Source organism: Tenebrio molitor, chromosome 1 (assembly GCF_963966145.1).
Source record: "Tenebrio molitor chromosome 1, icTenMoli1.1, whole genome shotgun sequence".
Taxonomy (NCBI): domain Eukaryota; kingdom Metazoa; phylum Arthropoda; class Insecta; order Coleoptera; family Tenebrionidae; genus Tenebrio; species Tenebrio molitor.
In genome coordinates, this window is record NC_091046.1 from 7,827,512 (window position 1) to 7,955,823 (window position 128,312).

Below are 128,312 nucleotides of genomic sequence, written 5' to 3' on the forward strand. Positions count from 1 at the left end.
ATGCATCTCGCTTTAGCATGTGTGATTCGAGCAAGACACGAGTTGTACGTTTATTACATTAGCGACGTCAAATTTTTAGGTTACGTTTTAACCACATTATTTGTGATAGTTTTGTTTAATTTTGCTTGAAATGTCCTCCGTATGATGCCAACGAAAAGCCTGTGGACAGATTCATTTACAGAATTTGTAAATTGCAAAAATAATATTGGAATTGCGCGGAAACTTGCAAGACTGGAAGTTAACAGGTAAGGGGGTAAACTAATTCATGGTGTTGCCGAAACAAAATCTTGGAAGAAAGAAAGACAGTCTAAACGTGGTTGTTTAGTGCTGTTTTCAACAATTTTTAATATATCTGGCCTATTAGTTATGAAGGGAGCGGTTTTTTGAAAGACAAAATTAAAACGGAAGAATGAATTTGCAGAAAAACGAACAAAGCACGAAAGAACACAACTCAAAATCTTAAAAATTGAAATTTGTTATGATATCTGTCTCATGTTGCCTAAATAAATTTTCAAATATTGGTAGAACCATGCACTGCTGTCAAATGTCGACTATACACCTATTTTTCGCTGACTGACAGAGCAAGACAAAGTTTTGTGCTTTCCAAATTAGAAGAGGAGTGGTCCATAAGAAGGGTTGCTACTCATAATGGGCTAAATAAAAGCACTGTTCTACAAGTAATGAGTAAAGAAGAAGAGGTGGGAACAAGAAGGGACCGTGAGTAGAAGACCGATCGTAATTTTTTTAATTGCTGTCAATGTCATCTTCAACCTTATCTCAAAATTACCCTTCACACTGCTTAAATTTTGAATGTGTACGCGAAAATTTTGAAGGCAAGTGTACAACTCATCGCTTTGAAGTATGGTCATTGGGGTTTAAAATCATTAATAAAATCATCACTTCAATTGGGACTAAACAGAAGGTGAGGATTTTTAAAAAATATTTTTCCAGCGCTCTACCACATCCCTGAATCACGTACAGTCATGTTCAAATAAATCTGGGACTGTTGTATTTTATAAACTAACGACCATTGAATTGTTAATTTTAGCCAAAATATTTTTTTTAATTTTAACTGCGCGAAGTCACATTGAAAACTCAAAAAAGAAGTTGTCCCAGATTTATTTGAGCAAGACTGTACTTTCAAGGAAATATTAAGTGAGATTCGCTGAGAAAATCAAAACCAAAATCAAATGCGTTCGGCTGAAAATTCACATTTCATGTTTGAAATTTAAAAAATGTACAATTATTACAATTCATTTTAAAAAAAGTCAAGAATATTGTTTTCTTGTAATGAATTCACAAATGCTCTTGTTTTTGTGGAAATAATGCAAGAACAAAAGCTTGAGTGAAAAACCAGGAAAAATTTACGCAAACTAATTCACATGCACGTGGGAGATTCGACAAGAAAATCGCAAGTCAGCACCAAGTAATTGCTTGAAGAGATGTTTTTATTTTGAACATTAAACTTTTATTGTTCGAGCTTTCATGGCAATGATTTAAAGGAATATTTTGGCGAATGGAACGCACGAAAAAAAATTCTATTGTTACTATGACAATCCTACCAAATGGGGATTTTCTGTTATAATTTTCGCTTATTTTCACCTGTAATAAGTTAAGTAACCAATGGAAGATGTTACTTACAAAAACGTTGCTGTCTAATGACCGACAGAAGTGAAAATTAAAAAAAAAACCTAAAATTGTCACTGTCACAGGGTTGAAATCAAAAAAAAGTCTTGAGTTAGACCGGTCGATAATCATAAAAATACTATTTCGTATTTGGTAAGATTATGGCACACAAAGCAAAATAAAATTTATTCCATACATTTTTTGGGTTCTTTTATCTTTCTAACATCCGTACCTTGTAAGTGAGAGTGAGTAAGGTAATGCTTTTGCTCACGCAATTCAAGTGAACGAAAGCGGCCTTACTCTCGAGTGCTGTATTTGGTTTTCTTCGATACCTCCTTAGAAAGTGAGTCTGTAACTTTGTATTCACAATTTTAAATATAAATAAATCACATTTTTGGAAGGATCTGTTATGGAAAAAAATAAAATACAAAGTACATAAAGTACTGTAACGTCAATAAAGTGGTTGTGTTGTGTGCACGTTCTGGAAATTGTGGAAATGGATGATAATGAGTTAATGACTAATGAGTTACATGTTCCTGAAGATTACGTCATCAGAAAGAATTGGAAAAATTTACGAGTAAATAAAAACCAGTGAGTGAAACAGAGTGAGCTGAGCGAAAAATGATGAGCGAAAGTGAAGTGAACGAAAGAGAAACCTTCACCCACTGGTAACTATGGATACAGATTCATTTTCTAAGGAGGTATAATATCGAACAAACAATTTTTACGATGTTTACAGTTTATTTTTTAAAGGAATATGCACAAATTATTTTTTTTTGCAAGTTAATTAATAGTTTTGAACAAATGGATTCATATTTCTGTCTCATTTTATTAGATCTTACCAAAGCTTTTGATTGCATTTATTATATTATTCTCCTAAAGAAACTTCATAAAATTGTCAACAGCGTATTTTACTTAATGTATATTTCACAGTTAGAAAATGTGTATCGTGGTGTTTCCCAAGGGAATATCTTAGGCCCTACACTATTTCCATCTACATACATATCTAGATAATTTTCGAAATTTTATTAAGTACCGCTAGTTATTTTACTTCTTATTGATGGTTTAGCTCAATTAATTGTTTACATGGCTTACATCTAATTCGTTTTATTAATTAAACTACTATACCAGATAGAATCCGAAGTACAAAATTTGTAGGTTTTTACCTAGATGCAGAGCTAATTTAGAACACGGTACCTACTTATTAAGAAAGGTTACATAACAAGAGATATTTTAAAAGTAGCCCGTTTTTCACTAGTTTAAATTCATTTAAAATACAGAATTCTAGTTTGGAAGCATGCTCCACCATTACAAAAGCAATTTGCATTACAAAGAAGAGCCACAAGAGTTATTGCTGGAATTAGCTATCGTAATAATTGCAAAGCATATTTTGTTCCACTCGAAGCATTAAGTCTTCCAAGTTTATTTATTTTTAAAGCGTTAATGTATGTAATAAAAAATTAGCAATTATCGGTCTTTAATGTCTTTCTATAATTAATTATAACACCGGGAATAATAACCTCACATTTACTGCGAGACCTACAAGATGTATAAAGACTTTCAACCAATATGTCATAAAATTTGAGAATTTATTACCGGTTCAGTTTCGTAACCTACCATACGGTGTAGTAACAAGTAGAATCAAACATTACCTAACTGTTAAATCCTTCTCTTCTGCCGAAAAATTCTAAAATAAGAAAATAACGATTTAGAGTAAGTTACATTTTGTCTCCTTCCTTGCGCAAGCAACGGTTTATTTTGTTCATTTTTTTTGTTACTCGAAAATACCAAAGCCTTCGGAGTGGTAGTTTTCTTTTTTGAAGAAGTCCTCAACTGTGCGTCAACACCAGCACTGCAACGATACCAACCTGACACCCCGTCAGAACTGCTAGCACGCCTTCATTTGTTTTTGTCTTGTTGGCGCGATACCGCAAAGATATAACAACGTATGCATGCAAGTACAATCAGATGTTGTCCACTTATCTTTAACAAGATATACCCGCATCTGGCAGCTCGTAAAGGGTCTTAATTCTTTTTTATCTTTAACACAAGTCCCATTTTTCAAACGATAGAAACTGATGTTTTATTAATAAACGTGAATTGTCCACTTTCGTTTTGTTGAAATTCAAATTTCTGTCTTTCTTCCCGTTGCTGCACGAGCACCTAGGAATCCTTGCATGTTATTTACATTTAATGTAGATCTTTTACCACCTTGGCCTTTCTAAAACGTGAAGTAATTCTAAATATTGTTCACTTAAATGCAGCCTATAAATCAGGAGCTTTCATCCTTGGATTAATTTATTATTTTAAGACGGACGACGAAAGGAAACTGTCTTTGTCAACAAACAATTGTTTGCAAAAGACAGAAAACTTGACAATCGAGAAACCACGCTCTGGAGACCAGTGACAAGTGACATAACAAACGTCAACGCAAATGTCAAAACGGAGTGACAGTTGTCCAGAAGCTTCAAAATTTATTTCTGTGGCAAAATTGCATCAAACAGCGATTCGTCGATAAAAGCTGAAAATAAGAAAGTACGACATCGGATGTTTTTCTGTCACTACACATAAACAAACAACTAAATTCTTTCATAAAAAAAAGACTATGATAGTAGAGTTCCATTAATTAGATAGTGATGTACGTCTTACTTTCATTTCCAATCACTTTTCGGCTAATAATAATATTTTGTTGACGATAACTGACCATACTTACACACAATTTCAGATGTCCATTTAGCAAACAAAGATTAAGCTCGTGAGGTCATTTTTTTGTAAGCGTACGTCAAAACCAGCAAAAAATGTAATCAGTTAACCCAATTATTTCGATAAAACAATGCTTATACTAGATAGGTATTGACATTGGTGGTATTTATATACAAAAAAAATAATACTACTTAAGTCATCTTCACCTATTGTGTAACATTTTCTGAGTACCAAGGTCTCACCACTCGACCAGAAACAAATTTAGTACGTTGCGGAATTAATAAACAAATTGTTCGTAAGTCTTGTACATTTTTTTGCGAACGTGTTGACACACGCGTTTCGCACTTTGGGTTTTCATATTTTTACGGACAAGGCAAATTATGCAAGAAATCGAACGTATGCATCGCGTTTTAGGTCGGTCCTTTATTATAACTCAATCCACTTTCTAAACTAGATCGATTATGCAGTTAAATGGCTTAATTGTGGTGTGACCTGAAATAATCTCCCACAGATTGTTTCGTTCCAGACGGACATCTCTCCACATGCGTAACAATATTTTTCTTCAAAATTAAATTTAGTGCGAGGAAAATAAATAATAAATTTCCGTTGCGAACTCTGTCCATGACGAAAAACGTTCCACACAAATAGATCAAGGGTCGGGAGTTGTTAATGCCAATTTTCTTCTTTTCTCAAAACCGTGTTTATTTTTAGCTTATTGTCATTTATCAACGTGCAATTAAGCAATTATGATTTATCGCCCGTTACAAATTGCCTTGTCGATGCAATGCGCAAGCGAATAATCGCTAACGTGGTCAAACACTGATCTAATTACGCTTTTTATGTTTTTTCAATCGTGACCAGTTGGCCGCCAGCGACAGCTTTAGAGGACAAAAATTATTTTTGAGTTTCAGTAAAAAAAATTCTTTTCACCGTCTCGATTTGACGATTAGAGGTTTGGACGTGAGCAACGTTTTAAGTAATAATTTAAAATTTTTGTGTTAATAAATGACGCCCAAGCTGCTAATAAATTAGGTGATTATGTCGAATGGCCATATATCGTTAATTTTATTGTCGCACGACAGAACGTTATCCTTATTTTGAAAATCTGAAATGTACTAAAACAATATGGAGAGATAGGAAGAGGTCTAGGTTACTAATAAGCGTCATTTTATTAACGCCACAGCGAGCTATAAATAATCATGTAGAAAGATAACAAATAAACACCCACTAATTTAAGGTCAATAACGACAAAACTCGACGTATTGGCAAATCTTACGATATTGGGTTGTTTACTTCCACGGATTTTTATGAGCAAAAACCCACACGTCCGCGATTACGTTAAAACATAATTACATTTACGCAAACACAACTTCTTTTAAAAATAATGTTCTCTTGCATAAATCAATATTAGATAAACACCTACTCTATTTTACGACATCGCAACGTTGACACATAAAAATAAATAAATATTAATGGGAAAGCACACAACGGCTTTTAAACGGTGTCCTTATTATAATTCCAGTTGTTATTTTCAGGTGGATGTACATTTAGATTAAGTATTTATACAAATTGTGCCATAAATTCTGCAACATTTTATGTTATCTCCTACTTTACCCACATTATTAGCCTTTTATTAAAAATGCTTATCCTTAATAAAATGAGGCATTTGGCTTGGTTGCACACCGTAATCTTTTCACCAAGAGTGCGGCATTTTTATATACCGCTCCGGAAGGATTATAAATGCCCTCGTTTCAGTCACCGAGAGTTTATTGTTTCTCTATGTATATTCTTAGAGCTCGGCGTAAGAAGAAAAAAGATGCAAATATGTACTTACGGCGCGGTTTTCATGCACTTTTTGACGTTTACTACCAGCTTATCTCGGTACTTAATAGCAACAAAGTTGTTGTTTTTTTTTGCAATTTAAAGTTTTTGTTCAAAATAAATGAAATCTAGCAATTGGAGTAAGTTGTTTCTGACACCAAAAATTTTTCACGTTACAAAATTGGAATTTACTGATTTGTGAAAGTTAACTTGAACTTTAAGTTTTAAAAATTAAAAAAAAAATGTCTTATGTCAGTATTTTGGAAGTTAATTTCACCGACTTGGTCAACTTGGATGGTCTGCAAAAATTCCATAAAATTTTAGCAAAGGTGAAAATGCCATGACTCAGCTACAAATATTTTTGGAAATTGTAAGAAAAACTATTTTTGGAATATAAAAATTTCTTATATGCGGAGAGTTGAAAACTGTTTGACAGCGTCAATAAAAGACTTCTTCAACGACTCTGGATTGGATTTGGATTTGTTCTAAAACAAAAATGTAATTTTTGGATATAAGTTGTTGTCCTGCCTAATTTCGGAAAAGCTTCCTCTTCAAGAGAGAAGTAAAATTATACTCTAGGATTACATAATATCTAGGTATTACTGTGCTTTCTCGATTTTGGATTTTTTTTTATTTCTTGAACATTTAAAAATAAGATTTTCTCCTTAATTGAAGCTTTACGCTGAACTCCTGCTTTTGTTGACCTAACAGTGTTTTAAGTTGAACAATTTTTTAATGACAGATCTTTAGCAATCTCGAAGTTTAAGAAAACCAAATTTTCATACGAGAAACGAACATTCCATTAACACTAAGTGTCTGCAATCTCAAGAAACGCAAGGTTTCTTAAAATTTCACAAAGTGCACTAATAATATTCTGTGTCTTTCTTTGTCTTCTCATTCAATATACATGTTCATGTTCTAGAGAACTAATTGGAATTCGAGAATAATAATTTTTCTTCCAAAATTTTCTACATTTCGTAAGCCTTTGTGGCATATAGTTTAGAAATACATAATTGTTTTCTCAGATTTACAGTGTTTTTCTTTTGGTTTTCCTCTTTTGTCAATTGTATTTCACTATTTCTCAAAATTATTTCCTTTCTCTATTAAATGTTAAAGTAAGGTAAATATGACATAGTTTTGCAAAATAGTGAAATACAATTGACAAAAAAGGAAAACCAAAAGAAAAACAGTGTACTTAAAAAAAAAGATAATATAAAATGTAAGTCATGACACATTTCAGGTCGTTAGTTTAAAAAATAAAATAACTTCTTTTTTTTATTGCACAAGGTGCTATTTGCTATAGTCAATAATTTCTATCTTCAGTGACAATATTCTTGGATTTATCAATATCGTTATCGTTGTCGCAGATAATTCTCTAATTTTGGAAAGCAATGACCTATCAAGGACGAACAAACCGTTTTTATTAACAAATAACAATAGCTTATTAATTTAATTTTTAAGCGTGAAAGGTTGATGAACCTCACTCCTCATTGATCCAAAAAATTTTCTCCTTAGCACTACAAACTTTTTCAACGAACTCAACTGAGATAGGTCTCTGCAAGATGCAAGGATAAATCTAGGTCCGCTGCAAGAGAGAAACATGCTGATTCTCCACAAAGGGATTAAACAATTTCATCCTCCGGAAATAATGTCTTGGTGTCAGTCTTTCGAGATTCCAGAGGGATAATGATTCATTATTTTATTTGCCAAGAGGTCAAACCATCATCAGAGACGTTTGTGGGAACTTCTGAGTCAGCTTGATAAGGGGATATTCGCAAAAAGAAGCCAAGAATGAAAAATTGAAAGGTCTTGATTGTATTGAGGCATCACTGATTCTCGAGGGAAATTATACAGGGAAATAAAATTAGTTTTGAAATCATATTGTGTTTCTTTGAAGGTTTAATCACAAAATCTCCCCTATGAGTGTTTTTCTTGTAATTTTTGAAAAACATATGTTTTCTTTCTTCAAATACTGAAACCATATATGGGTGGGGACCTCGATTAAAAAAATATCAGATAATGTAAAATGTGTTCTTTAATTAATCATTTGGAAAAATGGTAACTTGTCTCAAAATTGTTCCTGCCTATCTTTCTTGAAGAGATATAATGAAATTGTTTTCATGAATTTTTCCCCAAAACAACAGCAACAGAAAACTGCATAAACATTATGACAGCACGGACTATTTATACGCTGCACTTTAAATACATAATATCTATAAACAAAAACAAAAGCTGAATTAATTACCTAAACTATGATTATACTATCTGATTTATTACAAGAAGTGACTAAAAATAATTTTATTATGTAATAATTATCATGAACAAATTATAAAAATGCAGTCTTTTCGTTGTAGACCAGAAGATTTTTTCTACTGCATCACTAGAAAACAGACATTTCCCCTTTGAATCAGTTGAAACGTAAACCAAAATGACACCTTCGGTAATTTTTTGGTATTTCTTTCGGTGATCGAATTTTCGAATAAATCATATTCCATTTCATTCTTCTCTCTAGATTTTATTGGTAAAACATTCAACAAAAAAAAAAAAAATCGCTCTAGCCTTTTCGAGAATATCTCGGGTAAAGCTTTCTCTAGGATCACCACTGGAGTCCATTCTTCAAAATAAAAATACACAACCAGCAAGGATATATTGTTTCCAAAACGTAATCTAGTAAAGGCAAGTGTGCTTACTCTGATGTTCTAATTTTTAGAAAGTTAAATTTGAAGTTTTGAAAGTTTTTTTCTAAATAATAAAAAGACAGTAAGTACGTCTGGAGTACATAGTGGCAATCCCACCCTGATCACTTCTCTCTGCGGTAGGAAATGATACATTCTTCTCTATTGTCATAGAAATAACTATTGTTTTTAGATTCAGTTTTGAAAATTTAAAATTTCACAGTGTACCTTACTCCTTACTCGTTTTCAGTCTGTTAAAGATTCTAGGAGAATAATTTGAGATTTCCGGTTTTTAATTGAACGACTGTCGAGTTGAAAATTTAACTAAAACATTCTAGTCCCAAAAGTAACCTTCCAGATGAAAAAACTGTCCGAATGATACAATATTTTCTCATTTGCGAACATCCGGATTAAGCAAACATAAATATTTTATGATGTCATAAGTGGAACGAAGACGCATTGTCCTGGTAATATTCCATTTTTTTCGGCTTAGAGGTCAGCGGAAAAGTCTGCTTTCGGAATTCGGTTAAACGTTTGATGTGCAAAAATTCATCGCTTTGTTTAAGAACAATTCGTAAGCGCCGCGATAAACACTGTTAACCTTCCGTCCCGTCTAAATTATTCAATTTTCTAAAATTATTTATTCGTGAAGGAGGTCCGTTACCCACAAAACGAGGCGATCCGATCGGCGTCCGTTCCGAAATGCATAAAAATGAAAAGCTCTCAGCCATCGCGGCCTAACTCCCAAACTAATTCCCGTAATCACGGAGTGATTGACATTTAAACAACGTAAATTAACGACCCAAACCACCCGCTTTTCAATTATAAAATGTTCTGCATAGTTTGTAATTAGTGATGTAAGTTGGAGCCAAGGAATTCGTCGCCCCTGGCGCAGATGGGCATGGGTAAAATTGGTCGCGCAGCAGGTAGGTAGTTGCTTCAGATTCGACGAGATCGGTAACCTGAGATTGTCAAATATCGGTCATTCGACGAACTTTCCAATCGCTTTCGTCGCCGATTCCCCAAAACGGAAAGCAGCCCCGGTGCTGCTCCACCAGCGCCTCCGAACAACTATTTTGCATAGAGCGTATGGTAATTCAGTTAATTTCGTGGCTTACGGGAGTTTCCAAAAAAATGTTGCGTCAATATAGTCTGCCCACTCGTTACTCCGGATCAAAGCTCAAATTGCCGGTTTAACTATATTGCTATGCTAGAAATTTAATTATTGTTGTTTGTCTCTGCCATATTTTATCCTGTCGGCCGCTGACTGACTAGAAAATTAAAATTGTAAAATATCGCGTTAATGACTCGCTCAAAGGAGCTAACTCCTTCAGTGCTACAACGCGAGTGCAGCTGCTGGTGCGACTGATTTTTCAAGTGCTAAGTTGGTAGCACGAGTGGGTAAGTGTGCGGCAGCACTGGTAGCACTAGTGGAGGGGATCCTGCTACTGATTAAATGTCATTTTGAGTGGCCCCATTAAACAAATTATCTCAAAATCAAAATATGTGTGAATGATGCACAACACCATCACGTGAGTTATTACGAGTTTGTGTACTTTTCTTTGCCAAGTTTTACATAAACTCTGACATCGCTCTTCTCGATCGACAATATTTTATTTATTCCACGTGTCGGATACGTTCTGCCAACTTGAGAGCTTTTAATCTTTCACCTGATTTTGTTGGTGAGATAAATTTTGGCAATATGAAAAAATTGTAGGAAGTTAATTATGCGGTTGGAAGAGTCGACTGTAAGTCGCTTCCATTGGCATTGTAGGTTATTAAAGTATGTATAAATCGTGGAGGCATGACAGTAAAGCGGAATACTAGTTACTAGGACGTAAAAGTATTTCTATCGCACAGCTGCAAGTCTCTAATAAATGACCGCTACAGTGCAATGACAAATATTCTTCCGTTCATGCTGTTCGTCCACCTCACCGACTAAACATTTATGGCTTTAATAAGCAATACTTTCATGGAAAAATAAGTCCACTGTACGCGATGCAAACTAGAAGTTCAACGAGCAAACCAGAAATTCATTTACATTTTTAGTACAGGTTGACGGAGCAACAGTTATAGAACATTTAGCTTGAATCATATCTTATCGATAACAACAATCTAAAAAGATTCGTCAATATAATCAATCTTCTTTTGTGTAAATGAGATCGACTTTTATCTTGTTGGACTAACCAGGTACGAACTTGTGACACAACAATAGACTGAAGAACACTCTTTGTTGGACCGACAGAATAGTGATTGCGGAAAAGGGCAACCATCTACAGGAAATTGCTAAATATAACAAAGGATGCTCAGATTCTGACCTGTTATTAGGATTGTAGAACACGTTTATGATTTCGGTAACTCGTTGTAACTAGAAAGCATCGATAGTTCCAACAATACAAGTTTGATTAATTATTATTATTAAAGATACTTATTTATTAATTATTATACAGGGAACAATTAAAATAATTAAATAATTCGCAGAAAGACTGATAGTTTTGGTCATCAATTGGTTCAAAATAATAAGTGCTGAAGGTTATTTTCCCTGAAGCAGAGGTATTCAGTGGTATGAGTAGTTCACAATGTTCTTGTGTGGTCTTTACCTTATATTTTTTAAATTCTACTATGTAGGATGCTGCATTTTTTTGCATCTGAACCTGAAACTGTAACAAAAAGACTTTTCATGGTAGGATGCTATCAGAATTATATTGTGTGTAATGTATTGACTGGCAAAGGGAAAAGCAGACTAAGCTAAAGACAAAAAGCAGAAATTTGAGACAAATCAAAATCGATCAAAATGACCCAATCGCAAAAAGAAAAGTGAAAATATAGCACCTAGGGAAATTCTAGCAGGCCAACGTGAATTGGGAACAAGAAACTCCTGACTAGGAAGAAGTTTAATGTTCCCAAAGAATCAAAACAGAAGATTTAAAAGCTGTATGAGAACTTTCTGGCAGGAGCTGGAACTGAATTTGTGGTCACTTTAGATAAAGTTTGGATTTAACTGGTCTTACGTAAATAGTAATTGAAGAAAAATATGTTAAACGTTGTTAAGAAGTTTAAGAAAAAAGGATGCAGGAACTTTTTGAACTTAATCCATAAGGATTTAAACTAGAAGACATACGTCATCGCCATAACAAACTTTCTACTATTACTGAAGAGTCAAGTAAGAAGTTACGAGGCAGAGATCTGGAGATGGAAGGAATGAAGAGGTAGAGAAAGTGCAAGAAAAATCTTTGAGAGGGGTGCTAGAAGTGGACAGGGAAATGCCAGGTTACATTGTGAGGGAAGAGTGTACGAGGAATAGGCTGAAAGTGAAAGCGGTAAAGTTTGAAGACAAAATGGATGGAAGAAAAAACACGGAGAAGAAGGAGAAAGAGAAATACTATCAGAGAAACGGGTGCGAAGAAATTGAAAGATTAAGAGCAAAAAGAAGATGGATGAATGTAGGGCTGAGTGAAAGGAACAAAGCCACAGATAAACAAGAAAGAAAGGAAAAAAATCAAATAATCCAGATACAATAGGAAGTATGAGAGGCGTATGACAGAGGAAATTTCCGAAGTACCTGGGGAGAGAGAGTGCAACAAAGAAAGATTTAGGTGTGGGAACGAAAAGAGAGAAAACAGGTATTGGATGGAAGGGGAGGAAAGAAGGTGCAGAATGTGCTATGAGGAGGGAGAAACAATTGAGCACATGTGGAATGGATGTAGCGAAATAGAGACAGGGAGAGAAAGGAACGGAGAGAAATACTGAATGAACACGGAAGGGAGATAAGATGGATGAAAGAGATATGGAAAAGGAGGGAAAGAATAGCAAAAGAAAGGGGTGAAGGATAGAAATAAAAAAAATATTTTTTGGAATTGTAATCAGGAATCCGAAAGCCCGTAGGACAAATAAAGTATATCTACGTTCTAGTAAAGTAAGAAGTTAAGAAAATATATCCAAATGAGTCCACCATGACAAGGCAAATTTACAGACAGCTACATCACAACAGATCTCAGATTAAAAATGAATTTGGTGTAAATCTTCATTTTTGTTGAGTTTCCAAATACCCCTTCAATGAACTTTTTTGGTTACTTTGGTTACTTAAAGCAGCAACTTCTAAGGAGAGAGTTCCATTATTCTCAATAGGTATTTTCAAAGATGTGTGGAGAATAGTTCACAATTGAGCTAGGTGTCATCCAAACGTGTTTGAAAGTTGGAATATGAGATGCTGATAAGAAATAAATTAAACAAAATTACAGTGAACTACGAACATCCTCTGCAGAAACAAATCACTTGAATGACAAAAGGTAATACATATTTTACGTACGCGTAATGACTATTACTCGCTCAGATAATTACAACACTAGCCTAGGGCTCGTGCCTCACTCTTCATCCTCGTGAGCAATAGGCAGCATTATACGCTCGGTGAATAATAAACCATTATTTTTTTACAATTACTCTGTCTAACCGCGACCGAACAATGAAAATTGTTCGGTTCTAATCAACAACGCTCAGACAAATTATGATTCCAAGATACAGTTATTAAATTTCCATTCTCTCATTTAAATAATGACAATGAAAAATTGAAACTTTTGTTACCAAGTGGTGAAAACTTAATAAATATTTAGGTAAACAATTTCACAGGTACAAATTTTCACATCCTGTGTTGTCCAAAATCCTTTATTTACAACAATCCAATCCTATCCTTACGTGTTCTTTGTTTGCAAGTGGTTTGTCACTATGAAGAATAAAGAATCTAACGATTTAGTGCACCGGCATAAAGCTTGTAATTAAATAATTCGTATTAGTATCGTGACCCAAATACTCCCCAGAACTTCATCCTGTTGAGCAGTTATAGGATGAGTGATAGGCGAAACCGTTCAAAGTTTTTCAAATTTTCAACAATTATTTTGGACGAATTTCTTATAAATATTTTTTAAGTTAAATTCTAGATCCAAAAACGATTAAGCTGTGACACGACATAAAAATAAAAATAAAATGTTTGATTTTCACTGATGTTTATTTTTTCTTCGACATCCTGCCGTAACAGTTGAGAAATAAAAGAATATTGTTTCTTCAAACGTCAAGAAAATATATGACATTATATTGCTGGATTGATAATGCTAAAGTGTCACTTCATTGCCGTGGCATCTGACGAGCTGACGAGCGGCAGATAAAGTTATTATCTCCGCTGACGAGCGGCAGATAAAGTAATCTATCTAAATCATTTGAAATTCCTAACTCAAATTTTAACAAACTCATTCTGGATCTGACATATTGAAAGCTCACTCCGTTCGGCAGCCAAACTACCAGCCTCAGCACAATAAAACTTAATTTTTGCTCCTAATAACATAATATACTATTTTGCAACACTGTGTCTTATAAATGCACGTTATAATTGTACACTCAACTGGGGCAGTCGAAACACTTATTTCATCAAAAATTTAAAATTCTGACGAAACACGTTACGTCGACGGTCAAGTTGACATTCGATCATTCATTGGATAACGACCTTTCACAACACCGCAGACTTATTTATTTTCAAACGGCCGATGAAAATTAAAAACGATAGTGATCTTTAAAATAATAATTAGTATATTGTTGTTAATACAATTAAGTAGGTTAATTAAAATGTCAGTCGAGTTCCGCCAAGCTTCGTTTGATCATTTCACTCGAGGACTTTTACCTATCAGGACCAAAATAACTCCTGTCAAGAGACCCAAACGAAATGCGACAAAAAGTGAAAAAAAATGCACCCAACACTTAAAAAAATTCTTCGCTAAACTGCATAGAATGTGATCAATTTAGTTTTAATACTTAATGATCGCGTTCACGAGTAAATTACTTAATTGCAGTCCGTCTAATTAAATTAATCGCCGAGGCTAATTGCTTCCTAAAAATCAAATTTGCAGCTCTCACCGCCGAACTCGGTTAAAAGCCGCAATCAAAGTGCAGTTTCTAGTCCTTGATCTATTAGGTTGGTCAAAGAATAATGTCGTCAAAATAAAGGCAACGCTCAGATCTTAATCAGTGTCGGTACACCCAAAACATTCAAAACCTATTAATTAAAGTGTTGACTTAATAATTAGGAATTTACGAGTGGCCGTCAATAGGATCGTTGATTAGCGACCGGAGGTCGACAATTTCAAAAGGAAATGTATCTAATTTTATTGGCAAAGGTTACGCGACCGATAAAACATCTCGGAGCGGAACCGTTGCAAGTGTTGCAACCGCACCGGCGACGACGTCCATCATCTCCACTTCATTAATTGGTGGAATTAATTAGGCACCTGCATTAACTAATTCAACAGGTTCGCGTCCTCGTGCAGCCCCACGGGGGTGTGGCGCGTTTGGTGCAGATACGCCCTCGGTGGGCTTGTTCTGTTGGGGTTGAGGGTGGAGGGCGCAGCACGCTCGCACAATTTAACTTGGAGCACTCCGACAAGCCAAACATTTGTGTTAACGGATCACCGCTCACGGGTTATTACCGCTGTTTATCATTTTCCACAAGACAACGATTAGCCGGTCGTAATTAATGAATCAGCTCGTATTATGTTTGTGTAAGTGTCAAGTAATGGACAGTTATCGTTATCATCGAAATTAATTCTCCGGTAAAGGTAAGATAAACGTATTAAGTTTGATTAATAGGCGACCCCGGGGGTCAAGCGGACAGGGGTCAGAAAATCATGATGTGGTGTGACTATCCCGCAATTATTATATCTGTTTTAATTGTTGGCGGTCGCGTTCGGAGCGCAACTCCCAATTGTTTGATTAAAAGCTGTTCTGCATGAGAAATCATTAGGTTCTACAGGTTATTAATCAGATATCTATCAGGTAACAATTTCATACATTTGAGATCGTTATCTCAAATCGATTACCGCTAACTGTACTTTACGAGATTACAAAAGTACGATACATTACCGGATCGAGCGTATTAAAAAATATTTATATCATTCAGATTAACGAGCTGATAACAGCTTTCCAATATTCGATGGACTTTACCGGAAGGTTGAGCAATCACCGTTGACAGAAAGCGACTGTCGCGGTGGCGCTGCGATCGCGTCGCCATTCAAAATCCTCCGAACGACTTTTAGGATGTGATTCCCCCAAGTGAAGGTTTCCCTGAAGCAAAACTGAATTGTCATCGCTCCGTCGACGACGACACCCATCAGATAAGTGTTGCTTGTTAGAAACGCGTCGTCCGAATGACGAACTAATCGGTGCGTGAATTCGGTCGAAGAGAAAATTTCGGGATACGATTTCGGTCCAATTTCGAGCTCTCTAATGCGACAAGTAACGAGCTTTAATAATTGAAGGCGACTTGTATTAGCAATCAAGCAGTCATGGATTTGAAAATGGGGCGGACAGGTGGAGCTGTTGTGGATAAATCTAGGTGGAGTTGGGAGGATTTAGTTAGATCGGCTGTCACGGGTTTTCACATTGCCAACTGCACATCACATTCTTGAGGAAATTACGTGATTAGGAGGTTTGAAAGGGTGACGCAATGGGTCCGGTGGAAATTTCAAATATTTTTATTTCGGGAAATTTTAATTTGTGTATTTGATTTTAATGGGCCGTAAAAGTGTAATTAAGGAAAAATGTGACAGCTGGTTGTGCACCAAATGAAAGCCACGCATCTTATTCACGAAATTGGCGTCAGGCTAAATAGTTGTGTTAAGGTCATTAATTGTTTTGTTTTTGCTAGATAACTATCAGAAATGTATTTTCAGAATGACGATTTCTTGGTCTTTCAACAACTACATACAACTACTACAAAAAAATAAAACTTACGATTTGTTAAAAAAGATTCACTGAAATTACGAGTATACCACTGTAAATAAATAATTGAAAATATACTCTAAGTTGGTTATTAGCTAGCAATAGTATTTTATATCATTAAGAGTAGAAGTGTCTCTTTTTGTACTAAGCCCAGAGGTCACAAGTGGGTGAAGCACAAAAAGAGCTTCTACTCTGAATGATATACAGCCTGTGCATTCTCAAACTCGAACATAGGCAATTATCAATTAACATTGTATTGAACGTTTATTCTGATTCCTGCTCGCCAATTGAACTTACAGGTAAGGTAATAGTATCAATATTTAGAAAGATAAAATTATTGCGCTTGAAATACTAATAATAAGATTAAAGGTACTATTTTTATTTTAAAATACTAATTTAAAACTTGGCGATTTTTAAATATGACATGCCATGATTTTCAAATTGGACAGCATTTGTCAAAAAATTTAGTAATTTGTTGGGTTAAGTCAGCGAATTTCGGTAAATTACTGTCAAAATTATTTACGGAAAAATGAATAGTTACTGCATCATACAGATTAAGACAAATTTCTCTTGAAGTAAGTTTATGTAAATCGCGGATACTGAATATCCTCAGGAAGTACAAATATCATTCCTACAAGACACAGTGTCATCAACAGATTTTTGGTGTTGATGAAGAAAGTAAGAGTGAAACTTGTTATGAAATACAGGAGCGTGCTAATGATCGTCGCTTTCTGTCGACAATTTGCTTCACGGACGAATCTACTTTTACACTAAATAACGAACCAAATTGATAGGGATTGAATAAAATGGTCTGCGGTATTATAAACGGAAATTATATTGAAAAAAGTAAATAATCATACACAGTCTCTCGTCGGCTAGACTACACCACAGGACTACACTACTTAATACTACCAACTTAACTTCTACCAACTGTGATTTGGTAACAAACTATACAGCACGTTATGATTATTTTCTAATACAAATGTTCAAAACATGCGATATTGGGCTCAAGAAAACCCTCCTACTAGAACTCAGTATCCTCAAAAAAATCATATCTGGGCTGGGATTTTTAATAACATTTGAAATAAAGGGAAATTTAAATTCAGCAAATTATTTAGATTTATTATTAACTAAGGTATCGTGTGTTCAAATGAAATCCTGGGCTGAGTAGGCGTTGGAAAAATTAAACCGTTTAGAGCAGTGTAAAGTTTGATTTTCCCGCCGTTTGACACGAGTGATATTTGTTTATGTTTAATCGGGACATAATTAAACATGTTTGTTTTCAGCAAAGTGTGCTCTTAGATATTTGCTTCGAGAATAAGAATCGTTAGCTATTCTATTTTTAATGTAAAACATTGCAAAGAAAGAAAAAAAAAGAAATATTTTTGACTCTAAATTTTAGGTTAGCTGTCAACATGCTCCATTTAATCTACGCTTTAAAAAAGCACAACAATTGACGGTTTCCAACGCCTTGCTAGCCCAGGATTTCATTTGAACGCGCGATAGGAACTGCATTGTAATTTTTTCAAAGATTTATAATAAAAACTGCTTAAACTGTTAATATTATAATTTAATTCTTTATTTTATTGATGTATCGAAATAATGGCATAATATCTATAAACTGAATGCATAGTGTTAATTACCTATGTTCGACTTTGAGAGTGGACACCCGGTATACTATTTTATCTTCAAGCGGATTACAAAAAAAAATCGAACATGAACTCGCTTATTTATTTTTTTCCTCCAGTTACAATCTTCAAATTTTAAGGCACTAGTAATTTCTACTTCCCTTGTTATTGATACTTGAACTTTCGTCTGTTATCCATTCTGTCCGATGTACTTTCTGCAAATTTCCACGTAAAGCTTTTCCAAAATGGTGAATGATCGCGATTTGTAATTTTAACGGTAATTTTTAGGATCCTGAACTTTTACTACGATAGCAGAGCCCAAATCTTCGATATCTCTCATTGTCAAATTGGTGATTTCATTGCATCGAAAGCGGTCACACTTGTGACAAGCAAGACCTAACCTACAATAATAATTTATAATTCTTCCTCTAGCGAACTGAGAAATTTTCCCTATGTAGCCAGAAACTTTTCATCAAGAGCAATTATGTAGAAATCATACACTTTTAGCCCAGAACTGTGGTCGGATTAGATCCACATTGAGTTTGCCGCGATCTACATTAATTTTGGAGCCGTCGCTGTGCATTTCGTTTTCGAAAAGTACACACTCACTTCAGATATTCGCTAAATACAACATTCTACAATCGCAACTATGACTACTACATATTATTTTATTTGGACCAAATCAATGTAATACCTTCTTAAAATCAGAAACTAATTATTCACAATATTGACATTAAAAGTACAATAAGTACGGTTTTTGAAAAGTAATCCATGCTCTGGAAGTGTGCATTCTGGTTCTTTTGCTGCACTTACAATTTCGGGAGGTGTACACGAAAACGCTTCCTCAACAGTTTCCTTTCATTCTACAGGCTTTTGAGCAATGTTTTTTGTAAAAACACAAAGAACACAAAGAAACTGACACAACAATTCTTTCTGTTTATTCGTTGTCACTAGTTACAATAATCACTGGATATCTGATTTTAACAAAAAAATCGAAGAGCGAGCCTTTTGTACATTTTTTTGCGCGTGAGCGACAAAGTGACCGTCCTCGGAAAACGTCAACTTTGCGTTGTCAAATACAAACGCAAAGACCTACTTTCTACATCGATTGTAGAAAAAATGAATTTACATATTTTAAATCGAAATCACAATGAATCTACCTACCAATAATAATACATATTCCAGAAAAATTTAAATATGGCTTTAATTTATACTAACAAATATTTAAAAAAATTGTGTGGGACTTTGTAAAATTTCATCTGATTTTTGATTTTTGAAACAGTCTTTGGTGCAATGTTGTTTTGATTATTTTGGTTACTGAAATGGAAATTCCAGATTTTGCCTTTTTTGCGTAACCTACAGAACAACTCTTTATATAATTTTATAATACAGGGTGAAACCGAAATATGTATAGTTGACTCAAGTTGCAAAAAACCAGTTGTCATTTGCAACAGCATTTTTTCAATATTTTTGAACTAAATAAAGGCACAAAGGGACCAGAAAGTCATAGTTTGGACTGAATATTTTCCATATAAGTACAGTTTTAAAGTAATTTCGAATGACTAATGCCATAAAAGTGCTGTTGCAAAGGCAAAGTGGTTTCTTGCAACTTGAGTCAACTTTATGTACATACATCAGAATATTGAAACCCTAGGATCTTCAGACCAATTGTGAAAATCACGTGCATTCAGTTTTGCGGTGTACATCCGTGTGAGGGCAGAAATATACAAGAAGAATACTAAGATTAAAAAGTTATCAAGAACAACGCAAAAATGGTGCAAAAATTTTTGTTATCGAGAGTGATGGTACCGCGTTTTCATTCATAATCATAATAGTCTTACAAGTTTTTGCGGCTGTGTTTTTAAAATGTTTTTGCAACTATTCGTGTTTCGATTTATTAGAACTTCCAGAAGCGTCTCGCTCGGGATGGAATTAAGCTACTCGTAAATTGGACTTGATGAATTTAACCACATTTTCGGTTTATTCATTTACTGAAGACACTATGGTTTAAATATTATGATGCATTTCAATTTCACCCTAAATAATATAAGTTATTTGTGGCTTCGTGAAATCTACTGAATATTTGTTCGTAACATCTCACACCCCAAAGGGGTGCGTCTCCCCCTGATTTAGAACCACTACTTTAATGTAGGAAAATCGGAAAATCTCATTTAATTTCCCATATCCTAAAGTCTTCTTTTCTAATTTTCATTCGCCTTTTATATTTTTTTAAAAAAAGCATCTGCATAATAATTTTATTAAAAACAAAAGCAGTGAAATTTTTGACACCATAGTAATCTGATATTATTAACCAAAAAGACAATGATTTTTTTGAGATCCTCCGTAAAATGTATCAAACTTTTGGACAGTTTCGGAGCTTTCAAAAGAAAGCTCTTCTCTTTATCATTATATTATAATTATGTACTTTCATTAAAAATCAGTTTTTTTTAATCTTGAGAATTATTTTATTAATGATTCATCATCCGTCCTTGACAGGACCTAGCATCCTATTAACATAATTAGAAGTGTTTGACTATTAGATAATCAAAATAACCACAAGATTTAACAGCATATTTGGAATTTTCACACAAAAAAATGCATTGTTTTTTGTAACGAGCGTTCAAAAAATTTTGTCCCTCTTTTACAAACACAGGTCTGTGTACCTTGACATTTTTTTCATATACATAACCCCACTTTGCTCATCGATTTATTGTATATTAAATCATTAAGATAAAAGAAAAACTACCATCTAACACTAAAAAAACAGAAAAAATCTGGTTAATTTTAAGAACTGTTCTTTACAAAATAAATTCACACCACCGTTTTTTCGCTGAATAAATGATGTTTAACATGTATGGTTTGACAGTTCATAAAGCTACGACATACGTTAATGAAAACAAAAGCCAGGCTCCATGTTTTATACAGTTTGACACAGTTTTATATAAGTTTTGTTTAGATTGAATAAAATATCTGAACATTAAGACTACGAAAAAACGTTCGATATTTTATGACTTGTTTATACTCTTGTCTGAAAAAAAAATACGTCACGGTGAGTCTTGGTGTAGTAGAGATAACCAGCGTTGATTTCACCTTTTGATTGCTTTTTTATGAAGTTTTAAACGTCCCCAACTGTCGTTTTCAGGTCTCATGCACTACCTACCGCAAATAAAACTCCCATTATATTTATCTTGCCAATTAATGTAAATACCGTGGACTGCGATAATCCTGACGACATTGATGACATAATGATATGTGCAATTTTGAAAGAAACGCTATTTTTGTGGACACTCCATCGGCAGACATGTTTTTATTTACGTGTTAAGTTGGCGATAATCAACCAAAATATAATTACGGCCTTGCTTAATATGCATCTTGTGTCAGTTAACACGCGGACCTCGTCCACTCGTCTTGAAAGATTACATCTGACCTGCCAAATAATTTTAATATTACAGGAGAGAAAATTTCTGTGTGGTCTTGCATGTCGATAAATTTTTGCTCTCGGTGTACTGTTAGTCCGTTTCGTCTCCTGGCCGGGCTCGCGTTCCGTTACCGCGAATTTATTGTTTAAATGTCACCAAAAAATTATTAACACATAACCAAGGAGATTTAAGGCTGCGTCGCCGAATAGGCGTTTGGCATTCGGGTCGCTCAATAAAGGAATTCTTTTCGAAGGATCGAACGCCGAATTCCCAGCTTTATTGAGGATGTGTCCGCTGCCTGATTAAATCGCTAATTACTCGATGAATTACGACACTCGCACCAACACCAAACCAACAAAAGCGGACTTTTTTTCCAAATTCAATCTTCTCCAGACGCCAAACTCCATCAATTTCGGTTGGTCGAAAGGGCGGAGTAATTAAAATTGTTCTACTTAATTAAATACAACATCCAGATGGAACATTGTTGTTAAGTCACGTTCGTGGCCGGCGCCACCGACATTTTTTCTACACCGTACTCACAACATTCCGAAATAATAAACACATCGACCAGCTTCAAAGGAAGACCGATACGAATTTCGAGTTTCGCGTGGCAACACTGCAATCACACCAGAAACGTGCGTTAACGGTCGAAGGAAAACGCGGAAACGCGCGTCGGAGGGTGAGAAAAGACAGGTTTCCGCGTCCGAATTTCATAAGAAAATATCTCCGCTTTGTTGCCATATTCGTAATTAAGATAAGACGGCGTGTGGCCTTGTGGCTGATAATATTCTCTGCTTGTGTCAAATCGTGTTTCTCGTCGTTATTGAATAAATTATTGTTGATGAAGACGCCGAGTCTTGAATTGATAAGAGTGACGTCTAAATATTCGGTGGCATGTTCAGCTTGTTATTTAGTAATTATCTGACGATAAACCATAATGGGATGTGTACAAATCATGCATGATTAATCACACAGTTTTGTGCCTTTTTGTTCGACATTCGATATTCGTCATTAGATGATAGATAAATCTAATGCGATCGTATCTGCTCCGAAGAATTTCACCATGTTACTACAAGACGGTCACGTACCGCTCCTGCAGTAACAAATCTTAAAAGTGATAGTTACTAGGCGAGCACGAACGGATGTGGATCCCGAAATTTTTAATGGTGTGTTACCACATCCTACTGTTAATCCATGTGGAATATTTTAAACGTTCGCACAACTTCTTGCCCGATTTATTATGCACAACAAACAAAATAGACAGAATTTCTACTGTCTCGTCTTGAAAAAAAAAAAAATTGGAAAATATGAAAACTGTTGAGGTCCAGGAGTTATTACAACGAATAAAATAACCGGACAAAGCATTCAATATGATATTTGTTTCTAGAGGCGTGAAAAACATGCAAAAATAACAAGGACTAGATTTGCCTAGTAACTGAAACAAAACACAACTAGCGCAGCACATTTGAAAGTTTTAAATATCAAGTGTTCAAATGAAATCCTCGGCTGAGTAGGCGTTGGAAAAATTAAAGCATTTAGAACAGTGTAAAGTTTGAATTTCCCGCTGTTTGACACGAATGACATTTATTTGTGTTTAATCTGGACAGAATTAAACATGTTTGTTTTCAGCAAAGGGTGCTCTTAGATATTTACTTCGAAAATACGAATCGTTACGTTATTCTGTTTTAATGTAAAACGTAAAAAGAAAGAAAAAATGTAACATATTTTTGGCTCTAAATTTTAGGTTAGCTGTCAACATGCTCCAATTAATGTACGCTTTAAAAAAGCACAACAATTGACGGTTTCCAACGCCTTCCCAGCCCAGGATTTCATTTGAACGCGCGATACTAACTAACTAAAGGAGTTTCGTCCTATTGCACAATGTGAGTTTACAAAAACAATATTATAAATAGATAACCTGATGATTGATGATGAATTGATGAATTAACTGAACTTCTCCAGTTGTGCAGTGTCAAAAATTCTTTGTAAATTGATTCTTTCCGGTGTTTTGGGCCGCGTTTCTTGTTAACTTTTTAATTGCGTCGTCCCATTAGAAATTTGAAAGTCAAATACGAACCACATTTTTGTGTTAATGCGTTGGGGGTGGTGAATTAATTTTGCAACTGGATGCATGCGAACCACCCCGTGACAATCAATTTGGAAATGTGACGTTTCCATGTTTAACGAGTGGGGAGGGTAGAGCTCCATGCCGTTAAACACGACCGCCACATTATTTTAGCACGAGGAAGATGAAAGGATTAAAAATGTTCCTTTATGAAATATCACGAAAGATGTAATATTAATGACGTTAAAAAATGTAAGTCGGGATCTTCCTCATTGCAATCGCATTCTCTACCGCTTGTTGTGCTGTAGGTGTCATCATTAATTTTGTGGAAAAAATTTCGATGCTGTTTTCTTGTTCTTGCATTTTTGAATTAACCGTAATGGTTTCTGCGTGTAATCATTTAATCTTTTCGGAACTTGGGCTTTGAGCGAGCAACTTGAAAAGGGCTAAACAATCGTATTTATTTAATTATGATGTTGAACGTTGAACTGCTCAAAGCCTAGACGTGGTGTCTGAGTATCACTTCAGAATGGTCATGGAATCTAAATAATTGATCATGATGAGTGAAAAGGGTTACTGAACTTAGTTCCTTAACATATTTCCTAAAGCAGCAGTCTTCTCTTGTCCAATTAATCAAAATATATCCCAAACTACAAAATTTTTGTAACCTTCCGGTTAAACACTTCCACATTTTTTATTTAAGATATCCTTAGCTAAAATTTAGCAATTTTTGAATATTTCACTGAAACATTTCATTACAGGATGCGCATACGAACAGTTTATTCACCCTCCCGGAGCCAGGGAGAAAGACTTATCTCAAAACAAATGTCACATAATAAAGTTGAAATCTCTTTTGATAAACACTTCTACAGAAGCTTTATCACAATTCACAGGAAATGGTTTTTGAACAAGATCTGCAAGAAATTTTTTAAGGGGCGACAAAACTGGTTTTACGAGCTTTGCTACTCATTGATTGACAAATCGTCCAGATGTTTTCAAGGGTTCAGATGGAGAATTTTTCAGTTCTGGGGAAACTGGACAAGATTAAAAAAATTAACAATTGTGTTGTTTATGATCATCGGATGAGATTCGAAATCAAAGAGTGCAAAACATTGCGTCACCTAATTTACGGATTACGATGCGATCGCGTAAGTGACTGTACAAATAAATTAAAAATGACTAATAAAATAGGAGGTCGAACATTTCTTCATATCAAGAGTTTTCTTTAATATAGTCGCCAGAGATAACACTGAGGATTGTTTGAAGAAAAAAAAAATTATGACCGCAATCCATCGGCGAAACACAAGATTTAGTAAAAGATGCCGACAGACACCCAGTGCTGTTTACCAGACTTTTTGAATTTTACGCAATCACAATGTACAATTCATATCGTCCAAACATCTTTGCGGTACCCAGTACTACAGCTTTTAAGAGATTGCTAACTAATCATTTGTTTCTCAAGCATTGATGTAACCCTACCATTGAAATGTATTGATTTTTGTACACTTAACACTATTAGCACTTGAAATCTGACATGGTTTAGAAGAGTAGCTCTCAGCTAGACTTCGCCGTATCGGATTTCCACTCAGTTCAATTTAGTGAAGACGATTTATTATAAAAGGCGACACGGCATCCAGGCCGCATAGTAAAGCATTTTTTCTACTGATATTGGATAATACTGTAATTATTAAAGTGTTTTTCATTGGATAACAGGATTCATTACTCACGGCCCGTTGAATAATAATTTCAAAACTCACTGCAAATATCATAGCAACTTCAGAAAGTGAAATCCAGTCACAAATTTTAATGCAATGGTATCAAGTATACAAAGTAATAATTTTAAAACGTCAGTTTTAAATTTCAGTTTCAGTTTGTCTAATAATGAAACTTATTTATCAATTTCTGTTCATAGTCGTAGAAAAAGTATAGTATTCTTCTTGCAGATAATAGCTATTACTCGCTCGGATGAATTCGCCACTCGCCTGCGGCTCGTGACACAAATTCATCCCCACGAATAATAGCCATCATTATCCGCTTATTGAATGAGATATTATTTTTAATTTACATGATAAAAGATTAACTATACCAAAATAGCAAATTGTTCCGTTTTCTTCATTTTCTGTAATTTTCCAGAAACCTCGTCTATCATATTCTGCATAGCTGTAATTGATCAACTTCTTTCGTTCTATTTTTTATTCAACGTTTCAACTGATTCTCATTTTCTCACCCTGCCTCATACATTTTATTGTTGATAGTTTTTAATCGGACAAGGAGGCCTCAAACCATTGGAAACAAGGGTTGAAACAATTGCTATTTCACATAACAAGAAGAACATAACTGAAGAACTTGTTGAGTTCTATTAGAAGTTTTTGAAATGATCGCAGCGTAGCGAGCCTGACCAATATGAAGAATAGAAGAAACGCATTTTTTTTTAAATTCACCTTAAATTAAACTTTTTTATCAAATTTTCTTTCGGGGGCAACAGACATTAAACTTCTTAACTGTTTCTCGACTGAAAAGTGCATTAAACCTGAAATCACTTTTAGGTGTATAGATCTTCATTTTGTTTTTTACCTCGCCCACATGTGCGCAATAGTATTCAAGTCTGGTAATTGAGACTACTTGTACCGTAATATGCAAAAAAATCCATTGGAATAATAGATACATATTAATCAGATTATGAACAAAAGGTATTGAAATTTAATTTAATAACCCTCATTGCCTATTACGATACAAATACAAATTACAACTATCGGGTGTTCATTTAAATTTCCGGTCAAAGTTGGCGTTGAAGAGTCGATTGTGAATACACCACTCGTGTAAAAACGTAAGATTTAAACAGTTGATCCGTGCTCCGTAATCCGTAGTGCGTTCACAATCGACTCTTCAGCGGCAACTTTGAAGAGAAATTTAATGAACACCCGATATTATTAAGCTAGAATTTAAATAATGTTAGCCAAAACGCGATACAGTTGAGGTCATTAATGTATGATATATGATAAAATGGTGTCATTTTTAGTTTAAAATGTCAAAAAAAATTCCAACCGAACCTTGTTTGACATTTAATCTATATCATAAATTGGTTACGGAAATAACCATAACTTATCAAAAACAACCACAGGTTTCTCGTTAATAAAATGGATTTTATCAAATACCACTTATTTGTGTAAACAAATTAGCAACTTATCGAAAGTTGTCACTGCTTATTCGAGGTATTGTAATAGAAGCTGTTTTTCTAATAAATTACTCTTTATCAAATACCTATATTCTTCAAAATGTTTACAATACAACATTTTCTGTACGAACGCTGGTCACAGAGAAGTTCTGGTTTTATTAATGAAATAATTTTTTTGATAGACATCTTTTCTTTAAAATTCTTCGTTGGCTCTTCAATTCCGGAGGAGAAATACTGTGAAGTATGCTGAGCAAAATAAGCGAGAGAATGAATAGAATTAGGCCCCAACTTTACAGTATTATTCAAAAAAGTTATTTTACAATAGGCGTGTGGAATGTAACCTTTTAGCCCCGGTACTAACTAAGTACTTAACGAATAGATTCAATACGCACCAGGTGTTTGTAATGAGAAGTTAAAATTAATATTATGTTAATTAAGTGAGAAAAAAGGAACAAATTTGAAACACCGAACAAATGCGGTAAAAGAAAGGACGTCGGATATGAAGAATGTAAAGAAGAGTCCGCAAGAACCATCCATCATGCCGTGGGTATTTGCGCAAATACACGCTGAAACGTCAACTTATTATTATCCATAATTATCGCGCCTTAATTGTGGAGTCGGTAATTAGACAAAAAGCAACAACATGTGTTTACCACAAACCGCAAGAAAAAATTCCTGCATTCTGGTATCTCGGTACCATCAGAGTCGAATTTAAAAATGAATGGTGGCGGCTCCCACAATTATTACGGTTGTAATAATTGTGTTGTGTTGAACTGGAAAATGCGTCTCGATGGTAGTGCTAGCATTTCAGACAACATGTAAATAGGTGTTCGGTGTACGGGCTAGATCTCGTGGGGTGAAGGATCGATGCGCGGACCGTGTTAACAGCGGGGGTCGATTAAGCGGAGGAGGATGTCGAGGCCTTGAAGAGAGTTTAGCTGCGCTGCTGGGAGGGTTCGCGTCAACACCCGCACCATCCATCAGGCTACCAAAGGTCTTCTACCCACACGCGGCGCGCACCAAGAGGGGGGCACAAATTTTCGTGGCTCGCAGCGCATCTTCGTCGATGCGGAGCGACTGCCTAATTAAAATATCTTTGGGTCGGTCGGGGGTGCCCCGGGCGGGCCCGAGGCGCCGGCGGGGACCTCCTACAGAATCGGAGGTTTTCGGCGATAAAAGTGTGAAATCGAATCGGCAGCCTTTCACAATCGGTCAGGATTTAATCACAACAATTATAACTAGAATTTATGTTTTAATTTGCCTCCTGCAGCTCCGGCCGTGATGTGATACTATTGAAGAAGAATGCTAATTGCGGCCGTAAAACCGAAAGCAGTATATTTTTCTTCAAACGTTCTATTCGAACAAAAGCGCTCGAGGTGGTGCTTTTCGAATTATCGCCATAAAACTAAGTCGAAACGAGACTTGTCCCGGTCGCGTCTACTGGTTTTCTCCATTTTTATTAAGTAATATTTAATCGGTCTTATCTAAATGAGATAAATCGAATTTTTTATGTTGCGATCGCAACGATACTGTTGAAAATTCAGCCTGGAAGAATGTCGAAGTGAGGTAGAGAGAGACGTGTGCAGTAAAGTAGTGAATGTTATATTACACCTGTTGCATGACTGCGGGGGTCGGGCTAGTTAAGGATGAAAGCGTTCGACCTTAACTTTGGGTCAATAGAATCACGCATATCCTCTTCTCAATTTAAATGAATACGAAAAGAGAAGTACTCGATATAATGCGATGCCGTCGAGGTAATATTATGTTATTAGAACATTTATTATTACGCCTACCTGTTGCTTTTTATACCGATTTTAGTGTACTTAACGTTCTGTGCTCCTCGGCTCGTGTTTACATTCTACACGGAAAGTGACACGTGTTGATCTTCTCTTAGCACTTATTTGCTTCAACTTTTTAAACATCACCAATATCCGCGTGCACGTTTTATCGGTTACTTTTAAATTGTTCTCAATTGCTACTTCTCTCTACCATCTCCCATCTGTATTTACACAAAATCTGTGTGCCTGTTTAATTAACAGAAACAATACATATACACGTACGAATAGGAATATTTTTTATGTGAGTATAATGTGCATAACTGTTTGATTAATTATATGTATTGCAAAACAAATTTCGTTGAACATCGTATTAAAAATTCACACGTGAGGCTACAACGCTAGCTTTAAGCCTCAACAAATTAACACTTGTTATCGCTGTTTCTACTTATTATTCACTTTTCATTTAGCGTTGGCTGAAAATGCAAAACTGTTTGTCAGGGAACAGTGACTTATTGGCAGTGCCATATCTGAAATGTCTCGTTTTGCATCTAAGAATTGTAATTTTCTAAAAATGGAAATTTTTTGAAGGTTTGTTGCTGTAAGAAATAAGTTTTTTAAGTGAAATTTTATTTAAATTTGGTCGAGAATTTTGTGAATATGTACGATGACAGACTTATCGCACTGCAAAAACAAGAGCTGTAATTTTTCTGTAGATAGTGTAAGAACTTTTTTCAAATTGATTTAAGCTGATCATGGGGCCATGAGTCTTATACCAAATATGTTTTTGAACTCACTACCTTCAAAATGACATTTCGCGACCGCAATAGTTAACCGCGAATGTAGATTTCGCGCACTAGTGCTACAAAATCATCCAAAAAGTATTCGCTTTCTTGAGCATTCTGAAAATAATGTGACTTGATAATAATAAAACCTGGTTTACAAATCGCCATTTCTCCAATTTGAATGTTGAAAATTTCGAAAGAATGAAAATAAATCGCAATTAATTCGACTGGCACTTTGGCAAGCGCCATCTCTCCACAAAAAGTACACGACAAATCAGACGTAATGTTCGTTTCAAAAATATTGTACAAACTTCGATGCGACAAGACGTATTCGACACTTTCACGCAAATGAAGCACTCGCTCCTTCGTCGCTCGTGTCTCAAATAATGCGCTCATGCGCGAAAAATGTCTTCTCGCACTCGGTTCGTAAATAACTGTTACCTACTCAAGTTGCAAACTAGTTTGGCAACTGATATTCGGGGCAAATTTAGCCTTTATTAACTAGGATTGGAATAAATTTCCTCAAATATTTGTTATTGTGGATAACATACGCTGTTTCCTAAAAAACGCCGCAAGCCATATCTCCGTTATTTATGGCTCGATTTAAATAAAACAAAAACTGTAATAAATCACTTCAAAAACACTATAAGGACAACATAGATTTTTTTTTCACAAAGTTATTCAAGGTCATTTTTTTTTTTTAAATAGCTTGGTATCTTTTTTAATTCCGATTTTGAAAGAGATTATTTTTCTGAATCCAACAATGTGCCTCATGTTAGAATGTATTTAATAGTAACCGCGAAAATAAATAAATAAAATAGCATTATGTATTGGAAATTTTTTCTTCTAAAAAATCAAGTACACATACTATGGAATATTTACGCAATATTTATTACCCGTTCTGTCATATTTTTTTTAGGTTTGTTTTGGTTTAGGATTGTTTTCCGTAGTAGATTTTTTTTCGAAAAAAATTTCCAATAATGCTATTTTATTTATTTATTTTCGCTTGGCATATCGTTGGATTCAGAAAAATAATCTCTTTCATAAAAAAAAACCCAAGCTATTTGAAAAAACAAAGTTGACTATCACTTGACCTTGAATGAATTTTTGAAAAAAAAATCTATGTTGTGCTTATACATACCGTTTTTAAAGTGATTTATTACAGTTTTTGTTTTATTTAAATCGAAATAACGGAGATATGGCTTGCGGCGTTTTTTAGGAAACAGCCTGTATATTTGGGTTCATCACTTTAATTGAAAGTTAAAACGTCAAAATATGAAATGGGAACTGAAAGATGACCATTTCAGTGAGAAAAATCATGGAAAGAATTTTTTGAAACTTTAAAAGTGTGCTTTTGGCTATGAATCTCGAGCACACTTCAAAATTTAAATGATTCATAAATAAACCAATGTATTCAAATGATTAACTCGTTGAATAACGGTGATAATATATTATTATTATTTCAAAAAACAACCAAGTTAAAAAAATAATCAAAAAGAAACAGTAGACAAATAAAGCTTCTGTGCTTTTTACATTTGTTTAATTATAGTTATTTACGAAATGAGTGCGGGAAGACATTTTTCCCGCATGAGCGCATTATTTGAGGCATGAGCGACGAAGGAACGAGTGCTTCATTTGCGCGAATGTGCCGAACACGTCTTCTCGCATCGAAGTTCGTACAATATTTTTTGAAACGAATATTATGTATGACTTGTCGTATTCCCTTTGTTAATAGCGATTTATTTTCACTCTCTCTAAATTTTCATCGTCCATTGTAAACTAGAGTTTATTAGGTATTATCAAGTCAAATTATTTTGCTTAAAAAGATGAATGCTTTTTGGATGATTTTGAAGCACTAGTGGGCAAAATCGACGTTGGCGTACTAGTGCTTCAAAATCATCCAAAAAACATTCGCCCTAGTGCACGAACATCGTTTTCGCGCACTAGTGCTTCAAAATGGCCTGCGACTGCATAGTAGCGCGCGAACATCGACTTCCCACACTAGGTACTATGCGGTCGCGAAATATCATTTTGAAAAAAAAATGTCCCTTTTAATTTCATTAAATATAAAAAACAGAACTATGTTGCAATTTTTGAAACTTTATTCTAACATTGAAATGGATTAATTAAATTAGAGCTACGTATCAAGTTTGTTTGAAATTAATGAATTTTATTTGAAGGAATCGTTTAAATCGGAAAACCGCTTTAATTTCCTTAACACTCGCCGTACACAATATACACCTGTTAGAAAATCTCTCGCCTGCAATTTCCGCACAATTGGCTAAGAGACTCTAATGCCTTCGCCGTGGTTTTCTAAGTCGTTAACATAATTTTACGAAAATTGGCGTGCAAATGAATATTCTACATTTTAATTACTCCACCACGTTCCCACAACGGATTTGCTAATTCGGTTTCACTTAAAATATGTAAAAACGGAATTGTCCTTATTAAAAAAACAAACAACTCCTTTCGTGAACGCGATCCACTCGCGCATTGTTTCTAATTATTACATTTTAAGGAAAAACAAGTTTATTAATTTAAATCGGTGTATCGTAAACCAATAACGAGTGGGTTGGGAATCTTGATGAGGTAGTATCCATTTCACTCGTTAATATTAATGAAAATATTAATTATTATACAATTTCCATTAGTCTTAACCGGTGAAATGATGTCCGTAACCCCGGCCTCCGCAACGCTCAAATTAATAAATTTCAAAATAAATTGCGTTTTTTATTGGACCGCTCTTCGGGTGGAAAGAAAGAAATTTGTTTACAAAAATCTGGTGACCATCTCGCATCCGATTCTTGCGCAAATCGGTCCGAGCAACGAGAGTTGTCCGTCGATGTTTCATTAATTTTGGAATCGCGATGTTCGGCCGCGAGTAATGAAAGGCAGCCCGACATAATAATTTTATTAATTGCCACCGCAAAATGAATTATTTACAGTGGCGAGCAGGTGATCCACTTTATAAATTACTTATCAAATTATACGAAAACACATGTTTAAAGAATGCGTATTTAATACAATAATAAAAGGAAGTTCATCGCTTATGTACGTCGACATGCCCAATGACACCTGCACCTGATAATATATTTGACTGTATTACATACTTGTTGCACTTCGAATTTTATTTTACGTCTTACGTCTTGATAAAGACATTGGACAATATTTGTGATGCAGATTTCCGTTAGTCAGAACAATCCAGCAGCTCAGTCCATAGAGCGAGCCTCATTAAGCTGTCGATGCACTAACTAACTCCGATTTCACCGGAAATGATTCCAATTCTTTATCAGCCAGGTCGGTTTTAGAGTCTTAAATCAAAATAAAAACAGGGACGTCAAGTGGTCTTCGCCATAATGTCACTTACCGCGGAACATAATTAACCACCACCGGCTCAGCTTAATGGCTTCTTGAGTACGTGGCGGGCATAACAATTTTTATAATCATAACTGTGTAAAAAAATTGCGTTAAAAAAGTGTGTACCGAATGGTGGCGGCTGATGTACGAGGCGGTCAGAGTTCTATGATAATTCGATATATCAAAGAGCGAGGTGATAAATGAGGGGTGCAACGGCCGCTAAGACAGTGGAGGAATCGTTGGAAATATGTGGTAGGTAGGAAAAACGCCAACACCAGAAGCGTAGTGTGGTGTGGTGTAGTGTAAATGTTGTCCGAAGAGATTATCGCGATTAGGATTGTTATTTTAAAAGTGCGTAAAGTGGCACTTGTACTTAAGTTTTTACTTAAAGAATCACTTTGTGGGGCCACCGGCGCTACTAATACTCGCCAATATGATAGTAATTACAACAATTATGAGTCGTGAAAGCACCGGAGAGAACGTAATAACCGGAACGAAGCGTTCTACAATTGCATTTTGAGGTTCTCTCGAAAGTAGATAGATTTCAGTTAATTGTAACAGCGTCTGCTCCTGCTGCAACCTGACCAGCAGGAGCTGCTCCCAAATTCGTGATGCTTTCTAGAACGCGTGGTGCAATTTGTTTGAGCGGCGGCAATTTAATAATTAGCTTATTTGCTTTGGGAATTTCACTTTTCAGGGACAGCTATTACCGTGTAAATTTATATTATTATTATTTTTCGAGAGATCGGCTCCCACGCGATCGTGCTCGTGTTAATTTCTTGTCGGTCGCTTTAATAATAATTAATAAATTCACGTGAAATAATGTCATTAAAAATGGCCCCGTTCCATATTTCTTCGCCGTTTTACTGTCCTCGTAAACTGTTCGTTGGAAGGAATTCGGCGGTGGAAAATCGGCAGTGACGTCAGGTCGGTTGTAGTTTTGAATTTTAATTTTTCCAGTCGGGTTTATAACGTTTACCGTTAAATGGTAATAACAATCAACAAAGTGGCCGTAGGAAGTGGGCACTAAATTGAATTTATCGTTGTGAAACCTTTGTGTCTGTTATGATGCCCGTAAAGTGTCATTAGAGTGAAACTTGCTACTTAGTCGTTAGTTTAGAACTTTTTAGCCCACTCTTAATTTATATTTAAGTTGTAAATATCAAAATTAATTGTAGCAATACGACTGTCCTCATTATTGACAAGAAGTTTCTTCGAAAATTTTTCATTTGCCGCAATTGAAATGTTTTTATTAAACCGTCAATACAAAAATATTTTTGAATAATCTTATACACTTTTTAATAAAAATGAAAGAAAACAAAGGATACTTTTTTACAGTAAGAACAAGGAAGGCAATGCTTTCGTTCAAGCAAATTGCGTGTTCGTCCACGAAGCGCAGCTGAGTGTACGATGCAATTCAAGTGAACGAAAGGGGCCTTACTCTCGAGTGCTGTATTTGGTTTTATTCGATACCTCCTTATAAAGGAAATAAATAAAACTAAACCACATTTTAGGACGGATCTTTTGCTATAGAAAAAAATAAAATACAAAATAAACAAAGGTATGTAACCTCAATAAAGTGATAATTGTTATTTGTTCCTGATGATGTCCTGGAAGAGGCAAGTGCCGCGAGGTACCAAGTGTTGCCTAAAAAAATCAAAATTACGTTATCAGAAAAAATTGGAAAAATTTACGAGTGAGTGAAAGACACTGAGCGAAAAACGATGAGCGAAAGTGAAGTGAACGAAAGAAAAACCTACACCCACTGTTACCATGGGTACAGACATACTTCCTAGGCAGGTATCGAACAAAATATTTTGTTATTAAGATATTGTTGAATTAAGAAGAAAAGACAAGACGATTTAAAAAATTAAACCCAAGAAAACGTTTCGAAAGAGTTTAGTCTAATATACAGAGTGAAAAAAAAATTCACGAAACTTTGAATAACTTTGAACCTGCTGAACATACCTTGAGAAATATTTTACTAATAGTGTATCAGTCGTAGTAGATCTCAAAAAGATTTTAAATCTTTTTTTAATTTCCTGTGTCAACCGTTGTTGAAGGATAGGAATGCTGAATGTCCTTTGGTCATTTGAAGTACCGTTGCTAAAAAAAAAATTAAGACGTGACAAACGTAGAATTTTTTGTAAAGAAACAATGCAACTAATCATTTAGTGGACAGAGCATCCGACAACTGTCACGTACACCGTCAACAGTCTGAAAGGAAAAATTCTTGGATTATTAAAACTTGTCTCGTTTCCATCCTCACATTTATAACGTCAGCTGGTGATGGCTCGAGGCTCGCTGGATGCAAATTTGTAGACACATAATGTTATGATAATTCGGCAAAAACGCCAAGAATAAATTTGTGCCATTCAACTCCGATATACGCACTAATGGCAAACGGTCTTAACTCGGCCAAAACAGTGAATCTGTAATAACACAATTTGAGATCCCTCCGGGATACCGCTGTCGAACATGAAAGCACCGATTTTCTACTTGCGATGCATAATTTATAACTCTTCGGAAGATAGACAAGGGAGTGTGATTTGGAGTGGAAAGAAAAAGTGGAAGGTGTCCGAGGAAAAGAAGCAGGAATGTTGAAAGACAATGTAATTGGAGAGTTGGGTGTTGCGGTTTGGCGATGGAAGAAATGCAAAATCCACGAAGAGAATGAAAAAATGCAACGTCAACAACATTTTGCCACAAGAATCAAGATATGAGAATTTACTTAGAATTTTCCTTTTATTAAGAATGGTTTACTGGAACCTGAACCTTACTCACACAGTAGTAATAGTAGTTTTTTGTTTTTGCTTAAAGCGCTTTGCATTCAGGGAAAAAAAACTGACATTAAGCATTTTGAGGATCACTTAGTACATAGACTAAACAAGAAACAAGGCTTAGCTGACGGTAAATGTAATGTATTAATGAGTGAAGAATGAATAAAAAGGAACCAAGCTACCCAAAAGAAGTTTTTGAGGTCTCACTTATGGTTTTGGTATATTTGATCAAAAATTAGTTCAGTACAATTTTACTGCAAATAATAATATTCTTCGCTTTTGTCCTCCACCTGGTAATCCTCATCTCCCTCAAGTCTTCTTCTACCTCTACTTTCCATCTGATCCTCGGCCTACCTTTTCTCCTTCTTCCGCCTGTTCCAACATCTCGGGGACTCTTCCTCATCTAAGTCGTTGTGTTTTTACAATCTCTGTTATATTTCTTGTATGGTATAGCTGTTTCATCTCCTCATTTCTTCTCCTTCTCCATATTTCGCCCTCTCCTCCAAATATCTTCTTTTGTACTTTTCCTTCCCACACCTCCAGTTTTGTTTTTTGAGTCCACCAGGGTCCACCTTTCGCATGCGTATAGGACTACTGGTCGTATCGTTGACTGGATCCTGATCTTTGCACCTCTGGAGATGTTTTTGCTCTCAATCGTTCTCTGCAATGCACCTATGCTGGCATTATCCCAGTTTGGATCTCTTCCGCGATGATTGTTTTTTTTTTTTCTAAATACTGTTCCTAAATAGGTGAATCTCTACTTTCTCGAATCTTTCCTCCGTAAATTCTCCATTCGACTACTATCAATCGGTATAACATTATTTTTTTGTTCGACACTGTCAGAATTTTAGAATTTTCTCCTGTGTGAACGGATAAATAAAATAAATTTGACAACTTGTCAAAACGTAACCTCAAGCTAATTTTAAAAATTTTCAGCGATTTGGAGCCTTTGGGGGGCTCGTCGAACAAAAAAACGTTGTATTCAACTCGTTCTTGTGTAATTTGACCTTTTTTTGGCACTCGTGGACCTTTAAAACTCTAGTTTCACTCGAGTTTTAAACTGGCCCACTCATGCCAAAAAAAGCCCAAATTACACACGAACTCGTTAAATAAACTACTATTATTTCAAAGAAGAATGAATTAAGAGTATCTCAAATTTTACCATTACACGTGATTTATGCAAAAAATCAATTCAAAAGCGTTTATTCTCAATCTTAGAATATAAGAATTTTTATGAAATTAACTCAGTTGATTGCTTAGTAAAATATTTCGTAACAATGTAAAGTGTTTTCAAAGAAATTGTGGTCAAGTGACCTCGTGAAAACTGAAATTTGTCATTTATCACAACAAGTGAAGGTATGACCAAAATGAACTTATGCGTCTGAAGGATTTATCAAATAAAAGGACGACCTATATTTGGAGAAGAGAGAAAAACAAAGCCAAAAAATAAAAAAAAAACAGCACGTAGAAGAGCGGTTTCTTAAATAAGTACATAAATTTTTGCAAAAGTCAAAGAAATAAAAGAACATATAATTATCATATTAAGCATAACAGACCAGACATTATTATTTTAAATAAACAACAAAAGCAAGCATATCTTTTAGATATAGCTGTTCCAAATTCACATAATATAACACAGACATATAACACAAAAATTAATAAATATTTAGAGCTGTCCGTTGCTATGAGAAATCTTTGGTGTTTAGAAAAAATTTCGATTTTACCACTTGTAATTTCAGCAACGGGAATAGTACCGCAATCTCTTTTTAAAAATTTAAAAATTCTGGATTTAGATAACACATTGGTAGTTGAAATTCAAAAAGGTATATTATTATACTCATGTCACATCGTGAGGAAGTTCCTTAACATTGACACAGAACATAATACACAACAAAGTCAAAATGCGGAGGCAAGACGCCGGTAATTATGTTGATAAGCACTGCACTATTACTTGATAGTAATATCCGTAATAGTGTATGTACTCCGGCAAAATTGCCGTGCCGCCGGGTGGAGGTGGGATAGTCAAATAATTATTTTAAATTTGATATTTGTAAGAGGACGAAATCAAAAGATTTATTGACCTGTAGTAGAGTGAAACATTTGTTAATATACTATAACTCATTACACAGCTGTCGAAGAGTTTAGAAATATAATGGTCAATTAAAAATGACGAAGCCACAATTTGGAGCAATTTCCCAAATGAGAAACTGATTTAAAGTGGTAGTAGATTCAATACTAATAATTGGTTCGTTCTAATTTAATTTTATTACCATCTTACCTACATAATACTTTATGTTAGGCATTCAAAAATGATTTATGCAACATTAGCAACACAGACTCAGTGGTGTCAATATTATTATTATTAGTACAATTAATTAAAAGGGGACACGACATCGAGGCCGGATTTATTTATCATTTTGCTATTAACTCTTCTTTACACGACGTCGGAGTTTATCAATTATTATTACTGCTTTCAAACATATTTACAGCAACTATTAAGAATATGTTGGACTTAGCAGACATATTTATATACAGACAGTTTTTTGCTATTCCCATCTTGTTAAAAAGCATGTTAAATCACTTTTACACAGAAAGGTCAGCGAGTAGTGTTCCACAGGGTTTTTTCTTGGGCACAATCGCTGGTTGTCTATTTATATTTATTAGCAAAATTATCATGACGATTTTATAGCTCTTTATGCACCAAGGGCGTTACAACGATGATTACGCCCGGAGAACGATGAATCCAGCTCGAGGGCTTTAGCCCGAGAGATGGATATCGTTCGATGGGCGTAATCATTCGGTGACGCCGTGGTGCATACAAGATTTTATTTTTCACTATACGTGTTCTTAAAAAAAAAAAAAATTGGCATCTTTGCAATTTTGAATTAATCAGGGCGTTATGAATTCATTACGCCCGCTTATTCTTATTACGCCCTGTATTATTCCCCGGTTGTTATGGACATGTTTACGTATTTCGTATCCTAGGAGTTATCACGCAATTATACTAAAGTGAAAAATAAATATTATATAATGCAGGTAATGTTGAAAGTAAAACTACCATTCTAAACATACAGTAGCTTCCAAATTATCTATTATTAATAATAACCAAAGCAAAAACCTCTTTCATGTAAAGTGCAAAGCTTTAAGTTTATGTAAATTTTACGTTATTCCTCTCGGATTATTCAAATAATGTAAATAGAATATTTACCACAAAAAAATCATGCAGCAAAATGCCCTGAAAGTATCTACATTATTCAAAAAACATAATGTACACATCTTTTGCCAAAGCTAAATATTCTGTCTGTGTCGCGTGTTTACATTTGTGATATGTACGTATGCAAAAATCAAAAATTGTTGTTAAAAATTTCACTGGTAATTGACAAATCTGTACCTTACCATATCATCTAGAATTATAATTCGAACACATCATTTATTTGTCTCAGTCAAAGCTGTCATCAGAGCGACGCCTTGTTTGGCGCATTTCAACAAAGCTGATGGTGACGGCTTGGTTCTCGAAACGCGTATCAGCTTTACTTAAATAACAAAGTGTATTTGATAGAGGGGAAACAATGAAGTGCCAATGTTGTGAACACTAAACTCTTCATTAAATTCCATCTTAGAACAGCAGTTAAAATCATTCTTTACAAAGTGTTTGGTAGATTAGTAAAATTATTTTAAATAATAAAGCACTACTCTATCTACATCTCTTTTGTTCAAAATTTATAAAGGATTCTCGTGGATTTTTTATTTTTATTTTGATCCAGCACCCCTGTGACAGATATTTCTTTTTTTTTTTCCTCCGTTATAACCAGCAACCATTTGTATTTGTGCAGAGTAAAATTATCGTGCAATCACAATTTTTACAGAAAATTTTTGGAAAAATGTCCAGACCACACCGTGCCCCTTAATCTGCAGCTTACTTTCTTGTCCGGACTAACTGACGTAGCGAATCTCCTTTGCAGAAGGATCGCGTGCTACGATTTGAAGATCGCGTGCGCGCTTCACGGTGCTTCTTTTTCCTCCGGTTGATTCTTTACGACCACGGTGAGGAGGATTTTAATTGTCACTTACGTACCAACTACCCTCCGGCGCCCCTGTGTGCAGTTATGCCTCGCGCATTTACATAATATTTGCATAAGTTTTCGCTAAACACCGACAGTTCCAGATCAGACCCCTCATTTCGCGCAGATTACGGAATCTGCAGCCATCGGATTCAGCTCCATTCTGCCGGACCAGGGGGCGGCCGCCCTTACCTCCAAAACACAAAAGAAATATTGTAATGCGCTCCTTATAAATATTTATGGGATCGTCTAATTCGGTAGCTATAAAGTGAGTCATTTAGTTTTTAATCGTGTGCCATTCCGAATTTCTGATGTACTGATGATTTTTAAAATTGTCGCCGGTGGCGTGCTTCGGATAAGGAATTTTCAAATATAGCGGACGCATAATGACGCATAAATTCATTTTAAAATTTACAGATAACCGTTATTAAGATCCAGTGACAGATAAGCATATTTTTCAAACGTGGTGTGCTCCAAGTGTCATAAAGATGCTTCAGGATAACACCGTTTCGGACGGTGATACTAGCATTATATGAATGCGGCACAAGTGTATTAACCCATTTTTTGTCGACATTTTTTATTAACTTATGAATAATACAAATCCGTATACAGTAAAACGTTATTTATAATCTGCTAATATTGTCTAATTAATTCTAATTTCTAATTTAAGGTAATTAGAATAGTTTATCTGGGAGTAAATTAAGCGCGGCCGACTGCATTTGCATTCATAAAAATTGACCCAAACGTTAACAGATTCTGTTGGATTAAAATGAGTACTGGGTAATTATTATCATTGTCAATTCCGGAGGGTGAAGAAGAAATTGAAGTTGAAGAAGTTGTAAGTTATTTTGTAGCACATGATTTCGTAAAATATTGTTCAAAGGATTTGCAAAATTGTCACAGACCTAGGAATGCATCGAGATGAAAATGTTTCAACAGCTCTCTCCAAACAAAAATCGAATACACACCCTTGTGTGTTGAGGATTAATGTGTGTGTAAATAAAAAAAAAATAGAAAAAAACGAAAGGTTTTGCTCAAAAATTATTTTTAGCTAAAAGTGGAGCAGCGCTAAAGAGAAAATGTGAAAGAATGAAATAAATAGAGAAATATTTCGTAAAATATTTTTAGAGAAAATGTAAACAAATAAAAAGTTATCCTCAAATACAAGAAAAAACTAGAGAAATTTGTGGGAATAAATAAAAATAAAACCAAAAGAGATCAGTGTTAAAAAAAAATAGAAACAAATACATACATAGAGCAATAATTAAGAATTACTTCTTATGCTCTAACCAGAGTTAGAAGAGTAAAACTCAAAGACAAATATAAACAAACAAAAAAATAATTTTTGAAATAAAATATAAGACAAAATTTTCAAAAAAAAGATGAAGAAGAAAGAGAGGTAAGCGTTGTTGACAGAGTTTGGTAAACAACATTATTAAGAGAAAGTAAAACCTAAAAACTTTGTTAACTGTATTGAATGAAAGCACGAATGAATAAATATATACCTATGAAGTAAAAGAAAAAACAAAATTCATGAAAAAAAATTTGAAACAGTCAAAAATTGTTTTTTGGCTAAAAGAATTCATGATAGATTGTGGTATGTATTATTAAATAAATGACGAAATATTTAATGAAATATATTTAGAGGAAATATGAACAAGCATAAGTTCATCTACTGTCAATAAAAGAAAAAAAAAACAGACGAAAAAGTTTGAAATAAACAAAAATAAAAACAAAAGAGATCAGTGTTAAAAAAATATTGAAAGTTGTAGCCAAATGGTGAGACTCAAAGAGCAAGACTTTCAATAAAACATTTTTGATTAATTACCTAACTACAAAAACAAGTGAAAGAGAATAAACAAACAACAGAATTAATTTTAATTGTATGTATTGATTTCAAGTACCATTTCTAGAGAATATGATTTGGTGAAAATTTTCATATTCTAGTTTAAAAAATAGCTAAGACGACCTCTGTACTCGCTTCTCTCTTAAGGAAACACACATGTCATCCCACAAAAGCGCGTTGCCATTCACATCTTGGACAGATGTTCAAGATTCATAATTGATTCCAGATATGCTCTATGGGATTGAAGTCGGATCTTCTTGGTGGCCATACATGCACTATTTGCATTTCAAGACGCAGTTGTTACAATATTTGCTTTTCGATTGTCATGCACAAAAAGAAGATCACGCCGAGACTTTCACAGTCGCACCAATAATTTGAAAAGACAAGCGAGCCAATCCGACACCGAAATATTAATTTAACAAATTAGATGAAATTTATTTGCGACTAAATAGACCGGATATAACGTTGCTGTTTGTGCAAACGCAAATTGATTGGAAAGATTTGCTCATTTGCATTAATGCACACTATGCCGAGTCGGAATTTGCATAAACTAATTTTAAAAATGGCAAAAATGCGAAACGGGTTTTTTGCGGCGTTAATAGCAAAACATTATATTGTTAATAAACGCTAATTAACAAAAACGAAATTAAATTAGCGTTTGTTTCTTGTTTGTTAACAGTAAATAGAAAATTGCCGACGCTTTTAAGTTAATCCCAACTTGGCAGTTAATTTTCATTTTTCACCAATATCTTTTTTACAATCTGACCAACATCCTTTTATTGTCTGTGCACTAGGAGATCTCCTTGAACTTCATGTAATGGTATGCACTTAGGAAGCATAAACATATCATTCGAAACAAAGAAAGATAAGCAACAATTACAAAACATGTGCTCTAAAGAAGTTTTGAATAAAATTAAATAGAACTTTTGCTGTGCCAAAAGCAAATAATGTCTTCGTGGGCAACGGTCGTACTTTCAGGTACTCGAGCATGTATTAACCTCTTGAACGACTGCTACAATGGACATTATTAAACCCCATCAGCATAAACTTACCATAAATAATCACATTAGTGGTAATATTTTGTTATTTATTTATGTAAGTGTTCTAATGAAAAATTAATAAACCAGAACTATGCAAATTGCGGAAGAGTTTATTACGTCGAACTGTATCCCACACTATTTACGAAGGCGATCGCTTGCAGTCGCTGCATCCTGTATATAAATTTCACTCCTGAAAATGCCTACAATTAATAAAACGAAACAATATAAAGCTAATTTAAAATTTAAATCGATTGTACCACTTGAAATATGTTCCGCTTAATTGCATCAATTATTCAACGCAAATTCAGAATTTCCACCTACATTCAATAAATTCCACCGGAGCGAGCAAGTTTCCTGTGAAAAGAAACGAAAGAGAGACGCGTAGCAAAGGACATATTCATTAGATAACATTTTCGTTAGGATGCACGATTTGTATCGTGGATCGATAGTAGTTTATTTTTTGGGAGAAGAAAATCTGCAGCAGAATGAAAAAGATCTTTCTTCTTCAATTATTGGTTAATTGCTTTTAATTGAAAGGGATTTGTGTTCATGTCTTCAGTGAAAAATATTTTTGGAGAAAAATGAATTGTAGCTACAGAAATATCATTTGGTTAAAAAAATTACGTAAGTATTACAAAAATACGGTTAGGTTATTAAAACTTGCGTTAATAAAACAAATAACAAAGCTTGTTTGGTCGTATTTTGTAATAATTGTTTAGAGAAAGTAAACACGAAGAAGAAAATTGAGTAGTTAAATAAATATCAGAAATAAATAAGAAATGTGTAGGACAATTTAACAAAACAAATAAAATTAGTTGGAAATTGTTTATTCTGTGAAAGTAGATGGGAATGGAACGAGGCACAAGAAAAACTGCAAAAGTTAAATGAATTATAAAATGTTTTGCCAATAAGTTCTAAACACGCAGAGACAAATATGCAGAAATGAAAAATTTTTTTTTTTTGTTCGACATTGTCAGAATTTGAGAATTTTCTCCTATGTGAACGGATTTTGATAAATATCACAACTTGTCAAAACGAAACGTCAAGCTAATTTTAAAGGTTTTAAGCGATTTGGAGCCTTGAAGGGGCTCGTCGAACAAAAAAACGTTGTATTCAACTCGTTCGTGTGTAAATTGGGCCTTTTTTGGCACTCGTGGACCTTTAAAACGCGAGTGAAACGAGTGCCAAAAAAGGCCCAATTTACACACAAACTCGTCAAATAAACTACTATTATGAAAAGAAAGCGTAAATGGATAAAAAAATATGATTGGAATTTAAAAAAATATAAATTGAGTTAGTCGAAAATTATTTATTATATGAAAGAATATTGGAGATAAAGAACACAACTGGGACTGCAAGAAAAAGTACAAAAATGATTGAGTTATAAATTATTTTGCCAATCATTCCTAATGAAACAGGTACAAATATGAACAATATGTTTTTTAAAGGAAAAGATGAAAACATTTTGATTCAAAATCAACATATTTAGAAAAATTGAGACAGTCAAGAATTATTCGTTTACGTTAATGAAAAAAACATTAAAAAATGTCCAAAAGAAATAAATACGAGTACAAAGATACAAGACATGTTAAAATAAAATAACTTAAGTTTACTGGATAAAATTATTTAAAATGAAACAAAACTACATATAATATGTAAAAAAAATTATTTACAATACAGAATGAAAGAATAAATAAATAAATAAATAAATAAATAAATAAATAAATAAATAAATAAATAAATAAACAAATAAACAAATAAATAAATACATGGAAACCGGAGATATGATTGAATGAATTTAAAAACAAATTATGTACTTTTTATATGAATTGATGGAAACCGAACCAGACCTAAAAGAAAGATTGTAAAAATATATGTATTTTAAAACAAATAACCAACATGAAAAAAAAATGGTGAAAATAGATAAAGATATGCGTAAAGAAAGACACGTCCAGATATTTAAAAGAAATTGAATGATAAGGTATTACCAAACTAAGGAGAATCTAAAAACAATTAGAATTTTTTTTTTTAAGAAAAAAGGGGAATGTTTAAAATATGTGAAAATAAAATTTCGTAATAAACCCAACAGAAAAGTAGTAAAATAAAAAGTTGTTAAAAATTGGACTAAACAGAATGACTAAAATATTGAAAAGATTCCTGAATCAAAGTTTTATTAAAAATTAATTAAAGAAAATCACATAAAAAGTAGAAGTTTTATAAAATTAAATAATTAATAAATAAATTATTAATTATTTAATTATCTTTTTTTTATCTATGTATGAAACAGAGAATAGAATAGTTATTTATTTAACGAGTTCGTGTGTAATTTGGGCTTTTTTTGGCATGAGTGGGCCAGTTTAAAACTCGAGTGAAACGAGAGTTTTAAAGGTCCACGAGTGCCAAAAAAACGCAAATTACACAAGAACGAGTTGAATACAACGTTTTTTTGTTCGACGAGCCCCCCCAAAGGCTCCAAATGGCTGAAAATCTTTAAAATTAGCTTGACGTTTCGTTTTGACAAGTTGTCAAATTCATCAAAATCCGTTCACACAGGAGAAAATTCTCAAATTCTGACAGTGTCGAACAAAAAACATTTTCATTGTTTTGGATTGATTAAAATAAAAAGTAATAGATGAATTTTAGATGTTTCAACTGTAACTATTGTAACGTCGGAATATATTGGATATCTATCAAAAGGTTTCAACAAAAACAACATAAAATGACGGACTTAAAAAAACGAAAAAAGTTAATTATTAATCCTCAGATAAAAGGCTAGAAACAAGAAATAAACAAAACGCTATTTAACCATGTCTGGTAGACGAGATTATTAAGAGAAAGTAAAACCGCAACACGTAATAAGAACATTTAGTTAAGATTACGGAACGAATGTATGAGTAAATAAAAAACATCAAGTCTTAAAAATACTTTTCTTTAAGGAAATGACCAAAGCATAAATAGAAAATCAAAAAGAAAGAATAGCCGAGGTAAAAAGAAAGCAAAAGAATCAAGTGCAATTATTCAAATAACAGTTCAATTAACGCAATATTAAATAAAATGTTTGTGATAGGTTTAAGGTTAAGATCCAATAACCAAAAAGAAAGAGAAAGATAGTAGAAATGAAATTAGAGGAGTAAAATGAGATTTAAAAAAATAATTTGGCGATTAGGCATAACCAGTTACAAGTTAATAAATTATTGTTAAATTACCGTAAAATTATATGTCACGTGAAGTTATGCAAAGATTATGTAAACTGACATTTGTCAGTTCTAAACTTACCTTATGTTCTTTCTTTTGTAGATTATCGACATCTGTCGAGTGCAATTATTTAATTGTGTAGATATATCGAGGGCTCATTTAAATTTATCCTCAAAGTTGGCGCTGAAGAGTCGATTGTGAACTCACCACTGCAGAGTGAAAATACAAATAAAATAACACAAAAATTGAAGTTAGATTTAAAACAGCTGATCCGTGATCTGTAATCCGTGGTGCGTTCACAGTCGACTCTTCAACGCCTACTTTGAGGGAGGATAAATTTAAATGAACACCCGATATATTTAATTATTTAGCCATTTTCATTTGTCTCTATTGAATTCCAATCGGTGGCAATAAAGATCTAAACGTTTCCTGTTAAAATAAGAATAAGCAATTAGAGTTTTAGATTTAGTTAAGATTTTAACCGTTTTACTGCTTTAACAGTCATCAAGAAAGCAAAGCTAAGACATTTATCTGACGCAAACTCTTAAATAAGCCTCAATACTTTAAACCATAAAGTGTTAATTTCTCAGAAAACATAAACATAAAAGCAAATTTGCCACTTGGGCGTAAATCAACGTTTCTATAGAATGACAGGTAATTTAACGTTATTGCAAAGTAGAAGTTCTAAAGTTAACACTTTCGGTTAGAAAAGAACGGTAGTACCTCCGATCGATAGTGAGAGGTAATTTTTTGTGCGAAAGCCGTTGGGGAGGAATCGTGTGGTAGAAATCGCGGCAAAATCGTCCGTTAAAAAACAGTAAGCTTGAACAAACAACAACGTCTGGAGGAGATTGAAAGGTCCCGCATAAGAATAGGGCACGTGGATATAGGATATACCTCCGCACGAGGGAGAGGCACCCTCAAGACTATCTTATTATGTATTATATTATGTTATTGTGCACCTTTTAAGCTCTTTTCGGGGGAAAACGTTACAGTCGGCGGCGTTTCGAAACGCCCCGGATCCGTTGTGACTCCAATTTATTCATGAATTTGAGTCGCGGTCCGGTCGACGAAATTCAAATCGGCCGATAACAGACTCTTATGTAGGTACTAATTAACGACGTTGTTGCGCTTTGACACAGAAATTAACTCGGGTAATCGATTGGGTATTGACATTATCGGAGCCAGTCGTAAATAAAGCAATTTAGTTGCAATTAACATGGTAATTGGAAGTGAAGATACTCATCTCGTGCTCACGCGTTACCGCGGGAAAAAATGCACCGGCGAGATTGCTCCCGATCTAAAAAAAATCACAATTCATAATTTATCTTGACGCCGAGGCAATTACACGAGACTCCCCAACAATGGACGGATGGTATAAACATTTGTACGAATTTGGGGCTGGCTTGCAAACAAGGGTGTTAAATGCCCGCATTGACCGTCGCCGGCCACCAGAAAAACTCGCAAGAAACGACTCTAATTTCCTACCAAATAAGACGCCGGAGCTCGGCGGAGGCTGCAGGGCCGCCCCGAAGAAGTCGCCGAAGCCGGGCCACGTCAACACCGCCGACCCTCGAACTGGTCCGCTGCACTTCTTTTATTCTCCTCCAGCATCTTGCGTTGATCTTTTCCAGGACGCTGAGGTTATCTCGAGCCATTGTAGATTTTCTAAAGATTGTAGGCACGCGCGCCAACCGAGTAAAAAATAATTTATGGGCCGAAACAACATATGTTCTCTGTTTGTGTTTGATTTGCCATTCGGGAATTTATAGGTTTATTTCTTTGGGAGCAGCAGAACATGTGAGGTACTGCCGGCTAGATGTACAGTTATCTTCGCAGAAAGAGTCATTTCGGTTTTTAGTGGATGGATGATCGCTGGCCGCTCGAAGAAATACAAAATGTTTGATCTTTTAATTAAGACGTGCATCATACGTCTCATTTAAATCGTTCGACAACTCCGTGGCATGCTGTACGAAATTCGAAATCGATTCGGATTTAATTTGATTTCGAAGAAAGAAGCACGTTTGCTTCGTGGGAACGACGCAAATGCAAAAATATTTGAAAGGGAATAAATAATAGGTCATCAAAGGTCCAAAGCGAGTCGTAGATTGGCTCACACGACTGTATGCTCGTCGAGAAAATGTTGACGTAAAGATGATTTTCTTCCCAATTACAGGAATTGCTTGGTACATATTTAAAATAAAATAAAAGCATTGATTTTTTAGTTTATTGATAAGTAGAAAATGTATTAACTAACAAATTTGGCTAAATGTTTTTAAAAACACAAGTAACGAGGAATTCATTGCTGAATTGTTAGGATATATTTACTAATACCTAAGTATCCATAACAATACATTTTTTCTTGTTTCTTCAAGATTATAACAAGTCTGGATAAATTGTAAAACTCCATTGAACACACTACCCAAAATAAAAAATATTTTCAATTTTCTTAAATTAGAAATACCACTGACTGCAAATTATTCTTGCATGTTTGAAATTATTTGTTGTTGAAATTGATTATTCACATCAAAAAAATCTTATTGTAAGTACATATAGGGTGTTCAAATAAATTTCTCCTCAAAGTTGGCGTTGAAGAGTCGATTGTGAACTGCACCACGGATTTAACTTTGTTTAAATCTAACCTCACTTTTTATGTTGTTTGTGTTTTTGCTCTGCAGAAATTTAAATGAACACCCGATAGTTTTAGGTAACAATGCGAAATTTATAACTAAATTGTTAATATTATTTTTATTCTTAAAAATATCAACATGTAAATTATACAACCTAGAATACATATATCCTTTAAAAATTAATACTTATAAGAAAAAAAATTGTTTCCATATACCGGATGTCGTATAAAAATCAGTTCTTGCTTCTTAAATTCCTTAAAAAGTCAGATTCTCGATTAGAATCGTCTTAATGGCTAATTAACACCGTAAATGCTTGTTGATAATCAGATGTCTTCAACTTTCTTAAAATTGCTTCTTAAAGAAGCATTAAATTCGAATTCTCCTCACATTTTTGCAAGTTATTTTATAAAACAGTGTCCCAAATTAGTCTTTTATTAACATTTAATGCAACCGGGTGTAAATGTTGTTTAAGATAAAAAATTTGGGTAAATTGAATTGTTTAATTTTAGTTGATAACAAAATTTTAAAAATCTTACAAACCATCGTTTATCAAACAATTAGAAATGCATCAAGATGTCGCATAGAAAAACTTCTAAATTTGGATAAAATAATAATTAATTATTATTATTTTGATTCGTTGAAGTTTTTCTGAAACATGACAAATTTATGTCACGTCATTATGTTGAGAACCTTTGGAACATCATAATAACGGTTTGCCATGTTGGTAATTTTCTACGCAATCTTAAAAACTCATATTCATAATAATACTTTTTTAAAAGAGATGTTTTTACTTATTTTAACGGCGGATATATCCAGTGAAGATGAAGAACCACAAAAGTGAAAATTGTAAATTCTTCTCTTTTACAATTAAACATACGAATCAATCCAAGACTCTTTTTAATCTTCCCTCCTGGCGTCCAGATTTGTCGGGTCGCACTGTACATATCCACGCTTCCAATTTATTTCTTTCAGAAACTAATTCAATAAGTTGTAACAGTTAACAGTTAATAGGCGATCGCTTCCTTCTTCCTATTTCTCCATTTATCACTTTTGCAATTTGTGATTTCAGCTTAGGCTATACATAAATCATATCATTATACTTATTATAATGCTGGCGGTGCGTTAAGCTGGATACACACGGTCGAATTAAAAAGGTCCGCAACCAATTATAAATAATAATGATGGTGTAACTGTGTAACGTTCGTTTGCGATTGGCGGTGAATTGCTCGTTGCGGTGTGAGTGTCAGTTTCGGCGTGTTGAAAAATGACGAGTGGCGTCCTTTACGGCCGAGTTTGTTTTATTGAGATATCACTCGAACAAATCAATCTACGTTAACGTTCTTTTAAATCGTGGCCGCTACGCAGCAGTATTTCAAGATCGTTATAACAAAGGAATTGATAATGACTCTACCGCTTACGCTGCAATTATTAATTGAGTTCACCACGTTTATTTGCCATTATAAATACAAAACAAATCATGACTTTTTATTATCATAAATTAAATCAACGTTAATCGGTTTTCTTTTTACCGTGTACTTTTCATTAACAGATTTATAATTAAGAGATAGGAGCATCGTTAAAAATTTAATGAATCACTTAAGTATTTCGTGTGGGTTTGATTCCACTACACAAATTAATTTGCCCCAAACCGGAGTCATACCTCCATTATCCCCCATCCCGCAGGTTTGTCGTGGTCAGTGCGGTTTCATTACGGGGCGCCTTCGTCCAACATTCCGGTACCCCTTGGCGAAATATCCAACAAAAGGGAAACTCAACTCTGATACTCTAGAATTTTTGAACCACTAATAACAAAATTACATGGCTGCGTAAAAAATTATAGACCAATTAAAAAAGGAAATTTGCCCTCAGCTCTGAACCTATTACCTCCTCCACCTTCACTATAATAATGAATTAATGAAACGAGGGTGATAATTATGGTAGCGGCGCACGTCAGGCCGTTTTATACCCCAAAACGAGGTTTCTTCTGTTGTAATTTTCGTCTCCTTGAACCGCAACCGCGGAAACAATCTTCTAAAACTTTGCTCAATGCGAGCTTGAGTCAGCTCGTCCAGGACCTTTAAAAATGCTTACCTGACGTGTTATTATTGCAGAGTCATTGGAAATGCATGTCTTTTTGTTGCTAGTACACGACCAAAAAAAAACAACAACCAATAAAAAAGATTGCATTTTTGTCTTTTGTCAGTAACAACAAAAACGTTTTTTTTTTCGAGTAATAAATTGGATAGAATCGTTGAGTCACCCTCTTGTGTGTGAACGACAAAGTAGGGTTCAATTCTACTTACCTGTGTGTCAGGGTACTTCACTTGAGAAAAATATTCTTCTTTGCCACAAAGTCGTACCGATTTATAAGTTGTTATTTGTCATTTGCCGCTAGAAAACCAACTGCTCCTAAATTTTCTCTAAATTTTCTCTAAATGTTGCGAATTTTGCAACAGTCTTTAAAACTCTGCAACGAGCAAAAATTGGGCAATTTGCGCAATCTCTTCAAAAACAAAATAAACCATACTACCATGCTGTCGCGGCCAAGGTCGACCAATCATAAAACTTAACGCAAATTAACTTATATTAGAGCACTGATTGGTTGACCTTGTTGACTTTACGTGCTCAGATTAGTGCAACATTTTTATCAGCGGCACCCCAAAAATCTGGACGCTGCAATTTAAATTTGCACCGCATTGCGTTAAACGTTGCAAAATTGGGTCGGAGAGTACTGCAGGGGCAGTGACGTACTTAGCAGATAAAGCTTGACGTCAAATTGTTTGGTCTATTTATACGAAAACTGTAAAATGTTGAACGCAGTTACAGCATCTGATTATTAATTTTTAAGTGGCATTGTCGCGTTTTCACAAACAGTTCTAGAATATGTAACAGTTGGCAGAGACATGTTCAACAGAACGGTATATCTTTTTCTCTTGTGGTGTTATGTATTTTAATTTGTTCCTTATGGCTTCATAAATTACGTTTATGATTTAATCATGTTTTTATTTCGTAATTACGAGGAAACTTTAAATTGTTAATTGTGAAGTAAGTATATGAAAAATATGCAAAAACTTGTTGTTTCGGAATGAACGGATGCTTTTCAAAATTCGGAGGATTTGTGCTTTTTGACCAGTTGTGAGTAACACAAAAATGCAAAATCGCAAAGATTCTAAAAACAAATAATTATCAAAATCACGATGAATATTTTATTTAATTTTTTATTCTTCTGTGTCTTAAATAGATATATATAAAATATGTACCCCCAACTGCACAACTCGCGCAACTTACGTAACTATATTCGTATTAACGAGTATTGTCTTTCGTTCTGCTTTTTTAAGCTTTATTAAGTTAAAATTAGCGATATAAATTCAGTCTTCAGACAACAGTCAAAAGTAAAACAAAATGTTTCATTAAGGAATGTGTAAATACAAACTTCTCAAACTGTGTAAGTATAGTCTATTTTTTAATCAAAGAACCACGACCTGTTGATTTAGGTTTCTAAATATAAAATTTTACTAAATTTAGGGAATTTAATGATATCTATTGGCTATACCAGCCAGTCATTTTTAATGTCCTTGAAAGTACGCAAACTCGCAGCTAAAATTTGAACTTATTAAAAATGCCTCGCAAAGTAAGAAATTTATTAAACTCCCAAATTACTTTGTTGTTATTAACTTTATTAACAAGCTGCGCTACTGAGACCTTTAATACCTAACCTCAATTTTTATATGATGAGAGTTTCACCCTATGACAAAAGTGTACAATGTGTACAATGTTGTCAGTTCTATTTTGGGTGTAAATTGCGGTGTTGTGGTTCTTTGATTAAAAAATACGTAACAAGTGTTCAAATAATTTCGTGTGTGATTTTCTTCATACATAACCTCATTTTTACCATACCTTCTTTTGTTGCGATAAATCACAAATTGAGATTCTCGACTCTTTTTATATTATTTACCTAATTCTTTGAACAGTTTCTGGAGTATGCATTCATGATAGTCCACTTCCACTCCTTCGTTACACACTTTTTGTTTTACTAAAACTTTGACAGCTGACGAAGCTATACTTAATTCACTATAAATGTGCATCTTAGGCGGCTGTGGAAGCTGATTTTAGATTGGCAACCCTGGCTAAACACCCGCATCTAGTGTTTTGTTTTGTTATGGTTGCCAACCATGTTGTCCAGTCTGAAAATATGCTATAACAATTAATTTGTATTTTTCGTGCAATTTATCAACAATAAACAAATTTTGAGCAAAAGTGTATCATTTTAAGCTTAAAAGTGGAGGCCAGTCGCTGGGGCTCGTCATTACTGTCATTATTTTTCAATGGTTAGTTACTTTTCTGGTGAGAAAGCTAAAGGTGCATTCACACTTCCATTGCCTTCTAGATGCACATTTATAATGTATAAATTTATACAGTGTGGAAACTACTTATGGAATAAATTCAAAAGGATTTTTACATTAAAAATTAAATTAAATTTTTGAAGTAAAATTTGTCATTTTCTCAAAAAAATTGTTATGTAAGGTACCAATTTTTTTCATTCATCGTTTAGGCAGTAGGGGGGTATATCAGAAAGAGAAGAAAAAAGTGGGGGTTGTCATTAAAAAAACAGACTGTGACGTCATAGCTCAAAAATAGATGACGTCATGAACAAGTGAAGCAACTTAAAATAAGCATTATGAAAAATAAAAATTGACCTGTGTCAGCGTTTTTGACAAATGTCATTAGTTTTGGAATTACCTATCTACTGAATTTATTCCATAAGTAGTTTCCACACTGTAGAGTATACGCCACACGTTAGCGGAAACAAAAGCAAGAATCAGACCACACATTTTTTGAACACACGTTGTAATGGTTTTTCGCTCAGTTTCGTCAAAAATATTACAATTTATCCAAAAATAGTTTTTTAATACGATTAACTTATTTGTTCTCTGAAAACCAATTACTAGCTATCGAATTCTACGAAATAAAAGAAGACGAGATATGTGTGAATATTTCATGAATTCCATTTGACAATCCTTCGGTTGGAGAATTTTATCTGATAATACTAACTGATGCAACGTTACGTCGGACGTAAATTTGTTTATTTATTAGATTAGGTGAAATTATCACTTGAATGATTCAAACAATAATTCACTTATCTCCACGAAGATTTTTATATTAACATTTTTACATTTTATCTCCATTATTTTATCCTGGTTACATATTTACCTACCTACTTATTTTACATTTCGCATAAATATTAACTCGTTTACCTAATCAAGAAATTTAAAAGCAAATCATCTTCACCAAAATATTTTATCCTGTTCAGCATCATTTTTCGAAATGTTAAAAACCAAACGCACGTATTACACTGTTTCAGATGTCACTGTAATTTATTGTCCCCTAATAAGGAAACGAATTTTTAAGAAAATAGCGTTCTCGCCGGGCGAGAAATAAAGAGATGGACCTGAAAAGAAGTTAATTTGTTATTTTAATGGTCCAATTGTTAATTCCTAACTGGTAAGAATTCAAAAACTCACCGTTTCGCTTATAACAAAATCAAATCTACTTCTCGACGGGGTGTGACCTTCCCGCAAATTCATTGCTTATTACTCTAGTTCTAAGAATAATAAAACAACGTACTATTATGTTAGCATAATTAATCCTGGCAATAATGTATAGGTAAGCACAGCACGACATCGAGGAAAGCACTCAGAACAAACAAAAATAAATGGTAGGTAACTGTAATTGTGCGCTTAAGTAAATAACAAAAATGATCGAAACTGAAAAGCTTTCGGTTCTCGTTTCCCCGCGAAGCGTCAAATCGAGCAATGTTCTTCGGAAAAATCCCTCAACCCTCCTCCCATTTCATCAAGGGAATTTCCCTGTCGTGTTCCCACGACGTCCAGCGTTTATTAACCCGCCTAATGGGCAGACATTCCTGTCTATTGATTGCCTATTAGTGGCCTCCGATACGATCTCGCAACGAACGACTATATTTACCGCAGATGAACCGTATTAAAAAATGACAATGTACAGTTTTTCCGTTGGCTACCGTGGATTATCGACGTGAAGAAAGGGCGAGCGCCGTCTCCTCGTCAGAGTGGCCGCGCCGCGAATTCGGCGAGCAGCAGGAAAAGCGAGTGCAATTGCCTCTTCTTTCTTCCGAAGTGGGTGGTGGGGAAGAAAGACACCCGCGGAGGCAGATCTGCGACTAACGAATCAACGCCGCTTGCCCACCACTCCACCAGTGGGTGCTTTGGTCGTACCAAACGTCAGTCGGCATCCGACACTAGGTTGGTGAGAACGTTACTCCACTTCGACTTGTCGAGTCGTAATCCTTTTCAATGCGCGAATCACCAGTGATAATCCCAGTGATGTGACACTTGTTAGTGACGAATTTAGTCGTTTTTGTTTGGTTTTATTTGTTTACGCCTTATTCGGTGCTTCTGTTCGTTTAAGTACTATAGTTGACGTTTTCTTTGTGGTTTTCTATATTTTCGGTAAGTACCCTCGCACTCACCTCATCACTTTTTATTTATTATTTGTCCTCGGTCGTTATTTACTGGCGCTCTTTCCGCGGAATTTTCCGACGTCGACGCGTTTTTCGAAAATCTCGCCGCCACCCTGTACATCATCAATTCGGAAATTTCGCCCGAGACATGTGCTGTTATGTAAGACGATGTGACCCGCAAATCATAAAACTTATTATTAGCTCGATCTTGTTCGGCGGAAGTGTAACACGATAGATGCATCATTTGCAAGATTTTTTTTGCAAAAGCGACACGAGGGCTACTGTTTCGGATCGATTTCGAAGTGCGTCACTCCTGATTTCGGCGTGATCCACCAATTAATTCTCGCGTGTTGATTTCAATTTTTAATTCCATAACTTGCATCGCCGAAGATAAACCAGAAATACAATTATCAGAAAAGTGTAAAGTGTGAGAACGAATTACGAAAGACCGAACGTAGCAGAACACGAAAACATTGAACTCGACAAATTGTTGACATATCTGCGACGCCATTTTAACTTTGTTATAATGTTAGCACAGACTGCAAACCATAGTCAGATAGATAAAAATTAGGTGCTGAAGGTGTGGACAATTGGATTTATATCAAAGTTAAATAATTTTATCTCAAATTTTTGCTTAAACAGTTGGTGCTTCTTTCTCCATAATTTATTATGACTTACACAAGTCGCAGTGCGAAAAGTACCTCCCGGTACCACCTCCGCGGTCCGAATATTTTTATGCAAATCGCCGGTGCATCGAGGAAAACTCGACGATAATTACGGACTTTCTAAAAAAGCGTCAACAATAAATCATTCCGTGGTACTTTTATTGTTCGGTAATTGGTTTTTCATCAAACTTGTGCTCCGTTACGAGTCCGGTCTGTGCCAAGCTATTCGGGACCACCTGTGTCCAGTTTCTTTAATTACTGCACCAGAAAGTGATTACGAGCTAGTGATAAGTGTGTCATACGGAGACAAAGAGGTTATTAGTATTTAACGACTGCTAGATATAAACAATCAAAGGACCGGTAGCCAGATCGTATCTGGGCCCATTCTCAAAGATCATTGACATACTGTTATGGTCTATAAGAAGTCGACTTATGACTTGCTCAAACCCATACGCTGGTCACTGCTCGATATATTTTTCGCCTTAAACCAAATATGTAGATAATTTCGTAGATTAAGTAGTACCGCTGCGACCAAAAAAAAAACCTAAAACAGCATATACTTAAAATAAACGGAACACGTAAAAAATTGATGCTATCTGATATTATAAAATAATTTAAATTGGAGTTCGGTCTGGCGATAGTACGTTCCTGGAACTGCTTTCGAAAAATCGTTTTTCGAAATTTAATTGCCGAAATAATGGTTTTTACACGATTTTTATCTTAAGTAAAAATCAATAAAAATTGTAGTGTTGTGTCGGGTTTTTATATATTTTTTTAATTAATTAGAAACGCGTCTTTTATTGCCAATCATGCATGAACAAGTTGTTTTTTATTTTAGAGAAAAAAAAAAAGTGGCTGGATCACAAATTGTAAAACTTGAATCGGCTATAGTAGTCAGTAGTATTGTTGTGATCAGTTTTAAGAAACACGTTCCGTTTTCTTTGATAATAGAAACACAATACGGAACGATGTGTAAATACGATGGCAAAAATGCTCGTTGAATTTGAATTGACAGGAAGTATCCGTAGACACTCTTGAGTCAATGAGTTTCGACAAGGTGAACAATTTCCAACGAATTCATTTCTTCACTCTGTAAGAAAATGCCACAATTACAATTTAACATAAAAACGGGACAATAAAATTACATATTGCATAATGCACTTAATACAACTAATCGTGTTAATTACGGTAAATTAAAATAATTATTTATGTTGTCTATATCTCACGGTTTTTTTCAACGTATGTAATTACCACCATTATTATTAAAAATGCAGTACGTGCACGCCTGTTTTCAAATTACATTGCAAATAACTTTACTTGTATAAATTAAAAAATACATAATGTTTATTTTAAAATTACAAAATGTCAATTTTTAATTGATAAATTATAATAAAAGTATCGCGTTACGAGTAGATGCGCAATAAATAAATAATAGGTTTAGGTTTTTTGTAACCATCAAGAACAAACGTAATGTGTGTTTATCTCTTTTTAAATACTTTAATCTAGGTAATTGGTGTTCATAAATTTAATTTGGTTTATTAGTTCCTGCTTACTTTTTATCAATAAAAACCAAGTGTATTAAGTCTAAAAAGTAGATAAAGTTTTCGCACTTTTGAACGAATTCAGTTTTAAACATTTTTTCTATTGTATTCTTCATTTTTATTTTTAATTTACTTCAAATCTAGTGTGAGACTGATTAAAATTACACAAACAAAATTAGTGGTGCTATCGATTTTTAATCATTTTAAGTAGATATACATATGTACTCACACGTTCTAAATTTTATTTATTTTAGTTTTCAGTGACACTTAAAAATATGGTTTTGCACTAAATTCATACATTTTGTATTTGTACTTTAAATACCTACAAGTTTTCTTAATTTTTCAAAAACAGATACAACGAAAAAAATTAAATCTAAATCTTTTTCGAACAATTCCAATTTCTCAAAATTTCTACATTTCTGTTTATTTATTTTGTATTATGTATTTTGTATTTGTAATTAAGTAACAATTTTCTTTAAGTTTCTCAAATATACATAACGGGTGTTCAATTGAAAAGTTCATCAAGTTGGCTACGACTTTTTGATGAAAGAAAATAGAGGGAAAATTGATGATGCTTTCTTTGACAGATGTCAGTTGTGTTTTGCCAGTGTAACGTCTTTTTGTTAATTGAGTTTCGCTTTCCGTGGAATTATAATAAATCAACTGCTTTCACAAGTAAACAACATTCGCTTTTTGTATCTCACGATGGTTTTCATAAAAATAAAGAATTTTTTGATGATCACATAATTAGTCGAAATGCAGAAATTCCTTGGCCTCCACGCTCCTGTGATTTGACACCGTGTGGCTTTTTCCTATGGTCCTACCTAAAAAATTGTGTTTTTCAAACACCTGTTGGTAATTTGGTCAACATACAGTAAAGAGAAATTTTCATAGTAGAGTTTTAAAATGTATCGATGAAGGTGGTCAACATTTTCAACATCTTCTATGATTTTAAAATTGTCTTGGTGTGCATTTAATTTTTTCAACACAAAAAACACATCTAACCTAAAATTTTACAGTGTACACATCGCTGCTACTTTCGTCAAATTAAGAGGTTTTGTGTTCAATGTTACCAAAGATGTAACCAGAGACATGTCCTGCTCTAATAATAAATCTTTTTGATGACCTGGCATTCACATTACATATAAAATAAATTTAGTCAAAAATGTCACTTCTTAACATGATCCTAACCTCAGTTTTGTCATTGATCTTCTAAGACATACTTCACAATGTTCTGAAAAAGTCAAAGGCTACTTGATGAACTTTTCTTTAAAACGTTTTTCTAATCATCGGAATGCACCAAAATAGTATTTTTCTACTTTGCGTTCGTACTGATGCTATTACGATATTGTTTTGCGTATCGTAATAGGAAAAGGCGTGATATAATAATATGTAATACTGAAAATAGTGAAATTTAATTTTTTAATTTTGACGGATACTGTGGTGTCGCGGCAGACCGCAGACGTGACCTTGGGTGGAATCTTTCAACTTTAACGGTTTTAAATTTTGAATTTTTTTTTTTCATTGAAAAAGTGGCAAAGTATAAAAAATACTGTATGACATCTCGTTTATAAGGCATTTTATCGCACTTATCCTTTAGGGCACTCCTCGCTACGCTCGTCGTGCGATAAAATGCGTCCTATAAGACTCATATCATAATATACTATTTTATATTTGTGTAGTAAGCACTTCAAAAATTTATCGAATGTCTCTTTGAAAAACAAAATTGCTGCTAATCATGAAAATGCATTGATTTGTACTGTTACTGTACTATACTATACTGTTGAAGAGTTCCCCAATAAATATGTAGCGTGTTTCTGATAAAAAAAACTGTTGAGCTTCATTGGGACAAACAGACAAGAGTTTTGTTCAGAAAACAATAATTCTAGCTCACCTTTTTAAGCGCTAATTGGAACAAAAACTGTCGAAAAGTATGTTTTTATATTTTTCGTGTCGGCCAAATTACCTCGACTTTTTTGAGTAGGAGAAATATTTTGGAACGCGCGTTGCCACAACACGTATTTAACTTTTTAAACGCAAACACAAAAACAAGTGACCCACCCAACACGAGATGCTAAAAAACAACTCTGTATCAAATCCGCATTTAAAGCGATCGTTTCTTTCCATCTATTATTGTAAATTATATCTTCTTGGCTACAAGTGCCACAAAAACCTGTTATGCGTAACACGCAATCGTCGACTTTCGCTCGTTTTTTTGTATTTATTCCACGTCTTAGATACCCGCAGTGATGATTTAGTAGTGGCACCTCTCGAACAATTTACATTCGGACAGTTGGCCCCACAAAATTCCTGCAAAACGCTTTGTCTCGATAATATTCGACGCGATTTCCTCGCGTGCACTAAATTTTCGCCGCCCTCGGTTTTCCAGCATTTCTAATCTGGTGCAGAATCGGCCGTTATTCAAATTGCCCTCGTTACCAAAAGGAGCAGTGTAATACAAAATGTACAATCTACGATAGCGGCGATGCGGTTGTACTTTGGTGAGGCTAAATAATAAATTTTAATATTTTTATAAGCATCAAAGTAATCGACGCTGTCATGTTTAATAATTGTCGTCATCTATCAAGTGTGACGTACCTATATAAATAAGAAATTACATTATACCTACACTATACGTATAAGATCACACTAGACTTTCTTCAACACCTGACAACAACTGCGAGCAATTTTTATATGGCCTAATATGAAGTCGCGCCATTTGCCATGTATAACACGACAAACACAATATCAGATTGAAAATGTCGAAAGCCGCAGTTCCAGACACGCCGAATAGGTGTACCAGTTTGTCACACTTGTTCAAATACCTTTCGAAAGCGATGGAAAGACTCTCGAAACAATAAATTCTGCAAGGGAATAAATTATGCGCGATGATGCAGACCAACGTGACACCGTTTGTAATCTCGAAGTTGACGTCATTTTAGTCGGAACCGTGGAATTTCAGTCGCACGGATTTCGGCCCAATCGATTGGCGCTCGCTTAGACGTTTTCAGCAATAATGATCGCTTTCAGCTATTCGCTTAATTAAAGTTAAATGCAAATTTCTCGTCCAACTTCATCCTAAAATTTAATGATCTTAATTATGTTTATGTTGGTGGTGTTATTATTTATAATTTTTGGCGCGTTAGTTATGCATATTTAAAAAATGAATAATCGGGGACTATCTGTCGGCCAGATTAAACAGACGCAATAATTGGTTTCAATTTAAATTTGTCGATAATACCATCGGGCAGATTGTGGTCGATCCTTTTACGGTAATGAAATATACACGGTGTGGATAAAATTGTCCATAATTATGCCAAAATAGGACCACGAACAAATGAGTAACGGTGAATTGCAACCAGAACAAAAAATGTAACTATACAAATTTTTACACATTTTTCACAGTTGACTGCTTCTAACTCGCCCCACTAAACTCGACTCCCGAGGTTTTAGCTTGCTGCGAACGGTTTTAGCGTGATGCGAACGATTTTAGCGTGTCGCGTGGAATAAAATGCATGTGTGTCCCTAAAGAAGTTTTCACTTCAAAAATAAAGATGCGTCTAAAAAAAAGAACGAGAAGAAAATAAGGAAAAGCAACAATTATCGAATCAAAAATTAAAGCAACACTTATGTTCTCCAAACTCCCAAAGTATACTTCACGTATACAAGAAAATGCAACGAATACATTTTTGTTGGGCGGTGTTATCTGATAAACATTTTTTAATGTAAACAAAATCGTTTTTCTCGCACACTATGGAACACTTCAGATGGATCTATCTATACAGAAAGGGAATTTCCTAAGCCTGGAACAATTTGCAAAAGAAAGAACATGTGTTTGTTTTTGTACCAAAGCGTTGTTTCCTTAAAATAACAAAACTTTCTTAGGTCAATTATTACAAAGAATTGAATAATTTACAAAATTTTCGATTTAACCGTTCTAAATGAGTTCCGAATGCAAAGTGCTCAAGTACAAACTTAAACACTAGTTATAATCCTACACTTAAGTGCAAGAGTGGAATTTTTCTCTAAAATAACTAAACCTACAAAGAAGTTTGAGTTCACTTTTATAGTATCATAAATTATACAGTGTGGCTGTGTTTACCGCAACCATCATTCTTGCGGTAAAGGGGAGTTTATAAAATTTTATGAGGTACACGTAAAGCAAAAGCACAATACCCAAAACCATGTTGTTGTAAAATTTTTGTTCGAAAAGGAGCAAAGATTTCTTTTCGTTGGAAGTTATCTTCTGGTGAATGCTTCAAGCGAGCAATAAAATTTTTAAAATAATCGATGAAACAAAATAATAACGACGGCAACAAAACAGTGTTGTTTTGTTTTCAGTAATCCGTGCAGGTACACCCATAAAATGTAGATTTGAGGCACCCGATGGCGCTGCAGGCGCTCGTCGCATCTCCTGCATTACCGCTCGAAACGAATCCGAAACCTGTCTCAAGCCACACTTTTGTCCGAAATGCAAACCCGGCTTAAGCCACTTTAGCCTGTTGTCCGGCCCGACAATGCGGAATCCGGAATCTGCGCCTCAATCGAACCCGAACGTGTATTTGTGTTGGGAGTCGAAACGTCGCGGCGAAAACGTCGTGTCGTGCCATTTGTCCTGGTCGAAAGTGCGTAATAAAAGCGCTACCTCATAAATATAACGTCTCCTGCGGCAACAATCCTATTCTGGGAGGAATCCGCAGGACCTTTTGTTCGGTTTGTTTATGAAGCGTGGTGGTGTATCTCGGCGATCGCTCCGTCTCGGAGGATCAGGTGAAATTTTTTCGGAGCCAGTCGGAAAAAGCCATCTCTTCTAGACCCATCCAACGGGTATGGCATATATGTACACCCATTTACATACCGAACAGGACGGGTGAGTAAAACGGCTGCTTCGCGACTTTTTGACCCAAATCCGCCTTCAAGAATGTTCAAATCGACATTGTGAGGCCGCCGCCGCGCATTAGCACTTTCACTTTTCGTTTGGTAAATGTCGAAAAAGTGGAAAAACGGCGATTTTCAAAAGCGGGCTAGAGGGGCCCGCCGCGGCAACAAGTGGGCACAGGGAAGGAATTATTTCGCCATTAAATCACGACCGAACCTACCCACAACAGTCGTACCTGGGCAGGCGGTTTTTATATTGTTTTATTTCTGTATTTATTAGTGGTAGTAATTAACTGGAAAGTGTAGTAACCGTGTAGGTAGCCGTAGTCAATTTAACACGAAATATTGATTTATTATGATGATCTACCTCGCCGATACGAGCTCCTATCTTGGAAATAATTTGAATCACGTCTTTCCCTTTGTAGTAGGCAGACGGAGGAATTTATATTTATGACTTCATTTAATAGTTTGCTCGATGCAACTCCGCTCGCCCGTCGATCCGGAATCGGCTCCTTGGGCAACAACGCCAATCAACACCACCTCTACGTCGTCATTAGCCCCGATCTCCGACCCCGACGTTCTCTTCGCCCAAAACGAACACGCCGACTCTGCCCCCAATTAAACAATCGCCATTCAACGGCCCATTTCGAATCTCGTCTCGTCTTCGCTCACCGAAACCAGATGGACGTCCGCGAGCGCTACCGCCTCACGCATTTTGATTTGTCGATTTTTATTCAGTCCACGGCGACTTCTTGGCCGAATCGTGATCCTCCGCGGATGCGTCCTCGCCCGTAATTAATAAAATGCGACCGACGACTCGCCATGGGAACCGATGAAAATGTCAATTTGTCTTCGCCGAGTCGTCCATCACGTCCCGCAAAGCATATAGGAAGAGTTGTTCACACAATTTGCTTGTACCTCCGCTTTTTGCTCGACCGCCTCCTCGATGGGAAATCGAATTGGCGGCGTGATGTGCAAATTCTGGGATGTCGCAATTTCCCGAGCGCCGGAGACACCGCTGGATGCGGTGGCGGATAAGAGCTCCATCCCCGTCTCTCGATTCTATTGATTTTTCCTTAATTGTGTGGAGTAGCCGAGAGGTCGAGTGTTTGACTGTAAACAAATGGAGGAAAACAACTCGAAACGTGCTCGCTTCCACGATGACACGTCAAAATTGCCAGACATGCGTCCAGTCGAGTTTTCCTGGTCCAACGAAAAATGTCGCTTTGACAATTTTCTCGATAATCCTTTTAAGGAGAGGCGGTGCTTTCGCTTCGCGTGATAATACAAGATAAATGTGAACTAATGAACGCTGACATTTAACTCTGTTCATAATTTCGTTGTAATTTGATCGATACATTTTTTAGCGAAATGGTGCGATAACTCCCACTTGTGCTCACCAAAATTGTTCAATTCGGTCCGTTCCCAATAAATCCGATCGTGTTTTCAGATAAAAGTGGACTTTTTTATAAATTGCGTAAACGATCGTCTACACCCAGTTTCTTTAGATAATTAATGATGGCGACGTCCTGCACATTTTGACAGATCAGATTGTTCGGGACACAATTCCAATTTACGAAACCGTTTCTCCAACATTTTGAAACAATGGTCTATCACACCGTCCTCCCACTTTCGAGTGTTCAAAAGCTTTCTTGAGATTTCTTCCTTGTACCGCAATTTTTCAAAAAAATTACGTTATCTGATTTTTTACGACTTAGTACATATAATGTTGCCATTTATGTTGTTCAGCTTCTCAACGTGTTGTGGTTGTTACTTTAATAATAAATAAATCACAACGTGAGGATCTTATTTTTTTGAAATTATATTTGGTGTATTGTTGGTTGCCTAACCGCACCAATTTAATATTGTACGATAGTCTTTTTGGCACTGTTTACTTTGCAAATTATGTTGTTGGAGACTATTTTGAGGTTGTTGCCGTTCGGTGGAGACTCTGCCTCCGACCGGGAGCCGTAAAACCGTCCCGTCAAGTTTTAGCATTTAAATTGGAAAAATTCTATTTGGATTATCCTTTATTAATGTGTCAAACGAGTTAAATAAATTTATGTGAGCCGCTTTGGGAGGTTTCTGCCCGTCGTAAATTTTTCATCAGTATCGACCCGTGCGAGGGCGAGCGTCTGTTCGAGGGTCGCGAACCGTAACCCCCGACCGCCGCCTCCGCTCTGGCGACTTAATTCACGACGAAACATTAAGCGACGCTTTACGCTAACGCAACCACGCCGGCGGCGCAATATTAAAAGCGAATTCCAGAAATGACTTTTTATCGACGGCTCGTGTGCAGAAACTGCGCATTTCGAGCGGTCGCGAGCGAATAAATCCCGGCCGAGGGTTGGATTTATTATTTCACGTGTGCTTTCGCAATATCCGTAAAAGGGTTTAGCGATGATGACTTATGATAAATAGCATCGGAATCCGAGTCGAATTCGCCCGTTCGCTAATGGCTAGAATGTGGCGCATTCCGGCGGAACAGTTTTCTAAAAGCGAACGTTACTCGAATTCCAGTCGATCGAAAATTTAATCCGCGATGGTCCAGTTTCGGAAGTGGCCTCCGGTTCTCCCGGAGCATTGTCGGGTGTTATGTAAAGCAGTTCGGTCAAAGTCAACAGCATACTTAACATGCAAAAATTAAATTGCATAAATATTAATATAAATATTAAGCAATTAAGTCGTAATAAATATTAATTAAGGTAAAATTTGAGTGACACTCTTCGCCGAGATAACGCTTTGATTGCGGCGGCGCTCCGGAAAAGTTCATCGGCGGCGGTTCGGTCCTTGGAAGGTGTGTCATTTGAATAAACAGCGTTTTTACGTTGCGCTGTGTACTTTCCGTCGCTAATGGACTCCTGGAAAATTAGCGATACATGTTCCGTCAATAGTGATCGTTGCGTTATTTACGATCTCACCCTCGTCAGAGAGGCTGCCAATTCGGAACCGAACTGGAAATTAAATATTTATCGAGTCGGAGAAAAAACTGATTGACACACCTGTGTTGGTCCGCGACTCGCCGCAACGCAACGCCGACGGTAATTAGCGTGTGGAAGGAGCGATTAAGGCCGTTTCACCGAATCGCGCCGTAACGCAGACGTACGAATCTGAGGGTCGAGTGTTTGCGCACGTTGCACAATACACCGCCGGCTATAAAAGTAAAATAAACCGAATGCATTTACCCAGGTATTTGTCTTGGGTACTGCACGGTCAACATGTTCAAACAGCGCGCAACCTTCGGAGGACGAACCGCTAGCACCTAAGCAAACATAACACATAAACATTTATGGTAAGAGCTAGTAACGTTTAGCATGCTAATGACTCGAAGGAGTGAAGTGTGTAAACCGCAGTGTGGGAGGTCATATTTTTATTTCGACACGTTTATAGCTTGTCCTGTTACACCCACTTTTTTATATTTTTAATCAATTCAATTTATCGGCGTTTTTTGTTTGTCGTATATTAATTAAATATTTAGCGCAACTACCGACCACCATTAATTAGACTATCAGCGGAAATTACTATCCCAAACTTATTACATAAGTTGTTTTGAAATTACCACGGCTATATTTAAAGGAAAATGGTGTATTTTCGCCTTGTATTCTATTTAAATCAGACTATGACACATTTTGTTTTTCATTTCTTTATGTGCAATCTATTTGACGGGGAATTTAAAAGGCAGCCGGCGGGGTGACCCGCGCTAAAGCGTCGTCCCCATAAATCGGCCGACGTAACGCAAGGGTTCGCTCGCCTTTTTTGCACCATAAAACGCCGTTTACGGCCGTTCAGTATTTCATCGCTTTTCGATTGATTCGATGAATGAGCGCTGAAATATTTACGAGCTTTCATAGTAAACGCGCCGCTGTAAAAATCGCCAGGCGGATGATCGACCGTGCAGCTTTTTTGTCGCTTCATTATTTCCTTTTTCTTATTTACTTTGCGCATTTCTCTCGCCGCACTCGCGGTCATTAAGCGCGCTCGAACAGAATTGCGACAAATCGTGCTCGACTTTTTTTACCGTTCGATGCCGGTACGAGATTATTGAATGTTGCGAGAACGTTTGATGTCTCATAGAGAGTGACGAGTGGTCTTGATAAACCATTTGTCTGGAGGAAACCGTTCAGGTACCTTCCAGGTCAAGCCGATCTGAAAGCGATCTGAAACAGCCAAGGTTTTTGCGGTCGACGTTTCAGTTCCTTATTTGAGGAAAAATGGGTGGCGAAGTCGGGCCATAAAAGCCCACACGGGAAAACTGGATCTGACAATTTTATTGTAATGGAGCGACTAAAGGGTCCGCGATGGGGGACAAAGCGTCTCACAAAACGACAATTGACTCATTGTTAAAAAAAAAATTACTCAGAAAACTATAAAGGTAAACTGACTGACTGAATTGATTCAGGTGAACCAGAATCACGTCTGAAAATCACCGACAGCAAACTCCTGTTCTGTATTGCGATTGAGCATGATATAATCTGAAATTAGAAAATATTTTGCAATTTGAAAAAAAAATTAAGAGTTGTCAATACAACAATACAATATTTTTTATTATTTTAATTTTGATTTGATTTGATTTTATTACTATCGAAAGGTAGACGCGGTGCCTAAAGGCGCCTAAACAATTTAAAAAAAGTAGATAGTTTTCTGGCAGCTGGTATTATTGCAATTTTAAATTTTTAGTTTAGTTTCAACGTATAGTTTCACATGACTTTGTTGCAAGTTAATTTGACCCTTAAACTAACACTAACACTAACACTAACTGTTCCTCAACCATATGTTTACTACATATTTTTGCAGTAGATTTAAGAAGTAAAGTGTAGGAATACGATATCAGCTCCAAAATACTATATTGGATTCTCTCATGGGCTGTGACCTTGGAAATATCTGCACGAAGGCGTAACCAGTGAAGGATCTGTAAATGAAAACTGAAAACGTTGACTATTTTACATGAATGTTTATGAAAGAGAGACGACACTGACGTAACGAATAACGATGTTTTCCGGTCGGTTTGTAGCGTCTACTTAGACCGATATTCATCGTTTGCACAGATGATATGACTTATAGCCGAGCTTATAGCCCATGAGAAAATCCAACACCTATAAAAGTAGCAAATCTAAACTGGGCAAAATTTTTGGAAACGTATTCGACGTCCGTGATTATAAAAGTCATCTTCTTGAAAATAGAAGTATGTATAATAATTAATTAAAACTTAAACTTAAGTTTGGCAAATACTTTAAGCAATCATGTGAGAAATACGAAAACAGTTCTAGAATACTGTTGTCCTTCAAATAAACATTTTGGAATTTTTTTCAATTTCGTTAAAATAGGTTTTTCTAAATTAGCCAAAATGTTTGCAAAATTTTTACTGCAATCTCTTGAAAGCTAATTTGATTTTTTTAACGTCCGTCAAAAAAAGTGCAAGTTTTTTCATTCGTAAAATATGTGATTTTTAAATCGGTCAAGAAGCTTTAAAAAAGGTGTCATAGCAGTTCATTTTTGCATGCATTTTGCTTTAAAAAAAGTGCCGTAGCGTGTCATTTTTTAAGGCAAATATAAAATTTTTCATTCATAATTATTAGTAGTTTTTTTAACGAGTTCGTATGTAAATTGGGATTTTTTTTGGGATGAGTGGGCCAATTTAAAACGCCAGTAAAACGAGGTCCACGGGTTCATACAGGAGAAAAAAGAGTGTCGAAAAAATTGTTATCTAAATTTACGCGCGCCAAAAATATTTTGTATGCAACTCATTAGTAAAGTATCTTTTTTTTACTCGGCGGATTTGCGCACTCGCTACCCTCGTGCGGCAAATTTTCCTTCTCGTAAAAAAAGTATTACTTTACTCACTTGTTGCATAAATAACTATTTTTTATTTATCACATTTTATAACATTGTTAGTAAAATAAATAATATTGAGTTTTTAACCATTCTCCAAGGAAACTATGTTCTAGCACCTGGTCAAAATTTTTGCTTCATTTTTCGTTACTAGCATCCCTTCCCAAAATTTTTTAAGTGTGTGAACAGTGTGACAAATAATTCAATAAATTAAGTGAAGAAGAAACAGTTCCAGAATATTATCATTAACAGTAAAACTGTCCAATTTTTGACATTTCCAAAAAGTAGCATTTTACAGTTAGTCAGTTCCAGTGATTGTTAATAATATAGTAAAGTTTATACTGGAGTATACTCCTGATTATTTCCCAAGTTTAGTAATAAAAAATAAATGAATTAATTAAGAAATCTCTTTTTTACCACTTTTTGAATTAAAATCTGTGAAAGAACCCGAGCTCTTCAGCCTTTGTCGGCTAATACCATTTTCGTCGGACTCTCTAACAAGTTCATTTGTTGCCCAACACCGTCGAGAGATATATTGTCGATAATATTTTACAACTAAAAGAGAAAGATCACATTAAACAAGTAGGTACAAAAATCAGATAACATTGACGCAAGTGTTTCTTTATGTCCGCGCTTAGAAATTACATCTAAGGTGTAGGTTTGAAACTTAATGTGTTGACATGATGTTTGTTTTTGCTGAGCTTTGACGTCGCGAAAAGGTGCTCATCCCACCACTTTTTGATTTCTGTTTTTAAACCGATTTTTTCTTTTGCCGCCGCACCCACCGCAAAATCTCCCAACGTCTTCATTAAGCTCACCACTCTGCGCACAGCGATAATTCAAGCTTTTCGACGTTTTCCGAACAAAACGACAGCACTTCCGTTTATTGACGCCAATAAATACCAATCACGCGCTTCGTCTTTTTTTTTAAGTGACAAGAGCAACTGGAACTTTTCTTTTTTTCTACGATTAGACCAGCCCTAGCACAAGTATCGAGGAGCTGGAGTCGTTCCTTCGACTGTCGACAGATGGAAGCGGTTGCGGTCACGTGAGTTGGCCGATTACACCATGGTATTTTTCGTCCTAGCTGTACGCAAATCGTCCACGCGATGATGTCAAAACATCGCAGAGGTCCTAATTTATTCGTCGTTGTTTTCGTAAATACCGAAGTTGCGCACAGCTGATGAGATATTTTTCACATGGCAGTCGGTCAAAGTGTTTCTATTCGGGTGCGTCTGTACTAAATTTATACTATTGAGAATGCGGCGCGATTCCACCAAATAGCCAGGTGTAGTTGTGACATGTTATGTAAAACATTTGCGTCACTGTTTTAGTCCATGTTCATCTGTCACATACATCAAACAATAACTCTCTTGGTACTTTTCGCCATTACCCACGCCATACGCCGCGATTTCAGACGACACATGTAATTTGTAGGCGTGCGGAGACACTGCAAAAACTGAAAAATTTTATGGGTGTCTAGTCCTGACAGCTCTGTTTTGACTCACCTGGTTTATATAAATTACCACTATTATGTAGATTAACATCTTTATCTTTTTTGTTTTACTGCTCAAAGTGCCAACGTGAATTTCTGCGTGGGCTTATCTGATGCATTTTGCTCGAGTCCGCATTAAAATAGGTAGTTCTTGATTGGTGGCAGGGACGCGACCCATCCGTATCGATTTCCACCGGATCGGATTCTTCGGCGACACTTTTTCGAAACGGCGTCGGAATCGATTCGTTGCACTCTTAAAATAATGACAAAAACCATTTTTTTACCGCGAGACACGTGTCAAAATTTCAAGATTAATGGTGGAAAGCCAACTAAAATTACATCAATCAGGTCGCCTTATAATTATACCACGGACCACGGTGCTACTGTCCTTGTAGTATTATAGGTTATCCTCGTGTAAAAAACGCTTTAATCACTTTTTTACTTGCACAAAACACATCTGTAGGTGCGTCGGTTTCGGAACGCCCTAATGTGTTGTTGCATTTACTTGTCCGGGAAAAAAAAACGCGGCGCCGCCCATCGGTGCTATAAATTTTTTATTCGTTTTGGCTATTCCGGTCGTGATGTAAGTATAAAAATTTAATTGCCAATTACCGATGGCCCAGGGCTATTGACATATCCAAATATCCAACTCTTCTAAATTATCAGAGGTGGATGTTGCCACAATAGGGATAACCTTGAAATGGAGCGGTCCAAATGTGACTCCATGCGGAGTCTCTTCCTTCTAAAGAAATTTCAATATTCAATTACACTTTTGAAAAAAGTATTAGTAAAAAAATAGGTATGTAACTGTCGTATCGCTAATACAAGGTAGATTAGTAAAAGTCATAAATTTATAATAAATATTAAGATAAATATGAAGGTGGTGTTTTGTTATGATGAGAAACTTGTATATTATTTATTTTCTGTCTTAGCAAAGCTATTTGTTACAGAAACTATCCTTTTAACAAATTTTAATTAATTTCGCTGTTCACAGCTCGCTTATTAATTAAGCTATGAAATTATCTCTAGAGTTATCTCTTGTATAATAATTATGGTTAACAATTACATCAACATTTCTCGTACGTAGCCAATTAAATTAATACGAATATAAATAAACTGATCTCAATTTTATTTTTTCAGTGGGAGGACGTTTCGTATTTCTTTAGTCATTTGAATTCTTCTGACACTAACAAAAAGCTTGACGGAGTAAATAATTTCATTTCAAAAATAAACGAACAAAGGACGCGCTTCCAAAGCACGATTTTTTAAAATTCTGTGAAGCTGTGTTTTACTTGTATCTTATCAAATTTCGTTAGGCACGTAGTCATGACGTGCTCGTTAAGGTTAGCTATGGTTAATGAAGATTTTGCAAAGCTCATTCCAAGCTGCAGTCTTCAGTCCTGTTTTATTATTTCATCATCTTTTAATAACTTTGGTCTAAATTAGATTTACTTCCAGCAGCACAAAAAAACTTTACAAAACCTGTCATGAAATGCGAACCAAAATACGAGGATTATCTGAAAAGTTTGCTACCCGAATTAAAGGCTATACACATTTTCTTTTTAAACCCAATTTTGTTCTCCATATAATATCTCTGAACTTCAATGTCTTGATCCCACTCTGGGATTTTGATTTCTCAATGTCCTTAAAATGCCTGCAACTTTAAACTAATCAACTGCCACAAAGGAATTGCAGTATGGGAAGTCACAAGGAGCTAAATCAGGAGAACAAAATACCTGTGGCGGCAAATTGTACTCCAGTTCAGCTATTTTAGTCTTGGAGATGTCACTTGCATGAGACCTTGTACTGGTGCAAAATATTTTTTTCTTGTTGGTCCAAAACATTCTATACTTCTCTCCCGTTATCATCTGACCCCTCAGATAATCAATAAACAACATTCCTTTTGCGTTCTAAGCGTAACTTGTAGACAAAGGTAACTTTGGCTCTTTTGGGGCGAGAATCAACATGCTTCTATTGTTTTCACCGCTTTTCTCTTTCTGTTTTCTAGTGGAAGTGGTTTGTTTATTTAAAAAGCTGTAAAGTACTCTACCAATCTAATTCACATTTCACAGGTATTCATGCGACAGATGTCGCGTTAGCTCCCGGAAATTTTTTTAGCCACACGACTTTCGTAAATGTACTAATAATAATTTTATTATTTTATTACTGTAAACTTTTTCTTGCATCAGTGCTGGTAGTTTCGGTTGCCGAATCTTGTGAATTCTGCGTTCGGCAGGTCGAGAATGACCGGAGTTGACTTTTAGGTATTCAGCCACCTCCACACGTTCTTCATTAGATATCGTGAGCAAGTGAGCAAAAAAGGGGAGTTAATTTTACGCATCTAAGGTAGCACCGGCCTCGAGCGGTTCCTCGACGTGTGGTGTCTGTTGGTTCATTACAACACAATTAATCGTATGTGAAAAATCTTGAATAAACCTGAAAGGGAACTAGTTTAAAATTAGCCGTCCGTCGTTACAAATTAATTATTCATTAAATTTACAACATAATGGCGTGAATTGTTGAGTCAGAAAAGGCTCTTTCTGGAGCCTCTTCGGCTCATTATGTAAGTGAAGCCGCCGCGATGGGCTGGGCGCTAGGAAACCACTTTTATGTTAATTCCATTTACTTCGCTTTTAATTTGGGCTGTCGTTAGGCCAGTCGAGGTGTTTTCGGAGGAATTAAAAATCCAATTAGCACCGTCAGATTACAATGGGGGCGACCATCGTCGGTGATAAATCACCGTCTGAAAGCGGGACGTTTTGAGGTTTTCCGAAATTGACTTCTTTTCCGGCGTAATTAATTCCCGACTGACAACCATTTGAAAGTTTTTACTCAATCTTTCTCGTGGAGCACGACCAGACAATGTTTTCTAGGCAGTGGTGCGTGACGTTTATTTTAGAATTGGGTGGTATCCGTCGACGGTGACGTACTTGAAAGAAACATCTAGGATTCTAGGATAGAATAATTACGTCCCAACGTCATCATGACGATTGCGGTTAATTAATCTCGGCTCGCAACTAACAAAGTTTCGTAGTCGATGCGAATATCCGAGAATAGATGCCCCAATGCCGCTGAAGCCGCTGCAAACCAGGCGCGAAGGATCCGACCGGTTACGCTGTCCATACAATCGTTCCCTGCTCCACGTCGGGTACGTCATTCCCGCGGCTAATTTTAGTGTTTCAAGACAAATCTATTACATACTTCTATTTCTTTGTTCTTTCGCCATTCTTGGCTGGTGAGGAACGTTCGTTATTTTTAATGTACCCTGTTCAAAGAGAGCCTATCTCAGATAATGCACTCGTAAAAATATTTGCGCAGTTCAAGGAAGCCTCAAAGAGGAAACTTGTTCGTTCTTCTTTTTGGCGTCGTCGTCCATTGTTGTCACGACGTGTCACGCGGCCCTGACCCAAAACGATCCTTTATTTCGACTCCTTCTTCCAATTTTGATTTTGGATGGAAGAGACGAACGGGAACTCGTAGCTGGGCTCTATGCAAATTAGAACCATTCTGATTCTTATCAGCGAACTGCCGTGATTTTTATTGAATTCCGCTGCCATTCTGAAGAGATAACAAGAAGCGGCACCGAAATAGCTTGTTTCTACCAATTGCCGATACTTTGCTGCTTAGGAAATGACGGATATTTGAGAAAAAAGTTTTTTCCAAACACACAAAACTGGTTATGTGTTTTAGAGATTTTATCCCCGTAACGAAGTAATTGCCATGAATCCGCTGTAACGACAACATCGGATTAAAATATTTCATCTGTAGCTTCGAAAAATGGACATGTTGTTCGAAACGGCAGATATTTTACGATCAAAGAACGAAAAATTGTATCAAATAACCTTCCCTTCTCCATCCCTCAGTTCAGGTTAAGTTTCATTATTTTAAGTCTTATTTTGTTGAACTCTCTGATTCATTATACTGCTTTTAAACATATTGTAAATTATTTACTTAAGGTTTCTACGTTCCATTGTGAAGATTTATATTTCACTTTTTATTTTTACAGTAGGTACTTGGACATGAACCAATATGCTTAAAGTTTAATACAAATGTGGTACAGTAGATATTTTACAGAAACCAAACTAATCAGGCCCTCGGCTTCGCCTCGAACCCGAAACCTAGTTTTTGCGCTGTAAAATACCCCTACCGTACTTAATGTAACTAACTATTTTATTTTGTTTTGTTCTTAGTATAGCCTCTCAGAACCTTTACATATGTAATTTATTAAGATTTATTAAAATTAAACAAATAAACCACATAATACATACCTCCATTGAAAACCCTCCACTTTGTAATATTGATGATGATGACGTGGTTCTTATAGTCAATAAAAAAATGTGAACCAAGAGTACGCACTTGTATCTTATTGTTTTACCATGGATTAAATACAATGTTGTGTGTATTTATTCAACGGTTTTACTATCAATCAGCTTTGCTGGAAACAAGAGAACTGAAACCTTCCGGACTAATTTAGGGTGAAAATTAATACATCTGGTGATAAATAACTAAAATACACATTTCGGTTGCTGTGTTTTAGTAAATATCTCGTTCAGACTTCTTAAGTGTGTATAGCACTTTAAGTTGAGAAGCTTCTTACTTAGCTTTTAATTTATCTTGTTCAGTGTTTAATTCATTATTTTAAAATGCAACAATATTTTGGTATTTTCGTATTTGGATCGGGATTTTCCGACATCCGGATTAATAATTCTCACCGCATTAGCAAAGATTTACTGTATGTTGATAATGGTAACTGAAAATTTTCCGTTTTAACACCTGTAACCAGTTCTGAATAACCATTAATTACAGTTTTACCTGAAATGGTCAAGTGTCGACTTAAGTCGTAATTCTGTGACAAAAGAGAAAATTTTTCTTTGAAGTGATTAACTAGATGAGCAACTTTAACTTCAGTGCTCGCATATTCCGTCACACAGGTGGTCGTATTTATTACAACAATTACAACAAAACTTGTTCCAAACTTATAACTAAATCCAGACTTTAGATTCTCGTAGGCGCATTTACATTTTAGATTCTTCTCTAAATTTGATTTGGCAACACTGACATCTTAAAAATGTGTTAAAATATTTTTTGCGCCACAGTTAAAATCGTTGTTTTTTCCTAAAGTGAACATTTTTTACAGCGTCAAATAAAATACACACCCGCTGCGCTCGTGTATGTAAATTTCCCACTGGTACAAATAAATTGTGCTTAGTACACAAGTTGCATAAATAATAAATAAATATTTTAATTCTACCTTGAAAACTGTTTCCAGAGTATCGGATGAGTTTCTGGTATTCGTAAATTATACAGAAAGTGTGAACCACGTAGTCAGTTAATCGTAAGAAATGTTTAGTGTTTTTTTGTAGCCAAGCTCTGACAGATACATCATGAAGATAATAAAAAACTGTATTTGAGCGGTTCATTTATTCAATATGGGTTCAGCATGTTAACCTGAAGAGTCGGAAGAAATCTCTAATCCAGCTGACGAAATGATTTTGAGAATAATTTTTAAATTTCATTAGAATACATATTTATTTATAACAGATCTAGAACGAATGCTCTAATTTAGTGTCCGTTTCGTAAAGATTTCATTGTACTTAAGAAAAAAACACATATTTGGGTGATGTTTGGGAAAGTACTAATTTCGAAGCTATCAAATTCTCGAGTATTCTCATTTGAATTCCAACGTTTGTTGTGTCTCCATTGGTGTGGAACATTCTCGTGGAAAAATTGTTTCGTATTCTCGGTTTCAGCGAGATTTTTCGTAGTTACTATTCGATTTCAGTTCGAAACACTCCGGCGTAGGCGACCACACCATCAAAACTGTCAATAGAGATATTAACTCCGCTTTCCAGTTTGAGAGGAGGACGAGTCGTTCGACGAAGAAGGCGTGCTTTCGAATTACCCCGTATCTTTTTTGCGTGTGTTCCTTCACTCCATCACTCGAGATGGTCAATCGATCGCGTGGGTGTTTAATGGCGATCATCAGGCAGACTCAGTTCCGCACTTTCTTTCGAAACCATCGTCCGAGCTTCCAGCCGCCGCGGGGTCCTCGCCCCCGGTGCCTTCGATCGCGCGATCGTTATCGGGAGCGGTGGCTGCGTTCGGGGGCTTTTCGCCTTGGAAGTTGCTCATTGAAAATTAGGCTCCCTCGGCTCAGCTGCCGTTCTCGCAGGCCGAAGGGTGGCCGTGACCGGCGAAGACACGTGCCGGGTGTCGACAGGGACTCACTCACTCCAGAGACCTTGACACCGGAGCGGCAACAACCCAGACCAAGACCACGGTCGGCAGCCGGATCGATGCAGCCAACCCACGGCGGCATTCACCCGTATTATAATGGCGATCATTTTCCGCGCTTCCACCTGTTTGAGGCCGGGACACGCAGCCTCGGGGACGCCGCCGCACAATTACCAACAATAATAAATGCGCTCGCTTTATGAGTGACACTTTTTTCAACAAATTCACGCTGCCACCACCGAGAACGAATAACCGGAGATCGACGAAATTGCACCGTGCTGTGGCCACTGGAAGTCATGTCGGAGATTGCGATTACTACGCCCAAGCGACAATTACGACGCAGCGCTGCGTTCGCGGTCGCGTCGACAATCCAAGAATTCTTCCGATGACAATTTGTTGTTGTTCATTGGATGGAAAGAAAAATTGAAGATTGCTACGTGTTGCGGCTACTGAAAGTCATGTCGAGGGTCGCTCATGTGACAATTATAACATAGCGCGCTGTGTCGTACTTTATCTTCAACAAACTGTTACCCATCTACCTACTTTGTGAGGTCAAACCTAAAGACAGCAATACATCGTTATCTGCCATCTTTTGTTGAAAGCTTGAGAAAAGCTCCTACTGAATTTTAACTTTGGCAAGTTGTTTGCCATCTACTGGATTAGGTCAAACATAAAAAATTCTGGTGTGCCTTGGCTAATAGAAGTCATGTCTGAGATTGCAATTGCAACAGCATATTGTGGTCCGAGCTAAAAAAAAACTTTCAACTTTTTTGTACTTTGGTGAAGTTTTTGTTATGAACCGGCCGAGGTTCTGAAAGTTTACGATCAACTCCCTGATAACAATTTTATCAGAACTAAGAAGAGAACGGTTCCATTTCTTCCAAGAGATAAACCCCAAACTGCCACATGCTGTGGTTGCTGAAAGTCATGTCGGAGATTGCACTTAACGCCAACGAACCACTTACCATCATATTATGTTGGGACAAATTAAAATTGCCATTAACGCTCGTAGAACACTTACCAAGTACCCACATGTGTCGTGAAGAGAAACACTTCCACTGTACTTAAACTTTGTAAAGTTGTTCGTGGTTTGTTAACTTGCGTTAAAAATGAAACATTTTCGCGTGTTGGAGTTCACGAAAGTCACGTCTGGGATTGCGCTTAACGCTCAAGTGGCAATTGTAAACTTGCAGCTCACATCCGATACTGAAAGTGAAGCTTCACCTTTCCTGTACTTCAAGTGTGTTATCTCTTAGGTGCAACTTATGACTGGACAGGTCCCGTGATTGTTGAAAGTCCTGTCGTAGATTGCGACTACACCCAAGTGACAATTACGACACACCGCGGTCGTGTCGACAGCTCAGGAAAATTCTTCCGATGGCAATTTGTTGTCCACTGGATGAAAAGAAAAATCGAAGATTGCTACGTGTTGCGGCTACTGCAAGTCATGTCGAAGATCGCTCATGTGACAATTATAACATAGCGGTGTGTCGTATCTTGCGTCACTTGTGTCGTACTTTATCTTCAACAAACTGTTACTTATCTACCTACTTTACGAGGAAAAAACCTAAAGACAGCAATACATCGTGATGTGTCGTCTTTTGTCGAAAGCTCTCCTACTGTATTTTCACTTTGGCAAGTTGTTTGCCATCTACTCGATGAGGTCAAACATTAAAGATTACGGCGTGCCGCGGCTACTGGAAGTCATGTCTGAGATTGCGATTAAAGCTCGAGTCGCAGCAGCACGTTGTGGCCCGAGCTTAAAATTATACACTTAAAACTTTTTTTTATTTTACTTTTGGTGAACTTTTTGTTATAACCAGATATCTATGGGATGAAACTCTGAAAGTTATATCTGAGCTTGCGATTAACTCCCTAACTAACAGAGAGAACGTTTCCATTTCAGATTGTACTGCAACTTTGGCAAACTTATTTGTTCGGTGAAGAGAAAGACCGCAACTGTCACGTGCTGTTGCTGAAAGTCATGTCGGAGATTGCACTTAACACTAACGAACCACTTACTATCATATTATGTTGGGAGAAATTAAAATGGCGATTAACGCCCACGGGATAATTACAAAGTACCTACATGTGTTGTGGAGAAAAATATTTCCAACGTACTTAAACTTTGGGTTGTTCGTGATTAGTTGAGTTAGATTAAAAATGGAAGATTGTCGCGTGTTGGAGTTGATGAAAGTCACGTCTGGGATTGCGATTAACGCTCAAGTGGTAATTATAAGCTTGCAGCTTACATCCGATACTGAAACTGAAACTTCACCTCTCCTCTACTTCAAGTTTGTTATCTCTTAGGTGCAACGTATAACTGGACAGGTCCTGTGATTGTTGAGAGTCATGTCTTAGATTATGATAAACGGTTACGTGACAATTGTGGAATAGCTTCGTGATGTCTGCGTTGCACCGTACTTTGACAAGTGTTATCTATTAGCTAAAATTAATTAGAATTAGGATTATCAAAATTAAATCTTCAGTTTTGAACTTCCAAAATCAACTACATATTCAGATGCAGCTGGTACTAGTGATTGTTAATCTCCATATTTATTATTAAATATTTTATTTACGAAATTGTCTTAAGTTATAAGTTAAAGAAAGCATTATTTCAAATTTATTGCTCTCTAAGAGAGCAATAATTATTATTTTTAAAACATTTTCGCTGGTCAAGAGAACATATAATTTGTGGTAATTTTTTTGTATATTTTTACCGTACACACAAAATCACTTTAGACATTTTTTAGAACCATATTCGTGAAGTTCAAAAGATTTATGTCCAGGAAGGCGTTTCTTTATTCATTTCCTCAGGTAATTGTCCATAAAAGTAGTAATAAATAGTAACTGTAAAATATCGGCAAAACTGCACAACACACTTAAAGCTCGGTTTCTTAAAAATGATATTTGCTATTTCTAACAGTGATAAGTTTATGGTTGTGTGATTTTTATTTAATGTAAAGAAAGCGTCAAATAAAGTTGTCAAGATTTTCTTGGACTTGAAAAATGTGCGAAAATTCTTCATTGTTGTAAATAAAGAACTTAATGTTGTACCTAATTAGCGGCTTCTGTGACTGAAAAGGTTTGTGAATGTTGTTATATCAGTCGTAATGAGTAATTCATTAGCATGAAAATCGTTTTAATGTAAAAATGATGCATTAAAAAAAATACAAAAAGAATAATTTACTAAAATATTTGACAAAATGAAATAAAATTAATGTAATATTAATTTAACTTTTATTTTTACCGTTGCTGTGAAGGATCGTCAAGCTTGAATAGAAGACAATTTTCTTAACGTTTAAATAATAATTTGACGGTAATCTGTCTAATTTTCTTGGCAACTTTCAACTGCATTAATCAACTATAAAAGAACAAGAAAAGTAGTCATTACTTAGCTAGTATTTCTTGTCTCGTTAATAACTTTTTTCGTAATGAATAAACTTATTTGCATAACAAATCAGTTGCGATATTATGTTCAAGTTAAATCAAATATTCTCTTCAGAATGTAATTAATGGGTCACATGATCCCTTTTCAACGATTTTAATTCAATTAAATTTTTCAAATCTGACACCTAAAAATATTTTTTCAAATCGTTCGATTATAATCTGAAAAATCTACTAATCTACTAATAATTCGTGTTCGTCATTTGTTCATTCATAATATTATATTCTCTCATCATATAAACTCGTGGAGTTATTAATAAGCGATGATATGACTCGTGAAACCGTAGCAGCTCTGGTTTATTCGAACATATAATCGATGATAATCATACTACTTGTTATATTTATAGCTGAAAACATATCTCTTTGTCGAAGATTTTTGATTAATAAATAAATACCTAGTCGTGTCCAGATTTTTGTAATGGTAGTAAAATTTATTCGAATCAATAAATATGTGTAGTCTTTTGCTAAGATCACTGTGGAAAGATGCAATTTATCAACGTTGGATCGTTTGTTTTGGCAACATCTTGTTTAAAAAAGTGTGCAAGCAAATTATTATTTGAATTAATTTTAAAACCATTTAGCTCTTAACATTGCTGACAAACTTTTTAACGCAAGATGGTGGTTGTTTTCGTTGTAAAATCGATATGATTTTTTTATAATTCATGAATATTCCCCGGCAATAATTTTTTAATGCGGCACGTTTAAATGTTGCGAACCGAAAGAGAGCCGTGAGAATGCTCCAAGTAGGGCAGTGCAAATAAAAATTGATTTTATTAATAATTCGGTGTATCGTCATTTGGGCGTTTAAAAATAGGCCGTGCTGAAGGTTGTCTACGCAAAAAATCGAAACAACAGTTTTGTTCATAAACAGCACCTGGCCTTCCATAAATTTCCTAGATGAGGGCACGTAATCCACCTACTCCTCGGAAATTAATTAAATTCAGGGAGTTGGATTATCTTGATTTTCCTGAATCACCGCAGACAATTATTTAGAAAGCAACACACCTCCAGAAGCGGAAGATCCAGGCTCGCAGGTTATTATACTCGTACCTGCATGCCCACTTAGACTTTACCTCAACCTCACGAATTAAAATGAAGGCAAAGGCGCGTCTAGGAGTCGCCAGGACGGTTATTAGTACCGTCGTCAGTGGTTACTCTGGGTGTAGATGGAATCGGTTCGGATCAATTCAGCGACGGACGTTCGGGGGCGTCGCTTCAGCTGGATGACACATTTATTTTGGTGCCGGCGAAGGGCGGCCGACATCAAAGAGGAGTCGTGCGGATTCTCGAAAAAAGGAGCGAGCCACTGTCGGTGAGTCCTCGAGAGCCGGGCCCGGCGAGCCGACGAAGTCGCATTAAAATCCAATCCGCAGCTTCGGCCCGGCCTTTGCCATCGACAGCCGCGGGGGATTATTTTCCTCACCAATTATTTTCCTATTTTGACTGTTTCCCCGAGGGTGGTGACCCTCTTAGAATCGATCGCAATTATTCTATGATTTATGACGACTTTTTCTGATCCGATTTCGCACATTCTAAATCTGATCTGATCCACGAGTATGTTGCTTTGAACAGCTCTGTTTTCAGCAACTCTCGTTCTGCTTTCATTCAAAATTCGCCAAGTTTCAACAAAAATTGCAGAATTGCTGTGTTTTTTCTTTTTTTTTACTCCCAAACTTTCTCTTTTCAGCTGCTATGCCTGCTTTTCCCGTTTAATTGCAAAAGCACGTATTTTCAGTGGCTGCCTTTTATTTCACTTCGTATCCTTTCTGTTTTGATGTTCTTAACTCATTAACTCATTAATCATTATTATCTCCTTTGTTTCTTCTTCGTTTCACACTTTCTAATTTTCAGAACCTATTCTTGTTTTACTTCAGAATCTTTATTTCAGTTTCTTTTGTTTTTTCTGACTTCAAAATTTTACTTGTTTTTTCAAAACCTTTTTCTATTTTCTTAGGAATTTCTTCTTTTGTTTCACCTTCTTCTTCTTCTTCCAATCACTCCAATTACTTCTGTTCTATATTCCATCCTTAGTTAGATACAAATAAGTAGGTTGTTTCTGCTTACTGCAAGTATGTATTTTACTTTTTAAGTATATCTTTCTTTTTCAATTCAATACGCTTGTTATCTTTTAACTGTTCACTTTCTGCTTCACCATTTTCATAGTGTCTTTCTTCTTATTCCACTCTAAAACGTTTCTCTTTTCTGCAGCCGTTTCTTTTTCATTTAGTACACATTTTTCAGGTACCTTATTTTTTTTCTTAACATTTCATTTGCTCAGTCACAGTCACAGTCGTTTCACTTCAGAATCTCTTAGCATTTTTCCATAATTCACCTTTTGCATTTTAAGTTTCTATTCTTAAAGCGGTTTGTTTTTCTACCCTTTTTATTTTTTTCTTTTTCGCTGCCTCCCTCAACACTTCATTCCATAAATGCTCTTCCTTGCAACAGCTCTTTCTACTTTACTCTACTTTTCTGTTTCACCATTTCCCGTTAAAACTGCCTTTCTGCCTTTTTGTGTCATTTTCCCAGCGACTCACTTTACTGCACGGTACTCGTTTTCCGTATCAAAAATTTTTCTCTTGCTTCAACACTCGCGACTTGTCTCTCACTGACTAAATCGCTGAATAACTCCCATGATTCATAATTTGATTGACTGCTTCTTAAATGACATTTAATGAGTCTTGTGCTAGCGGCGTATAAATAAAATCTTACACAGCGACACTGCGTGAAATATGGCGGCACGTGACACACTCCCAGCGTTTTTTTTTTGGTCGCACGGTATACATCCTCCGTTTTCTCGCATGACAAAAAATTGAATTTGTTGGCCCCGCATTATTAAAGATCAGTAATCAATCTGGAAGCAAATCATTTTGTATCTGGAGGTGGTTACGTGTTCACATTCTGAAAAATTACTCGCATGAGCTGAATTCCTGATGTAAATGCGGGTAGATGCATGTGGCTCTTGTTTTTTCTCAACTGGCCATTTTCTTATTACCGCTGAAAGGCGATAAGATCTTGTAATTAAAATGTTCCTGAATTTTGTTATTTTACTATCTGGTAAATTAAGCGATGTGCTTTTTCGATTTTTATCAAATTTATCACGTGGTTATTACGCAGACTAGAAACGAAAAGATACACTGATAAAAGTACTATTACCTTTACAGTCTAGTAGATTTGAATAATTATTAGTTTTAAGCTTGAGTTCGTTTGCAGTTCATTTTAATTGATACAAAAATCTTTTGTTGATCACTTGCTTCCAAGAACTGTCACGAATTGTAGTTCTTTTAACAAATTCATTTGGAGCTGTTGAACTCCACTTTCTTCCTGGTTTTTTGACGACGTCGTACAAATCACTTTTTCCATCTGATGAATGGATTAAAATAAAATGTTTCCAGTTTTTTCTTAATTTCGAAAAATATAAACTACACTCTAGGACGAGCACCGGTAGTACCTACCTACCAGAAACTACTCTGAGAACTTCATCGTTTTTTACCTCGACTGTGCTCTTCTCAAAAATAATAACAATTTTCTTTTATTGCACCATAATACCGTAGCAATAAATCTAATAATAGTCGAATATACATTGCCCAACCTCTACGTGAGAGAGTATAAAGTGGTACCCATCATCAGGAATAACATTTTGTGGTTTTCCGACCACAACGAGCGCAGTGATGCTTAAAATTTTTTCATATGTTTACGTCTTGCTTGATTTGCATTTGAACTTTGCTCGAAAGCTTCTTTTTATCCGCATTCGTACGGCTTTCTGGAGCTTTCGCCGTGGTGTTTACTTTACTCTTTGCACGGTAGTATCGAACGCGTAATTCCAATTCATCCGATCCCAACACATAACCAATTGTTAAATCGTCATCAACATTGTTTCGAAGTGACTGCGGGGTTCTTCGGTGGCAGCCAACCGATAGGTTCCATCGTCTGGAGATGAGAAACGAGCAAAGTGGTACTCGGCGAGCTACCAGAGCGCCACAGGGCCTTCGCCTATCGGAAATTCATTATGGCCACGATAGTTTTGGGCGTTTTAATTGATCGTGGAGGAGAGGAAGCGATTTTGTCGTTTACCTGACTCGTGTTTGGTAGATTGGAGCTATAAATCAAGCGGTCGCGCTGACCACGGTATGATTAAGTGCACCGCGTCAGGTTGTCAATCTCCTCTTGGAGATTCTAGTTTCTACAAACGCCGTAATAAAACAATTTGTAAGTAGTAAAGTGGCGATATAAAGCATTAGAAGTGTCGTGACAAAAATTTAAAAGTGTAGGTATGCGAGTGCTCATTACGTGGGCTCGTCGACGAGACCGTTGGATTTTCAGTTGACAAGGACTGGTTATTATTCTAGGAGCGAGTTATTGAAACTAATGAGTTTCATCATAATTGAGCGGTTTGATTGTCATTTAGCGATCGTCGACGATGGCCGCGGCAAATGAGCGGACGGTTCATCGACAGGTATTTCGGTTTTTAACTCGGTAATCTAGTTCATTATAGTTAATAAGGGGAATATGTTTTATTTATAAAATGGGTCGATAATAATATGAGATAAGGTTGTGGCGCTGCCACTTGCCAGTATATTCGTCTCAGTCGACATCGTCTGAAAACAATAAAAATTTACTGGTTCTAAAACTGGAATGGTCGCAAGAAGTGGTAATTCCTGTGCCCTGAATGTTATTTTATGCGGCAAAAACGGCCATACCCAACGAGACTAGCGCGTCATAAGTCAAGGCTCCCCGAGGGCCTCGCCGGTGATGATCAACGTGAAATAATCATAGAACACAGTCGGTCAAGAAGACGAGGACGAACTATTTCTTCTCGTTTCGTTTTCTTTATAATGCAGCAACAGGTTGTTTCTTGGTACAGCGGCTCTTTTCGAACAAGGAGCTATCCTCACATCGAGTTGTAACCGCCGACTAGAAGACAAATTTATCGCTCACTCAATGCATAACTTATCTGGTGGACACCGTATAGAGGAGTGAATGTCTCCCACACAACGTAAAAACGTTGCAACAATGACGTCTAGGACGACTGCACCTCATTAGTGGCGCCCCCGCTGCTTCACTCTCGGCATTCCATCGGCAGGCCTAGATAATTCAAGAAGCTCGACGTTATTTGTCATTGGATTAATTATTCATTAATTGAAAGCGTTTCCTCTTGGTCTGCCCATTTGCATGCGGAACGTCGAGATAGCGGGGTTTCATTGCGCGTCATAAAAAAATTACTCGACAAATTGCCACCCACTTTTCACGTCGCCGGAAACATCGACGCATTTTTTAGGCCTTTTACGCTCTCACATATTTTTATATCCACGTCTTCACCAAGCACAGGCCTGCCTACTGTGCCTTTATCTTCCACTCAGACCTCTACAAAAACTGATGCGGAATTTTTACGTTGTCCCTCTTGCGTTTACTTCAATTCCAGGTGATGTTATTAACATCACTTGACTTTCTCATATTTTGTTGTTTCGTCTCGATAAAAATTAATGTATTCCACGATGCTTCCTCCACTTTACGATTATTCCAGTCAAAAACCGACGACGGCCCAATTTTATCAACAGGTGGCGGAATAAAAGAGAATATCACTTTTATATTGCTTGACTTAAATTACGAATGGATGAATGAATATCGTTATGCAGAGCACAGTGATTCGCTTTTACGACCGCTGTTGTAATCTGTTTTTTTTTACAACTCGTGAGTACTCAAAATATAAAATGTAATAAAGACAAAAAGCAATAAATGTCAGTGTGACGAAGTAATTTTCAAAACTCACCAATACGCTCTCAAAAGATATTTTACGGCAATTTTTTCTTCAACTGTCAAATTTAAGCACTTTATATTTTTCAAATTACAAATTACGTAGGATATTATGATCAAGAAAGTACAGTAAAATATGAATACGTACTTTGAAATACATATGTACCTACTGTTCATTTAAAAATATATCGGGCGTTCAAATTATATCCTGGGCTGGGAAGACGTGGAAACCGTCAATTGTTTTGCTTTTTTAAAGTGTAGATTGACAGTTGTAATTAGAGCATGTTGACAGCTAACCTAAAATTTATAAACTAGCGATTGCTACTCTCGAAGAAGAATATCTAAGGGCACCCTTTGCTGAAAACAAAGATGTTCAATTATGTGCCGATTAAAACGTGTCAAACGGCGGGAAATTCAAATTTTACACTGTTCCAAATGGTATACTTTTTTCAACGCCTACTCAGCCCAGCTTTTCATTTGAACGCACCATACATTGCCAAAATAAACATAAATGTCGACGCGGTACCTGATCGGTTCAAAAATCTCCCAAAAAACTGTGATGTAGATATTTTTTCCTTTACCTATCTTTACAATTAATTTATTGTAGAGGTATCGCTATGTAAAAATTTAAAATACTTTGAAACACACTGTTCTCGCAAAAAAATAAAATTAATGATAATGACTTTCTTTAGAATTTCTGATTTCCAAAATAGTTCAAAGAACTATTAACATTTTTTTTTGGTTTCAAAAATCTACTGGAATTCGATAAAATACATGACACACTGTCGTATGAATTTTAACTCCTGAATTATGAATCGAATTTTGCCTAATTAACGATGAGAATGCATTTACAAAAAAACTATACTGAAGAGAATGACAAAATCTTCTGCATATATCTCTATCTGATTGGTGAATGTTACAAATCTGGAAAAATCCTAATTCACAAGGTGAAAGACGCCAACAAATATGTTTTAAGTATAAATGTCAATTGGATTTGTTAGCAAGTGACTATCTAGTGTTAAAATGGAGCCATAACTTATGTATATTCAGTAGATTTCTATTAACACAGTTTTAATAAAGTGTTGAGCTGATTGTGTAATTGTGTTTATTTGTTGTTAGTCTATTTTTAAAATAGTCGACGAGTGTTGTAGATACAATGATGAGGTTTCGCTAACACTACACTTTTTAACACGCTCTAATTAAGAATTTTCTTATTAATTACACATTGTGATTCTTTGGATGTTTGCATCCACATAAAACATACAAGTATGAAATACATAATCTTATAAAACTTATAAAATAAAAAGTTTTTGAACGAATCTACAGCTTGGCACATGAAATGCGCAGAAGAGGAAACGAGACAGTGTCTGTAAGACAAGTATATGGAGTTGTAAGTACAGTCGATTGCAAAAAAATCGAGTATGTACTGTCGCGAGCAATAAATTTTGGTCGTCAATGTCATTTCAAAATTTGGTTAGATTGTCACAAATTTAAAAAATTTCCCTGCCTAATTATGTCCATGTCAACAAAGTGTCAAAAAATTGAGAAGAAAATGACAATTAATGTGATACAACATGATTATAGGTTATGATATTTACGGCTGTTTTACAATGGAACATTTTCGATTGCGTCAAAGAATGACCTTGACGATCAAAATTTATTGCTCGCGACTGTACATGAAATTTTCTCTAGTTTAATTCATTCTTCTTGTTGTCAATTTTGATTTTACCCAGACAAGCAAAATGTCAAAACTTTTCATTTCTTACGTCAGACATAATGACATTCCTTGTGTCAGACATAACCTATTTGAAAAATCAGGCCATTATAAGTCAGAAAAGCCTGATTTACATGTGTTAAAAATAGGAAAATTCAGTACTTTTGATTTTTATAATGTATGTATGTACTTGTTTTTTTTGCAACCGACTGTACAGTACAGTGGTTGCAAAAAAAAACGGCAAATGAAAATTTTCTTAATGTAAATTTGGTTTTATCCATTTGTCAATTAATTGTCTACTTGACAATTTCTATCGAATAATTTTAAAAAATGCCATTGAATTTCTATTGTAACCTATCTCTCGTAAGAAGGTTTCACACTATGAAAATGTTTCAATTTTATTCTGCAGCTTCTGTTTTTTTTTTGCAACCAACTGTTTACTCAATGTAGCAAATCTGCTAAATACCTCTTCCCATTTATTTCTGAGCCAGCCGTATCACAATTTCAATAAAATGTTTCGCTGCCTAATTGTTTATTTTATGAATCTACATATTTCTAAGAAACATTAAAGCAATATTGCTATACACAGAGATGAGGCTGTTAATTTTGATATTCTAGATAAAAAAAATTATTAAGCCCAGATTGTGTTACTCTCAACATTCGCACGGAACACAATAATCCTATTACAATAATAATAACATTTGAATTTTGTGGTTTAGATTCATGTTCGAACGTGTCCACTTTCGGAAGCTTGTCGGTGACTTCTGGACCACCCGCGCGTGCTCGATGAAATCTGTTATTAAATGCGTGTGGACACAATTTATTCGCTCGAGACAACCGTTTAATTAGAAAAATAAAGATGATGATGTTTGTTGTGTAGTTAGCACATGTTGGGAAGAAACACAATAACGAAAACAGTAAAAGATAAATATCAAATGCGCGGTATTTTTGGAATGCGAAGATATACCATCACGCATTACATAAACAAAAACACAAACTATGTAACATTTTTATTTAAAACAGGCAACTTACTTTTTATTTGTTTTGTGACCTGCTACTTTGAAACTCCACAACGCGGACACGACCTGATCAAGCCATTAATTCGTGTGGGGTGGGAGGAGGGAGATTCCACCAAAATTAAATCTCTTAACGGTTCGTAATCGTCATTCTCCATCGACCATTTATTTTCCAGGCTCTCATGCACATCTAATTCGTTAGGAATGCGGACAATTGATTAATCTTACAGTTTCGGACCTATACTGGTATATTATTTCCGAGCTAGTGTGGACAGCGAGATTTTTCGTGATCGTATCAGCATCTCTGTAGCCCCACGTTTCGCCTCTTTTTCTTTCAAAACGGGCATCGCGTGGCTAGCTTTGCAACAATTTATCTCGAAAAAAATCCGAATCATTAAAGATTTTATTCGAGAAACGACTAAATAATGATGATGGTGATGATTATGATGACTTGAGCCGGTAGTCTATAATGTTTTACAACAGATAATCCAGTCAGTAAATATTTATAGCCCTCTTAAACGTCCGTGGTTAGTGACTTTCGCTTCACACTGCGCTGCACCCGCCTTTCCATTTTAGACCAAAACTGGATGCACCGCGACTCGTATAATCGAAATTTAATGCTCAATTTTTCGACGCCCATCATTTTTTTTTCAAATGAGGGTGGCCACCTCCTTTTCTATTGCACGGAGCTTTCGAGGCGATTACGTTGGACAGTAGCCCCTTCTAGCTACCACCTCGAAGCTACCTGCTCGTTAACTATCTATAATTTATGGGGGTTTCTGTTGGAAGACAAAATATCTACTAAATAATTTATCTGTCCCAAAAGATAATTGCACCTTTTCCCGGAGAGTGCCGCTTTCGACTACCGCCTAGGTGATATATCAACAAGTTCCTTTGTTAACTCCGGTGCTGCACCATGTACCGACAATTAAACTGCCTAATCTTGATTTTTTCGCATCTTTATTCATCAAACTATTTATTTTATAACCCGCGAGTCATTAAATGCCCAGTAATCCGTTAAGTTTAATTTGCTGTTAAACAACCATTCACGATGTTATCTCCTTTGTACGGCTACTATGGCGCACCATTGCATTAGTACATTTGGCGAAAGTTTTGCGCTGTTGACGTCACGAAATCGGGATTTCCAAAACTGTACTTTTTGCAGGTGAACTGGCGTAATTAAAGTTTTTGCCAGAGGCAACGAACCTTCCACAATAGTCGGAATTTATCGAAATCGCAATATGGCTAGCGTACCTGAGCTTGTAAAATTAAAATATGAAGAGCGATGGTTCGTTGAACTAGTTAATGCGAAGCTGCAACATTTAGTGGCGCAATTGCAAAACGCCAGGAAATACTTTCGGTCGGGCCTTATTGTGTCGGAAAATTTGAGAAGCTTAATGGCGTTCCTTTGTGACGGTCTTAATGTCTGTCAATCATTAAAATACAAAGTGAAAGTACCCGAGCGGATGGATAAAAGAAATCTTAATTTATTTGTCGAAATTTGGTGTAGGTCGTTACTTCTTTAATGTCCACCGCCTAGAGCTTGTTCAAATCTTTGGAAATCATTACGCCTTCGATAAATAGATCTGCTCGACTGTCATCCCGCCTGACAGATGTGAAATGGAAGAGAAAGGCCGCATCAAAAAACTAAGTACCACTCGGTACGATATGATGCCAGATCGTGAAACAATTGGATTTTTCTCTGATATCTCCGTCCATAAGTGTTATTGGTGTTGGGTGCGAACCTGTTCCATCGAGTGTTGAGTAACCCATTATGTGTTGCATTTTTGTGTCGACGAATTTGGTCCAACAGGTGTTAGTTGGTCTCTATTTCGAAACGTACTTGTGCCACAATTCCCGACAGGAGAAACATTTTACAAAATGATCACTCGGCAAAAGGTCGAAGCCTATCGACAGGTTAAATCATGTAAACATGTCATGACTCCGCCGGTGTGAAAATTCAGCTCTTATGTTCCATGTATCTGGGAAGATATTGCATGTTGGACTTGTGTTACATGAGTCATGCGAACTGTAAACTGTACAAATAGCACTTAGTTAATTAGTTAGAGAAGTTGGAGTTACAACCGTTCGGTCCCAGAAAAAAACGTGTCAGATTAACAAGATTAGAGAGATTCTGGTAGGTTGGACGAGTGCACGAGGGATTAGTCATCGTTTGGATTTTTCAAAAAAGTGAAGATAGAGTTTCCGTCGTGGCCATTACATCGTTAATTTACCTTTAAAAAGTATGTGGGTGCTACAAGAACGCGGCCAAATTTTTTTCCATGGGCGTCACACCGAGAACCCGTGACTCACAAAACAAATTTATAAAAAACCTCTTTGTTGGCTTTAATTTAAACAAAATGCAAATAGAAAAAGCTCGCCCCTGCGCGCATTTGAATATGAAGATGTCGTCGAAACCTCGGGGTCTCGAACGATCCGGTACCGTCTCTTCTGAATCATCACCCACAACGCGCGGTACCACTGGGACTACCGGCGTGAATGCGGCCTTAATTACAATTAAGATCGGATCCGGTGCGGCAGGAGTAGCACTATTTGTTCTGTTATCGGTCGAAATCGGGCATTCTTTTGGTGGAACCGATTTTTAGGTAACAAGCTAGAAATTCCAGAGCTACACCTACGATCCATCAAGTCGGAGCCGTTCTAATTGGCCGCTCCTATCTATCGTCTGAACGAGGCACACGAACACCTGGCCGCCAATGCACCTGATGCGGTCGTTCGCTATCAACTCCACAATGTTTACTTGTGCTTACGCCAAAATTATGACGAATATTAATGGGGGCCGTACAAAGAGACCCATGTAACGTAATTACTACCGTAGGAAAGTGGCCTTATCGCTCCGTTATCTGGAATTGTGCCCCGGTGAAAAGTAACGCTGCGGCTGGCCGCGCTCGTCCAGATCTGACAAAGATGAAGACGTCGCTGACATCTTTATGATATCGTCTTCAGCTGAGTAGTTTTATTGGACGGTTTCGCGGAATTTCTGTTCGCACTGAATTTCTCCGCGACCTTTGCGCCATCGAGGAGACGCTGCTGACGGAACGGGTTCGACGCGTTCGAACGACACTTGCGTAACGGGCCTCAGGACACGTCGTGGAGCAGGAGGTCCGATTCGAAGGACTAGGGTTCGCTCTTCCTGAAAATTTGCAAACTACGGTAAATGCGCCGAGAGAGAATAAATGTGACGTTTTCACGGATCCGAGCTTCGTTGTTTATGCTTGAGATATGCAAAATCGATGGAAGAGTGTTAAAGGAACGAGTCTTGGGACGTAGAGATTTGTGGAAATGTATACTTCATGCGTCAACTTGTTGCACGCGGGACGTGCTCATAAAATGAAATATGTATATCGTTTCGAGAACGCTATTTTATAGATCATAGAGAATTGTGATCCACTTTATCGTGAAACGAACTGTACCAAAAGCTGCATTAGAACATTTACTTTTCTGTCGGAGCGAATTGTCGATAGCTATTGTGAATGTTACCAATCGACAAACACTTCTTCGTTTGAATTAATCATTTTCTAGAAAAATTTTGTCGTTGGTAGTTGCAGGATAATCCATCACAGCTAACACTGAAATGAAGTCTATTTAAGAAGTAAAAGATATATCACCATATCTGTTTTAACGTTCTGATGATCTTCTCTTCAAAAATTAAAAAAAAAAACAGAAAAAAGTGCTTTTATTTTCACTAGTAATAGTAGTCATCAATTACCTACAACAATGTTTCTAAATAAAGTTTCTTGGAATTTCCAAATTGAATTGCCATTTGTCCCCCCTTTATTTCACGTTGAACGCAATTTTATAAATCTGAAAACTTTTTGTTTGAATGTTTTTATTCCCTTCGTATTGCACTTTTCATTCATTGTTTTTTACTAATGAGTATGTTTTGCATTACCTAATGTTTTTTCCCGAAATTGCGCTTCATGAAAAAAAGGTTTCACTTTCGTTTGTTTTTTGTTACCTCCCTGTTTTGTTTCTTTATTAATTCAGTTAGATTATATCGTTCCATAGGCGGGTAAACCAATCTTTAGTGAATTTACATTAATTTTTAAAACCCATCAGAATGTTTTCGAAAAAAAAATATTTAGAAAAGTTGTTCCTATTACCTGTTAAAATAAATGCACTTTTTTCTGTTACACCCTGTATAATAAATTTGATAGTTTATGAGTACATTCAAGGTTGCCTTACTTTACTCCCGGAAGATAGGTCCATTTTTTATATTTTGTAGTCCATACCGTTACATAAATTAGCTACTGAAATATGTACATACGTCATAGTTAAAAGCACCCCCTGAAATTCGGGTTTTTTTGTTTTTCTCATTTCAAACGCAAAGAGACAAAGTCCTAGTAGCAAAAATTTCCGTTTTTCACACTATGTAAGGACACAAATGAAAATAAAACATGAAAAAACACTTACACCATCTTGTTTGTTGCGACTGTCGAGAGCTTTGTTCTTTGATAACTTTTTCTTTTCAAGGAGAGCTTTTGTCTAAAAATTTGACGAGAAAAACGAAAAACGAAGGCCTGACAGATATCTAGAGATAAAATATCGAGCCTAATTCAACAAGATAATTTTGTGGGTGGATTGACTTCATTTTACAATAGTTATTTGTGTATCATGCCCAAAAAGTGCATCTTTTTCGTTCGAGTCTTGAGTTTTCTGAAAGAGGCGCAGCCGAGGCTAAACAGGCGACGACTAAAGGCACTTTTTGGCAGAAGTGCACATTATTTTTTTTAGATGACCGCACAAACTACAAAGCATTCAAATAGATAAATTTGTTAAATCACAATATTAACAACTTTTTATAGTATTTGTTATCAGCTTGCCAGCAAAACTAGAAATTTACTACTTGCAATACAATTATTTATTTACATAATTTATGGTGACAGGACAATTATGGGTCTCGTTGCTCGTTGCTCAGCGTCCAAAAAAGAGTTACTTTTCGTCCGCTTGTGAGTACGTAAAATTACCGTTTTCATTAAAGGTGCCTAAAAAATTATTTCAGCATCCTTCGAAAAATTTTAATCGTTTAAATAATTAAATTTCTTACATATCTTGTGCATTGCAAATATATAACATCACTCTCTTTACCCTTTCGCATTATGTATTTCAAAACTTTTCGCTGAAAAATTCCTCCGGTGTTATTGAATCGTGTAGTAGATCGCATAAAAAAGTCCTTATTAGCGTCGTCGAGCCAAGACGGATGAATAAATTAGACGAAACCTAAAGAAAGTGTCACCAGAATAGTTAATTAAACAATGAGAGGCAATCAGGACACGGTTACAAGCAACACTTTTACCTTTTAACGACAATGCCCATAAGGTGCGTCCAGGTTATTTTATAAGACATGTGAAATTGTATGTGCTTGTATAGAATAGTGTTCGTTTGTGTTTGCTCCGGTTTTTCTCTGTTTGTTTTGTGGGCATGTGCCATTGCGTATTGTTCTGGTTATCGTTCACATGCCAACAAGCAAAGAAGGATTTATTTAGAAAATGGACCACACCGTAACGTCAAAACGCCATCGGTTTATGTTCCCGGAAGGACCCAGTGAAATCAAATTTTCTCTGGAGATTAAATTAATGCCTCCCGCTTTTCAAGTGAAAGCCAAAGATTTGATCTGGACGTTTTTGTTCTCCTAAACTATTACTTATGCGCTTCGTTCCGGTTTTTACCCCCTTTGAGCCAAAGGAAACGTCCAAATGCTTCACTTTAAAAAAATCGTAAATTTAATGTGGAGGAACGTCCTCTTCCTCGACGCCGTGGACTCCACTGTCCACCTTAATTTCACAAGTTTTAATGTTAACGGCGAGCCGTGACTTGTCGACGCAGATAAGGACCCGGAATTTTCCGGTCGGTGCGGTTTTCGCCGATAACATCGTCCGACTTATTGTCGGTGTGGTCCAACAAAAAAACTAATTATTATTACACAGCGGACGGGACCGTTCCTGGATTCTCTGAAATTTCCTGAAATTTGTTGTCGACTCTGAATTGCGTCGAGAGTGCGAGTTGAACGGTCTTTGGCGCGTCGAAACCGAGAAAAATCCGGTGATTTACATTTAAGTTGGCGCAAATGTTGTCTGGAATTGGTGCAAACGGTCGCTTATGCAGTTTCATAAATTTTGCCAAGAAACTTTAAAAACCGTGCGGTTTAAAACGGCTCTCTCAAGACATCAATAAACGAGTAGCATTTATCTTTACATAATAGCAAGCTCCAACAGTTTGAATAACAGCAGGATAACGTACAGAGAACGAGCTTTTTGCAAGCGACTAAAGAATTTTGATGAGGTAATACCGATTCTTACTTCTTGCGGAATATTTAATAGTTAACTTATACATACGCAAGGTAGAATACATTCCCCGTACGTACATAACGCAGAGCGCATTCTTACAAAGTCTTCTGTCGCAAAGCACAGCCTCTCGGCAGCTTCCACACTTTTATCTTGGATCATTTACCCAACATGACGAAAGTTATTTACGACTATTATTAAATTTCTAGCAGTGTAATTTCACGTTTATCGGTCGGGTTTCGTCCTAACAATTGGAAATTTGCGGCAAGGTGCCATGTCAAGCTCGTTTAAAAAAAAAGTGTCCACATAAAATTTTGTAAAAGTTTTGTAAAAATGTGATGATAAAATTTATAATGCGGGAACTATAAAACTTTAATTGAACGTCCGCCTGATACCAGCATCTTGTTTGAAAAAATGGAACCACATTTTTGAAAAATTCCCCAACACATTTCGCCACACATTTTTGTCGTTGACAGGTTGTTCGGCATTCACTCTGAGTTTTTGATTGGACGGCCATGACTGCCATAAAGCTGTCCGTTTGTTTATTATTTTTCGTAGTACTGTAAACCCGTTATCAGTTAGATGGAAATTATTGTTAAAACCCGTTTCGAATGGTCGGCTTTGCATATTTCGCTACCATCGCCCGATACGATATCCTCGATTGGCGAACCGGCGAGAAAATTGACAGAGACACCGCGAAGAAAATACAACCGGCGGAATTTTGATCCCGTTAGAGCTCCTCGTACATTTTCCAAATTAAAATCCATTAACGCGGATAACGGAAACGGGACGGATTAACATGGAGGCCGGCGCAAAAATCGCGATTTATCCATTATTTCAAGCGGTCGTCCATAGGTGTTAACAATAATTTCACAGTTGATCGCCTACAGTTGCAAACTTTCAAATTTGAAATCGCCCGAAGAAGAGCTGCTCCTCACCGCTCGGGGGCAGACTCGTCTGCGGTTTTGCATTGTGAAGAGCGCCGTTCTCGACTGCTGCGAATAGAAATTTTTCGAGTGCTCAAGGGTCCAACCTGTTGCGACACACTCGTTGGGTCGAATTTTCTAAAGAAGTAGCTCCGAGCAGAGAAACTGAAGGAGGTGCGTGTCTGCGACAGTTGACCTTTGCGGAGTCCCATCACCGTCACCCACGAGTCCAGCAGGAAAAGTAGTGCAGGTCACGTGCGAAATATAGCTGAAATTACCCGGTGGTGGTGAACCCATTACGTGACTCGGTTAAATCCACATCGCCCATTAGACTAATACAGTTAGTCCACGGCAAATTATTGCCATTATGATTTTCGAAATCGCAGCGAGGCGGTGGTAATATTTATGCAATTAGCGGACCGGCCGCGTCCATTCGGTTTATGAATTATTTAAAAAGCAATTTGCGAAGTCCATCGGAACGGCGTAACTCACCGTGAATCGTCCGACCGACGAGGATTCGTCCACCACGAAGTCGCGCCGACCATATGGGGAAGGCCTCGGCGCGGACGCTTTCCACCTGACCGGAATCTCGGCGAGTTTCTCATTTTCCTTTTTCCCTCGAAAAAACATTTTTGTGCGGTCTCCAATTAATTTACCGTAATCCTCGCCGAGCGTCGATGAATATTGACAATTAATTTGATTCAGATCGAACATAAGGCGGACACGACAGAAATCCCAGCTTTTCAGCATCCTTCCGCGTTGACCACATGCTGCACCATTCACACCACTTCTTGACAAAAAATTCCACGTCGGAGAAAAATCGCGATTCTTCAACGGAATTACATATCATCAGTCATAGTTTTGAAACCGCCAATTATTCTTGTAATTATGATCCGGTCGATTCGTTCTGAACGAAGAAATGCGAATTGGGCTCCGTGCCCGATTTGCAGCGCACTTTTAATGGACCAACAATTTGGTGAATCATCCGGGAGCAATCAGAGGAAATGATAATAATAATAATAATAATAATGGGAAGGAGTTACTAATCCAGACGTCAATTTGGATAATTGCTCCAAAATCGATCCGGCCGTCTCTTTTCAGCGCTATTAATTTGGGAAAACGCTGAACAATAAACGACAGTTTCAGTTGGGTGCTTGATGCGTTTTATTGCGAATTAAAGCAGGCATTTGAAGGTGTAAACACAATAATTTACATGTTTTGTGGAAACGTGATATCTGACTATATTGTAGTAGTATGTTATTGCATATTAGATGTAAAGGATTACGTTTTCTACAAAAATTATCGTTCTCGTAGATAACAATCTTAATTTTATGGGACTACATCGTGATACACACACGCTTAAAAAAAGAGTCTAACTGCTTCCACAACAATTCCACGAGTGAAACGGTGAGAGATTTATAACATGTTTATTTATAACGGCGTAATAGAAATGTCTGCTTCCAATGAAAATGGGAATTGTAATTAACTATTGGCTTTTAAAATAACACAATTTAACTGTTTTATTTTCGATTTGTCTTGATGAGTGTAGCGCTTTCAGCCGGCCGCACCCTGTACAATAAAGCGTTTTTTGATTTCGACAACAACTACTAATCAATAATAGTGGCAATAGTAAACTCCGCCTCACTAATAAAATAGATAAGATTGAAACAAGAAGCTTAATTGCGTGAGTAATTATACACATTATTGCGGAGTAGACGCTTCTTTTAAGTAATAATTATTAAATTATGCAGATAATGAAGCTGTAACAGGTTTCATGTACACAACGGGTCACTCCGAATGACATTGTATCAGGAAAATGAAAGCTAACGTTGTAACTTTATGCAAAATTTCGGATTCTTGAAAATATTATTTGTGCATCAAGGCCAAAAAGTGCATCATTTTTGTCCGAGGTCGAGTTTTCTGACCGAGGCGCAGCCGAGGCTTGAAAACAGGCGAGGACAAAAGGCACTTTTTGGCAGAGGTACAAAGCAAAAGATATCATTGGAAAAATTACAAATTTATTTTGTATCTGCCTTTTTCAATGTAGATAAATTTATTAATATTAACAATTTTTTTTATAGTATTTTTTGTTAGCTTGCCAACAAAACTGCAAATTTACTATTTGCAATACAATTACTTATTTACGTAATTTATGGTGACAGGACAATTATCGGTTTTGTCGGTTTCGTTGTTAACTTACTAAACAGATGACGCTACGGTCAGCGTCCGAAAAAAGAGTTACTTTTCGTCCGCTTGGGAATACGTAAAATGAATGCCTAAAAACGATTTTTATGTAGTTTATCATCATATGAAATTTCTTATTTGTAAATACTAACTGGGTTGTATTCAGAACTTCGGAACAAATTCTTTACTGTCATTATTGGATATTTTTAAACACAAAAAACTATGAGTGGTTAAGGTTTTGTTTGCTTCCGACATGACATTTCGGTTGAACTTTATTTTAATGGAGTACCTCGTTTTGGCATGTCTGTCAGTACTAATGAGAAGATCCAAGTAGGTACTTCTGATTTATGACGTACACCAAGACCCGACGATTTCCAAGCGTAAAAAATCGAATAAAAAAAGGTGTATCGCATTTCAAATCCGTTATTATCTTTGGTAGTACCGGACAATTCGATGCGTAATGTGAAGAACATCTTATTAAATTGTTAAGTCCTGAAGTAGCAGTCCCGGCAAGTATATGGCTCCGCACGCAACAAAGTATTTAAGAGAAAATGACGTCGGAATATTTTGGGAGCAGACTCTGGTACCGTACAGGTACAATCCGGTGTAACGGAGGGCGGAATTTACAGTGCTCATTACCGGTCCTGCCATTAATTTTCGCTTAAAAATTTAATGAAGAATAATTGGGAATGGTAAATGCCCCTTTAATGCAATTAAGTCTCTAGGTGATGCAGCACGTCGGCGACTGTGCCATTAAAAACTCTCATTAAACTCTTTCTTTTAAACTGCAGTCTTGGTCGCTGCCAACATTACTGTCTCCCGTAAAATATTCCCATATTTTTTAGCGCGACTCCTTTGCAAATCGGCCGCGAACAAATTGCCGGACGCGAGTGTACCTACGAAAGTGAGCAGTACCAAAAGAGGAGAAAAAATGGGATGTGGTAGGCGCAGTTGTTTTTCTGAAATTGTAGTCGAACACGACACAAACTGGTAGCTTCTGTTGCAGGTGCTTGGACTACCAATAGCGATGTTTACTATAATTACACTTTAATAGGAGGCGGTGTACTGTAATGTATACTTGCACGATGCGTTCATCTTTTAAACTCGAAACAACAAATAAACAAAATTTCATCTTCCACAACACGCGAACGTCGCTTCATTTTTTCCTCTCGTTTTCCATCGCCGAACTTTTATCACCACGGTGGTACTACTTTCTGTCTCCGGCCGACGGACCTATTTATGTTAAACGAGCGTTTTCAGACGACTCGGCAGGTGGACGGTTAATCTTTCACCTTTTTCTCGACAAAAAAAAAACACGATAATGTCCTGGGACAGTTTACAATGTCGCACGTTATTGTGGAAATGTAGGAGGAGGATGAATCGCACGATCTCGCGGTAAACTCACAATCGAGTACTTCTCGGTACGATTATCATTAAGTGTACCTAAATAATGCTATTAGTCCATCCAGTATAACAGCTTTAACACAAACGACTACAATGGCATCACGCAACACTCACGTATCCATACAGAATGTTATGGCAAAGATGTATACTCCTACCTACAAATATATGTATTATTAAACTGTTCGTGCAGACCAATTTTCACAAGTGTTCATCACGTTTCCTCCGGTGCAAACTTTCGACAAAAAGTAGGTTAAGCTCCGTGATAATTTGCTTTTTCGAATTTTTACTCTTTTGACAGTTCGCCTCTTCATCCTTGTTTGCTCTCGACTCATTAAACGGTCCCCTTGGTTTATTACAATAACAAAAAGCCCCAACTCCCATAATCGTTTATTACACTATTCTTGCGTACCTTCTCATTGTATAAGTAATCGTTATACACCTATTAAGGCCGAAGTCAATTTCTACTGGCACTTTAAACAAAGTAACACCAATCATCAATAACACATTTAGTTTGTAACAGCGAGTTTAATTGTTACATAAAATTTCATTACAGACTAACTAAATTGGAAAGAGACGTTTTATTTATAAATATTTTGAGTGAAACAGTATTCTTCGCAGATATGTAATTCTGAAAATACCCACAAAGAAAATTGTTTCCAAAATATGCTTAGGAGGATCGATTAATCAACTGCTTGTATCTTTGTTCGGTTTCTAAAATCATCCCAGCGAATGTGCAGTTCTTGTGCATCTGCCCACGCTTTCCTTCTGTGAATTAAACGAACCAAGTGAAATGTTCCGAAGCGAATTCGTTCAATGCCAGAGAAGGTTTCTACGAATGAATTTCAAAATTTTCCGCGCAAGTACCTACAGGTAATTACTGTACTCGACTGTCAAGAGCAATAATACTTATTTTAACAAAGGGAGGATTGGTAAGGGACTACCAACCCTCCCATCGTTCGAATAAGTATACTGTTGCTCTCGGATTCAAAAGTCATGACTTATGATAATAGAGAAACTGCAGACAGACAGAAACATTGTAATGACTTTTCAAATGTCACTAATTCGGAACTGGTACCGCTTCTGGTTAGAATGTAACTGGTTTTGTGGGAGTTACAATGTTACAACTACAGGTACATGCATAGTGGGCCCTCAGAAGCTAAACTGACAGCTCAGTTTTTCGAAAATTCAGAAATTGTATAGCAGTACCGAGTACGATTGATGACGAACTTTTGAGAACATTTTGAAGAATTGATCATTTCGGCTTCTGTCATAAAAATAATAGTTATTTACGCAACAAGTGGGATATGGACATTATGCACGTAGGTGAAGTTTGCATACGAGGCCGTGGGCAGAGTTTGAGTAGTCGCAGGAGTGCGATAATAATGTGGTGTCCCACGTGTTGTGTAAAACGTACGAGGCCTCAGAACGTTTCAAATTCGACACATTTTTATCAGTTAATACAGAAATAGGTGGTGATTCAAAATCGTGTTAACAAACTGCGTAAACAGTAACGTTTTTGTGAAGAGAGATTCAGTTCTTTAGACGAAGATTTGCCTTCAGAAGTAGCACCGTCAATTGTCATTTTTTTTTAGTTTTTTCTATTATGTATTTACTTTACTGCACGGCCTGCAGAAAACATCTATTACCGCACGGCGTTAGGTAAAGTAAGTCATTATCTGTCTGAAATGAATATGTATTTCTAATAAAATTGTTAAAAGAACTCCTAATTTCTGTTTTCATAGAAACATCAAGTACAACTTTAACCATAAAAAATGACTTCGAGGTTTGCATTTTTTGCAAATTGTTGAACAAATTTAATAGCCTGTAATTTTTGCCTTTTTTAATGCCACTTAAATATACATACATAATTATATCATTACATAATAACAACAAAAAACCCAACACAGTTACATATTTTACCGCATTTGGAAACGTTTTTTCGACGGATTCTTTCCAACAGTTCTAAACCTTGTATCTTTTGTAAAAAAATTTAACACAAAACTGTCACTCCTATACCTATTAGACCTGAACAAGAGTCCACGACAAACATGTAGAAACTAAATTTACAATTCCATTTAGTTTAGGAGAACACATAGGCTGCAATTTTCCACCCTACTCTACACCAGATCTCGAACAAGTCGTTTACTTGAAAATTTCGACTCCCGGAGTCAACTCCGCCAACTAAGTGTGTGTTGCGTCTAATATAACTGACCTTCGCAATATAGCTATTATCGTTAATTACAGAATAAGGCTGTGGAAATGATGGAAGTAGGAAAAAAAGAGCAATTTTCATTACTAGTTTTATTACTACATAATAGAATCTTTAATTCTGCTTGGCTCGTGAGTTTCTCGTTGAGGTCGCCGATGCACTTTTATGATCGCACTAATTTTACATTATGACCAGCACCGTAACATTTTACTGTTTTTATGTCGATGCTTGCGTATACGGTGTGTTGATTCCTCAAATCGACCACCTCGACCGAAACCTAATCCGTCTTCGGCCAAGTGGTCCAAGAGAAATGATTTAGTTTTTTTTTTCTGGACCGGTCTCGGTGTGTGTTTAGTTAATTAATTGCATCTAACTAAGTAAATTAAAAGACGCGCACCTTCCGAGAAAAATTATAATTAAAATGCCACGCCATTATTATTAATAATTAGTGTAATTTCCGTTTTTGTTATTAATGAAAGTTGATGTCATAATTGATTGTTCCAATCTAAACAGTCTTTTCAGTTATCGCGCGTCGATAATTTTAATTGAGCTCTCTTGCCGGAGTGAATCACGGTATTCAACAATAATTACTGTTATAGTATTAGATTATGATAATGGCTATTATTACGTCGGTGAATACGATTAGTTTGCCTCGGTCGTCGCCGGCAATTATTCCACTGTTGAAAAATCGCCGCGACAACAATGCACATGCTCTAATTGTGCATTTACGAGCGCACAATTAAACCAGACGCAATATATAAATAAATAATGCCAGTGAATAATTACAATAATTCCGCGATAATGCGTTATGCTAACTTTGTCACCTGAGCTTTTCGCTCCGTATATAATTTCTATATGGTAAATGAGTTAATAAATCATAATATTCTGGCACAGTAGTTGACACCTGTCTCTTGTTAAGTTAACAACAAAGTGAACTAGCAATATTATTAACGTTACTTCTGTACTGTTTTAGAAATTACTTTTGTCACGCAATCCCGTCCACACACTTTTCTCAGCATATTATCAACCTGGCAATCGTCATTATGCTCACCGCTCGGAGACAGACGATAAAATGATTTATGTTAAACACATTCATGATTTGTGCGTAAAGTTATATCGCATGATAATTACGGCTATTTGCCATGTGCTGTACAATATAGCATGATAATGGTTGAATTCCTACACCTACTGCGATCCTGACTCGGCTAATTAACACCGTTGAACGCTAGGTGTACTTGTGAAGGTAACGGAAAATAAGTCACCTTTGATGCCAGAACACGATTTCAATTAATCTGCACGCCCGAGGATAATGCTTATCTAAATCGTACTCTACAAATTCGCGTTTTAGATACAAATTAACGACGGCGTCGTCGGCCGAGCCTCCTTCACACTCTTAGCACACAATGGAGCCGGCTCGAGTTATGGGTGGTTAAGAGGAAATAAGGAAGCTGTGTCCTCCTCGAGAGCACACACGCGCACACGTGACACAGAGCACCGTTAACCGCACATTTTTGCTGTTGGAAAACGAGAAAATAAATGTCTTTGCCGCGACGTGGGAGTCGACCAAATATTGTTCTCGAAGACGCTCAATCTTCTCGCGCTTTGATAAAACACGCCGACTCTCGTTGGCGGCACTGCCGCACTTGAAAAATCTCCTCTTTGTTCTTCGGCATCGAAAAGTGACCGCGGGAGTCGACTAGCGTGCGCCCTTTTTATTGGAAAGGCGGGAGAAACACCTACTGCGATTCGCTCGCCTTATCTAAACTTCCGAGCTTGAGTTAAGGCAAGTCTCGACAATTTTACAGCCCGCAACCCCAGGTTATTAATAGTAATTATATTAACCTTCGTTTTATGGCGTTTATTTTCAAGAAGAATAGTTAATTTTCTTCGCGGGTTAAAGTTGTCTCCTGTTAATTTAACTTGCTTCGGACGTTACGACGAGAAAAATTCGAGGTGGTCTGCGTTAATCGGCCGGCTCGTTTTACTCGACTTGATAATGATAATAATCTCAGGGCAACCCAGAAGAGCTTCGTGATATTGATGGATCATGATGGATGCTGTAAATAATATCAAAAAAATGCTAAACGAATACGTATTACTCTCGCTAAGTAATTTTACACTTTTAAGATCTCCAACAGGCATTTTTTATGTCTCGCTGGACTTTTCTGTCCTTTACAACATCTCATACATTATATTGAATTATTGCAAATGCTTCTTACATCGTAGTTGGCTGGGAAATTTCTTGGCTACACTACACATCCTAAAGATCAATCGATGTGATTACTTGGTTGCCTAAAAACAAGGGGCGTTACGATAACACATTTTGTCTGTTCAATTGATTAAAATTTTATTGAAAAACAACGACAACACAAAAATCAATGTATCGTTTTCAAGGAAAAGATGTTTACTGTTATATTCCATTACATTCCATTACATTTCTTCACTTATTTTCAAAAATGTTTTGCCACGTTGTCCGACCAATATTGCAGCATTAACGTGTAATTTCTTCCTGTAGTCATTAAAACAATTGATCTTTAAAATACTCTGATATATGCTCTGGCCATTTCTAATCCTCAACTACTTCCTCAGATTCTGGAAGCCTTCCATTCATTTTTTCCTTTATTTGCACTTTCTACTTGAAGAAATCTGTTTATTAGATCTTTATTATGGACCATCAACGACGTTCTTTGGGATAGAAAATTGGGATATTTTGTAATATACCCATTCTTCCCAGCCAACACACTGAATAACTACATTGTTGAATAGTCTATTTCAATAACCATTTTTATTGTTGCTAAACAAAAAAGTGTTTACGATTAGGTGTACATAAAATTTTAATTAATCACAGCAAAACAAGTGTGAGCTGTCAAATGTCAAATTTACACATCCAGAAGAGGCATAAAAAATCACAACCAACTACGATGTAATAAACATTTATTATTGTTTATTTATTATTTGCTTTTAATAACTTTGATAAAAAATCTTAGATGCGTCATGTCCAGTGATCTTCTTTTTGTAAATGCAACATTGTTTATTTTTTGGTTTTTTTTTTTTTTTATCTACTATCCAGACAGCAAGAGAATAGTCCAGACAAAAAGAAATGTGAAGACTTTCTACCTTTTTAATCAACCAGAAACAACTTGACTAACAAAGTAAACAACAAAAAAAGTAATCGACTAATGTAATTTTATGTAAAAATTAGATAAAAAAACTATTCTCATTTTACGCAGAGTAGAATTAGAGTTGCACTTTCATAAAAATAAACTTTCATGTTAATTATCTATATTAGCCCACGGGGACGGTGTCACAACGCATACACGTGTCAGTTTACAGGTTACACCCAAAAAAATGCAAACTGTTTGTTTTCCAAATTAATTATTCCGTGGAGGTGTAGCTTTGGCTTTGTGCTACCGTTTCTTCCACCGGGTGGTTACGAAACTAAACGTATGCCAACGAGCATTTTGTACGATAATTTGATTTACATTTAGTTCAAGTTGCGTACAAATATTGGCAATCGAGTAAATTATAGCCGGTTCATTTAGCGAAGGGTACAATTTGTACGAAATATTTTATGATCGGGCAATTTTGAGATTTTGCGCATTCACCACAGTAACTCGTTTTACCCGTTCCGAAGCGCATTTCTGCAATTTAGTGTCTGTCCCTTGAATATTCAGAACAAATTTTCCACGTACGTCTTGCACAGGTTTTGTAAATGCATTTGTACATCCATCGACGGGACGTAAGTGATCAATTCGTCTTGTGCACACACACGGTCGTACTCTCGTAGCATTCAGAGTCGTTCCGGATGATGGTGGAGCATGATTTTAGTCCATAGAAGTTAGCTGCGATACCTTAAAAAACACCCACCTTCGACGCTAGAATATTTTATAAGCTGCTTCGCCTTATACGTATGACAAACTGGACACAGTGTATGTATTTAAAAGGACGACCGTATTGAATACAAATAGAATCGCGGGTATCTTTTCATCTGTGAAAATGTGGGGGACGGAATCGCGGCTTCGATTCGGCGGCGTTTCATGAAGACGTGAAGTTAATTGAGGGAAGGACGCATAAATCAAACTCCTGTGCTCATCACAAATAGTAAATACACCGGTCACGTCCAGGATATGCGCTACGCCGTCGGCACTAAATAATCGCGGTATCTGCAACTATCACAAGAGCCGAACCAAGTCGTCGCTTGCAGTAGGACAGAGAAGGCGGCCTGGCTGGCCCGCAATGCACTGCAGTTAGTCCGTCCGTGCGCGTTGCAGCCGCCCCCGACGTCGCATTGCACCACGTGCCTTGGTCGGGACAAGCAGAAGCCGCCGCGGTCTGGAAGGTAGTACGTGCGTGTCTGCGTCGGTTAACTCCGCATGTCTCCATTCATATTTCATAACGAGGTCAGCTATCAGGTGTCGGCGGACAATAACAGGTACTTGCCGCTTGCAGGTAACTATACAGCCTCCGACAAGCCAGCACGTTCGTGCCGCTATCACTACCACTTTTTGCGGTTTGACCCCGAGGCGGTCGACGAGGAGTGGCTCGGTTTCTTCGAAACGCAACACGAACCCGATCGGTGGAAGTCGACTGCGCTAACGCTGTTGTTCTTTTTGCAGGTAGTACCACCCCTGGAGGAGAGCGCCGTCCCCGTCGGAGCATGCACCAGGCCCTCCCCGATCGATCGAAGGATCCGCGGCCCTCTGCCGCCTCGCGCTAATGACTATGGCTGAGACCGCCGTCGAGTCTTCCACAGCTGTTTCGACGCACGACAAAGTCAACAACAACCATCCGCTCGTCGTCAACCACAACCACCGTCCGGCGACCAAGCAGCGAAAACGCAAGAGACTCAGCCAAGTTCTGGACAAGCTGACGGGAGCAGGTGGCCAGATCGACATTCCCAACGCGGACGACGTCAGTCCCGCGACCAACAACAACCTCTACCACAACAACAACAACAACAAAGAAGACAATCAAGACGATGAGGAGCGCAGCACCAAGGCGCACAGGCAGTTCACACCTGACGTCTTCAAGTTCGACACTCCGGACGCCAACAGGTACAAGAGCACCGCAGTAGCGGGGGCGAGCGAAGATGAAGACGTCTTCAGCCCGGCCAGCTCCAGCAACAAGTCGCCCCACAGCTCCACCGAGTCACCGAGGATCAGCTTCAGTCCGCTGCGCCTCAAGGAGGACGACGCCAGTTGCAGTCCTCCTTTGCCCTTCCAAAGGACGACAGTGTGTCCTTGTTATCAGTGCATCACCGGCGTAGGCGTCGGCCACCACACGCCTCCTCTCCACCCTTACGACAGATACTTCCCCGCGTCGCCCATGTCACCTCTGACGCCTGCGTCGCCCGCGCCTTGCTCTTTCGAAAGGTACTTCCACTCCAAGTACCTCCCCGACATCTTCCGCAGACGGAGCCACTCCGACTCCGACCTGCCCCTCTGGTTCGAGACGGCGAAAGCGGACAGGGCCAAGTCCGCCTGGCCTCACCCCCTCACGCTCTCCAGGGGCTCCGTCGACTCGAAGCCGTCCTCCCCGCAAGACTCTCCCCTGGATCTGTCGGTGAAGGGCTCCAAGACGGACTCGCCCAGCTTCGACGGTCTGGTGCCGCCGCCTCTTCCGCTCTTCTCGTCGGGCTTCATGCCCAGCCGCGGTGCCGTCTCCGTGCCCGTCGTCAAAGGCGACGTCGCCTCTCCCACCACGAAGGAATCCGTCGCTTCCCGGTACAACCTGGAGGTGTCTCCGGTCGTCGAGGAGATGCCTCCCGGTTCGGACGTGGCGTACGTGTGCCCCGTCTGCGGTCAGATGTTCAGTCTGCACGATCGGCTGGCCAAGCACATGGCGTCGAGGCACAAGAGCCGCCAAAACTCCGGGGAGCCCACCGCCAAGGCGTACCTGTGCGACGTTTGCAAGAGGTCCTTCGCTCGCAGTGACATGCTCACCAGACACATGAGACTGCACACAGGAGTAAAACCTTACACGTGCCGCGTTTGTGGACAGGTATTTTCGAGGTCCGACCACTTATCCACCCACCAAAGGACGCACACCGGGGAAAAGCCGTACAAGTGTCCTCAGTGTCCTTACGCGGCGTGTAGGAGGGACATGATCACCAGACACATGAGGACGCACGCACGCTACGAACCGGAACCGCTCTCTACACCCGTCAAGACTGAAAATCACTGAATATTTTTCTACGGAGTACTTCGTCTTTTTTACATCAGTGCACAGTGTCGTTTTCGAAATTGGTACACACAAACACACACACACATACATACATATTCACATATACACACCCACGATCATGTCGTAAATTGTTAAGTTTTATGTAGTGCCCAACAACCGCCAGACTACTGTAAGGACGTTTTTATCGCGAAACTCGTACTTTTTCTGCGAGACAAATTCAAAATGTGTTTCGTTTTCGTGTGATGATAATGCGTACAAATTATCTAGTCGATGTGTCAACCTTACGGTATTCTTGGATGCGTTGATGTCACTAACTGATAGTCCAAGATCTCATTTCATTCCAATGTGCGTCAATTGCCAAGCCAGTTTAATTTACAAAACAGCGATATTATGAGCTGATTATATTTTGTGCCAAATGAATATGGCCAGTGGCAATACTCGGAGTCAGAATATCACTTGTTTTTATACACTTTGTTTTTTAATTTAATTCGTACGTATTCTGTTAGTGTTTTTTCTTTTAAATTTGAAACTCTATCCGAAAGTCAGCTGGTTCTGTTTCGTCTCCTGTTCGACTAGGTGTTGCGTTTGTTGCAAAAATGTGAACTGGAAAACCTAGTCAGCACTCATCAGGGCTGACTAATACCGTTTCTGCTTCTGACGAAAGCGTAATTGTTGAAATATTGTGTGATGTAAGTTTTATTGGCCATTTTGTTAATTTGTTCTTGCAATAGACACTAATTGATTATCCGGCCTTCGTTTAATCCGTGCAAACTGTGTCGGTGATTACTACTGCCACTGCTACTTCTAATTTTCTTAAAATTGTTTTGATCCCAATAATCTTAGAGTGCCTGTTGTACCCAATTTTACAAAATACTGCACCACTAGTTATTGCGTAATGGAAACCAACTCAATTTAACAAAAACGGAAAAGCTTGATGAACCTTTTGAAATAGATCACAAATTAATGATAGGGTAACTACTATGATTCTTGACAACAACTGTAAACAACACTTTGAACAACTTATCGTACTTATCATTCAGGAACGACCCAGAGTGTCTGGTAACATGTACTGTTATTTAAAAAAATGAGAGCTTATACAACTTTGAGTGATTTTTATTGTAGTTATTGCCAGTATACCAATTACGTAATCAATCAGTCAATTTGGATTAATTTCAAAGTTGCAGATTGTAAATTTGATCTTCACTTGAAAAGTATTAACAGTAAAAATTAAAATTAATTTCAAGGCAATTAGCGGTTTAATTAAGAACTTTGTGAAAAGTCGAAACGGATTTTTGATCTGAATTATTTATGAAGATGATAGATTGACGGGACCGTATTAACTTGACGCAAATAATTTACCAAGGAGTAAGCTCTTTATTTTGTTCAATCTCTGTCTGCTCCTTAATTTACAGGTTAATATGCTGAACATTAATTAATCAATCACCTTTAGCTCACAACAGATCAGCAAGCGCATGTTTATTATTTCGATATTCATGCACATAATCAGTTGTAGGAAAAACGAATCATCACGTCAGGGTAATAAAGAATCATAATCTTAATTGATTATTGAAAGTTTAAAATTCAACGGAGACAAACACAAGTAACGAAAATCTAATATTTCGACTACTAATGAATTTTAGCTGGTGTTGCTTTTTAAATTGTGTTGTGCTTTAAGCACCATCATAAAATGATCTGACACTATTTTTCTATAAATTTTTGATATTTCTTGTAAGATCGGCTGAAGGGGAAAATAACAATCATCGAAGAAAGACATAATTTCTGATCTGAGCACCGCGTGACAATTGTAAAATAGTGAATTCTTGAGTATCTTGAGAAACATATCGATTAAGAGTTTGAAATCAGTGTCCATCCATATTAGTGCCGATATTTACCAAAAATCGATTGACTGTCGAATAAATTTAAGAGAATTTGAGAGACGCTGTAGGCCCGAATCAGCTCTTGTGGTGGACTGACATAAGTGAGAATGCAAAGTATTGGGCTCAATTTTAGATCAACTTAGATAATAGAAGCTCGAATCAGTTAAGACTAACGTTTATCACAACCGATGCAGGTTAACGAAATGACTCTTAACGAAGACGAAAAATTCGACTTGAAAAAGAAGGCTGTAAAATGTGAATCGCGAGTGCTTTTCAAATTATAGGAGCTTGCACTTAAATATTTTCTATATCGACTTACTTTGTACTTGATCTTAGGAATAATTAAAATATTACCCCTCGTTTTTGTTTTGTGAATTGATGATAGACGTACGTATTTTTTAAATTCCTTGCCTAAAGACGAACTATTCATATTTATGGGATGATTGTTGTTGTTTTGAAGAAAAAAAATGCTTTAATATAATTTTATTACTTAGTAGATACGTAATGTTTAGATTTTGACGAGAATACGAATACTGTGATATTTGCACATTTCGTTATTACTGATTTAATTTTAATGAGAGTAATAACTTGATTAGTTATATATTTTTGATATCGAATTTTAAACGATGATAAAAATGTTGTCTTAAACTAAGCTTCATTTTCATTGGGCATTGTCTAAAGTTGAAGTTTGTGCTATTCTACGAGATGTATAAATTTTATCGGTTCTCGGCTATTCAATTTCGATAGCGGTTTTTCGTAAATTCGTTTCCGTGCCACATATATGAAATTGTTACCTGTTTTCTATATCCTCTGTATAAAATTTTTACAGTAATTGTGCCACACCCCTTGTTTTATATGTTAATGTTAAACGATAAACGTATGTTTAATTATTTTTACTATTGTACGTAAGTTTATTAGATAAGTATTCACATTGTTAATCTTAAACCTAATCGGTTTTAAACCCTCTTTTTTATTTATGTATATTTATTTTTTCTCTTTTCAGAAAGTGTTGTCATTTTTTATGTTATTGCATGTACAAAGACATGGCTACTTAATTATTTAATTTGTTATTTTTTTATGTACCTATTTAAGTTTTTAAAGATTCTGTGAATCTCAGTTTTTGAAATCATCTTCTGTTATTAGTCAAAGAAGAAATAAATCTGATTCTGAATTAAACATCTTTCTTATCTCATTCCCCTACTTTCCAAATCCACACAAATCACACAAGGTAAGTCGATTTATTGTTTTTTGTGCAAATTAATTTTGCTCCAGACGAACTGTCAGAAAATGCGTAAATTACAAAAAAAAAATAATGAGCTCGGCTTGATTTATTGTTAATCAGCTTTGTCCAGTTATGCAATTTAAACTCTTCATTTTTTGTTTTAACGTTAATTTGTTCCATTTTAGATCGTCATCGCCCGAAGGGTCGCACAGTTTACTGTATTTAAAGATGTAGAAACCTCTATTTATACAACCATTCCAGTCACAAAAAGTATCTGTATTAATCTTCCAGGTCGAGTCAATTTGACCTTTACGCATGAGTTCAGGTGTTAATAGAGAACGACGATTAAAATAGCGAATAAATCAGGCGGTAATAATTAATCGGACAAGATGCTGGACACGAGACGAGAAGATTTTTTGATCACGAAGAAAAACGTAAAATCACAGTGTGGTAAAAACAAAACAGAGAACGGTGCCGGTCAGGTGGTACTACAAGGTACTATATTATGTATATGTAATAAAAGAAGGTCGCAATGACGAAACGATGAAATCGAGAGCTGAAAGAATGTCAATCAGAATCGGTGGCGAGTACGAAAGATAATAATAAAAGTGTCCGGTGGGCAAATGTGTGAAAAATGATAATTTGTTATGAGACAGAACGTCCAACAACCATAAGTTTGGAACAATTGCCTAAATTAAAATTTATGGTATCAAACCAGTGCCAGTGAATGGAAATAGAGTTACCAAACCGGAGATACATAAACATCAAAAGCCTTCTGTTCTTTGGACTCATAAATTCACATTCAATTAACTGTACGAGTTTTAAAGTGGTACTGACAACACTTTGTACGTTACTTTTACGCGTCTTTTTGTACGAACTAATGCCAGGTTCACACTCGTACTATTTTCTACCGTTGGCGTGCGCAACGCACCGTAAAATTTTGATTGACATACTTGGAATTTGGTTATTTTTGCCAAATGCCGCCTCGATAAATTTACTGGACGTTCATTATCCCGCGGTGAACAGTACGTCGAATGCGAAATGACGAAACGTACGTTTCCTTAATGTAGCAATAAAAAGTTTGTGCAGGTGCAACACGCGTTTTAATTAGGGTCTACGAATTAACGTTCATTAAAAATCATTGACCCTTAATAATTACGATCTATACATGGCAGATCTACTTTTTTAAATATTACAAACTCACGAAGAGATAACACACTTTTACTTGGTATCGATGCGGTCGAACACGCCACATCGATCGGAGATTAGAGCGGTGGTGTTTGCATAGAACGAGAAATTAAAAAGGAAAAGGCAAACGTATGGCGAGGAGCACCAAGAGTGATTCCCACACAAGGTTATCGTTAACAATCGGATAACTAATGGGCCAAGTGATTTAGAATATCCGTTCAGCACTACTACTACCTACTAAATTTTGAAACGTTTAATTACAAGTTGTTGTGGTGCTACCGATGTCGGTCATTTTGGGTTTCCGTTTCAATTACTGTAATGGCCAAAAGGCGTTCCCCCCTTAGAGATCTAATTACTGTTGGAAATAGATACACAACTTATGGACTCTTCTTTAACATCAGACTGAGTACGCTTCGCTACTCAAAGTACTAAATAACTTGGATGGTTTTGCATAAATTCTTATTAAGTATCATTTTACTAAAAGCTACTGCTACTGGAAAGATTCAAAATAAAAGAGCATAACGTACTAATTCGAGTCTGAAAGGGTTGTAAAAGGAGCACTTAAAGAGCATCTTGATCGTTCTTAAAAATTGTCCGGTGTTTATTCAAATTTTAATTAAATCATGGTACTACCGCGGAAAAATAAAAAACAGCATTTCGCATTCAACTGAAGAAGTGTAATTTAACACTTTTCAACAGTAAAAGGAGTTTGAGATTAAATGATGGTACAGAACTATACAAAAATTAAATACATTTCATTCATTGCGAGCAATGAGGTCGTCGCCATTTCTTCAAATGGTACCCCACAATTAGTTTTGTAGCCGTCGAAAATCGCACCTTTGCGTATCTCTATAAAAACGGTTGAAGTGGCTTTTTTTTGTAACCGGACTTGAATCACTTCAAGTCCTGGGAGTTGAAATGTCCACAGGCGGCTCGACCGGGTGGTCAAAAATAGGGTCATTTGAAGCATTTTTCACGATTATTAAATATTTAATAATGAAATTATCCCTATTAAAAAAATATATACATTACCTAATATTTAACCTGTGCCACTGTGGTGTAACACGAGTCGCCCATGTGCACGGATGGCAGACGTCAAAATCAAAAATAGCAAGATGGCCGTTCAACGTTAAAAAGTAAACTTTAGACTTTACTAAACCTTGAACCTTCAAGTACTAGAGGTATTTTCATATTTGGTGGCGGAAACAAAAGACTGAGAAATGTCACAAAAATGTATTGTCAGTGTCAAATTTCTCATAAACGCCGTAAAAAGGAATGTCTAGGTAAATTTAAATTTTCGCTAAATAGATTGAAAAAACAAATTCTAAGGAAACCAATTTTTGTCAGTGCTTCAAAAGGAAAAGTTATTCTCATATAATCAAACGTATTACAAATTATTTCTCTAGTTCGACGATGAATAACTTTCTTATCGCCAATTTGCTGCATTTCTGTCGCAATCACGAACGTCTTTGAGAAATTTGACACTGACAATACAAATTTGTGACATTTCTCAGTCTTTTGTTTCCGCCACCAAATATGACAATATCTAAGAATATTGCAGCAAGAGAACTAAAAATTACTGGTGCCGTAAAATTTAAAAATTGTAAATTCGAAAATTATCATTTAACTGCAACTGCAGTAAAAGAAAATAATGACTTCATGTCCGATTTTTTTTGTGATCCGCTTGAACATAAAATAAGTATATCATTAAGAGTAGAAGGTCTTTTTGTGTTTCGCCCAGTTGTCGACCTCGACTTCGTCTCGGTCTTCAATCTCTGGGCTTAGCACAAAAAGATTAACTTCTACTCTTAATGATGTAATCTACTATTACACAGGATTTATATTCCAGATAAAAAAAAATATAAACCCCGATAAATGTCTTGCAGTGTTTGTTTGTAATAGATAATTTCACGGTAACTGAACTTTTGGCATTAATCAAAATATTATAAACAGATTTTCGTTATTTGATACAATTTCAGATTCGACAAAACGGAAAAGCGACTTCAGATTCGGTTAAATTTATGCCGTAACAAGTTCATAAATAAATTTAACAGGCGCTAATTTAAATACAATCGAATTCATTTTATTGACCAAACCATTTCCTAAGGAGGTAGCCACGATTTCCCTTTTATTATCGTTGTCGGTGTTTATTTCCGCGAAATGCACTGGTTCCAAGTCGTAACCTTCGTTATCGAGACATGTGTTATGTCATCAACCAACAAAGATAATAATTTAATATGAGCTTTCCCCGTAAAACTATAAGAGTCCGGCTTTGTACAAGAGAAATGATAAAAATTTCAATTAACCGGTGTCTAGTTACATCCAGGAATGTACTTTTGTGTGACTATTGCAGTCAGAAACTAGGAATTTCATTTCGTAGAGTACGTAGTCTGATTTTATCTTTGACGAACTGGTGTTAGTTTTAAGAAAAATAACGGCCAGAGCGTGCACCAGATATTTTTCACGGAGTCTCACAAAAAATTCGTTAGTACCTAGACAACATGACATCCTGGTGCCAACTGCTGCTAGATGAAAAGGAAAATTTTTTAGCTTCCTTTCGACAGATTAATAAGCTGTCGCAACAATGCGGTGCTAGAGCGGTTAGTCCTGCATCGAGTAACTAATCTGATAAAGTCTTTCTTTTACTTCGCCGCTTGGGTTTGTAAAAAGGATACTATCTAACCACCTGCCGATGCCATTAAAATGGGGCAAATTTTCTTATAATCCTCGCATCCTTTTCGTGCGGTCAGTTCTTACGCCTCAACAGCTGAAGGGCTAAATAAAACATGCTCCTCATAAAAATCAACTCCAAATATTTACACTCGACTTTTTCAAAAAGAAATTTTTATCATAATTAACTTTTTAACTGCCTTGTAAAGTTAACGACTAATTAATTTTTAGACTACTTGTTGAGGCTGCTCGTCGAAAAAATTGCTGGCACGAATGTAAAACGAAAAATGTATCAAGTCTGGTAGTTGAATTACACGTATTGAATTGGTTAACAGCGTGATCCCTTTGACCATAACAGCTGAATCCTTTGTAGTTTCAGAATAGCAACAGCACCATTACATGCTCCAGATCAAGCAGAACATACCTACTGTTTACTTAATTGGCGAAATTAATCAAGTCGCAACGATAATAATTATTTAATGTTGCAACATGTACAAAATAGCATAGTACAAAGAATAATTATCGCACGCTGCGAGAATGATGGCTCTCACTTGGAATGTCTACTTTAATAAGATATTAGCTAAAATAACAATTACTCCATCGACTTGTTACAAATCCACATGCTCATTTTTGCACGAGCTTAATTACTTAGACAGATCTACTTGTCTTTTTGCCGGTGTAACTTCCAACCGGTGTCTCGCTGATTAGAAAGCACCGAAACTTTTTCTAAGCCACCTATTTAACTCCGTCCCGAAAGATCCTTAATTAGAGCTCTTTGTGTAATAATAGGTAAGCCCATTTCAGTAGTATCAGAATAATATCTTGCATCTCCCACAGCTATAACATGATCAATGATATTTATTTACAGATGTCAGACGACGACCGGAGAAAATTTTAATTACTTTACAATTACAGACTCTTATTTAAATGTGTTATTGTATTTTTAGTGACTCATTACGAGGATACGTAAAGTTATTGTCTGGGTACTCTGTATACGGTAGGAATTCTTGTAAACGCACTACAGGGAGAGCCAATTAAATAAAACAGGTACTCATTGTGGTTTTTTTTTGCTATTAAGATTAGATCTTTGGTTCTTTGAATCGCCTACTTTAAACGTAATGATTACTTTTGAACCCATACAATTTTTTTCTTCAAATTTATACAACTCAGTCTCGACGAACTGATAGCGAATGTGTTTGCTTAATACTCCAAACAAAGAAAATGGTAATGGAATACATTTAATATCTTAACTAATATAAAATTTTTGCTGCTTCGTAATTTGACAAGCACATCCACAACTGGAATTCTTTTAGGGAAGTGATCACTGCCTACTTAGTATAATGGAATTTAGCATATCACAAGAGGAAAGGTCGTTAGAGTACCTTTCACTTTGTACTGCCATTTATGCCGACATTATATACCTTTTTGGTTTTAGATACCATACATCATCATTAACTAGTGTCAGTAAGGTGCATTTCAAACAATGAGAACTAAAAGGAAAATTTATCTTTTATAGTTAGTCGAATATTCTTCTCGGTAGTCCCATCACAATGCTAAACAACTTTGAAAATGTAACGTAAATACATATTTACCACCTGGAAACATTTTTACAAAAATTAAATTATTTGAACCAAATTAATATGTGAGTTGTTGATTTTTAATTCGAGTTTTGTTAGAAAATAATTTTTTTAGGCATCCGTAATGAAAACAGTAATTTTACGTACTCACAAGCGGACAAAAAGTAACTCTATTTCGGACGCTGACCGTGGCCCCATCTATTAGTAAGTTAGCAAGATAGCAACAAAACTTTTAATTGTCCTGTCACCATATATTAAGTAAATAAGTAAATAGTAAATTTTTAGTTTTGTTTTATCTATTTGAAAAAGGTAGACACAAAATAAATTTGTAATTTTTCAAATGATGTCGTTTGCTTTGTAGTTCGTGCGGTTGCCTAAAAAATGTAATGTGCACCTCTGCCAAAAAGTGCCTTTTACTCTCACCTGTTTAAAGCCTCGGCTGCGCCTCGGTCAGAAAATTCAGACTCGGAAGAAAAAGATGCACTTTTTGGCCTTGATACACAAATAACTATTTTGTTATTGACTGTTTTAAATTACATCATTAAGTAATAAAAATTTAGGCAAGCTGTACAAAAAAAAAACGAACGCTTCTTTGTTTTTTCTTTAGTTTTACTTTTTAAGAAAAACAATCTTCAAAAATATCTTTTACATTTGCTTAATTTTTGTAAATGCAATAAAGCTAGATGTAGATTCTGTAGATGTAAATACTGTTTTTCGCGGACAAACATAACAAAATCATAAAAATTTTATTTCCAAAATCTCATAATCTGCGTATCATTTTTCCATGGAGGTCAATTTGTATCGAATGTTTACAACAACAAATACTAACAACAATTAATAATTAATTTGATTAATCTTCTATTTAATTATTAGTTGTAGAAATTTGTACATAATCATTTATAAATGTAGTCTTTTTTATTTGTTTAGAAAAAATAAACGAAATACCTACAGAAAGATTGTGTAATTCTTTTATTTTCATTTTAACACTGTCGCTACATCTAGCAGATGGAAGCCGTACTATTGTGAATATTATCTATTAGCGCTAATACTCCATGAGACCCCTTTTTACAGAACTGCATAAAACATAAGAAAGATCATGTACTTTGACCGTATTTAGGCATTTTCATTTTTTTAAACATAACATATGCAAAAAAAAAATGTCAAAATCTAAAATACATTTTAAAGAATATATTTTTTGATCTTTTGATTTTGAAAACTTGAAAACCTTTGGTCCTCTTTCTAATTGCAGCAGCTTTTTTAATTTTTTTACTTGAAAGAAACGCGTTACTAACAAAAAATAAAATACACTAGTTTAACTAACATAATTTGTTGGTAGAAAATAAATAATATCTAGATTATCTTTACTAACAACACTAAACTACCATTGTTTTACGTGACATAACAATTTGTTGTGTTACGAGTTCATTTAGATTTTTTAAAAAAAGGAGTACCTGATGACGACTTTCACGCAAACTAAGTGAATGGCGACTGTGATGGATGATGATTGTAAGGTACTAATTTTTCAGCATAAACACGAAAATCTCGGTTAAACAATAAACTTAATCATCAATCAAACTGTCAGTACGTTAATTGCACGACACTATTATCTGTCAACATAAGTGTGAAACTACGGTCATTATGTCATTAGTTCATTAGGTAGTACCATGGAATCAAACTGTCAACGTACTAGTACAAGATGTAGTTGATCGTTTCACATAAATTATTATCAGCCAGTTCATTTTTCCAAAAATGAGCAAAATAAGTCTGCATGGTGGTTTAAAAACGTTAAAGATGGGACGTGTTGATCTGAGAAGATTGGAGAATCCAGTAGCAACAAAATTTCATGAAAAACACGAGCAGATATTTTAACAAGTTTGCTAATAAATTCTACCTAAATATGTAACTACAATATTTTAGTAATTCAACCTACTGACAAGATACTTGTATGTCATTACCTAATACGTTTTCTGATGAATGACTTCTTTCGTCCGGCTTACCTTGCCTTATATGTTAATCTCTATTGTGCCTTTGCATGTTTACTAGGCATAACTATCGTTAATGATAATTTAGCGTTCGATTATTTGGAAACTTCGTGCCTACATTAATTACGAATCGATGAAAATTTAGGACTGCTAACAAATCAAAATCAGACTATTCCGGAATCACATTTTCTCTGCCACTGGTTTCGTATCAGAATCGTCCAAATTAAATACATATTTTACGAGTGCTGCTACACAAACGTTACAAAATTTCTAGATGGAAAAAAAGAACGTGTGATAGCAATGACTGCCAATTAACACGCATCAATCATATCATTGCGTGATGCTGAAATTTTGCTGCCTACAGGTTCGTCTAGTCACTGTAAATAGATATAATAATTGCAAAATAATTGCTACCATGGTACTGGTACTGGTGTGTATTCAGCATCATCGTTAATAATAGATTAAAAAAATTATAAATACTTGGTTACTGTGTGCACTATCAAATTCTGAGTTGCATCGAACATTTCTGCACGTTTTAGCAATTCTCATCTGCAATTCATAGGTAATTTTAACACCAAGAACAAACGCAATTATTATTATTATTACTGAAGATGAATAATGACGAGAGAATTCAGCATCCGGTCACTTTTAACAAGGTCGCGATTATTTACAAATCCTGAGTGAACTTTGAACTAAATAAAAAGTGCCTCCTTTATCAAAGCAACTACATACTACCTAACTGTTGAATTTGTACATAGTTGATCTTTTTTCTTTTCTCTTTACTTTTTTTCCTTTGTTGTTTCCTTACATTTTAGTTAGTTTAGTTCTTTATCTATTGGATCTTAGCATTTAGTTTCATTGAAAGTGGTTGCACTCTACTGTCGTGTGTCATTGGCGCGTTTTTCGATTCACGATTCGTCTGTTCGAAAACGACAATAAAACCGTCCCTCTCGGGGAGGCTCAAAAAGAAGAAGTTAGTTCGTCTCAAGGAGTTCGTCGGTAACTACCAAACAAGTAACATCTCGAACACGAAGTGAGTTCCACTGCGTACAGAGACACGAACAAAATTCAGACGTCCTGCCCCAACGGTAAGTCGTTTTTGAATTTATTGAATCGCGAATCCCGTAACATAGCTCTTCGCTTAGGTAGGCTTATAATCAACAATCGGTTGATATAAGTACCCTGGAGACACACATTTTTTGGTCCTTCGAGCCGGATCGCATTCAATTTGTTTTTTGTTTTGTTTTGTTTCATTGTCGTAATTACTGAATTCAAAATTTAGTACTAAGTGTCTCTAGCGCAGTGTGACCACTTTCGTCTAGTAAGTAGATTAGCACTATCATTAGTTCGTGTTTTAATTCTATTTCTTCTCATTTCATTCGTTTTGCAAATCATCAATTGAAAAATAACGGTACAGCCGCCCGCAAAAGAATCGAGCCTACCCGGCTGCAAGGGAATAATCACCTCTCATAAACTCGTAAATCTAGCCTGCAACTATTTCGGACAGTTTGGTATACGAGGGTTGTTTCATTAATTTTTGGTCATTACTTAGACGCGTCTGAATTAAAAATGTTTCTTTTCTTAGATATCCCTAGAGTTTGTCTGTCTCTATATTTAAAAATTATTGATTTAATTCGATTGCAATAAATGTGATTTGTAACGGCCGACGTTTAGTAAAACTATAAAAATAGGTATGTGTATTAGCGCTGCTGAAATTTAAAAACTACCACCTGTTGAATTAAGTTGGTAAAATTAAAAATACACTAAGGCCCAGTTTATTCACCTTCAAGTAACTTTATTTGATAATTACCGTGGATCTACCAATAGCAGATTCTAAATCATAGCAACTACTGGCCAGATAAATTTACTTGAAGGTGAATAAACCGGGCCTAAATGTCCAAATGATAACTTTTATATTACTAGGATGCCAGCTAGACCTTTTGATCGATCTCTTTATTATGTCAAAAAGTGAGTGCCGTAAAAACAATGAAATCTTTTAAATAACACAAGATTACAACAAATCGAATTTTTATTTATAGTTTTCATAAGGTATCATTGACATCACTGTAACCAAATATTTCTATTTCCCCTATGTCAAAAATCAACTATAAGCATACAACGTTGTAGGTTGTATTTTCTATGTAATCCAGTGTTGGTGGTTTTTTTAGTTTTGTAACAGATAATAGAAACCGTGTCTCCAAAAAATTGAATTATAGAGCTAATAAAATAAAATAATTATCAGTAAGTAGTAATATAACAATTGACTTGAACATCGCATTGATTTGCAAAGGTGATGCCATTCCCAATCCCGATTTATGCATTTTTACAACAAATTGACACAATTCGCATGATTTTAAAAAATGTGAAACGTATTTATTAGTTACTATAAAGAGTTTGCTTTCAAAAATAATCACCAATTTATTTTAGAGAAAGAGTTACAGTGATGGATAGACGTTAACGAAATTTTTGATTTTAATATGATGAGTTGAATCTTCAATAAAATGATACACAATCGAAATAACCGGTGTGCTTAATAGAAAAAATAAATATGTAACTAAAATCAAAATTATTGTAATAATGAACGTAATAAAATAGATCGTTACAATATTTAAGAAAATTCTGGGTAAATTTGCAGAGGTAAAGTATCTTTATTAAACAAAACTAAAACAACATTGGGGCGGGGAGGTTAAAATGGCCAAACATATTTTAAATAAAATTTTCAGACGTAAATAAGAATCTCAATAATCGTGAAATAATCGTCAGGTATAATAAATTAATCAGGGCTTATGTTTCTTTTACTGTTTGAACAAGTTCTAGCTGTTAGGTGCCGTAAACGGTGAGTCTTGCTTTCATCGAGGGTTTTATGACACAGTTGTAAATTTTGGTATACCGATTACAAAATAGTGAATGTCTGCTTTTATCTAAGTCTTATTTATTTTTTAACTACGAGTATTTTATCCCATGTAATGATAATTCATGTGTAACGATCGAAAATTGATTAAGATCAATATAAAAGAAACGCAACAGAAGTAGTGAACAATTGTGCCATTTAATTTTTAATGAAACTTATTTGTATCTTACACTACTTGTGTTCTTATTAGCGAAAATAAAAGCACCAAAAGCGGATTTTAAAACATAATTTTATTCAACAAAGCAAACCACACTGAACTGAACTAAAATTACTACCGGAAACAATTTGTAAATATGTAGGTAACTAAACCCTTCCCCGAACTACCTGTGGCAAGTTGTTTTGTAATGGAATTCCCAGGCAGAAAAATTTTCCTTACCGAAAATCATCGATTTGCCCTTTAGCGCAGGCCTGGTCTCTAGGTATTTTTTTATAAATTACTAGCACCGGGCAATGCTTCGCTATTGCTAAATTTGGTTATGTATGAATGAAATAAATATAAATGCAGTTAGATAACAAATCATTTATTCAATTGAAATCACATGGATTTAATTGTGTGATGATTCTTTTTTGTTTGTTTTGTTGCTGTTTTGTTTTTGATATTGTTTGTTTTCTTGTTCTTCAGCTGAAAGGTGTGGTTGTTAAGTTGTTCGAATAAAATAAATAGAAATCAATTAGTCCTCTCGGTTTGTCTTTTACTAGCAAGTGGCATAACAATTCTGAACGACTGTAATCAGGTTTACAATTATTTTCTATATTATTTCCAGCATTTACAAGTAGTAATTTTTTGTTCGTTTTACCTCAAATAACGTATGGAAACATGGCTTTGATTTTTCTCTCTCATAGCCATGGATACAATCATGGATACAACATAAATGAAATATTTGCAGACTATTGGGATACATAGAATTTTTTTTTTTTCTATAATTGATTCAAAAAATTGAAATTCACGCATAGTTATCTGTGCCTGAAGTGGGTCATTTTCTGACGTGTATTTTTTTTGCATTGTTAGTAAGATCGAAACCATACAAAACAGTGTGTGAAATGCAATTTCACGCATACGACTATTTCTGTTTTTCATTTCACGCACTGTTTTTTATTAGTTTACCTAGCAACATGGTCACTGCATTGAAACTTCAGAGTTCCTTCAAAAATTTGAATTTTTAATTTCAATTTTTTGAATCAATTATAGAAAAAATATTGTTTATATTTCGTGCCCGAAGATGTTTTTGTGCATTCAAAGGCTTATACTGCCTCGACCTTCGTCTCGGAGTAAAAGACCTTTTCATGCACAAAAAACACTCTCTTCGCGCACTTAATATAAAAATAACTATTTTGTTGGAGAATTATTTTCTCCTGTGTGAACGGATTTTGATAAATGTCACAACTTTTCAATTGTGGGCCCACTCATACCAAAAAAAGTCCAATTTGCACACGAACTCGTTAAATAAACTACATACTACATATTAAAAAATATTGCCACATTTACTGTAACGAATAGGTCCATTTCTTCTTGGAAAAAGAAGATTGATTTTTTTTTAACATTTCTACCTGATATGTATTTTAATGACTACTTAACAACGTACTGCTACTGCTTTACAGTCTTGGGTAAAATGGATAGTTGTATTAGATTTCACCAGGAAGAATGTTTAGTTTGCTGTTAATATCTACTATGTATTACTATTTATTTTGGTGGTAATCTAATTTAATTTTTACTTTTTTGTACATAGGTTTATTTATAGCAAATTTCTCTATTACTTAAAAAAAAAACTCAAGTTTAATGTCATAGTTTGCAATCTAGCTGGAGTTTCTTTATTTTAAGATTTCAATAGAAAATCGCACGGCACTCAAAATCAGCTAATGAATGAATTAGAACTTTTAATAACTGCCTAGCAACTCAAACATTTTCTGATATTTTACATGTTACATACCCAAGCAAAATTAATAAGCGGTAATTTTTTGATAATTTTTCTTTTAACAGTTTCGCTGTGGATTTCCACATTAGTTTTATAACAGCCTCTTCATAATTGCCCCATTTTTGCGTTTCATGTTTCCAGTCCACCCCTTCAACAGCATAGTAGAATCAAGGAACTATCCAACTTGACATTGCGCTCTTTTAAGAACTGTTGAAACTGGCACCACACATTGGCCTTGCTTCGTTTTGTATTTTTTGTTTGAATTTCATCTATCTTCATTTAAATTTCCGGTCAAATTTGTCGTAGAAGTGTCGATTGTGAACGCACTACGGATTACGAATCACAAATCAGTTGTTTAAATCTTACCGTTATTTGTGTTTTTATACCAATGGTGCGTTCACAATCAATTCTTTACGCCAACTTTGATCGGAAATTTAAATGAACACCCGATAATTTTTAAACACTGTAATCTCCAAAACCTGAATGACACATTTTACAATTTATTGTTTATGCGGTTGACAGAACACATTCCAAAGACGACTATAGAAAATTTGGGATTTTGATATAAGAAAAATTATATGGTTTTTGTTTAAATTTTTCTTTGTGTCGTGCGATTTTCTTATCGAATCAACCCTTGTGAGTAGATTAATAACTGGATTTTTTTTTCGATAATAAATCTACTCACTTGGGAGATTATAAGTGAAAATCTTTTTAGCGTATTAATTTTTGTTTATTTGTTATTCGTAATCATACGATTTTTTAAACAATAAACGTCATTGTATAACAATTTAAAAAAAATGCAACCGAATTATATTCGTCATTAAACGTTGAAATGCACAATAAAAACTCTACAGTTTTTCATTTGTCAGTCAACACCGTTTAAATAATGGACAAAAACTAATGGTACTGTCCTCGTATATCGAAATGCCTGAAAATGTTGGAGATTAGATTTGAGTTTACGACAGTCGTCAGGTCCCTTTGTCGAAATATGGATTGGTGATTATTTCCTTGCAGAGGGTCGGCTCGATTCTTTTGCGGGCGGCTGTACGTACTTACGTACGTACTTCATTGTACTTTTCGGGTTTTTCCAACATCTGTTCGCCAAGTGCCGAAAGAGAGGTATAGGGCATTCATTTTAAATGTTGGATAAAGTTGTAAACTCAAAACACCATAAATTAGGAAAGCGGCAAATTTTCATTGTATCGGTACCGTAAAGTAGGAATCCACGTCGTACTTTCACCATCTTATCGACAAGCAAAAGAAAGAGACGTTAAAATATCCACAAGTAAAAAAAATATTAACACATTTTGTGATCAGTGACCAAAAAAATGTAAAGAGATTGTTGATTTTAAATAATGTATTTGACAAATAATATTACTAAATAAAGAAATAAGAGTAATTAGTAAAGTATCCATTACATGTATATTTTAAAGTAAGTAAGAAATAAATAATAAAATACGTAAAATTTATTACTTGTTTCCGACCCTTTTGCTTACCTCCCTTGCTACATGACCACCCATTTCGGATTATCGCATCAAAACAAAGTTGGAACAATGGCCGCAAAACCAAAAGAAAATCGTGCGTTGAGAAACAGCTTGATAAACCAATTACGCGAAATTCGAGAGGTTGCTCAATCCGCGACGGAACAACCAGCATTACGAGCTCTCCTAAAAAGACGTTTTGCACGAGCCCAATCAATTTTTGAAAAATTTGAGCCACTACATTCCGCAATTATACTCAACAACTCAACCCGAATCCGATTTGGAAGCCGAAGAACAAATACGGATGGAATTTTTCGAGGCATTTGACGGAATTGACGCGGCATATGTACGGTACTTTCCGGAAGTAGAGCGCCCCGCATCCAGTCCCAATTCGATCAACTCCTCTTCGTCAACGTGTTCGAACTTACGGTTGCCAAAATTATCATTACGTACCTTCTGGACGGTAATTTTAGCGAATGGACCTCGTTCATTCAATTCTTCGACAACGCAATTCATTCGCGGCCGGAGTTAGCACGGATTGAGAAATTTCAATATTTGATTAGTAGCCTGGCAGGGGAGCCTTTAAATTTGGTAAAAGCGATGGTAATTGTTCACTTTAACTACTTCTGGAATTTCGCGTTTTTTCTGGCTAGACAGCCTCAGGACGTCCTCGTACCAGTCAAACCTTGTGCAAATGAAAATTTTCCTTACCCTTTAATTATACTAAGACTTGGCGCGACCTTGACGCGACCTTGAAACACAACAAGAGAAAAAAAGAAAGCATTTCCACAAGGTTTGAATGGTGGGACACGATCTAGGAGGACGCCCTGAGGCTGTCTAGCTAGAAAAAACCCGAAAATTCCAGAAGTAGTTAAAGTGAACAATTACCAAAGCGATAACTCTTTCTGAGGAAAATTACCCCATTGCGTACAATGCTCTAGTTTCTAGTAGATCGGTACGAAAACAAGCGGAAACTATCATACCACTATTGGAACACGCTCAAACAGCTTCCCAAATTGACATCCGAATCAGCGTCCGGACCACGCAAACTTTCGGATAAGTTCAAAGAAAATCCGTCCGCCATTATGGCTTTAAATCTTGCAGAATCGCTGGACGATTTTATGTGGTTCCAACTGCTGTTGGAAAAATTAGACCCGGACACTCGGAAAAATTGTTTGAGTCGGACATACGTACACTGGGACCAGCCGAGATTCCTAAATTCAAACAATTGGCGGACTTTATCGAAGGTCAGTGTCGCGTTTTGGATTCACTAGGAAAACCTCGGGAACCTGCGAGTACAACCAATTCGTCTCGTCAGGTAAACACGACGTCGACAGCGAAATCGGTTTTTATAGTGGACTCGTCACCTCAAAATTGTGCACTGTGCACTGGAGAGCACGTCATTTACAAATGTCCGGAGTTTACGCCGAAAACTTCGCGAAAACGGTTTGAAATTATAAAGTCTCGACGACTTTGCATCAATTGTCTTCGCCCTGCACATAATGTCCGGCCACTCTCGGTGCGCCATCGTCGACGCTACCGCTACAATATTATCTGTTTTCTGTTAAATGAGGTAAAAGAGTTCATAAACCTTGTCTTTCAAAAATAAATTTAAAATAGATTTGACTTAATTTTCCTGTGTTATTAGTTATTTACCATTTATGTTCAGGGAGTATTTATTTTCTGTAGATTGGACATTGGACCGAACCAAAAGAGATCAGTAAATACAAGTAAATTATATAATTATTTGAAGGGTATTTCTAATCTGGAATATGTTGAGAATTTAATTTTTTAACGCAGTATGAAGATTATTTTTCTAAAAACACAATATTTTCCTGTATATTAATTAAAATAATAAAAACGAATGAAACGTTTTCCTCCATTCGTAATTAATTACCCTATCTAGCTAAATTTTACATAAACGTGTAAAGAATTAAAAGTTGTAAGGGAAAACGAAGGCACTTTTTAAAAAAGGAGTAAATTGTCCTAGGGCCAGTTTCATAATAAACTTAAAGTCGACTTTATCTTAACGTGACTTTAATGGATTGTTGCAACAATATGTTTCTATGGTAAATGGTGAACTTTAATGTTAAAGTAACTTTAGGCTGATTATGAAATTGGGGGTTAGCTATTTTAATTATTAAAAAGGATATTTAGGCAACTTGTTATACATTCTTCTGGGTCCAGACTATAACATCGGCTTTATGATTTATAACGGGTTGAGACGATCAGCAGGGTGCTGGTAATTGCCGCAAACAATTCAATTAAGGTTTAAAATGGAGCAAAACTAAAATATTTCTTACAGTCCAGTTCAACACGGAAAGTACCTTTCAAGATATTGTTTATCATCATTTCAAATTATCAAATAACAATAACCACACACAAAAAAAGTCTAACTATCTAACTACAGTCTACATAAATTTTCTCTAGAGTCACAGATTATTTTTAATGGACATGTGATATTGTATCCGATACCTGAGTGTAAGAAACATCTGGAACAAATTAAGAAAAAGTGTCTTTTCGCACGAATTACGTATTAGGAACGAAATTAAAATTTGTGAGTGATGTTGTCAAAGTTATAAATTATTGGATGGACATGGTCACACTATCTCAAAAGAGAAGGAGCTATACAGGGTGTTTCCGAAATATGTAGGTGCATTAATTTTAACTCGTCAAAAGGAACAACTTTTCTATGTACCATTTTGCCGAAAAACGATGTTTAATTCCAAAAAAAATTGGAGATTTTTTACTAAAATAGCCCTACGCCACTAGATACGGCAATGTCTAATTGAGGTCAGCGCTAATATGAAAAAAACCTCCATTTTCATCCAGAAAACGTGTTTTAACGCCGAAATCGAAATTCAAATAAATCTACCCGTATAGCAAAAAATCCACTTCGTAAGAATCTGGTTGTTTCACGTTTTTAGGTAGCTTAGTTTTGGAGATATGAACGGTTTTAGGGAAATCTTTCCTAGTTTTTTAAGCCATTACGCAACATTTTTCGCTAAAATGGCAGAGAGAAAAGTTGTTCCTTTTGATGAGTTCTATTACCAGTTAAAATTAATGCACTTATTTCAGAAACAACCTGTATAGCTGATCGTTCCGCTTCAGTGGGAGTAAGACCACTTGTGAACACGTAGACAAATACAAACAAATTAAACAAATAAAATCAAAAAATGCAAAAAGAAAGTGGTTTAAATATGAAATTAAAATTTCTTTCGGGGGAAATTCCACGTATTCCACGTAATTGTCGTAACATTCTCATTTTATTTTTATTTCTCATGACATAATTTACAAAGTTACAAAAAATTGTCCCAACAGACGTTTCAGTTATCTACCTATTTCTAATTGTGTCATTAATGTTGAAAAAAAATAGGAATCAAAACCAGAAACTTGTCTCTGTACAGCTCTGTGTAGCTATGCTGAACGCATCTTTATAAAAATCGAACACAAAAATTATACAGGTGTCTGAAAATTCACGAATTCCGAATTCAGAGCGTGGTAGGGAAGAACCCAGTGGAGCTCGAAAAATACTTAGAAAAAAAAATTCGCTCTTCCTGGATAAGATATAAGCACTTTAATTTTGTTCAATACATAACAGCCTTCATATCCACTGTGACAAAATATTATTATAGCTACGTTGCCGTTCCATTTTTAAGAAAAATTACAAAAATGTAAGATTTTTTTACTCCAAAGTAAAGCTATTCTTCAAAAAATTATTTTACGTTATTATTTTCCACAATCATCTACACCATAAATAACAATATACACCGAACTTTTCAGCTTGTATTTGAAGAAAACGCAGTTCAAAGAGTGGACCTCCAGACCAATGTATTTTTGTGGAGGAAGTCCCTTTTTTATTTCCATATTTAAACTACTGAGGTGATCCCCTACAACGCTCTGAATTCGGAATTCGCGAATTTTGAGACACCCTGTATGGTATAGTTTTCCCATTTATAATTTGGTTTTATGGCAGTGCAATTGTAATTATTAGGGGCTGGGGTTGTGGTTTTGGCGATAGTGAAGATATTGTAACCTGCTCAGACAACAGACCTTCTTTTACAGTCCTAGGATTTATGGCGGTAGTTGCCTATTGTCGGGGTATTTAACACCCTTACAACAGGGCTGGTAGTAAAACCAAATTATAAATGGGAAAACTATACAACGTAGAATAATAGTTGAGAGACCCTGTTAAAATGAAGACCGGGAATCCCAGAAATGTTTATTAAAAAACATCCTAATTGAAAAGTTGTTAGATCTCTTTAATATCTATTAGATGTTAATCGGATCTAACAAATAGTGAAGATTTTTTGGGCAGGTTATTTATTCAGTGAAAACTGTAACTATCATGTTTTGTTTTTGTTCGATACCTGGTTTCCGTTTCCAAAAAATAATTTTCTTTATTGTTAGTCATTAATTATCTTGGGACGACTTTATCAGGAGACAAAGTATCCAACAATGGGCGATTTTATGCCTACCTCAAATTCGCCTTTGACTGTACTGTATGTTTGGAGCATCATAATACATGGGTTCCCAAAAGAATTTGAAAATCACTCAACAAATTTCATAATTGTAAACTTTTATTTTTTTAATTTAGGGTACATGTTTAAGATTTGTTTTGTTTTAACGTAGACTACATTTTAAAAATATATTTAAAATAATAAATATTTGCTCGAATAGAAACTATCTTTCAATATTTAAATAACATTCTGAATCGATAATTCTGAACCGAACTAAATTTATTCAAAATAATTTAGATTTTGAGTCTTTGACATATTTGCAACACAGAGCTTATTGTGTACACATACGTCTAAGTCATCTCTCAACCGCTTAGTAATTTGACTTACCTGTAAGCACAGTAGATAAGTA

The 128,312-nt window shown here is 36.0% G+C and overlaps 1 protein-coding gene across 1 annotated transcript; it reads left to right on the plus strand.

Annotated features, from left to right (window-relative positions):
- The first annotated feature begins 54,569 nt into the window (after positions 1-54,569).
- On the plus strand, positions 54,570-107,632 carry klu (klumpfuss). The gene is made up of 2 exons (XM_069045563.1): positions 54,570-54,827; positions 105,056-107,632. Exon 2 carries the CDS (start codon positions 105,156-105,158, stop codon positions 106,620-106,622), a length of 1,467 nt encoding a protein of 488 aa, XP_068901664.1. The 5' UTR covers positions 54,570-54,827; positions 105,056-105,155; the 3' UTR covers positions 106,623-107,632.
- Positions 107,633-128,312: the final 20,680 nt, after the last annotated feature.

Excerpts from the sequence above, each read along its gene's own strand:
- klu (XM_069045563.1), top strand. The coding sequence starts at position 105,156 with ATGACTATGGCTGAGACCGCCGTCGAGTCTTCCACAGCTGTTTCGACG.